We start from the raw sequence: 142,149 nt of genomic DNA on the forward strand, positions 1-142,149 counted from the left end.
GTATTCAATACTCAACTATCTCAACATGCACCCCAAGATACCCGGTACCCACCACCTATGCTGGTGTAATCCTGTATTCCATACTCAACTATCTCAACATGCACCCTAAGATACCCAGTATCCACCACCTATGCTGGTGTATTCCTGGATTCCATACTCGACTATCTCAACATGCACCCTAAGATACCCGGTACCCATCACCTATGCTGGTGTATTCCTGTATTCCATACTCAACTATCTCAACATGCACCCCCAGATACCCGGTATCCACCACCTATGCTGGTGTATTCCTGTATTCCATACTCAACTATCTCAACATGCACCCCCAAATACCCGGTACCCATCACCTATGCTGGTGTATTCCTGTATTCCATACTCAACTATCTCAACATGCACCCCCAGATACCCGGTATCCACCACCTATGCTGGTGTAATCCTCAACATCTACAAAACTAAACCTTAATTAAGTCGAAGTTATAAATGTACTCTGTGTTTTAAGGTATGACACACAATGAATTTCTGTATCAGTAGAAATAGTTGCTAAAGACATTAACCCTTAACGCTTTAAAAAAAAAGCATGTACCAATGCCTTAGCTCTCTCAATTAAAGTGCGTGTTCTGTTTTTGCTGGTACGAAACCATCGTGAAACCGAAGCCTTGCGTTTCTTCATTTAGTAGTTTGGACTCCGTCCTGTCCGCCATGACAGCCATTAATTGGACAAGTTGATAAATGTGTCTTTTTACATGCGTGCAAAACCATTCGATTCATTTTACTGATAATACTTAAAAGTATTTTTAGCTTTACTTAAATTCCAACTTACGTAAGTTGCCATCATGCGATCTGTGATATTCGGAAGCTGTTTTGTCTAGTATCTGTAAAGTAATGAAAAATGATGCCAAAAATGATTGTTCTGTTCGTGTTTGTTCTGGCGGTTTAATGTGAGACTAAGTGGGATGGAAAGGCAGATCGAACCCTGAAACAATCTCTGGGCTGATCGGCTAAATCGGGGCGCGGCTAACTCACAAATGGAATAAGAATTTAAAATGTTAGGTTAGTGCGGAAGCGTAAAACTGGAGAAACATGAGAAAAACTCGTGAGAAAAACTCCCTGAATCAAGGGATAAGAAGGAAACATTTTGTTCATATTTGATTACGATTCCATTTTGAATCGAATCCATGGAAAATATTGGGAGTGGGGATATATGCTATACTTTTACTTTCGATGATAACAATATCTTAGTATGAAATGGGCATCGTATCTACCCTGAATGTTTATTTTGATTAGTTTCCTCAAGACTTTAAGCACCAAAACCAATTACGATTTTTAGACGACAATACCACGAAATATTGGCGGCTAGTTGGGAGTGAATTCAGTGAATCGCGATACAAGATCGTTGTCTGTAACGTTTGCCATAGTTTATGTCGAGATAGCCTGCGTGGCGGCTCCGGGGGAGGGAGAGGGGGAGGGGGAGGGGGGCGGGGAAGAAGGAGAGCCTGCCGGCAACCCTTGGTTTTTTGGTTACTTGCCCCCAAATACGTGCGGGTAATTCTATTGGTCGAAACAGTCAGCGTTGACAATTTTCTAGCCTACGTGGCGGCTTTGGGACGCAGGCTAACAATTTTCAAGATGGCTGCCTCGTTAGAAGATAAAACATAAAACAACTAAACATAGATCTATTGTTATTGACGAAACCCATACAGTCGTAGGCTTGGAAATATTCTCTGAAGAACTTCTTGAAACCTTGACGTTTAACTTACAAACTCTACAGAAATCGTTCGCGCTTTCAGGTTTTGGATTCCGCCCTCTAGATGCAGGTTTTTTTGGCGTTAAAAGCATAAAAACACACACAATAATAGCGAAAAAAATTAATAAAGCTCTCAAAACTATAATCATGATCTTGTACTAGGTAGACAAGACACACGTTAAATTGACAGGTCGTAGCTCGCATTTCACTTCCGGTGATCTGTGATTGGTCGAGGTAATTTGATATCTATGAGTGGGAGTAACCAAAAAACCTAGGGGTTGCCGGCAGGCTTTCCTTCTTCCCCTCCCCCTCCTCCCTAATCCCCCTCCTCACCAATTCCCCTCCCCCAGAGCCGCCACGCAGGCCAATCACCAGGCATCTTTATCTCTGATATATTATCTTCAGATTTCAGATATATATTTCAATTTCAGATATAAAGATCGATATATTATAATCAAAATAATAAGAATAGATATATTAGAAATATGTATATATACAAAGTTTTAAAGATTTGGTGTGTGTGTGTGTGTGTGTGTGTGCGTGTGTGTGTGTGTGTGTGTGTATGTATATACAATAATAATAATAATAATAATAATAATAATAATAATAATGGTTTATTATCAGAGTATCCACAAGATGGCTCTTCACACACACACATATATATATATACCGCCTAACCAACCTATTATGATTATTATTACCATTTTTATTAATATTTCTATACTTCATTGACCATCATTGGGCTTAATTTTCAATCAGCTGCCGGACTTTTAGTCTACTCTGGCGATTTACAATACACTGCTTTCAAGATGCCTCTCGCTCATCATTTTCCAGTTTACACAAAACTAAAGAGCACTTGAATACAGTTGTTTTCTACTGAATGTATTTTATCCCCCGGGGCGCTAAGTTTAATAACCTGGCCGACGTAATTTGATTGGCAAAGCGCAGATAAAAGCTATGAACTAAATATATTTAATTTCTTCGTGATATTGAACTGTTAGGCTTCAAGACACGAAAAATGCCCTTCTTTTATGATGTATGGTGTTTTACATGCAAACACCGCCTTCTTACTAATACTTGAAATGTTTGTCTCTGATTTTTAAAATATGTTGAAACATTTTTATAGACGTTTTGATCCTTGATCTTTTTTCTAAAAGTAACAATTGAAATGATTTTGCTTATAACTCAAATCTGAGAAATAAATAAGCCTAAATAAATTCAACACAATGAGAAGTTCAATTCATGCCAAGGACAGACCTTCTTCAAATAGTCTATCTTATAGAGGAACTAAATTATGGAAATCTATTCCTTCACAAGTTCAAACATTTCAAGGAATGTTCCGGAAAAGAACCTCTTTTAATGGCACCAAGATGACTAATTTTAAGTGATTCCTTTCTAACTTCTACCTACTACTTAAGACTGTTTTAAAATTCTGTTAACCTTTTATCGTATTTTTTGTAAAAACGATTTATATATGCATAAGACTTTCATATACAGAAGTGTTCTATAAACTTATGGAACCAGTATATCGTACTTTTAAAGTGCTACTCTGACAAAAATCGCTGGATTCAGCTGAAACTTCCTAAGAATACTCTTTAAAGGTCCAATAAATCACTGTATGAAGTGTTTTCTCGATATTCAGGACGAAACTATGATAATTTTACGATTATTTTTTTGGAGTCTGTGACGTCATACACTCAACATGAAACATTGCTACATATATTTCTTTGTATATAAATCCTTAATTTACTTTATTCCTATGAAGCCCAAAGGGTGGCTAATGTGCTTATTTCACATTACCTGTGACTATAATTTATATTTTGGGATGTTTGGGTATTTCTTTCTCCCTTTACTACTGATATTTTGATCATGAACTACAAAGAAATGTATGGAGCGAATGTTATTTTCGTCAGAGTAGCACTTTAAAAAGTAAATTAAAGATCCTATCTATTTATTTATCCATCCGCCACTAGAAGCTCGCGAAAGTGTAAATCTTAGGGCTACTTATATGCTAAATCAGTTCTCAGTTCACATCAAGAATTTCTCGCGCTAACATCTTACAAAAATAATAAGCTATCAAGCAACAGTTAGATTAATGTTCATGACATAAAATGTACAACAACTGAGAATGATTGATCAAACTGTTGGTGAAATAGGCTTCGGGCTGCAAATTTAAGATCAAGCCATTGGCTTATTACTTTTGCCAAGTAATAAAACTAATTTAAGAATACATTGCGATTTGTACGATAAAGCTAGAACACAAGAGATCATTCGAGTTATAATCTAATCTTCACTTCAACGTTGGAAAAGCAAATGAATAATATAGTCACGATCCAAAAAACTTAAATTCCGTACTTTTCAATTTACAGTAACAGACATGACGGCACTGACAATACAAGGGCGGATCCAGGGGGGGGGGGGCAAAGGGGGAGCTGAAGCCCCCCCCCCCCCCCCCCCACTTCAGCAGGGAAAAAAAACGATGCCCTTTTATATTGTTTTCCGTTGTGTTGACGGAAGAAACTCAATTAGCCCCGCCCCCCTTCTAAACTCAATAAGCCCCCCCCCCCCCCCCCCAAAAAAAACTCAATTAACCCCCCCCCCCTAAAATTTGGGCTGGATCCGCCCTTGCAATACACTTTCACTGAAGTTTTATCTTCAGAATTAAACTTCAGCGAAAAAGAGAAAAAGACAAGACCTTATAATTATATCAAAAAATCAATTGTTTCATTTGGAGTCCATGTATTTTAGCCAAATGGTTCATCTCAAGTTATTACTTCTAGAATTCTATTTTTGTCGACAAACGTTCATAAATAAGATATTTCTATTTCCATTTAATGAATGTTTGATTATGACTTCCTTAAGTATACAGGATTGCAAACCAGTTAAACCTGTTTCTTCACGAATAGAAAGCAAGTTCTTATCACCTGGTCTATGTTTTCCAATCTCGATGACAATCAATATATTTTCTCGATTAGTAGATAGCATTCAGAGCCAGTTTTTCTTCCCTAAAATTCCGGAAACAAATTTTGAATGACTCTGTATTTGTCATATGCTAACACAACCGATACTTAAGGAACAAACCCCAATACCTCGGGAATTGTAACCTTACTGGGTCTCGTCTGGAAGGAACTGATTACGGAACTTCTTAAGGTAAGGGGGGTTTAATGACTGGAAATTTGAATTTACTTTACTTCAAGATGAACTAGATTACTGTATTACATATTTACTGTCGTGTATGTTGTCCTCCAATACTTAGTTATGAATGACTTTTCAAAGTACGACTGAAAAATGTCTTGAGCTTTTAAGAAAGTGTTATTTAGCCTTTTATAAATGTAAGAAGCCTTAAACCTTAAATACAAACTTGACTGTTGTTAAATCTGACCATCAAACTATCGTAAGCCTTTTAAAAAGACCCAAAAAAGGCTTCTTCACTCGGCGGCATATATAGTTAGCATATGCTTTGCTATATTAGCCGTCCAAATGTTATTAAACTCATGTTTTCCTATAAACATATCGTATTTGTCTTAGGATAAAGAAAAGATTCCATAAATTCAACAGGATGTTTTGAAAAGTCTGTCTTTGACTTGAATTAATAATTTTCTTTCTTAACTCTTCAAGAAATCCGATTACTGCCAGTGACAACAAAAACAAATTTCAGCAGCAATTTTCATTTTACAGCCAAGAGGCTTCGTATACAATGGTCAATTTTTATTGCTGTTCTTATCAATCCAGGATAATAATGGTTTGAGAAAATATTTACTGAGTCTGATGCAAGCTATTTTCATCGTCTACGATATTTGTAATAAACTCATCTAATAAACTTCATATAAAACGATTGGTTAGTTTGTTCAAAACTCGGGTTTTACCTTCCAAGCCCTAAAATGGGAAAAATTACCTCAGCAAGAGATTTTTTTCATGCTGACATTAAATTTATATAAGAATGTACAATATTGGGTGTGTATTTAGCAGGATCTTTCTACTTTCCGCAAAGATGCACATGAAAGAGTTTTTGAGCTCAATTACTGGAACTATTTTATCTATTCAAACTTGTGTTGTCATGGTGAAACAGGAACTCAAACTTCATTTTTTTACGTCGCGTCGCTTCACAAAATAAAATGAATGGTTAAAAATTTCATGTTCTTATTGCGTGCTGTCTTGAAGACGGTAACAGAAGGGGTTTTGGACCCCTATACACGCTACCTCAAATCGTGCACTTAAAGATATAAAGCCATATATTTAGGCTGAATGGCTAAATTCACGAACGTTTTTTTCAGTTAACCTGTACCTCTTTGTTTTTGAGTTTTTATTCTAAAAAACTAATAGGGTTTTTTTTGTACCGAATATGTATGTACATATCAGTGATATACGCATATACATACTAATTATACAATACAATACAATACAATTTTATTTGCTCATACAAGAAAATTTACATGAAATGTGAAAAACAACTATAGAAAACAACTAAGAAAATAAAGAATAGATAATTGTCAAAAGAACATAATTCAGAGCCTGGGGTCTAAATTAACCATAAGGTTTTCGAGTTAGACCCCAGCAATTTAAAATTTAACATTGGAGTAAACTGAAGAAGAACCAAGTACATAAAAAATAATTACAATTTAACTGAACAATAAAACTGTTAATCCACAATTAGAGTAATGACATGTATGGTATATATTAACATATATGAAGAAAGAAATAGAATATTTAGAAAAAGGAAAATCTAAGGAAGAACTAAATTTTTATCTGTAATTGGTCGGCAAGTAAATAACTTTTTAATTTTTTCGCAAACGAAAATACATTAACATTTTTTAAGTGGCTAGGAATTTGTTCCCAGAGTTCAATCGCCATATTAGCCGTCATTTGCTTGCCTATATTGGTACGCACTTGTGATTTATGCAAGTTTTGCTTTGCTGCGTACCTGGTATTGTAAGGATGGATATCTTTTGCATATTTGAAAAAAGAGGAAAGTGTCTCTGGGAGCTTACCTTTGTGCCATAAATGAGTAAATTTTAAAGCATGAAGACGATAAATATTATTTACTGTGAGAAGCTCCAAGAGATTTAGCAAGGGAAGAGCGCTTTCGGTGTTTTCGCCAAAAGATACAGCAAAGAACATTATTCTTACAACTATATTCTGTTTGACTTGCACTTTCTTAATGTGCGTTTTATAAGCGCTTCCCCAGGCCAATATTGCATATGATATGTAGGGATAAACAAGGTTGTAATAAATTTGTTTCAGTTGATGAATGGAGAGATAATGCCGTAATTTTGATATCACTCCAATATTTCGTGAAATTTTTGAGCAAACATAAGAAATATGGTATCTCCATGATATGCAGTCATCAATTATGACTCCTAAATATTTTATGTGGTCTTTTCTTTGTAAAGAATTGCTTGAACCATCTCTGTTTTGAAATTTCAGATCAATTACCGCGTCTTTCTTTTTACTTGATTTCACGATCATGAAATTTGTTTTTGTATAATTAATTGATAGTTTATTTGCGTCACACCATGTCTTAACTTTTTGGAGCTCAGAGTTCATTAGTTTTTCAAGTTCCCTTAAGTCATAGTGCGAGGCAAAGACATTCGTGTCATCAGCAAATATTCTAAATTTCAGAGTATCAGAGCAGTTTGGCAAATCATTAATATATAATAAAAACAAGAGAGGTCCAAGAGAGCTACCCTGAGGAATTCCACAATTCATCGTTTGTTTTGAGGATACGTTGTTACCAAAAGCAACATATTGTTGCCTATTTGTTAAATAACTGGTAAACCAATTTAGCGCAATACCTCTGACTCCATATAGTTCTAACTTTTCTACTAGAATTTTGTGATTAACAGTATCAAAGGCCTTTGAAAAATCTAAAAATGCACCACAAGTATACATTTTATTGTCTATTGCTTTCCTTAGGTTGTCCGCTATTTCAGTAATGGCTAGTGAAGTTGAGTGGCCTTTTCGAAATCCAAACTGAAACTCGAATAAAAAATTGTGTTTTTCAATGTAATTGATCAACTGTTTGTAGACGAGCTTTTCGAAAATTTGAGTAAAAGCTGATAAAGTTGAAATTGGGCGATAATTAGCTGGATCCATGGCATCTCCTCCTTTGGCGACAGGTGTTACCTTAGAAATTTTAAGAACATCGGGAACAATACCTTGAAGCAGGGATTGATTAAATATTATTGTTAATGCTTCACTAAGGTGGTTGCTCGATATTCTTATGCACTTTTGCGGAACACCAATGCATGATTTGTTCAATTTCAGGTTTAGAATTTCATCGTGTACCTCATTTGAAAGTATCCCACGAAACATGAAGCTACTTGGATTCGATGTTTTTATGTATTGGCTTGGATTGACATCAACCTCCGGTATTTTCCCAGCAAGATCTTGGCCAACATTTATAAAAAATGAATTTAACTGATGACAAATGCTAGCTTTATCAGTATGACATTTATTGTTATGAATGATCTTTTCGATACTTGTTACTGACGATGCTTTTTTCCTTTCGATAATCATACCAATGAGCTTCCATGTAGTTTTTAAGTTTTCTTTGTTTAAATCAAACTGTGCTCTAAAGTAATTTGTTTTAGCAGCTTCCTTGATTTTATTTAATCTATTGTTATACGTTTTATAATACTTAATTTTTTCCGGGTCATTACTTAAGAAGTGTGTTTTAAAGAGCTTTTGTTTTTTCTTAATTGAGTTAAGTACAGCAGCGGTAATCCATGGTCTTTTCAATTGTCTTCTTTTTTGCTTAGTTACCTTCCGTATTGGAGCGTGACAATCAGATATCTTCTGAAGCGTTTCAACAAGTCTATTCATACTTTCGTTAACATCATTTGTAATAAGGCTTTTAAAGTCAACATTTTTTATGTCTTTCAAGAAAGCATCATTATCAAAGTTCGAATAATCTCTATAATACTTATTTTCGCCTGTCACAGGGAGCCTGTTTGATACTGTACAAAATACCGGAAGGTGATCGGTAATATCAGCTAAACAAATTCCTGCTTTCAATATTTTATGAGGTACATTCGTATAAATGTGATCTATTAAAGTTGAGGTATGATCCGTGATTCTTGTTGCTTTAGTAATAAGAGGAAAAAATCCAAGGTTCAACAACATATCAAGAAACTCGGATGTTTGATTATCGACATTATATTTCAAGAAGTTGATATTTATATCTCCTAAAATAAATACCTCATACCCCTTATTGTTAAATTTTTCCAATTGGTCCTTCATAGTTTCACTAAAAAGCTCACGGTCACCAGAGGGATGCCTATAGATACAACCAATCATAATGTTTTTTTCTTTCTTACGCATAATTTCAATCCAGCATGACTCGACGTCAATTGTTGATAATTCAAGGTCTTTTCTTCGGACAAATTCCAATTGATTAGACAAATAAAGGCCAACACCTCCAGCCGAAGTTTTGGAATTTGTATTCAAGAATTCGTATCCTGGTATGCTAATATTTAGCCGACTATTTTCGTTAAGTTTCGTTTCAGAAATAGCTATAACATCTGGAACCTCTTTTGTTATAGAAAGAATATCATGCAGCATAGATATATTTTTAGATAGACTGCGTATATTGCAATGTATCATGGAGAATCCATTCTTCCTGCTGGTCTCAGTGAAAAAATTTCCCATTTGTTTAATGGTATAATATTTAGATTCGATATTACTCCCATAATCCTGAAATCCTGGATCTTTATCTGGGCTTTCAATTACATCTTGGAAGAGATCTTTTGAGTCTAGCAAAGTGGCAGAGGAATGATAAATCCATGCCCCAGTTGCTTTAAGAAACTCTTCTAAGCCTAAACCGTAGAAAGGCAATTCAGAAAGAAAGTTATCCGCCGTTGGCATTAAGTGATCTTAAATTAAATTAAACCTGTTATATAAACCTTTAAGCACATAATAAAGAAAGAATATTAACAGTTATAGTACCTTATACTCTTACTTGACTCGATATTGGAATTTTAATAAAAGTTCACAGCATATGTACGGTGCCCATCGGCGTTCAAGCTTGAAGGATAGATAATAAGTATTAATGAATTTACTATTTATATATACATATTTATTATAAATGATTATTCATATTTACTGATAAAAATCTGTATTTTCTAAAAGCTATAAAAATTCATGAAATCAAAGACTGAAAAAAATGCAATAGTGCTGCATCAAAAAAATCTCCCAGATTTTTCAGAAACTGAATTTCACTCCATATTCTGCCACGTCGACAAAAAACACATTAGCAGAAGGCTCTGGAGAAAGAAATAAAAAAAAACCTCCAAAACGGTGTTTCAGATTTTCGATATAGATATTGCATATGCTAAATTTGGATAAAAGAGTTTAGGATGAAAACGGTTTCAAAATCCAATATTGCAGACTCTCTTTTGTTTATCGAAAACAATGGGTTTGTATAAGCTTCCAAAGCTTTGGTTCAATGTGAAACAATATGTATGAATTACTGAGATTGTCTTGCCTCTAAAAATAACAAGAAAAACACGTTTATTCGGATATTTGGACTAGCTAATACCACTATTTCGAATAAACATTCGAAAACTACGTGTATCTAGGTATCAGAAAAGATATATACTTTTATGGCAAAAATGCTGAAACTCTGTGACATTTGGGGTAGCGCGTATTGGAGTTAATCCCCAACCCTCTTCACCCCTTTAACTAAAGTGACACTAAAGTTTATCCCGATATAAAGTAAGAGAATTGATTTAAAGGTTGATTTTTCAAAAATCTTATCAGTATCTTAAGAAATATATGATTAACGTTTCCGGTATTAAATCTCTGGCGCCGACATTGTCTAGAAAATGCAATCGTGATATATCATCAGTGTGGGGACTTGTTTGGGCTTGTGCCATGTCGTCCGGGAAGTCGAACCCGTTTTCAATTTCTGATTGGGCAACGGTGTTACTGTAGTCAGACATAAATGACTTCTGTTTTTCAGCCACCGGTTGACTTTTAACCGCGAATAAATAGTACTGACGTACAAGCAGGAATTTCCTGAAATTAGTTTATTAATTGAATTTATTTTTCCGGTTTTGAGATTCTAGTTAGAAATGGCCTCTGCTTAGCCAACTGGCGGAAATCTTTGAACAATATCTAGAAGATAAAGAAGCCGTTAACGACTTATATCAATAAATGAGCAATTTATGGGAAGTTGCTGGAAAAGAAAACCAAAAAGACCCAAAGATATACAAAAGATTTGCCAAATTACGAGTTCCATTTAACTCCTACTCGCATGATTCATTTGTAATGCTTTACCACTTTTTGTCGACGTATCCTGGAATATATCGTAATATATTCAGTCAATCACTAGACTAAGAATAGGCCGCTAGAAATAGGATAGTGATTCATTCTACCAATTGGCCCTCACAGAAGATTGGCTTCCCTTTCTGACACTCTTAATGTTTCAGCACTACGTTATCACATCACCATCAACTAAGCGCGCTCGATGGGGGCAGAATGCCAGATTTTTCTAAAGCACCTTGCTGAGAAGTTAACCAAGAAGGCAGGGGACACGTATGCAAGTACTATAACATGGATTAGAACTCGATTAGCTTTTGAAGTCAGTACACATGTGTGTCAGGGGGACAAGAACCCCTTTTTATGAGGACAATGAATTCTTGAATGACTTTGACCTTAACGCCAATGTAGCCGAAATTTAGAATTATTTAGAATTTAATAATAAACATATAGTTTTAATATAATATTATAGTCAGTGTGAAGAGCTGGACTCGTGTTTTGAGCTATTAATTTATTTTACAAATATGTTTTCATCGATAAATAAGTAATTCGTACATATATTTAATTGTTATTTTATATTCATAATCTCTTTCTTATTTTTTTTCTTATGGTCAATAAAGATCATTATTTTATCCCCAAGCGAGCTATGACTCTTATGCATCTATTGATTCCTTCCCTAAATAGAACGAAATTTTTTTCAAAACTATCAAAAGTTTTAAAATACCAAACTAGCTTGAACTGACAAGGAGAGCAAAGCCATATTCATGCCACGAACACATGCACTTTCGCTACGATAGCTTAACCAATCTTCAAATGATTATGAAGGAAATGTGTACGAGGACAGGAAACTCAAAATTCTGACTGTTCCAGATGGGAATCAAACCCACGAATCTTGAAATAGGCGCCATCTTGAAATGCACTGTAATGACAAACCCGCCCAGTTTTTTTCCTCAAGATCGGAAGGGCTAATACTAGTCCTGTACTGTCTGGGGAAATTGACCTCGCAATTGCTTTTTGCTTGTTCAGTGTGTAAAATCTATAAATGACAGTTTTACAGGTTTACAACAAGGTTTACAACAAAATTGCATTGATTTTCCAACGGTTTACAACGGTCAACACTCAATTCACGATAAGAAAAATTTGAACCTCGAGCTCATCCTTTTTATTATAGTGTAAATCGCTGTTAACTGTTGTTAACCGTGCTTTTTTCTGTGGTATTTCATCCCAACCGACAAAAATATATTTAGTAACTGTGCTTAACCGTTGTAGAAAAAATATATCTAAAAATTACAGTAACATTTACGTTCTTGCCTTGATAGAAACATCTGCAAGTTAGGTTGGCTGCATCGTTATTTGATCATTATGGACCTCATTGGGTCCTCGGTAAATTCATTGCTTTCTTCAGAGAGTGATTATTCTTTGGACTCGTACTCCTTAAAAATCTTCACATTCAATTAAACAGTCTAAAGTCTGTGGTTAATGATTAGCCGCTTTATTTAAGAGAAAAATGATATGCTTTGTGACTTCAACTGAATCTGTAAAATATACAGCAGTCGGATAATATAGCATTAACACTTTGTATTGCATTGCAAAGGTTTTTTATTGCAATTTTGTCTTATTATCATACGAAAAAGATGTGTAAAACCAGATTAATGATCATGAGTTCAATCAATCTTTATCAAACAATCTTCACTTAGTACCAAAATTGCAAAATTACAAAAATGCTAAAGAACAAAAATACAGAAAATTGGTACAAGCCAGCTGTAATAGCCATAGGCTAAACGAGACAGTTGGCAAAAATTAGTTATTTTTAGGAAGGCTTTTCAAGAATAGCAATCGAGCGGCTACAAAAGGTGGAAGCCAACTAATTCAGAGCGAATTATGTATGCTTAGCTTTATATTCGCTCGATTCGAAAAACTAGAGCGGAAATTTAACTAGAGTTTTCATGCGTGTACTTTAATTTACTAGCTATTTACAAGTGGTTGGCTTATAAAGGCGGAAATTCAACAATAATATTTCTAGTGTTTTTGTTTTTTTCTTCCCATCCTTACTTTCGATTTTTCTGAAATTTTCAGAAATCTTATTTATGTACAGCTTTTATTAAAATGAAATAAAACCCTCATTAGGAATAAAATGCAAATTTTTCGATTGTAAAAAACGCTGTACATTTACACAGATGTACAAATATATTTGAGTACCTAAAGCAATGGGCAAGAAGGCAATTATGGACTGCCACTATGATAATTGAAAGTTTTGCATTTAAGGTAATTTACAATAAAACTTGACGTTTTAGTCCTCTGCGACATCTGCTGGACAACTTCCACTTCACCCTCCAGTCGCAGAGCCGATGTCATACACAATCTATGAGCTGTAATTAAAATATAGTGCGTGCAGCTTTTTTGATCAGGCCCCGCGTCCCGTAGTAAGACACGCAGGCCTCGGGAAGTGACGAATGTACGAATGAACATGCTTGAAGAAAATAAGGTGTTTTTTTTTTTTTTTTTTTTTTTTTTTTTGCAACGTTGGCTAATACGAGTGCGGGCGGATTTCTTCAGCACCGTTCTCTGCTTGCGAATACTGCATAGCTATTGATCTATCGGTGTTGACTTTAATCTTACAAGAATAAACATAATTGATTATCATGACTTGCTAACTATATAACAAGAAACTAATGAAAGGCACTAGCAACAAGCCACAAGCCAAGTATTCTACTTTGGAAAAGATAAAGTTTTCTGCGGAGATTTTTGATGAGATGAGATGAGAAGAGAAGAGAAGAGAAGAGAAGAGAAGAGAAGAGAAGAGAAGAGAAGAGAAGAGAAGAGAAGAGAAGAGAAGAGAAGAGAAGAGAAGAGAAGAGAAGAGAAGAGAAGAGAAGAGAAGAGAAGAGAAGAGAAGAGAAGAGAAGAGAAGAGAAGAGAAGAGAAGAGAAGAGAAGAGAAGAGATGAGATGAGATGAGATGAGATGAGATGAGAAGAGATGAGATGAGATGAGATGAGATGAGATGAGATGAGATGAGATGAGATGAGATGAGATGAGATGAGATGAGATGAGATGAGATGAGATGAGATGAGATGAGATGAGATGAGATGAGATGAGATGAGATGAGATGCAATGAAAGTTTGAACTATAAACTACGCTTATATATTGTGCATGTATATATATGTTTATTCCTTTAAGAACAATTACTACAGCAATATAAATAACAGGATAATTTTTTAAAATCTTAGTGTGAATTCAGCTTGCTTCTTTTATCCTCAAAGAGCATTAAGAGAAATATCATACATCAAATATCCGGCATACTGGCCAATAGTGTGAGTTCAGCTTGGCGCGCGGTTGGCAGTTTTGATGGTCATTTCGAAATCAGTGTCGGCTGACGTCAGACCCATTTAGCCTTTATAAAAGATGACCCCACAGGCTGCCTAGATGTGGGAAGTGAGGATCAAGTTTATACGTTGTGCGCAATCTTAGCGTGAGTTCACGAACTGCGTGTGAAGCGTGAAGATATTTTTCCGTTTATATGAAGTTAAAGGTTATTCCGCACCATGTGCTGATCATTACCGTCCAGCTCTTGAATCGCTAGCTTATCGAGACAGAATCGGATAGACGAAACACGAGTTTTTGGTATGTAGCTTACGTATTACTTATCCATATCGGCATCACTCTTTTGCTGCTTGCCTTGGGTAGCAGTTCTTACTCTGCTAAACAATCTTGCGCATAAGCGACTGTAAGCACTCGCATTTCATTTCTAGACATAATAATGACTGCTGAAAAGCTTGGAGCTAGTTCAAAACCGCGGTGTATAAGTGAGTTATATACTGTTTTTATTTACTCTTTTTTGCTCTCGTTAAAAATTTAAACATTTCCTTTAGGTAAATAATATATTAAACACGACGAATAGCATCAATGACAAAAAACCTCAAAAACAACAATTGTAGAATATTATAATTAAAACTTATGCTTAAGCAAACGTAGACAAATAGTTACTATCGGTATATTAGTCCGATTAATAACTGGATAAAGGGATTCGCACCGTGGTTCAATCACACTGCAATCAGAATGTATTTGCTAATATCTAGGGCATGAAGCTGAGTGACAGGTTAGTATTTGAACATATACTCGTCCAAGTCGATTTTTCTTCCCTGGCTTTACACATTAATTTTGCTAGTACATTAAATTTGCTAGTTGAGAGCGGAGGCAGCGAGGTAACTTAGGTCAAGAAGCGACCGAGCGACGACCAAGTAGAAAGAGATCGTCCTTTGGGGCTTTGAGAAAGTCTAGACGTTGAACAGTTCAAAAAGTAACGTTCCTTAGCTGTTAGTATGACTGACACTACACTATTGAATGACACACAACTGACAGTTTAGAGCTTTTAATACAAAACTGAGCAATACATCAAGTTGCATGAGTAAGAGAAGTAACTAGAAGCAGCTATATATGGAGCCGATTAGGAACTTGAATGTTACAGACACAACAAGCGAAAAAGAATCGTCCGGAAGTACACATATCACGTTTACAGATCATGATATTAAAATAGATAAATAAGTAGAATAAGGAAAGATAAAATGTCATTCTTCGTCAGTGATGGTGACATGAAACAGCCAGTAAGGTAGGTCTAAGTAAAGGTAAATCCATTTAAAGTATAAATGCTCATGCGTCTTTGATTTCGTTCCGAGTGATAGACAAATCATTTTATTTTATTTTTTTCTCTAATGAACGACTGTCGTACGGTCAAAACTACCATTCACGGCTATTGACCAAGGATATCCTTAAATTGTTTGATTTTCCTTCGTAGTTTTTGTTATTAGCATGAATATTCATGGAAGCGGATTGAGTAACTTTACCCCGCAGACTAGCCATGAGTCGAAGTTCACCTTCGTCGCTCTAGAGTTACCTTCACTTCTGTTATTGCTGCAAAATATACTAGGATCAATAGGGTTTTTTTCCACTCATTATTCTCTTATCTAGCATATGATCTACTCGATTAGCACTTAAGTTATGTTAAGTTGAATCGTACCTCTACATTTTGTTTACCCAATTCTATAGAATTCAGTCCGGCTCTCAATACCGGTGTAAACTGTTTTTTTGTCATAAGTTCCTTAATTGTAATCGGCTATTGCATGTTTTTATTCCCATTTCAACACTTCATTTCTTAGCTGTTTCAAAAGTGGCCGCCCTTTTACCTGACCTAACCCAAATAAATAAATAATAATTTATAAATGACTAAACAGTTAGATGGACAGACAGACAAAACTATAGGCACAAGTTCTACAGAGGACTATAGAAAGGCAGGAACAGACAGACAAATCTTTCAAACCGATAGACATCTTCTGCAGTCCCTGACAGTCCGACCGATCGACCAAAAGGTCGACCAGCGTGTGACAAATAGACAGACAGACAGAAGAGATATTTACAATCTTCTAGGTCGTTCTTTCTTATAATTCTACAGACTAACCACAAAAGCTGTTTTTACTGTTTGTTTGGAAATGGGTAATGTATGAGTGTTTCCGCCCGCGCCTGAAACACCAGGAATGCTTTTTTTTCCCCTTAATGTGATTGCCTTGTCTAAAACGTCTAGATTAAATGATGCAGGCATAGATTCGCGAAATCGGATCTGGTCTTCACGTATATGTAATTGTATATTAAGAAAATTGTTTTCCAAGAGTTTAAATCTTGAAGTAGGTCATCCTAAATCAATTCCTTGAGGGAAGAACTTGAAAGTCATTGACAGCATTAAAAAAAAAAAACTCACTTTCAGACTTTTAGGCTGGTCAACCGAAACCTTCTGTTTCAAGCTGTGAAGTTTCGATTCGAACTCTTTTTCAGAAGAATTACCCCGGCCTGGGGAAATGGGAGGCGGGGTCGATGTCTCCGGGGTAAAAGAATATCGGGTATGTTCGGGTATGTGTCTCTTAGGGCAAAACTCAACCATTTAAACTTGTATCATTTAGGTTGTCAAAATTGAAAGTTGGAATTTCGGCATTTCTTGGTATCTCTTAGCGTACCGAAAGAGAAAGTGCTGCCTATATCTCTTTGTAATTTATATTTATCAGTATGCAAAGCTTAGGCGCATCTTCGAACTCAGTCATTATAAATACTTAAATAGTTTATGACATTGTATGATATCTCTTAGATTAAAGATTGTACAGTCACGTTCATTTTAAGACTTCCGGTAGATTTTGGGAGTATATTTTTGAAACTTTTTCGACAAGCCGATAATCGATAATAGTACCCCGCACTCCACCTCCCCCTCCTTTTTTCCCTCCTGGGCCCGGTTGTACAAAGCCTTGATAGCGCTATTCAATGGATAAATCTTGTCCAGTGGACAAATTTATTGGAAAACAGCATCGAGTTATCCACTGGATAAGGATTTATCCGCCAGTTAGCGCTATCCAGGCTTCGTACAACCGGGCCCTGGAGATTTACTCTCTTACTCTATGTATGGAAATTAAATCTCATCAAGTTCAGTGTGGCTAAATGCCTCTTGAAATATTAAAAGAAATGTTTTTAACGAGTCACTAGCTGGAGGCTGGTTTATGTTCTTTTGCCGCCAATAATATCCATAGCAATATAATTGAGTTCTGTATTCTTATATTCCCTTAACTTGTGCCGGTCGTATTCATGTTCAAAACATCTTTTTTCTCTTTCTCTGAGCACTTTTCGTCACGTCAAAACATATCAAGTGTCTATACAAGTTATTTCAATATTTTGCTGAGTTTCAATGATATATTCTTATAATTTCTTCTGTATTCCTCTTTTCTTTATTTAGTTTCATCCTATTATTATCTTCTCCTTTTACGTTTTTAACGAACAATTATTCATTTAAGAAAAGGGTCAGGGAAATCTAATCTAGTAAAAACTACAACAATCAAAATATGTTAATTGTACTAGAAGTATAAAATGTCGAATTCCTAGCAACCTCAAATAGCACAGTTTATTGCTGATTGTGATAAAAATTTATTTTATGGTACCCGACGAAAATGCAGTACTTATAGCGGAAAGGATTAGATTTAGTGAACTCTCTCTCATTTTCTCTCTCTGTCTCTCGGCCGTCCTTTCACAATTTTCATAAAACTTACTTTTTTAATAGCAGACACATTTTGTACTTAATATTCCACTTCGAACCCTCCAACATCTACAAGATTATCTCTGACTTTCTGACAACCCAAAGCCACCTGCTACCACATATTGTATATACATATCTAGAAGTGGGTAAAATTGAAAATAACGAATGGCTTTTTTTTCATTATCCTGTAAAATACCATGTGAACATACATAAAGGAACTTCTCAGCATGAAAAATTTATCAAAGTCTTCTAGTGATACAGAGCGACTATCCGTTCTATCAAAATTCGGTTTTACATTCATTCCAAAGAAAAAGCAACAGCCGAAGGCTAAAAAACACAGTTGATGTCAAACAGGTAGGAGTAAATAATCGAGAGCAAAGAAAATTGGCTGTTACCGCATTTTAAAAATTGAAAATATAACTAAAACAAGGAAAGATAATCGATGATGCGATATCAATTCGGCTTACCTCCGGCTAAACATTTTTCTATTGAAAAAAGAGGCTGATTTTAATATCATTTCATCTAGGTTTATTCAACATACTAGTTCAAAAAGATGAGCTGCATCTGCAAATGTTTTTCAACATTAATAGTGATAATGTCAGAATCTGAGACGTCTACCCCGCCCCAATTTTCGGGATATATTTAAAGGCAATAAAGCAGGAAGGTCACAATATGTTATCGATATCATCAACCAATGAAATCGGATGTTTGCGCTATATTTACTGAGCAAGTTATTAAGAATTGGTTATTTTCCTGGCACAATGGGTGAGAAGAGTAACAATATATAAACGAACACCCACCTTTAAATAGAAAACCAGACTTTTTACGCTATGAGAATGATGACGATGTTATAGTTCGGTGTTCCTGCAAGTGTGCCGCAATAGAAAGGATATTATTCTTGAGAGTCCTTTGGTTGAATACATTCACCGACCTACAAAAAAAATAGTTTTTTTAACAAAGGCGACAATACCAGGATCCCAATACCGTATGCCAGGTATAGTCTTTTACTGGTTGATTTTTACACAAATTTGGTGTCAGATGTAAGTACAGTTGTTCCGTTTTTCCAATTTTATCAGTGAGTTACTCGCACATTGACTTTGATAGGCCCAGACAATGTTTCAGACTTCGATTAATGGATGTTCGGTTGTTTAACTTTGCAAAATATCAATTTGGTTTTAACATTGTGCTTGTACATATTTCATAATTACTTTTAGGGAGTAATATATACAATATGAGAGGCCGTTTTTAAATCGTATACAGCAGGGACACGCATATTGTAATTGTATAATACTTAAACGTCTAGGCTAGTTCTTTTGTATAGTTTAGGAGTAATATATACCATATGAGTGGCCGTTTTTATATTGTATTTATTATGTCTTTATGCGTTTATGTGTTTATGTCTTTATGTATATCTTTATGTATTTATGTATTATTATCATTATTATTTCATTATTATTATTATTATTATTATTATTAGATTATAATTATTATCATCATCAACATCATTATTATTATTATTACCATCTTTATTTATTTGAAATATTTCAATAATTTTATTCTCTGTTTTATCATTATTATCATTATTATTATCTTGAATGGTCCCCTGGAACCTAATCCTCTTGGTATCTTTGACTTAATCGATGAACAAATGATCTACAATGCAGCAATGAGGACAAGAGGATCTGCCTGACCTTCAGGAATGGATGCCGAACTTTACCGAAGAGTACTCTGTTCAAAGAATTTTAAAGCCGAAGGAAAACTACTGAGAGAAGAAATAGTAATTATGACCAGAAATCTATTAAAATCTTCATACCATCCAATCCTGCTAGAGAGCTACACCGCATGCAGGCTCATACCTTTGGATAAGAATCCCGGAATTCGACCCATAGGAGTAGGAGAAGTTCTACGGCGAATTATCGGTAAAACAGTGTCTGCATTCTTTAAAGAAGAACTAAAACAAGCAGCAGGTCCCCTACAAGTTTGTGCTGGACACAGTGGAGGGGCCGAAGCCGCTATTCATGCAATGAGCCAGATCTTTAGTGAAGAGGATACAGATGCAGTACTACTGATCGATGCAGGTAACGCCTTCAATCAGATGAACCGGTCAGTAGCCATGCATAATATCCGGATTACCTGTAAAGAAATATCCTTGTACGTAATTAATACTTACAGAAGCCCTTCCAGGTTGTTTATATGTGGTGGTGAAGAGATCCTATCTCAGGAGGGCACCACACAAGGCGACCCATTAGCCATGCCATGGTATTCGGTAAATACATCCACAATAATTCAAACTTTAAGAACTTTTATTCCTGATGTAAAGCAGGCGTGGTTAGCTGATGATTCTGCGGGAGCAGGAAGAATTGTCTCTTTATTTAATTGGTATAAAAGCCTGGAACAAGAGGGCAAAAAGTATGGATATATTGTTAATGGGTCCAAAAGCTGGTTGATCGTGAAGTCGGAAGCTTTGGCTTTGGAAGCGAAACAGGTATTTGGAGAAGAGGTTAACGTCACAAGCGAAGGCAAACGTCACCTTGGAGCTGTTATTGGATCAAAGATTTATAAAGACCAATTTTGCAACGAGAAAATCTACAAGTGGAAAGAAGAATTACAAACCCTCTCAGAGATTGCAAGGTGCCAGCCACAATCGATACCAATTAAAGAACAGGGACTTACTTTGAATAAACAAGAATTCAGAGATTCTCTTTGTCTGCGTTATAATATACCGTTATCGGGTTTACCAAGTACCTGCGCTTGTGGTACAACCTTTTCGGTAAGCCATGCACTATCTTGTAAAAAGGGAGGATTTGTTGCACAAAGGCATGACAATGTCCGTGATCTACTTGCCATACTTTTAAACAAGGTTTGCAACAACGTTCAAAAGGAGCCACAGCTTATCCCATTGGATGGCGAACAATTTAATCTAAAATCTACTAGCACAAGTCAGGATGCAAGGCTCGACATCAAAGCTGGATCGTTTTGGGCACAGGGAGTAACTGCATTTCTTGATGTAAGAGTATCGCATGTTAATTCCAAGAGCAACCAAAACAAATCCACTTCTACAATCTTCAAGGATCAAGAAAGCGAAAAAAAGAGAAAGTACCAGCAAAGAGTAATCGATGTCGATATGGGAACTTTTACGCCCTTAGTTTTTGGTACAAATGGAGGAATGGGGGCAGAGTGCCAGATTTTTCTAAAGCACCTTACTGAGAAATTAACCAAGAAGTCAGGGGAAACATATGCAAGTACTATAACATGGATTAGAACTCGATTATCTTTTGAAATAATTAAGTCAGTACACATGTGTGTCAGGGAGACAAGAACCCCTTTTTTTATGGACAATGAATTCTTGAATGACTTTAATCTTAACGCCAATGTAGCGGAAATTTAGAATTATTTAGATTTTAATAATAATTGTATAGTTTTAATATAGTATTATATCAGTGTGAAGAGCTGGACTCGTGTTTTGAGCTATTAATTTATTTTACAAATATGTTTTTATAGATAAATAAGTATATATTATATAGATTTGTTATTTTATATTCATAATCTTTTCTTTTTTGTTTTATAATTATAGCAATATTCTTATCACGTCTCATATTATAATGAATTATTAGTTAATTATTATTGTCAATAAAGTTATTTATCTAAATTATTATTATCATTATTATTATTTTCATCATCATCATTATTATTATTACTAGTCAACATCTTGTATAATTACTATCTTTATGTGTATTCTTTATTTAATATCATTAAGTATCATTATCATCATGTGTCGTTTAAAGATCGGTCAATGCTGAGCGTGCGTATATGCAGTTCTGGATGCACACGGCAGGTTTCTAAGCACGAATGAAGCGTAAGACTCGTACGAGAGGTAGCCGAGTGCAACTCTAGCTTCTTGAGTGATTAAAGGACAACTGACCCCAAAAATTGCCGTTTTTCATATAAAACTACAACGTACATAGATCACATAAATTCAACTTTGAACTCTGATACAGCTTCTATGTCGCCGAAAAGAAATAATCAATTCGCGAAAAATAGCAATAGAAGAGCGCCATATTTGAGCCCGCAATAAATTACCGCATTAATGCCGTGACGTCACAACGTGAAGCTTGCATTCCAAACTTGTTGAGTTTGTATATTTCGAGTGCTAGTCGATCTTTTAATAGTCTAAGTTAGAGTAAGTTTCTTAATCCAGATGGTCCATTGTTGTGTGCCAGAATGCACCAACCATTCTTCCAAAACTGAGTCTGTTAGCTACCACAAAATTCCTAACAAAATAGCTCTTCAGAAGGCATGGATAGCGCGGATAAAGAGAGAGAACCTGCCGCCTTTGAAGAACTGCTACGTTTGCAGCGATCACTTCGAGGATTCATGCTTTGAAGTGGATCTGATGGAGCAGTTAACCGGGATGAAAAGGAAGAGGAGATTAAAGAGCGATGCTGTTCCGTCAGTATTCAATTTTTGCAAGCCAGCTAAAAGAAGAGCTACATCAGAGAACCGGCTCAAACGCAAACAAAACGAAGAGGTGAGATAACATGTCATTTATACATAACATAGTTTACATTGTTTTTCGAAATAATCACTCATGAAAAAGACTTATTAATGCATACCGAAGCGAGTCATCAATCATTAGCTATTTATGCTTTCATAGATGAAATGTTGCTTAAAATCATAAGTATAGCTAGTAATATTTGATCGATACTTGAAATTTTCAAAATGGTTATTTGCACGTGTTTAGTTTACATTTGATATTTATTCGTAAACCATAACAATGTTGCCGTAATATTCCAAATTTGCTTGGATAAATGACCACGGAAGAATAATTTATAGCATTGTTGGTTAATATGTTTATTTTGTATTATTTAAGGTAAAGTAGGCCTCGAAGAATGGTTTATAGTATTGTTGAAAACATTGTTTATTTTTGTATTTTCAAAGAATGTGGAGCAGCTATGTGCCACAATAAATCCCTCGTGTGAAGATCCACCAAGTATGGAAACACCAGAGTTCTCTCCTGAACCACTTTGTAAGGAGATTGGTGTTCAGTGTTGCCTTGGTTGTAGATATGTTGTAACATCCACTGCATCAACTCAGACAGAGCCTGGATACTATAAAGATGCCGACACAACAACAGTTTACAATCCCTCCCCTTCACCAAACATCAGTAGAGATGAAATACTCAGTGTGAGCTTCCACGACCACAGCTACAGTACTAGCTATCACCCCTCACCAGTAAAGTCAATGCCAACAGTGTCTCCACAAAAGTCAGAAAAGTCTTTGTTTTCAGAGGAAGAGGGACTCCCACTAAGTGACGATGATGATGGTTTCATTGTTTCATCGCAAGAGACAGTTTCAACAACGGACAGTGAATTAGAGCCAGAAATCAAAAAGACTGCAATAAAACTCTTGAAAACCATATCAAAGAACCTAAATATTTGGTATTTAACTCTTGTTTGCAGCAGTTATTCAAGTTTTGTAGAAGCTGTGGAGCACCTATCGCTGATGTCAACTTTGTATGTCAAGGCAGCCTACTTATTGTGACAACTATATGTATGAAACATCATGCTTTGACATGGTACTCACAGCCAATGTTAAATCGCTTAGCTATTGGGAACTTGTTGATTTCCTCATCAATATTATTTACTGGTAATACTTTTACCAGACTTCAAAACTTTGCATCCTGTCTTGACCTAAAATTTCTGAGTGAGAGGGTCTTTTACAGACATCAGGAACGTTACCTATTTCCTGTTGTTAATGATGCTTGGAAGAGAGAGGAGGCTGCTGTAATTGAAGAGCTGTCAAATAAGGACATAGTAAATCTCAATGGTGATGGCCGAAGTGACAGTCCTGGCCATAGTGCTAAATATGGCACATATACTATGATGGAGACAAGCACAGGGAAAATTGCCACCTTCAGCATTGTTCAAGTCTCTGAAGTAACCAGCTCCAATGCTATGGAGAAAGAGGGGTTTCTAAGGTGTTTGAACACTTTAGAAGACACGGTCAGTATAAAATGTATCACAACTGACAGACACACATCCATCACCAGCACTATGGCAAAAGATTTTAGCCACATCAAACACCAGTATGATGTGTGGCATCTTTCCAAGTCAATTGTAAAAAAGCTGAACAAGAAAGCAAAATTGAAGAAAAACCAAGAGCTGGCACCCTGGATACAATCCATTTCAAACCATCTTTGGTGGTGTGCTGCTACATGTAATGGGGATGTACAACTTTTGAGAGAGAAGTGGAAATCTGTTGTTCACCATTGCGTGAACAAGCATTCCTGGAAGGATGCAGAGGTATTCAAAAAGTGTGCCCATCCTCCCCTAACCCGCAGACAAGTGCGCACCACGCACTGGATCAAGCCGGGGTCACCAGCTCATGTGGCCCTAGAAGAGGTTGTCCTTCAACCAAAGTTACTTAATGACTTGGCAAGATTGACCGACTTTTGTCACACAGGAGGGCTTGAAGTTTATCATTCGATGATGCTGAAGTATTGCTCAAAAAGAGAGCACTTCTCTTACAAGGGAATGGTTGCTCGTACTCAACTTGCTGCCATTGACAACAATTTCAATACAGCTAGAATTCAAGCAATTGTTCAAAAAGGCCCAAGGAGTGGAGAAGCTCGTTATCATGAGTGCTTCCCTAAGATGCACAAGCGCTGGGTTGTTAAGGCAGTCTTACAAAGAAAAAGCTATGCTTTCCTCCCTGAGCTACAACTGAAAGTACTTGAAATTTGTGAGGGTGGCATGGAGGCTGCAGGGGTTGACCCAATTGAAGAGGTTGAATTACCAAGAAACATTGCTAGTGTTCCTGCCCCAGACAAACAGGAATTGATTGAACGACACCGGTCAAGATTTTCTAGGTAATTAATTTAAATGGAATGTAGTAGAGACTAAAAACACTGAAATGTGTAGTGTTAAGTGATGCTAATTCTAACCATTTCCTATTTTTAATTAACACTATTTAGTAGAAAATAATGCAAAGCATCATTGGCACTCTTTTAGTGATTGGACTCTAGTGAATAGCTGTTTTGAAAGAACTGTCAAGTAAGCCTGTCGTCCCAATCCCCCTCATCTTTGAACAGTTGTGTTCATTACTGGTAATAATTACAATGCTTCTACAAATGGGAAGGTACATGACAGACCCAAGTAAAACTGCTATAAACAAAATATGTAATTAATGTGAAGGGGACCTGATTAAAGTGGTAGATAAGTTTGCAGTTTTTAGATGTTCAGATGAAAATTGTATTAAAATATCATTACCACTTAGGAAACGATTGACTTTTAAATGAAATCTTAAAAGAGGTCTTTTCTTTAACTATCTACGCTCCATTATATATGGGGTCTCTCCCAGTATGAATGTAGTATAGAAAAAATTCCAGCTGAATAGTGACTTTTGCTTTCACTCATGGGAATCAAGATGTTCATTCATTTGCTCTCAGTGAATTAATCAGCACATGATTACTGAGCTGCAAAGGGCCTATTTGCCTGGAAAAAAAATATATGAGCCATAAATGGCTGACAAGCCTGGATGCCAAGATTTCCTAGTGCCAATTTGTCTGATAATGAGACTAGTCAGTACCGAGATTCTAAGATGGGGTGGGATTCTATCACCAAGAGAATATTTTTTTCATTTAGCACAATTTTTGAATCCATTATAGCATGCTACTTCAAGGCAAATTCTTTATAAACAATACTGACTAGCCTTGTTTTCAGACAAATTGGTGCCCAGGAAATATTGGTTATCCATGTCTAGTATAACTGCAAAATTTGCTTGGTTAGCTCATGATTTTGTCCACTAGTGCTTTGTACACTAGGTTCTCTATTCAGCTGGATATTTTGTCTAGGTGTAGTTGTTTTTAAATAATAAAATATGCAAAACCTAGAAAACATTTATATAAACAACTTTCTATATGTACTTCATCTAAAAATAAATTCATGACTACTCCTATACATTTTGGTCTCAGCCTTTCCATGTTTTCCTTTTCAACTTATCAATTCAGAAATCCTGATAGAAAAAAATCCACTCTGTGTATATGAAATGAAGTAAGGAATAAATAAAATGTATATACTAACTCCATGTAACTTTAGGCCAAGCTAATCATCTGCATAGTGAAAACCTTCAAATTCAAAGTCCTCCTCTAGTCCAGGGGGAGGGAAGTGTGCTCTGATGCACATGACAGCACAAGAGGGCAGAACAACCCGAACTTCCTTTCCAAGAACTCCCCAGCACCATCTTGCTAGTTGCCTATATGCAATGTGTCTGTACTGCTTGTGCTCTGGGCCTTCATACGCATTACTGTACTGCTGTTTGTACTGAGCCCATGCGGTTCGAAGAACATACTTATTGGCACAAACAGGTAAGAATCCAGGATGTTGAGTAATGCATGGTGGTGGTTCATCAGCATCTCCATCTTCAACAACAGACTGGCATGTTGCAACCACTTTTTCGATTTCTTGGCAACAAATGCATTCAGATATTGAATCCATAATTTGGCAGCTACCACAGGTACACCTATTTAACAGAAATAAAACAATTCTTGGTATCTTTGAACATTATCAACGATTGTCCCAAGTGAGAATATACATACACAACTTGTGACACAACTATATCCCTGTATCTATATCCTGCAGTATATAACTTATTGACTATCAAGCGATGTTTTTAAACATGTTTTTAATTAAAATTGTGAAAGTTGGTATTGCTTTTGGTCGCAAACTGGATTCATGCATACCAATATCTAAAGAACAGATTGCAAGAACACGAGTGGCAAGATACGATTTTATATAAAATGGATATGTAGTTCAGTTTTGTGATAAGACAGAGGTACGACTTACCAATCTGAATTTGTAAGTCGATTGTTCTCTTGTTCATCGTCTTCAATAATGTCACTGTCAGATCCTTCTCTGAACTCTTCATCTGAGGAGATTTCTATTTCTGGTTCAAACTGATATGGCCGTAAACCAAATTCGTCGTCCATTCCGAAAAATTCTTGAGCGAAATCGTCTCCCGAGCTGTCCGAGCCTTCGGAAGAAGAATTAGATTCTGACATGCCTTTAATTTGATGACCAAGTTGTATTTTTTCGCAAAATATTGAGTAAAAAGTATAAGAAACTGAGGAAGAAGTCAGGCAAACAACTGGAAGCTTGAACTCTTGTGACGTTGTGACGTCATTACGCTATTTTTCTGAGCCCGCGATAAAAGCGCAAGATGGCGGCCACCAGAGCGATATATGCGATGTTTTCAAAAAATTGTTTTAGAAAAATGGATGCTCTATCCCCTTTAAAAACTGGATTTTTGGACTTCTCAAATGATGTAGTTCCTCTTAAAAATGGGTCATTTTGGAGGGTCAGTTGTCCTTTAAGCAACCTCCCAAGTGCATCCAGAACTGGATATACCCACAACTAAGCATTGACCATTGCTTTTGTAAGATAGCAAAACCGTAAAAATATTTGTTGATCAAAAAATAGAATTTTGTTCTAACATAATCTTCAAAGCATAGCGCGGTCTACTGCACGTCGGCGTGCACCATCCATTTCTGGATACACGCTCGCGCACGCTAGTTAACCAATCACAGCACGCATTATATCGTGGCTATATAATTATCATCCTGTATCATTATCATCAATTGTATCATTATCACCATCTTCCTCGTGTAGTATTGAAACATTTCTCAATCATTGTACGGTCAGCGCGTGTTTGTATTGGTGAACAAAACACCTAGATTAATATTAATTCCATTGTGTTTTTTGTTGTCTATTTTAGATAACCAGTTAGTCATGGACAACCAGACAAATCAATCAATGAGTACATCAGAAGATGCTCCATTATCAAGTCATCTAAGGATCTCCTTGAGCGTAATCGTCATGTTATGTTCTGCCATTGCCAATATTCTTGTCATCGCCATAGTCTACTCCAATGCACATATGAGAACCAGTTTTAATTACTTAATTGTGAATATGTCTGTGTCAGACTTGTTTGTACCCTTCATAACAATACCTAATACTCTCACCGGTGACTTGACTGGAAATAGATGGTTCGTGGACGGTCCCCTTGGTGAAGCGCTGTGCAAACTGTGTTATTATCTAAGCGAGTTGACGCCTGCCGTGTCAGTTTTTAGCCTAGTCATCATCGCTGTCAACAGGTTCGTGGCCATTGTATTTCCAATGCATGTGAACGTGTTCAACAAGAAGATAACTGCAAGACTCTTGATTATTGTTCCTTGGCTTGTGAGCATGGCTTTCTGTTCTCATGTGTTCTATACATTTCGTCTTAGTCATGATAACGGCTACCCACAATGTATCTTTTCTTCGGAACCAGCCTTCGATAGCACCACCTATGCTCGTGTTTACGTCGTGCTTGTTTTAGTGCTATTCTTCGTGATTCCTTTCCTTTCTATTGCTGTATTGTACTCGATAATAACTTACAAAATTTATCAAAGTTCAGAAAATGTATCCTCCATGCTTCAGGATAGCCGTTCCAGGAAGTACAGAGACAGGCAAATCTTTTATTTGTCCATACTTATTATTGTGGCTTTTGGGGTATTATGGGGTCCTGTCTTTATTTACCATGCAAATCGAATACTAACTCCTTCTGAAAGCCTTCCGAAGGTAGACTTTGCTTTATATATCATGTCCTATTCTAACTCGGTGGTAAACCCACTCATTTGCATCTTTTTCAATGGGAACTTTAGAAAAGGATTTAGAAGACTTTGCCGTAGGTTCTACCGGAAAAAAAGGAGAGCAACAATCCCAAGCAGGTCTACGCGCTTAACAAAGCAAACTAAAGATAATGAAAGTAGTTCTAGAAGTATGAGCGTAGATCGTTATCAGGTTATAACAGCAGTATGATTACTGTAATCTGCAGTGCTGTTGTATCCTTATTAGTCTTTCTGAGGTTAAGGAAAAACATAGTCGAGCTGACATTGCAGTGCAGTATAGGACTGTATTAGGAGACGAAATAGACGCCATCTTAAAATATGTAGCCTAAAGCAGGCCCACAATGCACTGCAATGTCAACTCGACCAAGTTTTTTCCCAGCCTCGGAATGGCTAATAGAAATAAAGTTGATAAGAAACAATGCAGATTAAAGTTAATGACTGTAGTTAGTTCAGGTTATTTCAAAAATAAGTTAGCCACCGAGAACTAGAAAGCTGAGATTTTTAATATTTCATATCAAACAAGTAAAGTTAGTGAGGCAAATTACAACTTGAGCATGATCAAAAGAAATGATCAATGAAACTCAAATTTTTTTATTTACCTTCGTCCATAAAAAAAAACAACAAAAATACAAAAAAATTAATATCCATTCATGTAAATGTATCTACCAATAATCCTTTTTTCTCAGCTTCGTAGCTTTTCAGCTGATACACCTTATTTAGTGAAATAAGTATAACCACGTAGCCTCCTTGCCTATTGCTTCTTAATCAGTAGAGAGTCATTTTGAAGAGAAATCTATAAGGCGTTTACACCAAAAAACACTGTTTCGTGTCCTGGTTATTTAAGTTTGTTTTCCGTTTAAAAAAATGCGTCCTGCTTCATCCAAATTTTGTAAGTTTGAACTAGAAATGAGGCCTCTGATTCTGTCATAAACACAGAAAACAGAAGATATTTAAATAAGGAAAAAAACAGAGTCGAAAAACAAACAGAAAATTAAAAAAAGGAAAAAAGAAAAAGAAAAGCATGAAATAAATAAGTAAACAACGTTAGGAAAAAAACGTTAGAAAAGAAAAAAAATAAGGGAATAACTAAAAAGTAACAAACAGATCATCGAATGAATAAGAGAACAAACGAATGAATGGAAGACAGGAAGAAAGGAATGACGTAGTGATGGAAAAGGAAAGGAAGGAAAAAGAGCAACAGCAAACTTTGTGACAAAGCAAACCATATCATGAAAAAAAAAAAAAAAAAAGACTTGAAGACACTAACTTTTTTCAATCAGTATTTCTTGGACTATATTATTGACTCACAACACTGTGAAAGTCCAGTGCTTTTCAAAAGCTTGCAATGATAAATACTAAACATAAGATTACAGCTCTAGTCTTCGAGATGCACCTGTTGTACCCAATATATGTAAATATGTATTTATATGGGGCTTTTAATCTATACAATTTAGTCTTAAAAACAGTAAGCAACTACTAGTCATAATTTGACTGAAACTAATTTATAGGTGGCAGGTGTTAAATTTTATCGGCCTCATTCATATGGCTAAAACGAAAACGAAATTTGATTTCATGCGTCACTGTAGGCTCATTTGTAGTTACAAATATTGAACGTTGAAGAAATGGCATCGTGGATGTTTTTTATGAGGACATGTTTATGGGAAAATGTGTTAAATGGCAAGCTCGAGCTCTTGCCTTCAGGCACGAATAAATCCCGAAAGGAAACAACAATATTCGAATCTAAATTTAATGTCATTCTCCCAAATCGAAACATGGCCTTCTATATAGTGATGCTCGTCCAATTTCTAAATGTTTCATTTTGAAACAACTGCTTTTTAAGGGGGCTGGGTCACTTGGCCTTTTTGTCCGAATAGAAAATTTGTATCTATTTTGACTAGAAAAAAGTCGTTTTGTTTAAGGTGATATAGAAGTTAGAAGTTACAAAAATTCAGATATTTCAAACTACCAAGATAGATCATCGTATGCGGTCATCAAGAATTGTTAAGAGACAAAATCATAACAAGAAGAACTGAGACGGCTACAACACATGTTCTATCTTGAGTTAGTTTATATATAATATAAATAATACGTATATGAAATCCACAGTTCTAAAAAGGAATAACCCCTCATGTAAAAGATACCGTAAATAATTTGATAGTTAGGAGTACTACTAGGATGGAAGGGATATCCATTTGTTAAGGTTGAATGTACTTCTAAGGGTAGTTTTTGGCAAATCTTTCACTTCTTACTTAAAAAGCAACTCTTATTTGCGGGAAATGGTGAAAGATTATTACAGTGAGTCCCTGGCGATTATGATCCTTTCACGATAACTCAAATAGCTTTCACATTCACTAAAGCCCTAAGCATATTGTTTGCCCGGATGGAGTGAATGAAGCTAATAAATGGCTTCCTCATTTAAGCCCTAGGCCTATGATTGGATAGCGTGAGTGAAGCCACTAAATGGCTTCCAAATTCAAGCCCCGTGATTGGATAGCGTGAGCAAAGCCATCAAATGGTTTCCACATTCAAGCATCGTGATTGGATGGCGTGAGTAAAGCCATCGAATGTTTTTTAACATTCAAGACGATTTTTAGCTTTTAGCTTTGATAATGATTGAATGTACTGTAAGGTCATAATTGATGTCAAATAAAGCACAGAATAATTGTCCTCGGTTTAACACGTTATTATTTGATAAAAGTATGAGGAAGATATCCGACTTAAATTGCCATGGTACTAATTGATACGAAATAACTCTTTCGCGTATGGCAGTACATACCCCTAATCCCTATCACAATTCATCAATTATTCAATATGCAACTCACTGAAACTCACATAATGAGGAGGAAAAACAGCTAGGACAAAAAACCTGTAAAATCCCTAAAATCGTCTTTTACGAACCTGACCCTCGTGTAAATACTCTCACACCAACCCATCGAACAAACGTTTTTAGAGACATAGATATTATAGTAATATAAATACGTATTCATTATTACCGCACTAGGAGAAACACCTAACACCACTTATACCTGAGCCATTCAGTTTAGTGTGTTATCAGTTTTTTTAAATCTAATTCAGTGGATTTACCACTCTGGAGATGGAAAGTAACGACTTTTTGCAACCACTTGATAATTACTGATAGATCGAATTAGACTGATTTCGAATTTATGGAGGAAGGAAAAACCAGAAAATTAGGAGAAAACCCCTCGAAGCACAGGAGAGAATCAACAAACGACAGTACTCGCATACGACACCGAGCAATGAGGGACTCAGACCCCGGTCGCATCGTTTTCAAATTGTTTTCTTCGTAACATAATAAACAAAAAAATAAAAATGAAAAAAGATAAATAAATAAATAAATAAATAAATAAATAAATAAATAAATAAATAAATAAATAAATAAATAAATAAATAAATAAATAAATAAATAAATAAATAAATAAATAAATAAATAAATAAATAGATAAATAAATAAATAAATAAATAGATAAATAAATAAATAAATAAATAAATAAATAAATAAATAATAATAACTTTATTAATGTCTCTAATTCTTCTAGCCGGGCACAAGTGCTCTACTAATCGGGGATACAAAAATAGGTCACCCTGTTTGTTTTCACGCTTTCTCTAGTTCCTAAAATATATTACAATGAAAAAAAGCCCGAGTCGATTTGATGATGTAATAAACATCCTGTAAAAACAACACGTAGGAACTGGGATTTGGAGAAAGTGGTTAAAAATGTAAGATTTGTTGATTTGAATGCAAGGCGATATTTTTAACTCGCTCGTAAACAAAAGAAAACAAAAACAAAAAACAAAAAACAAAACAAAAAACTCGGATATTTCTGAATTTAGCGCATTTAGTAGCACAACTGAGCACAGAAAATCTATTGATTGCTATATTTTTATGCTCGGTTTTTGGCCTATTTTGAGCGCAACTTCTTGCAATCGATAGATTTTCTCCAACTCGGCAGACAAACTTATGACAATCTATTTTCCAAAAATCTTTAGTTTTATGGATATTGATCGATTTTAACGCGAACACGAGAACAATATCGTGAGAAATCGGCCCGTAACGCCAAAACGCGAGTAAAAAATCAAATTTCGAATAGACCGTTAAAAGCCTTAATGTCTGAGCTACTACCGACATGTACTAAATTCAGAAATATCCGTGTTTTTGACGCGAATTTTACAATTCAATTTTCGTCAGTCCGATATTTTAAAAATTATTATTCTGATTGGCTGCGCGAGCGATATCCTGACGTGAGACGATGGTAGTCTGCGCGCGAGATAACGTATTGATAGAGAACAAAACAAATTGCAAAACAAGAGTAAATGTTACGTATATTCAAAACCTTGGGCACCGTTTTTCTATCCCGACCTCCTGGCTGGTAAATAACCGCTATGTATATCTTTTATTCCGACGAAGGACTAGCGTCCCAAACGTCAGTAAGTTTTTTCATCTTTTCACGGTTTATAACTTACCTTTTTATCATTACTGTTTCATTAGAAACACCGACGCAGCTCACACTAGTTTTTAGCTAGTTATCTCTTCTGTATATTAAAGAGGTGCGTCGGTACTGTCTCCTGAAGGAATTGCCTACATGTGATCTACTATAATGCTCTCCCTTTACTTTCACCCAAATAAATAGCCTTAATCAGCTCCACAAGAATACTCAAAGATAATGCTTCTTAGTATAAACCTACTAGCATACTATCACGAATCCTGCAATCTGATTGGCTCACGTACTTAATATCTATCCTGTGATAGCGAGTAGCGAAAAATAAACAGGTGCATGCTCAAGTTTCGTCGAAATCTCTGCTTGTTCTCTGAAAAAATTTTAAAAATCGATTGGAGAAAAGACAAGATTCTATCAAGGAAAGGAATTGAGGTTTTGAACGGTAAAGAAAAGTAAAAACTGAAGAATTATGGCAATTTTAACACGAAAAAGCGACACATGAAAATCTCAGTGAAATCTGACGGCGCCGTCAGATTTCACTGATATTTTCATGTGCAAACTTAACGACGGACAAACAACTGACTACTGAGATAATGATGGCTTTTTAAAAGGATTCCCTCAAAGAACAGAAAAGAATCTTATATTAAGCAAATTGTAAACATGACACGGCTTTGACAACAAAGTATTTGTTAATAAATTATTTCAGTAAATCACTCATTAATTAGAAAAATGATCCCAAGAACTGATGAGATAAAGAACATTAGAACAATAGTCTTGACAGTAATAATAGAGACAAAAAGCTATAAGAATAGAGCTTTACGTTATACTTCGAGTCGAGTTCGCAAATATGAATGAAAACAGTGCTGCCGAAACAGTGATAGATTGTGGCAATTCTACTTTCTTGTAAAATCCTTAATTTAGAATCTAAAAATCACAATAAATTCAGCTTTTACAATTTTTTTTCTTTTTTACAACGTCAATAATCCTACACTTTTCATAGATTTTAAGAATAAATTCAAATGATTAGAAAAGGTACCTTTTTAGTTGACAAAAAGGTAGAAAATTTAGTGTTTTATCTATTTAATGGATGTGATGAAGTTTCGCCCTTTAAAGGAAATTCGAAAAGCAGATAAAAAGGTACCTTTTTTGCCGTTTTGCGAGCTGAAAAATGCAAGTACCAAAAGGTACCTTTTCCTAACGCACTGGTCACTTAATACTGATTCCAATAATTGAAAAAACCAAGCCAAATGACGCCATCATGTGTTTATTTCTAACCAATATTACTAATGGCAAAACAATTCAGAATTATGATTTCCCCTCCTTTGATAGAAAAAGGTACCTTTTCGTACTTGCATTTTTCAGCTCGCAAAACGGCAAAAAAGGTACCTTTTTATCTGGAGCGCTGGAGTAATGTTGTCCCATTTCAGGCCACGTGTCATTCCCTTGAGAATAATATTCTTTGTTTGAGTTGTATCCATATTCATGTGTCTTCTCATGTGCAAAGAAATGATACTCTAGGGAATGACAAATGGTTTGAAATGGGAAAACATTACATCAGAGCCGAGCAGGTCTATTGTTAAATAGTATAATATCCTTGGGCCTAGTGTGATTCATATCATAATGAGTGATTACTATAGCCATGTGTCATCTTTCACTCATTCCTGATCGTTTGCCAGCTAGCAAGCAGACCAAGCTGAGCGGGTTTTGGGGCTAATGTGAAAGCTAAGATTACTACAGAAGTGTTCCATCTTTCATTCCTGATCACGCTAGCTAGCAAGCGGAATTATCTGCAGTCTTGGTACTAATGTGGTTCACATCATAAAAGATTAATACAGTCGTGTGTCATCTTTCATTCCTGATCACGCTAGCTAACAAGCAGAATTAGCTGAAGTCTTGGTGCTAATGTGCTTTTCATTCCTGACACGCTAGGTATGCAGGCGTGCCACTAAAGTCTTGGGGCTAATATAATTTATTTATGTCATAATAAGGACTACACCCGTGTGTAATCTTTCATTCCTGATCACGCTAGCTGTGCAAGCGGACCAAGATAAAGTCTAGGGGCTAATAGAATTCATTTATATCATAATAAGGACTACACCCTTGTGTCATCTTTCATTTCTGATCACGCTAGCTATGCAAGCAGACCAAGCTAAAGTCTTGGGGCTGATATAATTTATTCATATCATAATAAGGACTACACCCTTGTGTAATCTTTCATTCCTGATCACGCTAGCTAACAAGCGGAATCAGCTGAAGTCTTGGTGCTAATGTGGTTTACAACATAATAAAGATTAGTACAGTCGTGTGTCATCTTTCATTCCTGACACGCTAGCTAACAAGCGCAACAAGCCGAGATCAAAAGGTGAGACATCTTGTTATCATGTTTGCTTCACCTTTAAGCTGCGTACCGTATTTATGTTTTCTTTGCTCAATTAATCTATATAGCTAATTATTCTTTCTTTCCTCATTCTTTGTGTGTGTCTTTCTTCCATCCATCCACCTTTTTTCTTTTTCGTGTCATTCTTTTTTTTTACCATTTCTTGCTTTTAAGTAACAGCCATTTCCCTCGTTCATGACTAACCCGTGCATGGGACTTCTCTATATATCTAATCTTCCTTCTATCTATAGAGCAGGGCTTTGTCTTCAATGTTCATTTGAATTTTTGCTTTTGCTTCAATATCATTTAAATCCACAACACTCAAAAGTCATTATAATACTTAGAGTACGTAATTAAATAAATGTAATACAATGATTATCTGTGTACATAAGGATTGAAGGATTTGTTAGTGATACCATTATATCTAAGCACCAAAAAATACCGAATTCCCACTAATTTTTCAGTTATATTTGATAACATGTCTCCTGGTAGTCGTGGGAAAGCTTACGAACGTTTTCAGCTGTTCGCCTAATTTCATTGTCACAACACGTAAAGACCCTTCCTTTAAGACTTTTGCTATATTCTTATCGCTCTGGGGCCTGAATACTATAGACCTTTAGCAAACACATTATCTTTCATGAACGATTTTATCGCCCATTTGGACTCTATTGATTTTTAAAATTTGTTCCTAAATTTCGATAAAAACTAAGACATCGACTTCATTTTGAAATTTTTCAGAAGCCAATATATCCCCGCATAAGAGATATGCCTACGTGAATTTTGTGTTCTAGGTACATATCTGGCGCGACATTAGGTTCATGTACGTGCTCATATGACGATAACAACAATTCAACAATTGCGTCCACAGACAAATGATTCAAAGTTTCGTGACTGGATTTAGAAAGAAAATAAAAGCGGTTTTTTTTAAGAATAAGAAATGATGATAAAACTATAATATTTAATACAACATATAAATCAAAACCAATAAGGACATAAGAAGAAACTCATTTGAAATGCAGCCAAAGCCGGACAAATATTATGCCATCTCTTAAGAATTTTTTTTATTTTTTAATTTTTTTTAAATTTCTTTTACCTCAAACATTTAAAACATGATTGTTTCCCTTTTACAAACTGTCCATCAGTTTTAACTACTTCGGAGGCTATAGAAAACTTCCAAAAATATACATAACAAAAATGGATGAAAATATAAGTTCCGTTATATACTTCATGAATCGCTTTGCTCGATTACTTGGGGGTCGTGAATACGTCCCTTGTTAATATATGTCAGAACAACATACTAAAGACCTTTTATTTTGAATAACCTCTTGATAATAATATTTCAATAATGTTGACTTTTGACTCCCCGGTTAGAGACTAAATTTTTCACTAACGACAGCCCCCACATGACGTCACGATCGAAGAGACTCGGATCGGTCTTCCCGCGCTTTAAAGTGCAAATGAACCCTTCGACAATACTTTCAGTACTGATTCTACAAGAATAAGTAAAATATGGTAAAATAAATGGTAAAATATTTCTGGAATTGATTGATTTGTCTTTAAGTTATAAAGGTTGATACAATCAATATGTCAATGACTTTGATGTCACCCCAGGCTTCATTAAATATACGAAATTGAACTGGTTCCCAAAACAGTTTTTAAAGAGCATCATTATTTTACTAATGGTTTACCTAAAGCTAATTTGTTTTCCTCATAATGGCCAGCATTGAGCATTACTAGTAAAACGAAGAAATACTCACAAATGCCTTACTTGACGTTACACTCATTAACATATTGCATGTATATTGCGACCTTCATATTCAAGATCTTCAAGATCTTCTTTCGTTTCTGTTAATGATAATATGATAGTTCAACTTGACCTTAATATATATTAAACTTAGCCGCGAGCCCAAAGACGAGCCTGGAATTAAGTACAAAAAAGCAAAAACATGGAAAAGATCCACAACGATCTGCACGAAGAAGGCCCTGCTTTGACCTTAGGGGCACCCCGTACACTGTTATTAGGGACCTTAAAGGACTACTTCGACGATACGGCGGACATCTTGGATTGCAATGCATTATGGGGCGTCGAGGGGGCAAATAAAGCTTTGCTTCAGCAATGACGTCGATTGATATTAATGGTTCACCACAAGAGAGTACAACCATAGATGAATTAAGACGGCACATCAATCTCCTTCACCCATAAGAAAAAGACAAACCAAACTCTATATTTTCATCTTTGTTTTGTTTTGCCCCCCCTTGGGAAGATGGCTGCCGTATCGTCCAAGCAGTCCCTTAAGGTGCAGCAGGACGGCAACGACAATGACGATGGTAAGCAAATAATATCACTATTTGCACTATTCAAATAGACTCTTTTGCAATTTAAAAAAAAAAAAACTGTACATCATTGACGTCTTATGATGAAAGTAATACGTGAAATGTCCCTGTTTTACGTAGAACGGCTACGCCAAACAACTATGCTGATTTTCGGTTAAAGTAAAGCGCTCCCAAAAGACGCCATTTCACTCTAAAACGTGGGTGCTTATTGAGTAAAGTACTAGACAAACATGAAATAATAATACAATAGAAGGCTGAATACCGTCCTTTAACTTACGGTCCTTACTACGAGAGAGACTGCCGGCTAGCTAACAATGCCTTGATCTTGACGTTGCCGCTATTTGCAATTAACTCTATTAGCTATCTAACTAGGCTGAGAGTTTCTATTTAATAATTAGACTACGAGGTCGAGTTTTCTATGAGTCAATAGATAGTCCATGAGGCGCGTAGCGCCGAATCGGCTATTTGACTCAAAGAAAGTCTATTGTTTTAGCATAAACCTACTAGCTAATCTTTATATAACATTGAAAATAAAACATGATACTGAAAACTTTAACTGCACAAAGCGACGGTCAACCGGCAGCACTGTTTTCATTATATTTGCGAACTCGACTCAAAGTATCAACGTATGTAAAGCTTAAACTTGCTCTATTTTTATAGCTTTTCGTCTCTATTATTACTGTCAAAACTCTCTTTCTCTCTGTTCTTTATCTTATCAGTTCTTGGGATCATTTTTCTAATTAATGAGTGATAAACTGAAATGATTTATTTACAAATACTTTGTTGTCAGATCATTCAAAGCCGTGCCATTTTTACAATTTATAACGGATTCTTGTCAGTTATCTTGGACTTTCTTTATTGTTTCGTCTGTTCTTACCGTTTGAAATTCTTCTTGAATACATGTGAATAAGTTGTCTTTTAGATTTTTTCTGTTTTTTGAGGGAATCCTCTTAAAATGCCATCATTATCTCAGTAGTCAGTTGTTTGTCCGTCGTAAAGTTTGCACATGAAAATATCAGTGAAATCTGACGGCCGCTTTTTCGTGTTAAAATTGCCATGGCTTCAGTTTTTACTAATCTGTACCGTTCAAAACTTCAATTCCTTTCCTTGATACAGTCTTGTCTTTTCTCCAATCGATTTTTAAAGATTTTTTTAGAGAGCAATAAGCAGAGATTTCGACGAAACTTGAGCATGCACTTGTTTGTTAATCGCTACTTGCTATCTATCACAGGATAGATAGTGAGTACGTTAGCCAATCAGATTGCAGGATTCGTGATAGTATGTTAGTAGGTTAATGCTAATAGCTATTAGATAGCTAGTATTGTATTTACTTTATTTTTAGTTAGTAATAATAATGAATTAATTAAATAAATATGAATTATTATTTGAATTATTGATTGTCACAAATAGACGGAGATACACCTATTTCAATAACCGTAACGGGTTTTGAGAATATCCACCACGGTTTGAACCAAACAGTAATTTATGGAAATTGTGGTGTATTTGTGTTTTATTATGTACGATCGTCATATATAATTACATGTCAATCAATGCAAATCTAACATTTCCTCCCTTCTTAGTTATGAATCACTGTGATAGAAAAAATAACTCAATAATAATGTCTCTGAATGTTCATATCTATTATGACTGTCCTAATATTGTTCATACATATAACGTTTTGGTGGGCTTCTGTGCCTTGTTGGGTATCGATGTCCTTTGCCTTGTCCTTCTTGCGTCATGTTGCTCTTAGCGGGGGTAACTTTCTTGCTTGTCTGGGTTGTGCTGACTGATGGCTGTTCTACTGCTGATGGGCAGACATCTTCTGCTGGTCTTGGTTGAGGGTCGCTTTGATTTTCATCATGCTTCCTTTCTTGGATTTGGTCTGTGTGCCTTCTCCAATAACTTCCAGCTTCTGTTTTGACTTCATACATCAATGGTCCTAGTTGTGTGTTGATGGTTCCATTAACCCACTTGTCTTGTCCTCTGTAGTCTCGAACTGTCACTGGCTGTCCATCATCAAACAAGCGTATAGGTGTTTTCTTCTCAAGTGCTTTCTTCATTTGTTTCTTCTGCACTGTGCTTTTTATATCTGGCTTCATCAAATCCAGACGTGAACGTATGTTTCGACCAAGGAACATTTTGGCTGGTGTTTCGTTAGTGGTAGCATGAGGTGTGTTGCGGTACATCAGTAGGAAATTTGCTATCTTCTTGTTTAAAGAGGCTGATTCTGATTTCATTGCCTTCATACTCTGTTTGAAGGTTTGCACGAATCTTTCTGCTTGTCCATTCGTTGCAGGATGGAACGGTGCTGATCTAAAATGGTGAATCCCATTGCTCTTCATGAATGTTTGAAATTCCTCTGACGTGAATTGCGGTCCGTTGTCAGAAACGAGCTGCTGTGGTACGCCGTTTCTTGCGAATACTGAGCGTAGTACCTCAATAGTGCTTGTTGCTGTGATCTTGTTCATTGGAAACACCTCTGGCCATTTAGAGTGTGCGTCGACTATAATCAAAAACTGTTTGTTCATAAATGGTCCAGCAAAATCGATATGGATGCGTTCCCAAGGTGAACTTGGCCATTCCCATGGGTGGATGGGTACCTTTGTTGGGTTGTTTCGTACTTTGTTACAACCAGAGCAGGTTTTGGTTATCTGTTCAATTTCGGAGTCGATTCCTGGCCACCAGATGTGACTTCTAGCGAGGGCTTTCATTTTCACTACGCCTAGGTGAGTTGAATGGATGACCTCCAATACTTGTTTCCTTAGGGTGTCTGGAATGATTACTCGTATTCCCCACATGAGACATCCCTGATACGTTGTGATTTCATCTCGACGATTGTAGTACGCCAGTAGTAACTTGTCGTCTGGCTTAGTTGACCATCCAGACATGGTCTGTTCATAGACTCTACTTAAGATCTTGTCCCTTGTTGTCTCTCGCCTGATTGTTGCGCTTGTCACTGGTAACTGTTCAAACTGACTTAAGTGAAAAATGTCAACAGCTTCTTCCTTTTGATCCTCTGGGGTTTCTTCGAACGGTAGTCTTGAAAGGGCGTCAGCGTTAGTGTGTCGCTTAGTGTTCCTATACTCTATGTCGTAAGCATAGCCTGATAGAAACATAGCGTATCGCTGTAGTCTTGTAGCTGTGGTCACTGGTATGCCTTTGGTTGGGCTGAAGATGGTTACTAGTGGTTGATGATCCGTAACCAACGTAAACTGTCTTCCGTAAAGGTAGGTGTGGAATCGTTTGATTCCAAAGATGATTGCTAATGCTTCTTTGTCAATTTGAGAGTAGTTTTTCTCTGCTTTCGTTAAGGTGCGAGAAGCGAATGCTATTGGTCTTTCTTGTCCATCGATGATATGGGACAGAACTGCGCCGACTCCATATGGTGACGCGTCGCATGCTAAGCGGATAGGCTTCTTGGAATCATGATGACACAATACCAAATCTGACGTGACCATCTCTTTTACCTTCTCGAAGACTTTGTCACATGCTTTCGTCCACTGCCATGCTTTACCTTGTTCCAGTAGCTGGTGGAGTGGTCTCATTACCGAGGCTAGGTCTGGTAGAAATCTGTGGTAATAATTTACGAGGCCAATGAATGCGCGAAGCTGAGTGACATTCTTTGGTGCTGGAGTATCACGCACTGCTTTAATCTTTTCCTCTGTCTTGTGTATGCCGTGCTTGTCTATCTTGTGTCCACAGTATTCGATCTCATCTTGGAAGAACTGGCATTTTTCTAGGTTGACCTTGAGTTGGTACTGTTGCAGACGGCTCAACACACTATCCAGATTGTTAAAATGTTCGGTATTGTCCTTACCAGTTATTATCATGTCATCTAGGATGCATTGGACTGATGGTATTCCTTGCAGAATCTGTTCCATAGTCCTCTGCCATATTGCTGGTGCAGAAGCGATTCCAAACAACATCCGGTTGAACTGGTATAGACCCTTGTGCGTATTTACAGTTAAATACTTCTTTGAGTTTTCTTCCATCTCCATGTGTAGGTAGGCTTGCCTCAAATCGATCTTTGTGAACTTTTCTCCATCTGCTAACGATGCGAACACATCTTCTATCCTGGGTAACGGGTACTGGTCCACTGCAAGCTGGGGATTAACTGTGAGCTTAAAGTCTCCGCAGATTCTTACTCTTCCGTTTTTCTTGAGTACGGGAACTATGGGTGTGGCCCATTCGCTTGTTTCCACTTTGGATATTATTCCCATTTTCTCTAGCTCGTCTAATTCTCGCTCCACCTTTGGTCTCAAGGCATATGGTAGTTGTCTGGCTTTCAGAAATACTGGTTGCGGTTCCTCTTTGAACTTTAAGGTCGCCTTGATGTCCTTCACTTTTCCAATTCCTTCTTCAAAGACTGTTGGACATTTGTTTAAGATATTGTCTAGTGCGTTGTTGGTACTTGCAGGTTCCTTATTCAGTGTTAACACGTTGTTTATCCCTTTCCATTCTAACTGTATCGCTGCTAACCAATCTCGGCCAAACAGTGCTGCTGTGCCTCTCTCGACTAGATATAATTCGAGGTTTTTCTCTTGATTGTTGTACTTTACCTTGACGCGTGTGATTCCTAACGGATGAATTTTCTCTCCTGAGTAGGTTTTTAAAACAACTTTTGTGGGCTCAATTTTAGCCTTGCCGACTTGCTTCTCAAATTCATCTTTAGACATAACTGAAACTGCTGATCCTGTGTCAAGCTCCATTGATACTTTCTTTCCATTAATATTTAATGGTAGTTGAATAGGCTTAGTTTTCTTCTCTTTTATCGAATTAATGTCTAAGCTTCCTACGGGAAGTTCATTGTCGCTGTCCGACTCGTCTTCGCTATCGGCATTGTTATCGAGGGCGTGTACATTCCGGCGTGTATGGCGGCGTGTTTGTTGTCTGCGTTTAGCTAAACATGCTTTCTCGATATGTCCTTTCTTCTTGCAAAAATAACATGTAGCTTCTTTATGTTTACATGAATTAGATGAATGACCTGGTTTATCACATCTAAAACACGTATTATCTCTTGGTTTAAGCTGATTTTCGGTTGGTTTTCTAGGCTTTGCTTTAGCTATCTTGTTTACACCAACTTCTTTGTGCTTACCTTGTAATTCAATGGCGTCTTTCGCGGCCATTTCCATTGCTACGGATATTGCGATAGCTTTTTCCAGTGGTAACGTAGATTCTGAAAGCAATCTTTTCTGTATTCCGGTATTACGGATTCCACATACTAATCTATCTCTGAGTGTGTCGTTCAGGTTATCGAAGTTGCAGTGAATCGCCAACTTCCTTAGTTGTGCTACATAGTCGTTTATAGTTTCTCCTTCGTCTTGCATTCTTGTATGAAATCGGAAACGTTGAGTGATTACAGACGGTTTAGGCGATAGTTGTCTCTCCAAAAGGTGTACGATGGTATTATACTCAAGCTCAGAAGGCTTTTCTGGAGCTGCTAAATTCCGTAAGAGATTATAAGTTTTACTTCCAAGTAGCGTAAGAAGCGCGGGAACTTTCTTCTCTGTTTTGATCTCGTTGACTGTAAAATATTGTTCCAAACGCTCGATGTAGGCACTCCATGTTTCTGTAGCTTCGTCGAATGGTTCTATTCTTCCAATAAAGGCCATTTTGTTTGTGAAAACCAAGGAAATCTCACATTATTTCAAGAAGAAGTCCTCCGAATTTTTACAATGTATCCCATCCTCGTCGCCAGTAATTGTGGTGTATTTGTGTTTTATTATGTACGATCGTCATATATAATTACATGTCAATCAATGCAAATCTAACAGAAATACATACGACAGCTGAGTAGAAAGAGATCTGGGTCGAGCTGAAAATGACGTCATTAATTTTGACACTTGACTCTATATCTATACAGATATAAGCTAGTCAGATGCTTTTCGATTTTTGTAGTCAAAAAATAAAGGAATCGGGAGCACTTTATCGATATATAATAATAATAATAATACATTACATTTATAAAGCGCAGATTAGCACAAGATGTTCATCTGCGCTGAATACAGAAACAATACACAATAACTAGAAACATAAAAGCTAAGTTAATCAATGAGAATTGCAAAAACAACTAAATAAAGGCTTTCCTATAAAAATATGTCTTTAAGTGTTCTTTAAAAGAAGGTAATGATGTAATATGCCTAATACTAGATGGTAAAGTGTTCCATTCTACTGGCGCAGCGTATGAAAAAGTCCTACCACCAAGAGTAGGTCGAAGTTTAGTCGGTGGAGGTGCTAATAAAAGCTCATTATTGGACCTAAGATTATAACCAGAATGCTTTTTGATAGAAATTAAATCAGATAAGTAACTAGGAGCGAGACCATGAATAGCCTTAAAAGCGAAAATAAGTATCTTAAAACGTATTCTAAATCTCACTGGTAGCCAGTGGAGATCAGCCAAGACAGGAGTAATATGCGAAAAGCGTGGAGTTAAAGACACTAAACGAGCGGCAGCATTCTGTATGCGTTGCAGTTTAGCTACTTGTTAAGCAGGTAGCCCATAGTATAAGCTATTACAGTAATCTATGCGGCAAGTTATAAAAGCATTGACTAGAGTGGCGCAAGAATCAGGAGATAGGAATTTCCTGATCTTCCTAATGTTATATAGATAATAAAAAGAAGATTTGCATATGCTTGCTATCTGCTTGTCTAAAGATAAGTTAGTGTCAAAGATAGTTTCAAGATTCCTGACAGAAGATGAGGGCTTGATTGAAGAATTGCCAACAGTGAGCTGCTCAATTGATTGCTTGGACAGTTGCTGTCGCTTGCCAATGATCATGAACTCTGTCTTCCCATCATTCATTTTCAATTTGCTGCATGTCATCCATCCTTGAATATCTCTGATGCAGTTCGTTATAGTATCCGTAGCTTCATTTTGGCTGTGCATGTGTCCTGGCTTGAACGAGAGGTAAAGTTGGCTATCATCCGCATAAGCATGAGCTTTTACCGAGTGTTTGTTTAGAATCTTGAACAGGTCACTGGCGTAGATGATAAAGAGAAGAGGCCCTAAACAGCTTCCTTGAGGCACACCGCTTGTGATGCTGAACTTTTTAGATACACATCCGTTGATAGAGACACGTTGGCTTCGGTCAGAGAGGTACTCCTTGAACCACAATAGAGCAGGTTCTGAAATGCCCAGGTTAGATTTGAGGCGAGCTATAAGAATATCGTGGTCGATAGTATCGAACGCAGCACTCAGGTCAAGGAATACTAGCAATGTTACATTCTGGTTGTTCATATCAAGCAGGATGTCATTAAACACTTTCAGCAATGAGGTCTCCGTGTTGTGATCTTTGCGATATGCTGACTGCAATGTTGGATAAAGATTATTACTGGTCATGTGTTTATGAAGTTGTTGAAATACTGCCTTTTCAGTAAGTTTCGATACATAGACAAGGTTGCTGACAGGACGAAGGTTAGCAAAAGAAGTATCAAGCTCTACTTTCTTCAGTCTTGGCTGTACAATTGCAATATCAAAAAATTCACGGACGTTTGACTACCTGAATTGTTAAAGTGCCTATCACCCTTCTGACAATACTCTCAGTGTACTCTTACATGGGGTAAGATGTGGAATAACACGAAAATATTTCATAGTTTGAGTGCGGCATCTTGAAGTTATAAAGGTTTTTCCATGCCATATGCTAATGCTGTGACGTATGAGGAGGCATTTATGGTTATTTGTTGTTCCTTGTAACTCGAAACACCGGCTTCTATGTGAAAACTAACTTGCAATAATTTCTATAAGAGCAATGGGAAAAAACAATGACTTATTCCAAATTTTATTTATGTGTGCCAGTAATGTTTTGTATATTAAATGATTACTTCTCATACGTCACAGCATTAGCATATGGCATGGAAAAACATTTATAATTTCAAGAAGCCGCACTCAAACTATGAAATATTTTCGGGTTATTCCACATCTTACCCTATGTAGAATCAATACTGTGAATATTGTCAAAAGCCAGGGTGATAGGCACTTTAAATGTGGCAGGGTTTGTAAGGTGTTTACTGGCAGAATAACTACAGAGGTTTTCTGTCGGACAACTTGAAATTTCTGTATATATTTTAGAAATTAAACTACTTCTTATAGTTACAGATCAGCAGTTTGAATGTGTGTTCTAGTTACTGCCTAGTTTAATCGGCGTTTTTCCGAGATGTTTTTATAGCCTCACCAAAATAGATAGTGAGAATCAAACACGTTGTCAAACTGATGACAGTTCTGCCTAATTTCTCCCATAAAAAACAAGAACGTCTCGTGCACTGATTTTGACCCGTCTACGAAAACCACTCTTTCAAATTTATTCCAACTCGTAACCATATGATTTCCTATACTAAAAAACCGTGGATTTCGATGCCTAGATTGTATTCACTGCTTTAATAGGTAAAAATGTATAAAGCCCTGTAAAAATGCAGTGGTCTAAAAGCCGGATTCGTAGTGTTAGAACTACGGGAAGTACATTGCTTGGGCTTCCTGTGCTTTACCATGTCTTAAATTTCAGGAGTATGCAGAAGACATTTTCTCGGTACCAGTCTTTTCTCGAGCTAATGACATGATGAAACTACGTATAAATACGATCATTTTCTTTAAGAAAAGGTGATTTGAGTCCACACAGCTGAGCCCGTTAACAAAAAAAATCAGCTTTTCTCCTGCACACAGTATCAAACAACATATGTTAGTATCAAAACATTTTTAATGTGTTTATAAAAAACAAAGACATTTTTGGAAAGAATTTCTTCACTTAATGTGTGATAACATCGAGGCATTTATATTTTGCCGTTTCTTTAACATCAACAACACGTTTATTTCCAAGACAAACAGGCCTTTTTCTCAATTAGTATCACCCTGTGATTGGTACGACTGAAAACTATAGCCGATATAAACCACAAAATCGATAATAATGTACACAGTGAGACGCATAATTTAGGTTTTGCATCTTGGAGGTTAATGTTTCAGTTTGTACGAGAACGTAAGAGTCTGAAGTGGACCCTGGATCAGTATCCTACAGGTATAGATGCTTTTTAACACTTTGATATCATTATTTAAATATATATATATTATGTCTCTATGTAAAAAACGTTGCCTCACTGTGAAATACCGAATGACACATCGTAAACAATGTTTAAGAACGATATCCAATTCAAGACAAAAGAGAGAACCGTGGTTTTCGTATTTATGCGAAAGAAAAGAGATATTATAGTTACTCCAGTCTTCCTATTTTGTTTCTTTATGAGCTCTCGTTAAAATTTATTAAAGCTCTATCATAGAGTATAGATGGCTTTTATTTTTTAGCCGTTTATCACAGTACAGGAACTATATTTAAAAAGTAATAGACTTCTTATTAGACTTCAATAAAACTGTAGTCAAATAACATCATGGCTATGCAGGGGTAAGATTCTGAACATCTCCGATCCCTTACTATTCTACGATCTATTTCTTACTAAAATACCTTAACTGAATATTTCATTCCACGGGCAAGCGTAAAACTGTCTGCTTATAAAGTATGAGAGCTTATTTCTTGATTGCATCGTTCTAGTAACTTTATTATTAACTCTGATGAAGAGCACAGAGGTAATTTAAAATTCAAAGAACATTAAGAACATTCTTAGATCAATTTCAAAAAAAATTATATTGTTATTAATATGTCTTTACTGATCGCTCCAATGGCATACTCGTTCTAGTGATTTCGTATTGTATTTTACTTCATAGTGCCACTCCCCTGGCTTCTGTATTCGTACGTTTTACATGCCCTGACTTATATTTAATCATTATACTCAGTCTTGAAAAACAAAATCCCAATTTAGTTCATTTGTCTATTCGGAACCTTCATTTGAATTATTTTTCCAAATGGTTAGCTGTGGTAAAATGTAGAGGACAGTGGCCAACTCCATTAGGAACTGCACATTTTTAAAATTTCCTTAAATTGATCTCCAAGATAAGAGAAGGCTGTAAAGTTAATTACTATTTGCTTCAGTAAAAAGAATATTTTTGTGATAAAAACATGTTATTGGCGATACTGACTTATCAGCACAAGAGGTTTAAGAGATATTGATGCTAATCTCTCTGTGATTTTTGATTAGATGTAAGAGGCCTAAAAAGCACTTGTCCTTCAGGGCTATTTCAGGGCAGGCTTAGATCAAAACAAAGTGGTCAACCGAAGATCCCAAACTTGAAGATAAGAAAATCAGTGGAGTTTTAAAGGCGTTCAACTCGTATAAAATCGATACAGTCTCATGCCTAAGTTATACGGATGCGGTAAATCGCAAACAACCACCAAACTAATCACTTTATTTCATACCAAATCTAAAAAGAAAAGTTAATAAATGCTAAAAGCTTTTTGAAATTAAAATTAAAATTAAGATAACTTAATCATTAAAATCACCCTTTAAAAAATCATCAACGTAGATTTAATTTATTAATTCTATTTCAATACTGTTCAGTGTTCTGTATAATATGAGAAATTATATATATATATATATATGATATATATAATATATATACACTCGATTGCAGAAACGTTGTAGTATACATTTATACATTTATACGAATATCTAATGAAATGCTGCATAATGCAATATAACCATGTTCAACGCTTAAAACTGACTGATTTATAATCTGTACTATCTAATAGACAAGAAAAAAATATTTTGACGTTCATTGAATGAAACAAACAATAAATAAAGCGATTTTTCCGTTTTGCATATCATTAAAAATACTGAATAAATTAGATATATGTATAATTGTATACTACAACGTTTCTCGATCGAGTGTATATATATATATATATATTTGTTTGAGAAGAAAAAGTCAAGACAACATTTTTCCCGACAAGCCTGTTTCGTGAATTGCTTCACTCTTCAGGGGATTTAATGATAAGAATATTCGTTACTATCATTTATATAGAAAAAGTATACATAATTAATTAGTGGATGTAGTTTAGCTGTTGCGTAATAATGCTTTGTTTCTGTGGCGGCATGAAGATACAAGTTCGTTGCGCTTATTTAATGATGAGAGTTCCGGTCGATAAATTATTAGAAACTTTTCTTTAAGACAAAGGTTACATCTTTTGCTAGAGCTGTTGTAGGCGAAGCTTGAAGATAGGACGCGCCATAAAATGGAGTAGCTGATATTATCGTTCTTGAGAGGCCAGATGTATTTGCTGAGTTCAGTCGAGTTTTTATGTTGTTCGTGGCGGAATGAGGCGGTGTGGTTTCTGTATCGTGTTTTGAAGTCGTTTTCTGTGAGTCCTATGTATGTTGCGGTAGTGTTGTTGTCCTTTCTTGTGACGGTGGCTTGGTATACAACTGATGATTGGAGGCAGTTGCCATTAAGCGGGCAATTGTTCTTTTGTCGGCAGTTGCATGTTTTCTTGTCCTTTGTGTTGTTTGCGGTGTCGTTGTCGTTGTTTGATATCAAAAAGCACTTGACGAAAGCGGATACCAGTACATCCTAAACTACGAACCAACCGCGACCACAAAACGCAAAATCAGACAACGAAACGGCATACTCTGGTACAACCCCCATTTAGCAAAAATGTCAGCACCAATATCGGACAGAGATTCCTTGGCCTAGTTGATAAACACTTTCCTAGAGGCCATAATCTTAGGAAAGTCTTTAATCGTAACACCATCAAGATCAGTTACAGCTGCATGAACAATGCCAAACAAATCATTGACAATCATAACAAGCGCATTTTACATCCACCGAGAGACGACAACGACACCGCAAACAACACAAAGGACAAGAAAACATGCAACTGCCGACAAAAGAACAATTGCCCGCTTAATGGCAACTGCCTCCAATCATCAGTTGTATACCAAGCCACCGTCACAAGAAAGGACAACAACACTACCGCAACATACATAGGACTCACAGAAAACGACTTCAAAACACGATACAGAAACCACACCGCCTCATTCCGCCACGAACAACATAAAAACTCGACTGAACTCAGCAAATACATCTGGCCTCTCAAGAACGATAATATCAGCTACTCCATTTTATGGCGCGTCCTATCTTCAAGCTTCGCCTACAACAGCTCTAGCAAAAGATGTAACCTTTGTCTTAAAGAAAAGTTTCTAATAATTTATCGACCGGAACTCTCATCATTAAATAAGCGCAACGAACTTGTATCTTCATGCCGCCACAGAAACAAAGCATTATTACGCAACAGCTAAACTACATCCACTAATTAATTATGTATACTTTTTCTATATAAATGATAGTAACGAATATTCTTATCATTAAATCCCCTGAAGAGTGAAGCAATTCACGAAACAGGCTTGTCGGGAAAAATGTTGTCTTGACTTTTTCTTCTCGAACAAATATTCTGCTCTACTTCTATCGATGTATTGAGCACTGTTTTACGGAAAATTGATTCACAGATTTCTTATATATATATATATATATATCAGGGAAAATATCAGGGATGACATCCCATAATATCAGGGATGACATCCCATAATTTCTGACATACTTTTGATATACTTGTATATATATATAATTCAAACAAAATTCATTTTTCCCATTCTTATATTTTCTACTTCTTAATCAAATTCTTATTCGGCTCATTCAAGTTCTGGACTAACTTCCAGTGTCCAAATTCATTCTATAATGATATGCATTCTCACTTCTCTAATTCTTATAAATATCCTATTTTCATTAGTATTCTAACCCTGATAGAAAATGAAATTTGAAAAAGACGCGCCAGCAGCCCATAGTCATGCAGTTCAGTTTAATTTGAATGGTAATGATATTAACCTTCTGGCTCGGATCATAACTAATCCATCATGTTCGCCATGTAACTGATGGACAACAACTTATCTAGCTACTAGCTTCTCCCTGTCTTTTTACGATTTATGGTTGAAAAAAAAGCCTTGCAGCTTGAGAGACGCCAGGTATGAATCAACATTAGGCTTGGTATAGCTTCCATAGTATCACATTATCGCTATCTTAATTTTTCATTCCTATTCCTCCCTTAATCTCTTCCGTAGCTGTAAATTCATTACTTGACTATGTATACGCTACTGACTTCGTCTCGTTTATATTTCCATTATACTTTACATTCCACTATTACTTCTTATTTCTAGATTCCCTGGATATTTCGGATTTCTTGTTCATTTTAAAGCCTTTTTCAGTAAGTTTGCATGGTTTTTCAAGTGCGTGGGAAGTGGTCTTTATTCAAATACAGATAAGATAAGACATTGAAAGGGATTTCATTTTTCATGAACCAGTATGTGAGTGTAGAATATCAATATTATCTGACGACAAAACGATTCACATCAGATATGATATTGGTATATTTTTGTTAATATAACTATACTTTAAAAATAAATAATATCTCGAGATTACAAGATTAAATATTCATTGGATTCAATTTTTAACAGATGTCATGAGTTTTATTTAATTCATTATGAAATATTCTTGATTAATCCTTGAGAAAGAAGCTATTAATTGGTTTAGTGTGAAGCCTGAAAGTGCATGAAGAAAAAAACAAGCTCTCTTCTTTTGACATTCGAGGTAACGAGATATCGATATTGTTTATCAATTTAACCATGAATTTGTACTTCTTGATTTTTCGCACAATTTCAAGCATTTACGCGGGATAATGAGAAATTGGTAGACTTGCACAACATCGCGAATTGCATAAAATCTTTTATCACAGTATATATTATTAAACTTCTGTCAAAGTTATAGTGGACTGAAGCTGACATGAAAACTCAAAAAGAAATCACATTTTGTCTTGATAGAATTGGCGACGATTTCCTTTTTCCTTTTCTTTTTCTTTTAAAGTGCTACTACGACGAAAATCGCTCAAACTTGGATTCAGCTGAAACTTCCTAAGAATACTCTTTAAAGGTCCAATAATCACTGTATGAAGTGTTTTCTCGATATTCAGGACGAAAGTATGATATTTTTACGATTATTTTTTGGAGTCTGTGACGTCATACACTCAACATCGAACATCGCTCCATACATTTCTTTGTAGTTTATGATCAAAATATCAGTAGTAAAGGGAGAAAGAAATACCCAAACACCCCAAAATATAAATCATAGTCACAAGTAATGTGAAATAAGCACATTAGCCACCCTTTGGACTTCATAGGAATAAAATAAATTAAGGATTTATATACAAAGAAATGTATGGAGCGGTGTTCGATGTTGAGTGTATGACGTCACAGACTCCAAAAAATAATCGTAAAAATATCATACTTTTGTCCTGAATATCGAGAAAACACTTCATATAGTGATTATTGGACCTTTAAAGAGTATTTTTAGGAAGTTTCAGCTGAATCCAAGTTTGAGCGATTTTCGTCGTAGTAGCACTTTAATGTTGTTTAGTGTTAATCTCGGGGTAATTTTGTAAGGGTTTTAATCTCAAGTAAGCCGAACACATTGCAGAATGGTTTTTGTTTATCTTTCGCATAAAAACCCTATACTCGTGACGACTTGCCATGTGGTTAAAACTGTACAGAGACTTAGGAAAACACCTTAAAATAAACTAGTATGGAAATACATGGGTGAAAACTCGGAAGTTCGGCGGGAAATTTGTAGACGAGTCGTGTTTACAAATAAAACCATTGGAGATTTACCGGTGTTTCTTTTATCAGCAAATTTCTTCAACTAAAGTGATGTGTTAGGGAAAAACAAGCACTAACTTTTCACGAACGACTTAAACTTTTTTTTTACCATAAGCGGTAAATATCCAATGGTTTGATTTGTAAACACGTCACGTCTACGGATTTCCAGCCGAACGTACGAGCATGCGCTGTGGGTTTTTCACCCTAGACGTGTGGAAAGCATATCAATGTCAATGAATGGGATTACCTATATCTAAAACTAGTATTTCGAAAATTGAATTTTCTTAGTCTTTTCCATTAGGACGTTTGCATGGTGTGATTTGACACCCACTACCAAGATGCTTTACGAATTTTCTTTCTTATTTAAATTTGTATTTCCTCATGAGAATAGTAAGACAATTGGTGCTAATTAACTGAACAAAAGAAAGTGTGTAGGGAGTCTAGTAGGAGAGGTCAATGACGCCATCAGGCAAACGTCCTATTATAAGAAAATTGAAACTTGACTAATGGTAGTTCATTACTACATTACTACCGCATAGAGTCATACAGCTGCTATTCATAGGCATTAGTTAGCTAACGAACAGATAAAATTAGAGAGAGAGAGGGAAACTTCTTAATAACGCGCGCGCCGTGTAAATTCCCGGTTGGGCTATTTTTAGTAACCGGATACAGTTTAAATTTCACCTTACCCTACTCCCGTGCGTCATCAACTTGCGCGCGCGCTCACTCTTTTCGTTTCATTTTTAGTGATCAAAACAATAAACCTAACCTCTTATTTATGCTCAATTGAATTAAGCATCTTGAAGAACCAATGTAGGCTGATATTTATCGGTAAAGGTTTATGATCAATAGACCTCTTTACTTTGAATTCCCCATTTCATACCACATGAATATGAATACAACTCAAATAAAGAATCTTTATGCCCAAGGTAAAGAGTTTTTCTATATCATAAAAACTTCAAAAGAGATTGACCGACAAGTGAACCAGAAATTCCTAACAATTTCAGACCTTCAAAGGAAAGTTAGGATAAAATGAGGAGATTAGTTGGCTAATGACTCGAGGATTATTCTATTTTTTCTAAACCAAGCAAAAAACTCTCTAGAAAGCCTTTATTTCAAAGTAAAACTCAAAACTGAGTCTCAAACTAGGGTTCGATAATGCAGAAATATAGGCAAACTTATTATGCACCGGAAGCGTAATAACATTAATATGGACTAAAAACACACACTGATAGTGAGACTGTCAAATCTTTCGATACGTGAAATAGAAAAGCTTTTAGAGCTTATATGTCATCCTTGAACCTCGTTAGATCGGTTATCTTACAATGCTCAATCTGACTGTTAGTGGCTAGTGCAAATCGTGTCATCGATAGTTCCAAGTGAATATCTGGAAATCATGTTATACGAAACTATTCGATATTTGAATATACCAATTGGTATAACCTCAATTCTAAGTCCACCAATACGACTTGATATCCGTGTGTAGCACACTAAACCAAACTATTTTATGAACAAAAGCTGCAGCTATTTAATGATAATGAAGATGATAATGATGATGATGATGATCAATGGATCTACAATTTAATCTACTTTAGTCTAACCTTCTAATCTTTTTAGCAGTATGAAAAGTGCAAAATAATCAGTACACGAAGTCAAGAAAAAAATTCATAACTTTTTAGCTATGTTTTAACAGAATACAACAACGCGGCTAACGCGTCGTCTTTCACCGCTGTGAGTCCAACGGGTCGCTGGTTCGTGCCCTGCAGTCGCCACATGTGAATTGAGTTTGTTTGATGTGTTGTTCTCTCCTATGCTACGAGGGTTTTCTCTGGGTTCTCCGGTATCCTTCCTCCGTACTCCGTAAAAATCAACATGTGAGTTGAGAGTTGTGTGTATAGAATATTCTAATGTAGTAAGGAGTGTGTATGGAGAATACACGGCCCCACAAGCTTCTAGCTTTAATGCATACCGTGTATGAATAAAAAAAGATTTATCTTATTATTTTAACAATAACAATAACGACAACTGTTTATTTGTACCACCCATTACGATTACGGATTATATATGATAAGAGAATTAAAGGAAATACCAGCAGTCAGGTGGTAGTAATGATATAAGGAAAAAAATTATAGAACAAAGAGGAATAGTTAATTAATAATTGTCAATAATCTCCTTGATAAATGTCTCTTCCACCTTCAAATCTTATATTAAACAATGAACAGTTTGTCCTTGTTTTTGGCAAAGATTAGGTTAAGGTCTTTGTATTTCAAATGCATAATTCAGTTAAGAATTTTATCCTTTGACGCTAACAAGTTATGAAATTATGTACAAATATAAGGCAGGAAGCAGGACGAGAAGATTAAAGGTGCGTTCATATAAAATATCAGGAAACATTAATATCCTTTGTTCATCTTTGCCTTCAGCTCTGTCTTCTGTAATTTCAAATCCTTTGCAATTTGCAGAAAAATCGTGTAAAAATTCGTATAGTGCAAAATAAAAAATAAAAAAAAGAAACTGAAAAAATGTCTTAATCCCATAATCCTTGTCAAGGTTGTCTGATTTGAAAAGTACTAAGTATATATAAAGAACATTATGTCTTAAGATCAATAATACATTAAGCAGGCTACGTGAGAAAAAGTTCAACAACACATGAAAAGGGCGTGATACCTCCTCGCTCTAAATGCTTAATACCAGCAATCTTTGTATATGTAAAGTTCATTTTTTTCTTTGTTCGTTTTTACTCATTATAAAGTTCTAAAACAGAATATTTATCATTCAAGACGAATATATATATATATATTTTTCCGGTCCTTAAGTCTTTTTTCAAATTAGAAACATTTATAATGCCGGCACAGGTATCCTAGGATAGGCCCATTTCTCCTGACGCTTCTAAATAACCTCTTTCTCTTTTGACATCTTTCTCTTTTACTCCGACGAAGGACTAGCGTCCGAAACGTCAGTAAGTTTTTTCATCTTATCACGGTGTAAAATTTAAACTTTTAATTTTAACTCTTTAATGTTCTTTAGAAACACCGACGCAGCTCACACTAGTTTTTAGCTAGTTATCTCTTCTCCTAAATAACGGAGTGTATATTTTTGTTATCGAATTCAGGTTAATAAATGAGTAAAAACACAATGGACATCCGACACCCAGGAGAAGTCCGGCTGTAAATCCGATCACAGAATGAAAATCATTTGCATCCAACTTTAACATGACTTTATTCAAACTCGCCTTGCTAATGACTAGATGTGGCTGTATAAATATTGCCTTAAATATATATATAAACATGAATTTTCTCCAACAAACTCACTCCAATATCAAAACTCTTAAAATTTGATACTAATACTTTCATACTAGAAATGTGATGAACAATATACAATATTCGCTTCTGATTTGCATGAGCTTTACGTCCGCTCGCCTTTGTCAATGTCCATACAGGTTGGTAGTTATTTCGTATACATTACGAATTCTATCAAATTGCGGAATCATTGTAGTCAAGGCCTCGTCAAGTCTATAGGTAATTCGGCACCCAATCACGCACAAATGAAACATAGTTTTTGAAATATTTAAGCTGTGCAATGAATCACAGAATGATCCACAGAATCCATTTCCATCTTATACAGAGATTATCTCAATAGCTATCGTGATTGCTTTATAGACCTCTGTCTTTTCTTGGGCATAATGTTTTCCCATTCCAGACCACGGGCCATTCCCTAGAGTATCATTTCCTTGTTTAACGGTTGCGCATGAGAAGAAGCATGAATATAGATACAATTCAAACAAGAATCTTAATCTTAAGGGAATGCGACGTGGTCTGTAATACCCTCAAGGTAAAGAGGTCGATTCTAAAGGTACTTGAAATGGAAAAGCTCATAACGGAGAATCGAATATAACCCTGAGCAGAAATTAGATTTATGTTTTCTTTGAACCATCTGTTCAAGATCACACAGTATATCACAACAACATATATTATTTATCATTTGAAAGCAAGAAAGGCATTACATTTAATACGATAATATAAAGATACTTGTTACCCAAAAGTCTAGTAGTGGTGAATCGCCTTGGACTTTGTGTTTATCCCCTTTGAAATCATTATTACATGATCACACATTAGAACACAACAAAAGAAATCAAAAATAGGGATTACATCTAAATCAATCTAAAGATACTTGAAAGGGTAAAGTAAAGTAGCGGTTGCCAATAAAGCGGAGGTTTCACTTGATATGTTTTACCTCTTTACAACCATCTGTACAAAAGCTAGGCCATGATCCTTTAAATACGAGCTCTCTAAAAAGCCAAGCGTACGTAAACCAATTAGAAACAGCCATTTAGAATTGAAAACCAATATTGAGCTGGACGCAAACACCTACAGTTTATAATCGACACTGCACGTACACAACATAACCAATATCAACCAGGGTCTTTACCATCGATCAGAGACCGGCCAACACATTCTAATTTCAATTTCCCAAGAATTCAGTTGTTTCTTGTTTTGCAGACTGATAAACACTAGCGAAAGCAACATCATGTTTAAAGATCATTAATCAAAGGTAAGACTGCGTATCATTTAAAGGTATAAAAGGCAAGTTTTCATATTGTTTTTACATCTCTTAAAAATACAATCGATCGTCTATAAGACTAAAATCACATATTTTGAGTATGTGGTACGAATTTTACAGAAGTCTGAATAGTAGAGGTGGGAAACTTTGAAAATAGATTTAGAGAGCTTCTTTGTGATATTTTATTGTATTTAATACAAATACCAATGAAATAATATTCCATCAATGATGTTTTTTCCAGTGTTAATTAAGCATCTTTGAAGGAAGAGAATTTTTTTTAAATGATTTAAAGAAAACTCATAAATATTCTAATATATTGATATTGGGATTAAGGCGGCAGTTTTTTCGATAACTTAAATTCTAGACTTGAATGTGAGGCTTTAGTCGTATGGTACTTTATGTATGGTACAAACACGTGGTTTACCAAATACGCTTATTGTTTTCAATAAAGCAGTAATGGTAAAAAGGTAAATTATACACCGTGAAAAGATGAAAAAACTTACTGACGTTTCGAACGCTATTTGGGCGCTAGTCCTTCGTCGGAGTAAAAGAGGAATAGATGGTAGAAAGGAAAACACTCCTTTCTACTACCTCTTTCTCTTTTACTCCGACGAAGGACTAGCGTCCGAAACGTCAGAAAGTTTTTTCATCTTTTCACGGTGTATGATTTACCTTTTTACCATTACACTAGTTTTTAGCTAGTTATCTCTCCGTTTTCCACAAAGGTATGCCATAAATGACATAAATTTGATAGATATGGTAATCAGTTCACTATTCACTAGAATGTTATGATCAAATCTATACCTCTATATCTACTTATCCCTTCGAGGTTTAATGCTATTTTGACGTTTCTTCCCGACAGCCTCGATATCTAGTCTCCCTCACAGCCGCTTTCAGAGTCGTCACGCAACGCTTTCTCCTCTGAGAAAGCGTTGCGTGACGACACTGTAAGCGGCTGTGGGGGAAACTACCTCAATATCGTGCTAGAATTTGAATATTATCTCCGCAAACGTGGCTTATAGCTGTATAATTGGCTTACTTTTGAAGCGGTATCTAGTGTTATAATGTACTTTGGATGTTAATCTGATTTACTTGACCACTTTAGTAAAGAACTTTATTTTTTCATTTCGAAAGATACTGTAAATATTAACGGCAAGAATATTAGGATCAGGAATACCGACTTAAGCCTCCAACACACGCATGCGGATATTTTGGAAAGCCATTGAGTTATTTCCTTGCGGATTACACAGGAAAAAGCAACTTTTCGAAAACCTTAATACGTGTGAATGAGATTTTTTTCCGCCGAAGGGAATCAAAAACATTCGGTTTTTAAAATCTCCGGATACATATGAGAATCAAAAAATGGTAATTCGAATAGATAACATACAGGAAAACATACAAGGTGTATATTGAGCACTTTACTCGTTCCAAAAAGTTCCGATTCCGTTCCAAATGAATACAAATATAATCCCTGACCTTCGGGTGTAAATAATAAGTGATTTACCAGTGGACAGTGGAAATACTTTTAAAAAAATATTATTCTGAAAGGCTTATCCTTTTTATTTATTATATTATAAGAATACAATTGTTACCATTTTTATGTGTTTTTTGCTTGGTATTATTGCAGTACCATGTATGATACTAATAACTATTAATATCATTGATAACAGTATTTAATTTTTATTTTTAATTGCATTATTTAACAATTATTCGCCGAAGGCGAAGTGAATATCGGGGAATATTTACCGAGACGCGAGTCTTCGAGCGGCGAGGTAAATACTCTCCGATATTCACTGAGGCAAATAATTGTTCTAGTGTAAATACACAGGTGATTCTTTCAACAACAACAAAAAAAAAAAAAAAGAAGAAGAAAAAAGAAAATAAAAGACATTTTTTTCCGGTAACAGCAACAAAGCGGCTGGCCGCCATTTTGGATTATCGCTGGAGGTGATTATCGTGTGATAGTGTGAGTTTCTCGACCAATCAGCGCGCGAGATTTTCAATAATCACCTGTGTATTTTTACTAATATTATTTACTATTTTTACTTTTTACTGAAGTTGTTTTTGCTTGGTATTACTGTAGTACTATGTATGATGCTCATAACTATTTATATTATTAATAACAGTACTATTTTTTAAAATAGTATTATTAATATTTACTATAAAGTAAGAAAAGCTTATGAACTAACATGCGGTGAATGGAGACAGTTATAACAGTAGGGGGTGCACTATAAAGGTTTTCTCTTCCATCCTTATTAACTTAGATGACAGACAAGTGTATCATCAATATGTGTTATCACTGTAAGTGCGAAACAGTGACACATGATAGTATTTTGTCATAAGGCCAATAAAAGTGGAACTCGCTCTCTTTCTTGTTATTTCTATACTCCGTGTATTTCTAATTTTTAATACACTTAAGAATTCAGTACTAACGAGAGAGAAAGCGGAATCTTTGGGCAAAATTTTCACTAAACTCTTACCAAGGGCGCCAGGACAGACGGATTGGGTTTTAAATGTGCATAAATGTTTCAGTTATTCGTAGATTTCTAATTAAATTGATATAAAGTTTGTTTCTAAATGGATACCAAATAGTGGTCACTTATCTTTCACGGTCTTTCTGGTTTGAATCAGCCGTACGATATGAATATTTACCGCAGAACTATCCGTGCCAAGCAGCGCAGGCGTCGCTTCGTTAGCGATTACTCGCTTTAATAAGTTAATCAAATTTACCTTCAGTACAGTAAAATAGACCGGGGTAGGAAAGTAAGAGCGGTTCTTTTGTGCTATCGCCTGCTCTGATAATCCAATTATTACCCGCGTGACACAGGCCCGTCTGTGCCTCAGTGTAACGTACTTTTTGCTGGTAAAGTACAGATCATAGGAACAAATCAAATGTAAAATATTGAAATGTGAAATATTTTTCAATTGAGTGTCACTAACTCTAAATAATTGAGTGTCACTAATTCTCAATAATTGAGTAAAACTAACTCTCAATAATTGAGTAAAACTAACTCTCAATAATTGAGTAAAACTAACTCTCAATAATTGAGTGTTACTATCTCTCTGCGCATGCGCTCTATTCTCGGCGCATGAGCATTAGCATGGGATCTGTACCCAAGATGGCAGACGATGAATCATGAATACCGTATAGTAAGTGAAAAGTTAAAACAAATGCTTCAAACGTTGAAACTACTTGAAACTACAGAATAGCGTCGAGTAGCATAATATGATGAGAAATAGACTATCTGTTGAATTTTTTTTTTTTTATATATATAATTTCTCCATGCCTCTGTAGTTTAGAAACGTGTATTTTATAAGCTACATAACGTCATATAAACATTATCTTAATTTGTTAAAAGCAAATTGAATGACAAAAACTATAACTTACCGTGTCTATGCTATCGTCCGCCATTTTGAATCTCAATGCGCATGCTTGAAGACCTGCCCGACCGAAGTGCTCTGGGTTCGAAAATGGTTCATAAGTAACACTCAATTATTGAGAATTAGTTTTACCCAATTATTGAGAGTTAGTTTTACTCAATTATTGAGAGTTAGTGACACTCAATTATTGAGGTTAGTTTTACTCAATTATTTAGAGTTAGTTTTACTCAATTATTGAGAGTTAGTTTTACTCAATTATTGAGAGTTAGTTTTACTCAATTATTGAGAGTTAGTTTTACTCAATTATTGAGAATTAGTTTTACTCAATTATTGAGAATTAGTTTTACTCAATTATTCAGAGTTAGTGACACTCAATTATTGAGAGTCAACTTTACTCAATTATTTAGAGTTAGTTTTACTCAATTATTGAGAGTTAGTTTTACTCAAATGAAAAAATATTTCACCCAATCCCATGTCCCTTCTAGGCCACCGTAAAAATGGGAAATCGAACGCAAACCCTGCTAGTGAAAAAGTTTATATTTAGACAGTGAACCCACTTAATAATAATCGACTTTACATAGTGTAGAGAAAGTTATATGACGATCATATCTCGATTGGTTGGCTACAAGTGGGCACAAGTGGGGCATTCAGTTTCTTGAGAATCTAAAAACATATCGGGCATTTATTTTGTTATTGATTTTGAAGATATTTCTGGAACCCACGAACCACCATAACACGCTTTGTAAATCGATCACAACGATGGTTGGCTAGCTTGACCAGGTGGTCGTATTACGAAGAACCTTGTTTTGGCAAAGTGCCCTATGTGCTACCAAAAATAATTGGATTATCAGAGCAGACGAGAGCACAAAAGAACCGCTCTTGCTTTCCTACCCCGGTCTATTTTACTGTACTGAAGGTAAATTTGATTAACTTATTAAAGAGATTAATAGAGTAATCAATAACGAAGCGACGCCGGCGCTGCTTGGCACGGATAGTGCAGCGGTAAATACTCAGAGCGTACAGCTGATTCAAACCAGAAAGACCGTTGATTGGAAAGGACGTTTACTTTTAAGATATAAGTGAGCCATTTTTCTATTTAGAAACAAACACCAGTGAACACTATTTGGTATCTACGAATAAGTGTAACAAACACACCGATATATAATCCAGTCCATCTGTCCTAAAGATTAAAAGAACTTGAATTGAGTTATTACTACGACTAAAATTGGGTGTTACCATTTCAAGGCGGACCGGACAAAGGCGAGACAAAGTTAAAGGTATGGCGCTTATTATTGTATTGGCAAGTATCCATTAGTGGATGGTCGGTGAATACAATAAGATTGTCTAAGTACATCGAGCTTACACATTTTTGTATTGGTTATCGATAGAAAACACGCCGAGATCGATTATACCATATCATATACTAGTAACCATAAAGTTAACAGCCCATGGCTTGTATGGAAAAGTGCTAAAGCCAAAGAGGGGAAAATTGACTCACTTTCAAATGAAGGTAAATTTCGCCGTTTCGCCTTAAAAAATACCGATTTTAAACCATATTTTTCAGAGTGGCTTTGGTATTGGAGCACGCAATCTTAAACCACGTTTTCAATAGCACGCACATGAATCCTGTACGAGAGTTCTATATTATATTCAAGGGAAGCTTCTTCAATTTCCGACCCGAAGCTTCCAGAAATATGAACGACCAGAAGTCGAAGAAAGAGTTTCAAGGATCGATTCCAGGAATATAAAGAACTCAGTACCAAACATGACTGTAGCGCTAGCTAAATAGCGATGAAAATATTAAAATAATTTACTCTAGATGAAAGATTTTCCCTTAAACACGTTTAAAATATATATTCAAAGAATATTTAAGTGAAACATAGTCAAACACATTAAAAATTCCATCATCTTAAGCCTTTGAAGTTTCGTCCGCCATGATGGTGTACCAACTTGGAGCTCCATACATTTTAACCAAAAATTGCGTCATGTCTACTCGCCTCTAGTTCCGCAACGAAATGCTTTACAGCCTTAAAATTTGGCCAGAATATGTAGTTTTGACCGCTTTACAAGATTATGAAACTTTTATTTCATTATAATGCGAATTTACGCTCTTGAAATTCATGATGACGTATGTGAAAACCAAGAATTGAACAAGTTTTAAAAATCATTTTCGTGATCCAACAACAACAACTGTACACTAAAGACTGTAGATTCGTGGTCACGAGTCGAATCGTTTTAAGTTTCAAGACAGAGACTAGAAATTTGAAATATAACATATTTTTCCTGGCTCTTGATCATATCCTTATGCGATGGCGTGGTTCAGTTATTACTATTAAATGATAATTCTTTTTGTATTCAAGCAGTGAGCGCCAAAAACTATTTTCTTGAAGAAAGGCTGTTGTACAAGGCTAAAATCTTGTTATTCAGAAAGTTTAACTTGTTTGGAAGTGGAGATGACCGATGAAAGTGGAATCAAAGTGTTAACCCAAAGCAAAAATGTTATTCGAAAATGAGGTTTGACCCTTCATTTGCTTTACATTTTCTATAAAAAAGCAAGACAAAGCTACATCCTAACAAAAATGCAGCAAAACATCTTTGTACAATTGAAAATACCGCTTCAAACAGGCATTTTATTATAATACATCAGTTTCTAACTGTTTAAAAAGGTCATTTTTGAGTGTTAACCCAAAGCGAAAATTGGGATCAAAATTGATACGACAGTCTAGTTTTTGGCGCTTTTTGCCATTATTGCTCGATATTGAAAAAAAATTCCTCTTAATCTACTAATATTGAGGATATTAAGAATATTAGTTCTGCTATGAATTTTTTAGGAAGAATGAGATGCCTTTGCGCATCAAAACCTACGTGATATTCAGTCAAATCCGGCTTCAAGAAACCATTATTTTAAAGTTCAAATAACGAAAAAATAACTATATCAATAACACGTGCGGAATCGTACGCCTTGCTGTCGAGGGTTTTGATAGACGTCATTCAATGAGCCTGATTCGATGACATGGTCGGAAAACACTTCATAAGACCACGGTGCTTATGCAGTGTCACACCTTCATTGAAGTCCAACAAAACTTACTTGGTCGCGACGACGATTCCAGTCGTACCAAAATGACTGATTTGATTTCGTAGTATAAGAAACTGGCCAATTAAAAAAAAAATTTCAAACGGCTTAAATTCCAAATTTGATCGAACACAGCCCGACTCTTACTCACAAATCGAATTGGTATTTAGGTTTTGCAGAGGGAGTGAAATACTGGAGAAAAAACCCTCGAATCAAGGAAGAGACCTAACAAGCTCTCTAACGCCAAGGAATCAAGACCCACCTTTGATGCACACTGAGTTTTTTACAACCCTTAAAGTTTTCGTTCTCGTTCCATCATTATAATAAAGAAAGAAACCCTCAAAAGTGGAGAATATAAAACCAATAAATTAGGATAGTATGATGTCTTCATAACAATCATTATCATTTAGATTGCCATCATTATTGTCGACTTCAACCTGCAGCCTAAACTTCTATAGTCTTTAAAATTAACAATCTCGAACCCAGAGCCCACATTCCTTTTGGTCAGCACCGAGAAACAAGAGGCTCTTGCTGCAACCGATTTTAAGTTAACTTTCGGTTCGGCCATCTTGGACCAGAAGTTTCGACTGCGCATGTCTATAGCAAGGCTAGCCGTTGTTTGGGTTCCCTGTGATCTTAATAGCGATTCCAATTCACCTTCAAACCCATGAATGGTCATCATTTATTTTTTTTATTTGTCTTTTTATTTTCGGGAGGGCTATTTCTTTTGTTTTTTCTTTTACAAACCAATCAGAATGTTCAAAAAATCAGTTACAGCCAGAACTTTTCGTTCCTGAGTCAGTGCTGACCACAAGAGGAACGTAGGCTCGGGTTTCGAGATCGTAGTGTTAGTCGTCACACATACAAGCGAGGCTGGCAACAATAGCTGCCTTTTTCATTTGATACAGTTCAATATGTTAATGATCGAACATTACGACTGAATATGTTCTGTTGTTTTTGAACATATGCATCATTAATATATAGGCAAATTATTGACAATCAGCCATTAAAACTTCAGCTATAAAAACTGTTTAACGTTTCCTGCAAGACCTCCAACTGAGAAACCAATGACCAAAAGCAACCGATACGTTTTCTCTTCAATATGCAATAGCTTTGAAATTCAAAAAACGGTGTTATTAATAAATAAATCAATGCAAACACTTTTATCTAAAAACGTATTGAACGAGTTGTATCATTTAGATACAATGTTTTTCAATTTGGATGATAAGGTTTTGTCCAATCTATTTTAGTTGACTCCCAATAAAAGGTATCTTAAAAACAGATGTTTTCTTTGGCGGTCTAAAACATTAACAGATTGTGAAAATGAGCATTTTGGTGCCAATCTTGATATGGCTCAGATTGGAGCGGCTACAGGAAATGGTCAGTACGCTAAGACCTACTGGTACCGAATGATCTTAATTCACAAAGGTACCTCTAATTTAATTCACTCAATCGATCCCGAATCTTCTTTACTTTTCGTATCTCTCACTCCTTGTATTGTGCAGGGATAAAGATCCATTAGTGTCGCTATTTACTTTCCAATTGTCATACCTGACACAGCCATGCACACTTCTGTCAGCTCTATTTATTATTAGTAGAGTTTTTATTCGATTGTAGTTTGGCTTGAGAAGTCACTTTCGGTAAACATATATAGATATCATTCATTCAACTATGAGTAATGCCGATTTTAGTGCTAGACTAAACTAGCCACTGATTACGAGATATCAAATGATGTTTTGGTTCTACCTGGCCGGATATCTATGAGTATTTTTTTTAATATAACCTCAGACAGTTTTTCAATAAACCCGCTAGATTACTAGACAGCTGAGACCAAGGCAAGGAGGAGTTAAGAGATTAATCTATAGACTCTATCTAGAGAAGCGTTAACGGACAAGCTGAATGATCCTGAAGGATTGACTCAAGTGAGAAAGCCTTCATGGTGGGTAAAAATGGACGGGGAAAAACTACAAACTACTTAAACGTCATAAAGCAGTTGGTGAACATTTCAGCCGCAGACGATTTTTGGTTTCTATTTTTTCTTTTATTAATTTCCGTTTACCCATGTTGTCTTCTTTACGTTAATCTAATTTTGATTCTGGCTTCATGGTTTGAACACATTTTCTATATGCAAGGGAAAGGCTTAAAACTTCTAACAAAGGCCGATGAATCAGACACAATCAATAGATGTCGCGTCATAGTCAAATGACCAATACTCGTTTTCAATTCACCAATAATCAGTTATGTTTATTAACTACTTTTTTAAGGAAAATTAAATCAGTCTGCTTTTTTCCTACTTCGTTAATAAATCAAAAATATCAGATTTTTTCGCCCCTTTTAGCTGGAAATTGTCAGTGAAATGTCTACTATACAGAGGAAGTAAGACCGATAACGACTCTAGCATGCAGGATTTGCCACAGGCAGCCCAAAAAGGTTCCTGTTTATGCTTTTAAACCAATGTATAAGATTTAAGATAGATTTATCAAAATACGAGCCGTTATCTGGCCCACAGGCGGCCCAAACAAGGTTCCTGTATTTCTTGAGGCAATATTTGAGGTTAAAATAGAGATAACAATTAATAGCGGAGTTTAGGCCTCTCATGATGCAAGGGGTTTTCAGTCACCGAGTTTTCCGATTCTCCTCGCTCTCAAACCGAACACGCTAAATTCAAATTCGATATGAGTTTGTCGCCTACATCAGTCCAGTGGTTATCTTAGACAATCGATTAAAAAAATTTTGATTCGTTTATCTGAAAAAAATGTATGTGTTCATATCCTGGTAACAATTTAGCGGGATCTGACGAATATGTGTGCCTTATTTGTTTAAAAGCTACTTTCTTTCTTCCTACTGCAGCACTTCCTGTGAGAATTTTAGGACTTTGAAAAGAACATCTACCTCCTCGACTCCAAAATGTATTTCCACTTACAGTCAGGAACTACATATACGGTTAGGCGAGTGTTTAAGTAACACTTTTGTTGGCAATGAACTCTTTGTTTATGTAAGAGGTGGCACAACAATATAAATATGAAAACATTACGCCCATAATAAAATGATCCATAAATTATGTCTAGATTTTGAATGATTCCCGAGGTAGTATATTTAAAAAAATACTATATAAAAAATTAAATATTATTAAAAATTTTATAAAAATTATATATAAAATTATATAAAAAAATAATATCTGAAGGAAAGCACCAGAAAGAACAAATTTCGATTTGAGTCTGGAGTAAATAGCTAATGTGAGCAGATCAACAAGCTGGGAGTTACTAGTGTATCTAACAAAGGCATCGAACCATGAAAATAGTAGGAAAGGTGGAGAGTGATTTAGTTTTGAGACAAGCAACCTATTTTGATTACTATTCTGGAGTATCCTATTCTATTCTTATTCAATCTAGGCTATTATTATATTATTCCTTTCCGTTCCATTCAATTAGATTTGATTCCGTTCTATCCTATGGAATTCCATTCCATTCCATTTACTTCCATTTACTTCCATGTACTTCCATTTACTTCCATTTACTTCCATTCCATCCCATCCTATTTTATCCCATTTATTTCCATTCCATTCCATTCTGTATATATATTTTTAGTCTCACTAACTTTCTATCTGTTGATAGTTCATTTGTGTTGATTCTAGTTAGTTAACGAGTTCTCTTGGTGATGGAAGCAGTGTGAAAAGTGCCATATTGTCTAAATTGTTTTTGAGGAAGTTTCCCAAAACAGATAGAGATTAGATGCTGAAGGTTTTCCTGCTGTTTTTCAATACATCGGCTTCAACTGCAATTTATGAGAGCCAAATCAGTATATCAAACATGTCATAAACTGTACCTAAAGCAATGCTATTTTTGAAACTACTATTGCTCTTAACATGATAATATAAATGGCTTCAGTTCGTTATCTTGTTAACACTAGAGGCTATTTAATGAAACTATATGACCAAATTGAGAAAGAAAGGCAAATGTTTTTTTTTTTTTTTTTTTTTTTTTTTTTTCTTTTTTTGTTGTTGCTGTTGTTTTGTTGTTGTTTTTAGGTATCGGATTTACTTGTTGTTTTTCATGTTTTAGATCTACTAACCAATATCGGAGGGACGTAAAAGAACCACTGAGGACGTAAGGAAATCCACCCTTAGTGCCTATATACACCTCATACTAGAAACCTCTCGTTCACAACTCATTGTGAAGCGCCTTTGAACATCTCCATATGGAAAGAGCGCTAGCTATTTAAACAGATATCATCATTATCATAAATAAAGAGGAAAAATCCTCGCCAAATAAGTGAGCCACTTGATTGAATCACCCAATATAACAAGAAATCAGTCAGTATAGGCTCTCAATATTGATAATAATAATAATAATAATAATAGTTTATTTATCCACATAACGCCTAGGAGCATTTCACATACTCGTTTAAAATGCGCACGTGCACTAATCTATTAAGAAATAACCTAAATTAAAGTGATATAAAATATAATATATATATGTATATATGCAATAAATATAAAATATGAAATGATAAATATCTATTTACAATGGGAAGTTAATAAAGGAAATAAGAAAAAAAAAAAATCCAATATATGATAAATAAAAATTTATCTAACGATATATAAAAGGTATTATAACTTGTCAGGGTCTTATTTTCTTTCTTTTATAGGATGACAAGTAAGCTTTAGACGAAGAGACGTTATTTTGACAGTCTATGAAGTTGATGAAAAAAACTGAAGAAAGAGAACAAAGGACTAAGCAAGTACGTGAGAGTTTTAGACATTTTTAACAGTAATAAAATATTTTTTTAGTCATTTTAACTGATCTAAATATGATTCTTAAACATGAATTGTATCTAAGATCAGTTTAACACCTCGCCTTTTCCGAGTTGGAGTTGAGGATATTACCGTGAGGAGATACGGATCTTATATGCTTTGAGTAATGAGATTTTATCTTACGAGTGAGCCCTGCAAAACAAATTAGACATTCTGAACCTACGAGGAGATAAAATCCGAATCTCCATGCAAGCGGCCATAATATATCCTGTATATACAAACATATTCAAAAAATTTAAACATATTCAAGCATATTCTTGTCTGAAATAGTTGTTGGTTTATCATAAGGCTCTATATCTTTACTGAATCATCTCTGTCGTTTAAGTCATCGAAAAGAGAAAGCGAAAGGGCCGGAATAATCGACCAGACAAACAATGATGGACTCAGCGCTAAACAACACTTCTTTCGCGGCACAGCTGCAATGTGCAGCAAGTGAGACTGATTCTACCACACTCAAGGTCATCAAGACAGTCTTATACTCTCTAATCATGGTGGCTGCGCTTCTTGGGAACTTATTTATAATTATTATCGTTTACAAGAAGAAAAACATGCGACGAACAACCAACATCTTCATTGCCAACATGGCAGCATCGGATATCTTCATCGCTGCAGTTGTCAGTCCTAGAATTCTTATAGAACTGTACATAGGGCCTCGTCTTTGGCTAATTGATGGGATTTTTGGAAGCTTTTTATGCAAACTCTGTTTTTTCTTTACAGACTTTTCTGTGAGTATTTCAATCATAAGCCATGCTGTCATCGCTGTGGACCGTTTCTGGGCAATAGTTTATTCTCTTCGCCCGTCCCTATTCACCCGCTCTCGTAGAAAATACATCATCGCATTCATTTGGTTGTACAGTTTTCTATTTCATTCTCCAAATTTGTACGCTCACAGACTGCAAGAAAGAAATGGAGCCAACTTCTGTATGCTTGACTGGTCGCCATTAGATAACAAGACATCAAAGAAAACATTCTTCGGCGTTATTTTCATCATGGTAATTTGCATTCCCGTCATCTTGATGACTGTACTATATTCATGGCTAGTCATATCTTTGAACAGTAAAAAGAGTTTTTCATCCCAGACATCTGAGGTGCGCAAACAGCGTCGTAAGGAAGACATCCGCGTGTTGATTAAAGTCGTCGCTATGGTGATCATGTTCCTATGTTGCTTGATCCCTATTACTGTATTGGCACTGCTAATGTACTATGCATGGGATGGAAACTTAGTATGTAGTGCTTGGGGGTACGCTTTTGTAGCGCACATGTTGTTTGTGTCTAATAGCGCTATCAACCCTTGGTTATGTATCTGTATCCATGAGAGCTACAGACGCCACATCCGAAAGATGTTTTCATCTTGGCGATATCTGTCGACGGAGTCACAAAGACACAGGAATCAAACATTTAGTGAATCTTGCGAAAGGACAAAGATTCATAGTATTATCAACACTAACCAAATGAGATTAAAATCCAACGATGCGAATAGAAAATTGTTATTACATTGTGACAATGCTGTAGTGAAAGAATCGTGTTTATAAAAGTTGGAACATTGGACTGTACAGTTGGTGCAAGACTAGCATAAGATAGATATTCAACGGAATTATAAAAAGTAAAGGACATTAAATCTGCAGTAGGGACTATCTTTTTGTACCATGCATTACACGCATTAACCAATGAGACACGTGTAATATATTAGTATACACAATGCCTCCAAACAGAACTATTTGCATTATACCATCAAGTTCACTATATTTGCCGGCAGCAATCACAGCAACTAAGGGATGCAATAGTCCAAGGCAACACTCGAGTTGCTAATCTTGTTATAACCATATACACAGCAAGCCTAGCTAATGGATTAAAAAAATTAAGCGAAACGATCTACGGTGTACAAGTTTAAGTAACTATTGGATTGCAATGTGGCTAACCCAATACAATATCCATATATAAGTGTCAAATGGATAACAAATCAAACTGTATGATCAATAAACTTTTAGTAAAAACTGTTCATATACCCAATCACTGTACTTGAAACATTGATGTGTCTATAACTTGCCTTTTACATCGCACAAAGCTAACCCAGAGATGGCTAAGAGCATAATATTGATTCCACATGAAGTAAATAGCTGAATGGTGAAATATATCTTGATTAGATTATGTAGGTTTATACTTTCAAAATGTTATTGAAAAAATTACCAATTATTAATAGAGATGCTATTAGTTTTTGTTTTTTTTCTAAGAATAAAAAAAATATTACCTAATATATCATAACACTCCAATTAGCAATTCCGATGTCAAACAAAAAACGAGTCGAGTTGGAATAACAGTACATTGTGGGACTTATCAGAGAACGAAATAGTTCATTCAATTAAATAAGGTAGATTATATTATATTACTATATGCTATATACTTTATTGCTAGTTGTAGAAGTTGCTTGGACTTCAAATAAAGACTCTACCAGCAAGTCACCCCGTAATACTACTATATATTACACCATGATTGGTTCAGTACTATTTATCATGCGTATGAAACACAGACCGTACAATGCTGGAAAAAAACTCGTACAGTCGGCAAATCAGTTTTTCTGTCTATTTATTTTGTATGCGATAGGCAGTGGCGAAGCGAGAGTATGCCAGAGGGGCGAGCACACAAGTTTTGGCGCGAAAATTTCCGCCAAATCCGCTGGTAGCCCAACAAAAAAGGAAAAAGGAAAAAGGAAAATTTGGCATTTTAGTCGTCCATTTTTTTAAAAAAAAACTAGTAAGTTCCATCTGGAAGTGAACTTAATTAAAGTGTAAAGCACAAATAAAAACGGTACTAATTACCGTTAAAATACGATATCATAACATCCTGTTGGCAGGAGTCTTCAAAGCAACCATATTGTGTCTATGTTTATCGCAGTAAATTTTAGGGCATATCAGTAAAAAAAATTTTTGAGTGCAAGTATCTTGACTAGGCACAAAAACCATGAATTTCTTGTCGTAAAAAGAATCAATCCCATCAACGACCGCGCGCTAAATTCAATTGAGTTTCGTGGCTGCCATCTTGGAAAAAAGATAAACATGTACGACTTTCTTGCAAATAGACCTTTTCTTGTTGAAAACGAGACACTCTTAATAACAGATATGAAGCTTTAATAAAGTTTTTTTTTCTTTTTTCTTTTCTTTTTTTTTTTTTTTTTTTGCTTTAAAAAGCATATTGGAGATTGCCAGGGACCCAAGAGCAGCAAAAGATGGTGGAGCTTGTAGTTAGATCTTATCAAGAAATCGAGAAAGTGTTTCGCCACCTCTAAAAGATTTCATTTTTTAATAAGATCGATGAACAATAACATGACCGATAAAGGTAAATCTCTAGTCTCATCTGGACAACATATTTAATCATTAAAAATTTTTTTTGAGCCTTAAATCTCGGCTAAAGGACATTTCTCCTTGGCTTTTCTTGTCCGCCATTTTTTTTTTTTTTCTTTTTTTTTTTTTTTTCTTTCTGCACATCAAGGATTGAACGCGCAAAGACGCATGGGAATGATTCGTTTTCCAAAAAATGATTTGCGATTTGATTGGCTAATTGTTTATCCTCATATCAGTTGATGAGAAATTATGTCACCATTTGCGTTTCTTTTAAAGATTTGCGAATTTAGCGGGATAGGGATCACGTGACTTACACTATACATTGCGATAGAATGATTAGTTGGAATCGTTTATAACAAACCACACCTTGATACTAGCACTCAAAGACTTAGTGTGTGGAATCAATGATCATGATACTTTTCTGGGCCCGGTTAGTACGAAGGGTGGATAGCGCTATCCGACGGGTAAATCTTATCCAGTGGATTAATTCATTGGATAACAGCATCAAGTTATCCACTGGATATTTATTTATCTGTCTGATAGCGCTATCCACCAACAACTACTTCATTACTACAATCATTACTCTCGTATCACTTAACATACCATGGCAACCAAAATATCATCATGCCTTTACATTACAATGAAAACTTTTCAAAATTCAATTACCTAGAACTAACATTTTCGTTAATAAATGCCATATAAAAATCCTTCTAGACGTTTCCAGATGTGGAAGGCCGCCAAATGTAGGTGCGCACCCAGCCTTTAGAAAACCGATAAGCAATTATTTCGTAATCGATTAATACAAACATGATTCTTAAATGCTAAGAAAGTAGAATACTACTCTCGATTAGTACATGACCTTTTTAGTGAAACAGGTCTCACTTAAAAAAAATAGCAGTGCTTCTTCGCATGCGTAAGTCAAGCGTGCACTTTTCCGTTATTCGCTAGTTCACGATATTAATGTTACTTTAACAAAAAGCACGAAATATTCAAGTTCAATTAAGAATTGAATTAACCTAAGTTGAAGTAAGAAAATTTTGCTTTTTTCTGAATCTCCTTTTTTTTTTTTTTTTTTTTTGTATTCAAAAACAGAGAATGTTTTAAAATTGAGGTATCCCTGCAGAGTGATTCAAAGTACATATGTACGTTTTGAACAGGTGTATTTGCGAAAAGTGAAAGACCACACATCCCTGGTACCATTAACAAATTATATGTTATCTTATCTCTAAAGAAAACCGACAAAGCCAAGTAGCTAACAAGATCATTCACGAACAGCAATCGGCCAATTATCGTTCAAATAGGACAATGGAAAAAAGAAAGAAAATGAAAAAGGTATTAATTACCAATTACGATAAGCATCCAATATCATTTTGTTGTGTTTTTAGATATTTTATTTTACATTATTATGGTTCAATCAGTTATTAGTGAACCGCAATGTCATTACTTATTGATTTAATCGCAATTCCGTAAATGGGTTTGGTTAGGTACCTCAATCACCTTATCTCCGTAAAGAAGCCATTTAGATAAACATAAGATAGTTCGATTGTGTGAAAACTTCATAACGAACAGCCTTGGTATAAACGTTTTATTACGTGACAGTAAATCGTATCGGAACTTCCTATCGTCATAAACATAGATAGTAACGCCGGATGTTCTCAAAGGGTGTGGTCAGTGAGAAGGACTTTTAAGTTTTAGAACCAGAAGTAGGGGTGCGTCAAAACTGCATGTCATAAGCTCACTTTTGCAAACCACATCTCAACTACGTTGTATATGAAGCGTCGATCGATCTTATGAGAAGGATCCACATCCTAATCGCGTTTTAAGTGATTTTAGAAAACTCATTAATAATTCATGAAGAAAACACAATAGAAATCATGACCATGAAGGTGATTTTATATCTGATAAAGATTCGTCTTCATTTGCATAAACTTTAACTTGGATTTTCTCTATCAAACTTGGTTCATTTCGTAAAAAAATCGGTACACAATGAGAACAAACATCATAAGTTTTCTAAGCCGTTCAATAATCTCGCAGATCGTGGTTTATCGGGTCTAAAACCACTCGGCTGCGCCTCGTGTTTTATACCCGATAAAACACTCCTGCTCGTTTATTAAACATTACATAAACTTTACTCTAATAATAAACTAAGGCCGCAGAACTAAAAACGGTTGAACCTTTATGTCACCCAGTACTAGGGAGGACATCAAAATGTCAGAATATAACGTTGTAATATAATTTGCTATCTGATGAAAGTTAGCAGGCCGAATGGTTCAAACCTCGTTATCATACTACTCAGTAAACTGATAACAGCCGGCGCGCGCTTAAAATGAAGCAAAAGAGCACTTTTCAAACAGCCTTTTTAAAAAGTGTATTCAAACTTGCTTGCTAACAATATTTGTTTTTTAAAGAAAAACAAGTTTTTTAACGTCTTGTGAAACAGGTTAAATCTGACTGAATGAGGATGTGGATAACCAATGTATTTGTTATCTGTAAACCACAAGGTTTTTTCGCCTCAAGTTGAATAATTCAAAGCCAGCATGCGCATACAATATAAACCCGTTCGTTCTCAGTTGGTGATTTCAAGATCAGATTTAGAAAACATTCACTGAATATTCTAAAAAAAGGTTTGCATTGGATAAAATAACAAGGAAAAGGTTAAGAAGGAGAAAGAAAATATTAGACAAGCACTTTTTATATTCATAATCCTTCCTATTCGTCGTTTTATTTTATCCAACGCAAGCCTCGATGTACAGATAGTGGGCGAGACATTCTATCTTAGTTTTATATAGAGGTTACTAGGTAATTTAAATTGACCTCCATCTATTGGCTTTAAAATATCAATTAACCTTATCTGTGAGATAAGAGAGAATAATACCTGCTTGTTACAATATTATTTGACTAATGACAAGAACATAAAACCAATACAAAAAAGTTGAACTGGAACTGATAGATCTGTAGCTTTCTATTTGTCTAAAGTAAAACAAAAATGATTTAACATGAGTGTTATCTAAGTAATTAGTCCAAATTAAAAAAAAACTCTTTCGTTTATTATGAAAGTTGGAGATGTTACTAGATAAGATGAAATCACATGCATTTTTAGCAACTGAATGACAATATATTTCACTGCAGGACAAAAATGCGTATAAGAAGGAATATTCCAACTACTATTCCCCTAAAACATTTCGTTTTGTCGTTGAACAATGATGAGTTTTATATATTCTTGTAAAATTTCAATGAAATTGTAAACCTATTTTACATCGATTGCAGAGAGTGATTGCTTAGTCTCCTGAGAATGATGCTCATGTTGAATCTTCCGGTATCACAGCGTGGGACAATCACAACAGAGCTACAACCATTGCCAAAATATTCGGTACAATGGCACATTTTGGCTAACACAGAAAATGGCTTTCCTCTGTCGCGATCTCCCCCCCCCCCCCCCCCCCCTGTACAATGTTGCCGTTCCCTGAAAGAAAGTTGGTACCCCTGATCAGACTCACTAACCCTCTGCCAACTTGCAGGTAGTGTTTTGCGAAGTACCCTCTAAAATACTGAAATCTGTCAAGCGTGCCAACTAACTATGGCAATGATTGTAGACTCCATACTAGGTGAATGCCCAAAGATCCAATTGGAATTTAGTAGTTGATTTTGACGGAGAGAGAAAAACAAGAGAGAAGCAACGAGAAACTGATGACTCAATGATTCTACTTACATGTATATGACACTGAGACCGAAAATCAAAACCGTGTTACATTGGTGCGAGGTGGCACGCATTTCGCCCCTGCTCCCATTACTATTCGTACCTACTATTACTGGTCTACCGATCCAGGGAGTGATTAATTTGCCCTTCAGGATCATAAGATTGGATTGCCATTTTTATGTAGTAATAAAGTGTAATACAATATCTTGATACTAAAACTAGCAACCAAAACCTAAGGAACCAAATTCGGCTTTTAAATATACTAGTCCTAAATCAACTACTAAACCTGGTTCAGTTTAGCAAGAAACTGAGTAAACGGAGCGAAACGAAACGAAAACGAAAAAAAAAAAAAATGAAAAGATTGGCGGGACACATTTTTTGTCTTGTGGAGGTGTTAAGTGGAAAAGAGATTCAAGGCAATAAAAACAAAATATTCCTATTTGCAGTCGTAAGAAATGTACTCCTCCTTATATTAAGAAATATATTGAACTCCCACCCCGACCCCTTCCCGCCCGCTCGCCCTAAAATCCTCAATTCTTTACGAGTAGGAAACGAAAATTCCTTGACGTGGGTTTTTTAATATTTTCTTTTTTCCTCAATAAAACCCACAGTTCCCTCTTCGGTTTGACAAGTCTAAGAGTAGTTAAGTAAGTATTTAGTAGGTATATCGTTCTAGGAAGTCAGATAACTAGTTGTTTGTTCGAGAAATTTCAAATGCCGAGACCCACAAAACAGTACAGAGAAACGCTTATACCTGATGTATTCTAAACTAGCATGCTTTAGCTTCAATTGTTCTTTATCAGCGTCTGAGAGTGAATCAAATACTACCGCTGTCCAATCAAATATGATTCACAATGATGCATTGTAAACATACTGTCAGTCTTGATAAAAAGACTTAAATGATTTGCAGTATCCAGAAGGATTACCTATCACTACGAGAAAGTGGCTTTCCGGCACACGGAAGGCGATCCTTATCAAGTACGTTGGTTGGAGTCAAGACAGTTATAAGTCTGCTGTCAGCGTACAGCAATAAAGCATTTCGAACTGCTGCTAGAATCTACCAGTTATAAGACTCTTGATGCTGTAACATGGCTTCCAACTTTACCACAGAGCGAACTGCGATGAATGACACGTATATCGTTATGCAGCAAGATTCTACGCCCATTCGGATCCTCAAGGTCTTGGCATGCAGTATTATCCTGGTTATTGCTTTGGTAGGAAACATCTTTATAATACTGGTTGTTCGGCAAAAGAACGCCAACATGAAGAAGACTATAAATTTCTTCATAATGAACATGGCCTTGTCTGATCTGGTAGTTCCCATAGTCATATTACCGAGAGTAATTGTGGCAAATCTCCTGGATTCAAGCATATTCGTCACGTGGCGAGGATCGGATGGTATTCCAGGCAACATCTTGTGTAAGTTTGTTTTCTTCGTATCAGATCTGACGATGGTCGTGTCGATCTTGTCCATCATTTGCATTGCTATCGACAGGTTTTGTGCCGTTGTCTTCCCTATGAAGCTATCGCTCGTCACCTCAAGGATTCGCTGGGGTCTTATCATTTTTACATGGTTATTCTCGATAGCATGTTTCACCCCGTATTTATACGGTTTCAAGCTTGTTGAAATCCATGGCGGGCAACAAGTTTGTACTTTGATCTGGTCGGAAGACGAAACAGTGCACTTCAAGATTCAACACACCATTGCTATTGTAGCTAGCATTCTCTTCACTCTTATCCCAGCAATACTCCTGACCGTCATGTATACAGTGATTCTAGTTGTAGCAAGGATACAGATAGTACCCGACCAACAGCACACTAACACAGCCGTCAACAGAAGACAAGCCAATAATAACAAACTTTTAAAACTGGCTCTTCTAACGGTGGGTTCGTTTGCAATTTGCTATGGTCCATACAACGTGTTTTTGTTCTATTTGAGTATCAACTTAAATTGGAACATGGCCCAGAAAACGGAAATCAGCACTTTCAAGTTCGTGGCGCAGTTTTTGACCTACGCTAATAGTGCTTTGAATCCCTGTCTCTACTTCATCTTTATTGAGAACTACAGAAGGGGTCTCAAGCGGATCTTAAGGTTGACTCAAGAGCCAAAGAATCGAAATATCCCTGAACTCACCTCTAGACTCACATCTAGAGCAACGGGACAATCTCGACTACAGCAAAGGTCAGAGGAGGATCTCCTACGCACTCCCTTAAAATCGGAATCGCGACAAAACGGCTTGACACTGAACACTACTTCGAATCTCGATGCGGAACGCCACTAAAACCAAATGGACAGAGAACATCGAGTCTCTTTAACTCGGATAAGAAAGTCGCGACCGACAATATCGTTTCACAGTTGTCGTGTAAGTTCGTCATGGACATCAAGAACCTTAAGAAAACATTGCAAAAACTTGAAAAAGGGAAACTAAGAAGCGCAGCCGTCAATCTTATGTATCTATTCCCGAAAAGATCAACAAGCGTATACTAAAAAACGGCTGTTGACAATAAAACTAAAAAAATATCAAATAGATTCATCACTGTACTAAAAAGATGAGATTTATTGCTTGATCTATCTTGTTCATATGCATGCTATTCGATCGGAATAAAGGGTTTAGGCTATATTTGTATTCATCGTTAATAAGTCTTAAGGGCGTCGCCAGTAAGCGCTGTAAAGAAAACCAGCTGTGTCCGCCATCACTAATGAACAAAAATGATTAAATTCGAAGCTACTTCCAGTCAATATTAGACTTCATATACAAAATAGCCTCAGTGTCTTCTTTCAAACAAACTTGTTTGTCTGTCAATGCTAAAGCTAGTCAAACCAAGATAAATCAACTTTGTAATCTGTAGATTTACTTGTTGTAAGGATTCCATATGTAAGTCCAATGGAATACCTTACTTTGAAGAACTACTTTGACCATGTAAAGATACTATGTCACTGTCATATGACACCAGCCATAAGGCCTTGGATTCAGTTGTATTACGAATAAGGAAGCTAAATAAGATTACAACACTAAAATATCTATGAATTTATGTGTGATAAAATGTGAAGTTGGGATTATATCAAGGGAAAGGCAGTTTTCAACAACTGAAGATATCAAAAGGTTTCATTTGCTGGCACGAAAAATAACTGTGAATATGAAATAGTATATCTTGTTAAACTATAGTATAGTGACTTCCGAAAAGACAAAGCACTTGAATTATACATAATAATAAACACCTGAAAAGTATTCTGTGATTGCTTCTGTGCTTTTTGTTTGGGATCCTGATCTTATAAATAAAGGCAAAGCATTTCTTGATGGGCATACGAAAATAATACAAAATTAAAAATAAACAAAGTCAATGCTATGGGGTGTTCCACGTATGACTAGGTATGTTATTTGGCCGGTTTAAAGTGACCGATTCACAGTAGAAAGAAGAATCAAACGTTATATACATAAATAATGACTTTATGCCACAGATAAGATACGCAGTTAATTGCAGGAATGTTATCACCAAATAATAAGAAAATATAAATAGAACGAGACAAAATCAAGCTTTTAGGAACCTGAAGCTCATGTTATTTTTAAACTGACTTAATTTCGACAAATTTAATAGGTATTTATATGTAGAATCAATTAAATAAGAGAAGGAAAGGAAGAAATATAGATTACTTGAGCAAAACAAAGTGATTTTCAAAACAAAGACCTTTTGAGAGACACCAGGGAGCATCCTTTTGATGATTCCGACCCAGAAACATTAACAAAAACACGAGGTAAGGAGAAAAAAATCTTTCTATATTCAGACAAGAATAGAATTTTTTTTAATCAAAGTATGTGTTGGCCTCTTCGACGCCCCTCGGCAAGAAATTTGAAACATTTGAAGGGGAAGTACCTGTAGTTCTTATTTGCTAATTGACGGTAATACTAAGCCAATCAGATGGCATTCTATTCAGACGGAGCGCTAGAAAACGGGTAGCAATTGTCTGTGCTTATCAATCAAGAAATTTGTTCCGAGCCTAGTATTCTGTCCTGATTAAAAGTACCTTATAAGAGAAAGTTGCGCGTATGTGATTCGTAGAAAAATGAAATGGGGGAAAAGAACAAGGATATAGCGGAAATGATAATTATTGGGAGATAATACTAAAAGAATAGTCAATGAATTTATTGGATTATCAGTTTTCGAGCAGTTCGTCCATCAAACAGCTTTTATTTCAGTAGTAATCTTTGGATTTCTTCCTTCCTTCACAGCTAATCCTCAAGGAAAGATCAAAAAGTATTCTTGGTAATTCCAAATTTTAACCCTTTCTAAGAGCAACTCTCCTGCTACAATCAAACTAAAGAGCTCTTAGTTAAATTGTTCAATTTGCTAACAGATTATTAAGTGGCAGTTATCTCATGAAGAGGATTTTAAAATTGAATACTTAGATATTGCAACGAAAATAACACCAAATTCAATGTGATTTTAATACAATTTTTTTTTAAATCGTTTTTAAAAAGTTTTAAGAATAAAGTAAGTGGGACTTTCCATTCTAAACCAATCAGAACGAACAAAAATCTCTTTAACGAACCAATCACATTCCTTGAATCTAGTCAGAAGATTAATGTACGTTATCGTATCAAACCAACAAGACTGTTATGGTTTTCAGACATGCAGCATTAGATGAAAACTATTTTAGTTTCCTTAATCTTCTTCTTTTTAAGTGTTTTGTCTTGAACATTCAATCCTCCATAATAGGATCAAAGAAAAACACAATCTTTGTGGATAAAGCCATAAATTGCATTACTCAATTATTCATTAACCCTTTTTTCCTTCGCTCTTTCTTTCTTTTCAAATTCTTTAATTCGATATGAAAACTAACTATACTGAATATGACAATGATCATGAAGTAAAGGACTGCCACCAATCAAATCGTTGTTATTCTATTCATGCTTTCTAATTATTTGCCTTCTGAGAGCTAGAGGTGATAATCAAAATCAACGAAAAAATACTTGGAATAACATTAAATACAATAGAAGGAGAACACGTTTAATGTTATTCCAAAAAATACTATACTGACAAAGAAAACAAATTTTGCTTAATCATTCCTTACTTGAAGATAAACCCTTTTACCAGCACATTACTCTATGCTGTTAAGCCCCGTTTACACTGGCGATTTTTGCTGCGATTTTTGTGGCAATTTTCGGAAATATGAAATCTTGTGTCTCATCCTTCAAAAGAGACATTTGTCTAGGAAAATCTTGGTATCCTGAAAAAAACTTTACAAGTAAATTCTTTACCATTATTTATTATGGACAAAATCGCAAAAAAATCGCAGCAAAAACCGCTAGTGTAAACGAGGCTTTACTTATTCTATTAGCGATTCTCATTTCTGTATCTTTGTCAGTGCACGAGATACACACCCTCGATAGTAATTTTGCTTGTAAACATGAATGTAATTCTAGGTACAATAAATTGTTGTTGTTGTTGTTGTTAAAAAACCATCTTTATATCAAAGTTTGTGTTGATCTTCTAGTATCGTCAGAACACATAGCTAACGGTTGTTTTGGTAAAAGTGGATCTTTGTGTAAAACGATCTTTATATCTAAGTTTGTGTTGATCTTCTAGTATCGTCACAACACATAGCTTACGGTTGTGATGGTAAAAGCGGAAACTGAAGAAATGGCGGGCATCCTATAGACTGGCCAGGCAGGCTACTAGATGACAAAGGGTTTTTGTTGGTTGCCGTAATTATTATCCCCGCTATTACGATATAAACTGATTCTAATTCAATACTACTGATGGTATAGTTAGTCTATATAGTTTACAATTCAACCGCTATTGAATAATATAAATACAAAGGGGGGAAAACTCAACAAAAATGTGGACTGAGTACTGATACAAAGGACCAGCCTTCTGATGATCTATAATAATGATATTTTAATTATTTATTACTAATTATTGAAATGAAACTATACCAAAAAGACCACTCATAATGGTCTATTAATCATCTCTATCGTTAATGATATATTAAATAAGAAAGAACTGACCGAATCCTGTTATAATAATAGATAACTCTCCCGGGTGATTGATCAGAGCGCACTGGTGTGTTTCTTTCCTGTGGTATAATTACAGCCATTCTCAATCACACACGCCCTCTAGCGGTTGTTTCTGTCCCGACGAAGAAGGTTTTGGTGGACATCAATCACAAGGTGTTTCCATAACATTGTCGGAAAACACAAAGCTACGAGGTCACGTGCCTATAGAATGTATGGAAACGCCTTGACGTCCACCAAAGGCTTCTTCGTCGCGACAGAAACAATCCCTAGAGCGGCGATTGAGAATGGTTGTAACCTTCTATGATATTTTAAAAAAGAACACTCAACACCGACTCTCGTTTTATGATATTTTATAGGTTACTTCAACCCCAAGTTTAACATAAAATTTGTCAAGCCTGAGTGTAATGTTGAACACTACGCGACGCGAATCCCGGCAGCCTCGAGTTCTAGAATGGAATTTGGTGCCACTAGGCTGATACAATTCCAAAATATAAGAACCACAAAATATTTGATTGATTAAGTAAACTTTATTATAAGATATATATTATATATCATTGTGTTATTTTGCTGCCATTCCGCGCCAAGAACACGTAGACGAAGTTCCCATGAGTATGATATAATATACGTTTTCGGGCAGATGACTATAGTGAGCATAGTTTAATATATCAAAAGTCGGCGACTGTCAGACTAAGATAACCTTCATAATAAGAGGTGCTTGGCGGAGTGGCAAAAAGAAACGTACTCTCTTGAGGTTTAGTTAAAAATGTCACTTAAGCACTTAACAAGAAATATCAAATGAAATATTAAAAGGATTCAAAGTCGTCGTCAAGGCGTCCTCAGTTCTGAAAACCCTCAAAATGACAAGGACACTTCAAAGACGGTGATGATGAATTATCGTTGCAGAAATAGTCTTAAGTATGCCAATGTCAAGACTTTAGAGGGCTAGGCCAAAGTAAAGGAAGAAATAGTACAACTGCTTGTCAGTCGCAGGACATGCCGGCTAATAATGAAAATTTAAAACCAATTGAGATAACACACTTTTTAGTTTATAAGCAGAAATTCTAAGGGGTTTCTCATCTCGACAAAAGAAGATCACAAGACTTTTAATAGCGAGTTAGATTTAAGCATTTTACTTGTAGTTTTACATTAAAAATATATGGAAAATTACTCTTAATGCTACAGAAGAAAAGAAAAGACGATAAAGATTACAAATGTGAATGAATGAAGTGTGCAGTGGTGGTTAAAGTGGTATAAACGTTCAAGTTGACCACCACAAGAATACTAAACCAAATGACTTTAGGAGGAGAAAAGAAAAGACGATAAAGATTACAAATGTGAATGAATGAAGTGTGCAGTAGTGGTTAAAGTGATATAAACGTTCGAGTTGACTACCACAAGAATACTAAACCAAATGACTTTAATGCGTTTTAACCGGGCCGGCGTACTAGTGAATACACTATGACGTTCTTGACATCTTACCACAGAATAAACAAGCGAGGTCGATGACTGTTACAGGATTGACATACGAATTGAATGAATCTGACTGTACTTAAACCAAACAATGCACGTGACACCGATTACATCCAATGAACAACGCATGACAAACCGGGTCGGCGTTTAAAACTAGGTACCCCTCTCTATTCACTATGATGAAAATTACAGGAGAGAGACAATAGAAATCACACATCATCGGACACCCATCATTAAGTGAATGACATACGACAACAAATGACAAGCCATGGCCATGATGCAAATTAAACAGTGCAACAGTACAAATCCTGTGAATATCGTTATGAAACTTGCTTTCTAAGTAATCTTTAGTGACATATCGGACAGATCACAAAAATCACTTTACACAAGCTTTCAGCTATCAAATAGAAGGAAAATTTTGTGCAAACAAATAAAAATATTCATTTTGCAATACCAAGAAATCTTTTTGTTAAATAATTCGAAGCACTAGACAATAGAACTGACTCATGTATGTATATAACCTGTTTCTCGATATCACTGAGCTCTTCCTCATCTAAATCAGTGTTTTTGGTGCCTTGTGTGCTCGTTTATTACACGACAGACAACTTCCTATACACTTCCTATTTCTTGTTTGACTTCTCCTCAGGAAGCAAATTCATCTCTTTACAGATGATTGACAACATGACCTCATCAGCTCCGCCCCCTATCGATAATAATCTATTATCTCTATAGGCTCTGCTGACTTCAACATCACTAGTAAACCCCATTCCACCCCAGAACTGAAGGCAAGAGTCCGTCACTTCACGCACCAAACGACCTGCTTTCAACTTTAACATAGAAGCGAACAGGTTAGCATCTATTCCCCTCATGTGAAGATCTGAAAGAAAAATCTTGTTTCAAGGATCGCCATGATAAAAAACAGCCGCAAGTTTTGTGCACATAATTGTGTCCAGAACATGGTGGTAGTACCATTGAAATAACCTGAAGATGTGGTGGAATTTGCAGGTGTTGTGTAGTGCTTCTTAGTATTTCCAGTGCAGACAATGTCCATATTTCGGCAATACCAACTTTGAGTTTTATAAAAACTCTCTGAGAAAATTATTGTAAAATGAGGATTTTTTTTAAAAAACTTGAAAAGTCTTTTAGAAGACACTTTCTTGGCCTGAAACTTGGGATAAACCAAGATTACCACAAATGCTTTTTCTCATGGCCTTAGATTCTGGATGAGGTCTCAACCAGAAATGCCAAGCCAGAATCACTGGACAATAAGACAGACAGACAGTCAGACAGTGACCTCTGTTACTAAGTTTGACCGACAGGTCAACTGAGTTTTGAGTATGTATATTAGAGTTTGTCAGATATTTTAGAAGCATTTAAAAATAAATTTGGTGTTAATGATATTGGTCTTTGCCTTTACACAGACATGTCCAATTCAATGACACACACCAAACCATGGAAATGTAATGGATATTAATTTAGTTGTTTAACTCATTAATGTTTAAGATGTTTACAACCTGTTACATATGATTTTATGATTGGATAGTTTTATAATATTACTTTAGCACACTCCAGAAGAAAACAAGGAAGCAATTATTAAAGAAAACAAAGAATAAACATACTTCATATGTACTCACAAGATGTCCTGTATACCAGGGATCTCAGCATTTCCACTTCTGTTTGCAGCTCAGCTAATCTAAAATGCACATATTGGTTGTCCAGAATGGATTTCCCAAATGCTGATCTGTTTCGGCAGTACTCTGCTGTATCTGATATTAGCCTCTCCATTGAAAGTAAAACTGCAAAACAATAATTAAAATATTAGCTTATTGTCTCAAGGGTACAGAATTTTGTACTAGACTTGTAAGTATGTGCTTCTTGTGAATCACGGGTGTTATAGCGGTGAGAGAGCTAAAAGTCGATCTGCTGAGCTCAGTGTCATTTGAGTAGAGTTGATTGTCGGTTGCCTGTGCTATAAGATTTTCTCCGGTTTTCCTCCCTCCACAAAAATCAACTTCTAAATTCCTATTGGAATCCAATGGAAGAAAAGCTACTCTATGGATCCACTGTTAATTCCATTGTTTTCCCCCATTATTATGCCATCAGTAAAATGTCAATCAAACTTCACCTTGTAGTTGTGAATGTCTATTTTTTGCTACCATACAGTACCACACACATCACAAATTTACTCACCTGAAGCTCCAGCAAACACTCTTTCTTCAACAAACTGCAACATCTGATAGATAAATCCCTTCCCTTCCTCACCAATCCTGTATGACTGAGGAACCCTGACTTGATCGAAGTAGAACTCAGCTGTATCAGAGCAATGCATACCAAGTTTATCAATAGCACGGGCTCTTTGTACCCCAGGTAGGTTTAATGGTAAACATATTAAAGATTTATTGTAGTGTGGGTGACCTTCACTTGTATTGGCTAATAAACACATCCAGTCTGCTTGAACACCATTTGTTGTCCACATTTTACCTCCATTGATAACATAATCATCTTAAAAAAATATGCAAAGAAAATAGTCTATTTTCAATAAAAGAGGTGAAAATTATACAATAAAACAACTAAAATGAATCCAGGACCACTGTTGGTTATTATATATTCAATAGCCTGATGCTGGATGCAGACTGCAGACCAGAAAAAAATATCGAAAATAACTGTAGAAAAAATACTCGAACCTATTAAAAAAAAAACAGTGAGACAAAACATAAATATAGTAAAAATACCGACAATAATGATGAAAACACTCACACGCTCCAAGCTTATTTCAAAACAAGACTTCTTAAAGCAAATCAATTCGTAAGGAACTAATTTTAAAAAATGCTTTCCTGCGCAACCTTTGTACACCATAGTCTGAAATTTGAAGATGCTGAGAGGGTTCAAAACCATGCAGGATTCCTCGTTAGCACACATACCAGGTTCAAGTGATAATAGGTAGCTTCTAATTGCTTATATGTATGTGTTCTTATCGAACCAGCTACGGTACTCCCTTGTTGTAAGCACAACATCTGGTCATTGTATCATCGTTATGTTTTGCTCTTATGTTGGATCTTCTTTCCAAGTATGTACCATCATTTCTCGATAAAGCTTCCTTTCTATTGGTACAATCACACTTTTGCTGGCATAGCTTTTTCCCTGTATTTTTCGGTGCAGAACTAGAAGCAGCCGCTGTTAATTAAGTTTGGCCTCATGGAACCAAACCAAGTACTCTTCAAGACTTTCATCCATTCGCTGTTCAGTAATTCACCCCAAAAAATTGTTTATTTTTTTTGGTCTCGATAAAAAGTATCAAATGATTAAACGATTGAACACACTATGACAAAACAGTTTGGACAGTAAATGATTTTAGAGTTACGTACGTTAGTGTAACTTGGAGCGTGTAAGTGTATTCATCATTATTGTCAGTATTTTTACTATATTTATGTTTTGCCTCACTGTTTTGTTGTTTTAATAGGTTGTTCGAGTGTTTTTTCTACAGTTATTTTTTATATTTTTTCTGGTCTGCAATTTGCAGTCTGCGTTTGTCGCACACTGCTTTAACATTATGCCCTACTGAATGGCTTGGCTTGAAGGCCAAAGTAAATGAACCATACATTATAAACGTGAGTGTGTGGCTCATGGGAAATTCGGCATTTGGCCAAAGCCTAACTTCGCAGTACATACATGCAATATCGATTTATCAAGATGTTTAGCTAACCTCCATCTTTGACAGCAGTAGTTTTAATGCTAGCCACATCTGATCCTGCTCCTGTCTCACTCACCCCAAGGCAAGCCACTAAATCACCTTCTATGGTAGGACGAAGAAACTGTTGTCGTAATTCTTCACTTCCAAACTTGATTAAAGCAGGTGTAGTCATATCTGCTTGAACCCCTATGGCCATGGGGACACCACCACATTTTATTCTTCCTGTTAAGAATAAAGCCACAAGAAAAGAACATATTGCATGGAATGATACTAATACAATCGCTGTTCCTTGTTCGTGATTCAACTGTGGATCCTATTTAATACTCCTTTTTACAGTTCCATTCAGTGACCATAAATAAAAGTTCCAAGTGGAGGTTGGAGTTGCAGCGCATAGCAAAACTATAGTTTATCATGCTTTATTATTTATTCATGGTCACTGAAGGGAATTGTAAACAGAACTATTCACATGGAGCGTTATGGTTTAGTGTTATTCTACTGGGGCAATTTAATCTGATCTTACTCTATCTCCTCTACTATATAAACATCTCTCTCACTCTTACTTCCTATTGACTCCGACGAAGGACTAACGTCCGAAACGTCAGTTCCTATTTTCACTACGGTGTATAACTTATCAAGAGTAAGTAAGATCAGTTATCGTAGATTGACCTAGCATTGTGATCATTATAAAGTCAAGAGTGATATTGAGAAAGGAAAATGAGAATAATTTAGGGAGTGGGACACATTTAAAAATGACATCAACAATGGGCTAGTGCATTTATTTTCCGTCCCCCGCCCCCTCCCCCCTCCCCCCTCCCCGCCTCCCCCCCCCTCCCCCCTCCCCGCCTCCCCCCCCTCCCCCCTCCCCGCCTCCCCCCCTCCCCCCTCCCCGCCTCCCCCCCCTCCCCCCTCCAAGAATTCGAAGGTCCTCAACGGTCCTAATTTGCTCATAAGGAAAAAAGAATATATGAAAAACTAGTACATCGTATACTAGTAAGTAAAAGTACTAGTAAGTCATTGCATAACATATTTGTCGTACTAGTTTTGGCGTACCTAGTTCTTCTATAATAGCAACGCTGTAAGAATAGTCCAATCCTTGCCCACCACACTCTACTGGTTTATTAACCCCCAGATAACCAGCAGTACCAAGTTTCTTGAATAGTTTGTGAGCAGGGAACATTTTGGCCTTTTCCCATTCATCTACAAACGGGTTAATTTCTTTATCGATAAACTTTCCGAAGGCTTCTCTTAACTCAGCGTGTTCAGCAGTGTATATTGATTCATGTGCGTAATCATAGGGATCAGGGCGAAGTTTTACAACCGTTTTAGTTGAGGATTTTGTAGAGAGAGGCCGTAAAAGTACACGAAAACTTCTTCGAGCACCCTGACTTGATAACAGTCGACTGGAAGCCATCTTGGATTTGGCCGACCTGTTGTTTCAATGCATTTGGGTACCCTGTGGTTTCAATCATCTATCTGCGTTGAGGGTCGGGTGGGTCGGGTAGGTAATAGCATCTGGGCACGAGCAAAATCAGCTACATTCACGAACGGTTTTTCTGCTGAACAAAGAGAATGATACAAAATCAGGCTTAAGAGACAAATAGAATGGGGGAAACAAAGAAATTGTTATTTTTTGCCAAAATCAAGTTTTTCTATTTCAAACCACAAGTGGCATTTCCCAGTTATTCTTTAGTTTGTTGGAAAAGGCCCTTACTACAATAAGTACTTGGTAGCATGATTTTTGGACAAGGGGTAGGGGGGAGGGGGGGTGACAAAAGGCCATAGCATTCCACCTATCCAATCTTCGTAAAATTTCGAATTTTCCAAAAAAAAAAAAAAAGAAAGAGAGACAACCCAGGTTTGAGTCCCACCAGGCTTGGTGTTGTATATGAGTATATGTAGCTGGATTGTTTGTTGGTTCTATTCTGTAGCTTCAAGAGTTTTTTCTCCATCTAGGTTCTTCAGTTTTTACTCCCTCCACAAAAATCAACTTCTAAATCCTAATCCTATCTATCGATAGCCTTGCAAAACCCATTTGTTTTTCCGTCCACTATATACAAAGTGGTAAATCCAATTAGATGTAGCATTTAATATTGATCATAATTTCTAATTAATTTGTAATTTTATTGAACTTTAAGTAAAAATTTTTATTTTTTTATTTTTCGTAAACTTTGTGAGAAACATGTTCAACTTCCAACATGCATTCTGCCCCTAGCTATCAAAAATTATTTATTTCAATAAATATTACAATTAAAATTGATTAATTAATCTTTCCAGAAAGTATCCTTCTCATTTTCTATTTTTCCACGAACCCACATTTGTGCAATCCACTTTTCACCAGAGAGAACTGGACAGGAACCATGTAATGACAAGGGATCTACTTGAGATGCCTCATCTAAATGACTATAGAATACAACACATGAGCCAAGTACTGGAGGTATCTTTACTCCTCTTTCACTTGCACACACTTCTTGAATAGGTTTCCTTTCCACCTGGTTATGTTCTATAGAATCTGTTTGATTTGTGGCAAATGGAAATACTGTTTCTCCTCCTTTTTTAACATTATTCAAATACAGCAAAACTGTTGCTTTTCTGTTGGTCCTTTTGCCATTCATTAAGAAACCTGAATCGTAGTGAAGACCATAGTTTTGCTTCAATGTATACTTGGTCAATGAAATAGGTTCTGCATTATTCCATGGTAGTCCAGATAAGTTTCCAGCTAATTTTGCAATTTCTTTTAAAATTGGTAATTCTGCATCACCTGTATCTCTTAGATACAATGAGGATGAAAAGCCACTGTCTGTTTCAGATGAAAGTCTTTGAGCTGCAAGGCTTAATAGCTCTTTTCTTTGCTTTTCTGATATGCAGCTTTTATACAGGTGAATTTTAGGAAATTTGGATAATTCAATGTACTTTGGTTTCAAATTCTCCTTGGATAATAGACAGAATTTATCTGAAAATGTAATTTACAAAAAAATAATAAACTATATATTAGTAAAAATCAAGGACATCTATGAAAATCGGTGAATCAAGAAATGGATAATTAAGGTGAACGAATGAATGAATGAATGAACAAATGAACAAATGAACGAGTGAACGAATGAAATCTTAAAAATAGCAAAAATGATTACTTAAAATATTAAAAAGAGTGGCTAAATTTTAAAACTTTGATATCAAAATGTGAATGAATGGACCAAAAATATTCTATTTTCGTAACGTACCTTGGTCTTTAAACGGATTCCATGAGAACGGATTATACAAAACACAAGAATCAAATTTGCTTTGAACTAAAAGTGCAAAAAATATAGAAATATGCAAGAAACAGTAGTTCTTCATCAGTGTTAAAGACTTTGTAAAGAAGATCCTTGTTATTATTATCTAAATAAATGTATTTTACTGGACTAAATCAGTTCGAGTTTGACTTATATTTTCTTCCCTTTCATCCGCCATTTTCTAAATCATGTAATATTATTCACGGCCAATCCTGGTACCAACTACAAAGGTAGCCCAATTCGAGAGTGCGGATCATTGAGGTTGACTGGGAACGGAGAAGTGGGGACCATAGGAAGCTAGGGGTTGGATTAAGAAACCCAAATTGAGCAATGTCTACTCACTATTTTGATTTTGCCATTATTTTGTTCAAATTATTATTTTCTATAAAAATGAATACACAAACGTAACAGACCTTCTTTGGAGATTCGCACCTTCGGACTCACAACATCATCAATATTTTTTTCATATTAATTCAAAATTTTACTTTAGCTTTATTTTTTAAATATTTCAGTTCAATATCAATCTAACCCCGAGTCTTCAGCTTTTTGATCAGCGGGCTGGCGCTGATAAGATTGTCTTACAAGGCTCTGACGACAACAAGCAGGAAGAATCTGGGTCCGAGTCTACACGCACACAGGCTCGCGCGCACTAAATCTCGTGTAATATATCATGGATCTTTGATATTAATAAATACATGTTACATAAATGGTCATTTGTTTCAAATATTTCTGTAAGTTTTGCAGTACTTTTTATTTCGTCTATCGATCATAAACGTCATTCATATCATTTTTGTCGTTTCCCTACATTTCGTGATCATCTATGACATCACGCAATTATCGAATACGTCACAATATAATTGTTTCTAATTACAAAGAAATCAAATACGATAACTTGCATTTGGAAGCGCTAATCGAAAAAAAATGATCTTCCTTATTTTATCGGCTATTTTTGTTTCCGGATTCACGGGCCTGATTGTTGTCAAGTTTTATTTTCCAGATTATGATCTTTTACGGTTCGACCGGATTGCATTCCAGAGAAATGGTACGTTGGGTGAGAAAATATTTGTATTCAGTTGGAAGAGACAGTTGGAAGTCAGCTGCTGCTAAAACCGAATTCCGTTTTCTCTTTACCACAGGATCCAATCTTATTACAGCTTCACAGCAAACAAATAATTCAACAGAAATAGCAGTTATTCTAAAAGGTTAGAATTATTCCTGGCAGCTTTTTAATTTGATTTTTTCGACCTCCGTTAAATTAATCAAGCTTTTTGTTTTTGTTACAGGTCACTCTTTTTCTAAAAAGAAGGTAGATCAAGAACCACAACTAAAGCTCAAAAATGTTTTTTCAAACTTCCAAATACATAGAAAATCAACGATGTTTGATTCAATGTCATCAAGAGAAGGTAGTAATTATAGCTTTCTATGAACATAGGCATGCGATACTATTTTAAAGGCTGTGCATGCGCTTTCCAAGGCTTATAATAGCATATAGTTCTTTGCTTTTTTAAAACCTGTAACTTTTCTTTTTAAAACACAGGTACCAAAGTCTGTAGATTGTATTCTCCTCCCCCTGTGTTAAAAAATATTAACACGGTAAATAACTGTACCGCTTTATCACTGAGGGTGGTTCCTCAACGATCGTTTTCGCCTGTGCTTGCACTTCTACCCTGTATGATTCTATTTGTCATCATTGCAATGTATTGGATTAAACGGTAAGTATTACACCTGACTTACGTTTGCATTAAGTTATGATAATGGAATACTTCCACGATGCGGCGGCCATCTTGAATCGCAAGGCATTATGGATCGTCCATGGGGGCAACTAAAGCTTTGTTACAGTAATGTTGTTCACAAGAGAATACAAAAGAAACGAATTAAGGCGGCACATATCGATCACCTTTACCCATAAACGGAAAGACAAACACGACGATCTATATATTTTCTGTCATCTTTGTTTCGTTTTGCCTCGTGGACGCCGTATCGTCGAAGAAGTAGTCCATTAGCAATAGTCTTTCGACATAAGTATCGATAGTCGGAGTAGAGTATCATGTTATTGGCTTTACATGGTAGTAGGGTATACGTTTAGGAGACTTTAGGTGGACCAGATATTTACTAAGGACTGGATGCTAGCATTAATAAATAGAACAAGCTCCATCTGTCCCCTTAGTATTCCGTACATAAACAACTGAGCCACAATCAATTCATAAAAGCAAAGGAAAATCATTTCAGTGTTAAATAAAGTGTTGGCCAAACATGACAGGTTCTATCAACCCTGTTGATGTTGAACACTGTTCAGTTTCGTTGTATTCTGTGCAATGGCAAAAACAAAAAACTTTTATAATCTGAAAAAAGTAATTAAAGTGAAAATTAAATAAAGTTTCATGTGGTTAACAATTTACTCTACTTTTTACAGCAGAAGTAGCCGTGCGAAAACTGAAAAGAAAAGTCATGCTGGAAAAGACTTATTACTTATCAAGGCTACCACCTCTTTGCCTACAAGCCTGTCTCTCCGCCAAACATCCGTGGGATCGAAACAGTCCAAACAGGTTGATGAGGCAATGGATTGTTCCCAAAAGGACAAAGCCAATAATATATCCTATTCTACATCTAATAAAGCTGTACGAGATCTGTCGGTGAGTACATGATATACAACAGATTGAGTACATCTTACAGTACTTTAATTTTTAAAGTGTTTACAAGGTATAAGGATCGTTACAGGGGCGTAACCAGGAGGGCAAGGGGACCCTGTCCCATCTCCAACCTAACGCTGTAGAAAACTAAAAACCTAATAGTTATGTGATATGTTCACGCGAGTTACCGATGTTCTGAAAATGGGTTTTGCTCCAAACGTATTATTAACCTCATAAACCTAGGATGCTTTATTTTAAAACTAGTTTGCATTTTGACGGTGTGGTTTGATGTTTTCAGACTTTGGTTCAAGGGCATGTACCACTACCTCACCGATTTACCAACAAAGTTGAAATAGGAAAAGGTGGATTTGGCAAAGTATATAAAGCCCTAGACTGGACAACTAACAAAATCGTAGCCATCAAAGAAATTCAATCTAAGAAAGTCAAACGATTTTCCGAAAACCTAGTACCAAGAGAAGCAAACATACACAAACAATTGAGCCATCTGAACATAGTAAAAATGGAGAACTATTATCCTGAGGGCGAAAACTTTAATCTTGTACTGGAATACATTAGCGGTGGTCCCATTTATCGACTAGCTCGCACAAAAGCAGTTACAGAAAACGACATTTCCTGTATCGCCAAACAAATTTTCAGTGGCTTGGAATATATCCACAGTTTACAAATTCTTCATGGTGATATAAAATGTCCCAACATCCTTTACACTTTATCTGGACAAATAAAGATCACGGACTTTGGGTTAAGCATGAAGGAGGAAGATCTACGCAAATACAAACACTTACGGCAAGGCACACCTCATTACATGGCGCCTGAACTCGTTTCCCGCAAGCCTTATGGAGTAAAAGTAACTTTAAACTGGGATCTCGTGAACCAACAAATCAAGCGTCGTATTTTACGCAATAATATAAGAAAAAAAACTAATGTATTTTCACAATGTTAATGATATTGATCAAAATGCTCACTTTCAAGATTTTTGTTGACAAGATAGCACTCGGCTTTATCCTTATATTCACAATATCCCAGTGAATAATAAAACCTTTAGTTATGTTCACTTAATTATGACCTGCAGCTTACTCTTGCGGAAGACTATTTAATTTCTTGGAGTACTAACAGAAAGTTCTCAACACTAAATACATATAATTGTACTTTTTATCTGTGATAGGTTGACGTATGGGCGACGGGTATAAGCCTAATTGAACTACTACAAGGCACTGTACCGCATTGCAGTCTAAGCTACGATCGGGCAATGAAAAGAAATGCGTCTCAGGGGATCAGGCTATTAACCAATCAAAACTCTTATTCACAAGAAGCAGTTGAATTCATAAGCAATACTCTTAAGCTTCGCCAGAAACATCGATGGCACTCGTATATGCTTCTAACGCATCCGTTTCTGATCAAAGCCCCACCACCAGCTGCCCTGATCCCCTTGATAGTGAAGGCGCGCAACAACAACGTGAACTGATTATACGCTGATCCGACTCGGTTCGAACAGTCCAAGAGAAATATCCAATGCGGTGAGGTATGTAAAGGGGGACATGAGCGTGTGGGAACAGCAAATTATTTCGTAGCTCCTGCGTTTATCATTGCTTCAACTTGACAAAACGCGCGATGATGATATACCAAGCCCGCAACAGTATCATATTTATATGTAAGGAATTTAAGCAGACATAACATGTATATCAGAAAAACGCGCATGCAGACAAAGTTTGGGAAAGTCCCACATCGTTGTGACCTTTCGCTGATTACATTCACAACGCCCATAGTGCATTTCAGTTTTGGTATGCAACATACGCGGAACCAAAGCAGCCATCCTTTGCGCCATTTTGATATTCAGCTAATCATTATATATATGTCGCGGAGCTGACCTCTTCTCGTCCAGACTAAAATTTTTGTTTGTCTTTTTAGGTCACCTTGATTTGGCGGTAAAAATGATCGGCTCGTTAGAAGGCTTGTTAGAAGCACCACTGTATCACGATGACAAGACCATCTCATTCTATTTTTACATCGACTATTGTCTCACAGTTCTTCCAGACCACTTGATAAAATAACCTTTGGCCTCACTACATTTAATACCAGGATATTGTTAGCCGATTTATTACCTTGTGTAACTCGTAAAAGAGCTCGAAAAGATAGCTCCAAAGTAATGTTTTATAATGAGGTTTTTCTGCTTTTCACATATATAGTATTTCGCGGGGGATGCCTTTGAGAACTGGTAGTCTAGCAGAGAAAAAGTTAACTTTTTAAGAGTAAAATAACTAGTAGTTACATGTCATGCAAAATTCTTTAGGATTCTATAACAAATGGAATCGCAACACGGGTCAAAGTACCGTAAAATCCTGCCAAAGCCCTGCAAACTGTCTTGCCCTGCAATCAGTCGTTAACGTTTTTTTCATGGGTTTATAACCGGGTGGGCTAATACTCAGGGGGATCTTGAGAACATGGTCTCTTGGGAGAGTTATGAACGGAAAGAACAAGAACGTGGGATAAAGACAAAACGGGTTATTTCATGTATTGTTTTTCAAGTGTCATCGACGCCATAAACGTGAGAAAAAATAGATTTGTTCAATAGGCTTATAACCAGGATTTTACGGTAGCATGCCGTCTCTCTCTCCAGGGATACGTACTGAAAAATGTCATTTTAAAGCTATTAATTGACAAGCTTAAGAATAGTCTATGTATTTATAAGACTAATCTCAATATTAAAAGTATTGTTAGTAGCGTGGCATAGTATTTTGCTTCACTGACTACACTATTTACTACAGCTACAATCGAGTTTAGTAGATTTAGGATTCACCGCTTGTTCGAGTAGAAACTAAAATGAATAAAATCAAACAAATCAAACTAAAATAAATCTTATTTTCACTTCTTCTCATATCACATAAACAGAGCAAGCATAAATTACGACAGAGATAGCATGCAATCAAAGCTCAATTAAACATTGAATGTGGAATTTAGAAGTTAATTTTTAATGAATGGGAAAAACCGACCAGAGATACCACGGGTTAAAGATATTCGTTAAATTTTGAAAAGACTTCAGTAGATTCACAACTTACTTGTCATCCATAGGTATGGTCGGTCATGGAAACTGAGGTGAAAACTTTTCCTCTAGTTTTTGACTTCAAAGATCCCCAGCTCTGACGCTGACGAGTAACACTCGAGTGCTCAATTTTGCGCTTGCGAGCGTCTGCGTAAAGATTATGCGCAGATCAGTTTAAGAGCGACTGTCCACTAATATCGAGCCAAATAAAGAATCGGCGGCAACAGTAAAAAATCGATTTTCTTTATTTTTGGTCCAGAGTTAGGTATTAGTGAGTAAGTAAACGTGGTGGGTTTTATTTCTTCAAAAAAAAAATTATCGCTGAGAAAAATCGAAAAACCGGTCCGTCGGATCTCGGGCTCAAGACGGCTAGAAATGAAAGCCATTTTAGGGGTGTCTTTAACGTTATCCTGTAAAGTCGCAACACATTTTTCAACCTTTTAAAATTGAGATATTCGTTCTTCAACTATTCTTGAACATTTTCAAGCAATTTTAGGCTCATGGGTTAATTATTTATTTTTTTAGAGGTCCGTCAAACTCGCTATAATTTCCGTCTTCAACAACTTCGCTCCGGCACACAATTTCAAAAAATACATTCTACATGTGGTATAATTCAGAATCTTTCAAAACTTCGGATTCTAAGCAAATTAATATGGATCTTAAAAGTTCCATCAAAATTAGTTTGGGGAAATTTCCACAGCGGTCCAAACAAGCGATTGAATAATGCTGGTTTTTAGAAGAATCCGCCCCGTGACTTGAAAACATCGTGTTTGGAGCCTTTGAAATTAGGGCAAAAATCAGTCTATAATTTTGCTAAAACGGACAGGTTTTAATTTCCAACGACTTTCTAAGTGTTTCTTTGAGTGAACTTCAAAATATCAAAGCTTAAGAATCGAGATTTCCTTTTATTTACTTTGAGTGAGAACTACCCAGTTTCTAATTAGCATAGTGCTTTCAACGAGTAGATTTCAAAATATGTTTTTTGATCTGAAAACACTCCTACAATTCGACTAATTTCAAAGCAATATTACAGAAAGACGCTTCCTACTTGCTTTACATGTTTTCTTGCTGGTTCTAAACAGTTTTACTTCCATTTTTAGAAACTGAGTTGTAATACGTTATCGGAACTTGGGATCAGTACTATTGATTGCGTGACCTATCGTCCCGTGGGGGGAAGGAGTAGGTGTGAAAAGCTAAATATAGCGGGCTTACAGGTTTTGATTCGATTTGGGAAGCAATAACAAACTGACTACGAAGTTGTTGGCCTGACAAATATATTGAACGAAAATGTACCATAGCATTTTAGTTACTTAATAATAATAATAATGATAATAATAATAATAATAATAATAATAATAATAATAATGACAATAACAACTTTATTAGACAGGGCAACACCGTTACCATAAATGATAATTTTCAGGTGGCCCTCGTTAAAATATATACAAGATAGAATAATATTATGAATAATAGTAAAATATATATACATATCAAATCCCCTCCCCGCCAAACCATCAATACCCCCTCCAACCCCCCACCCACCCCCTACCCTCTCCCACACGACGACCCTCCCGCAACCAGGTGTATATGAGACTATATAATAAGAAAAGAAGGGGGAAAAAAAAGCACTTGGCTATCTTGCTGATACCTGAGGCTAATTTCTAATTTGAAGATCTTGCATCTTGAATTACATGGCAAATAATAAACCCAAGAATGGGGAATATTAAGAAAAAATTACTGAAATTGTCAATTCCTACTTGTCATGATGTGCTCAAAAATACCTGGCTAAACGAGGCAAAGATGGTCAATTAGATGGTCACATCTTTGAGTCATGCAGTCGGGAATACGTTGTCATTCTAGCTATCATGTCAGATGTCATTGAAAGGCTTATGGTCATCATGCCCAAACTATGCTAAGTTTCTTACCAGCCGTCAGGACTACGCCCTGGATGCAATCGCAACGGTCCGAGCATTTTTTATGCAAAATCATTATTAGGCCGTTGCCATGGTGTTGCAATCAAGCGCATGGACTTCTCAGATCGACAGGGAGGATAGGGAGCCTGTAATAGAAAGGCTGCTACCATCAAGTCCCATATAAGAATCCATCTCAATGAAGGCAATGATAACATTTCTCCTGAGCATATAAAAAACATCTTATCGTCAGACGGAATTCCTGCTGTGGGCGTCACCCTCTCTGGACCCCCCGTCGTCCCAGATATGCCAATATTGAAACTGGATGGTGTCAGTCAAATATGTGGGTTCGATTCCCAGCGAGGTCGGAAATTAATTTTTCCGAATTTAATTCCAAGGGCTTTCGCCCGGAATAACCTCGTTCGCAAGCACTATAACTTATCTTTATTTCTATATCTTCATGTATTTCATAAGCGCTACGTGGTCCACATATTCTCATCTATGTAAAGTAGAGTATAGTGAAGATGGGATTCGTATCTGGAAGGCATACTGAATTGGACCAGGTAAACTTCTATCATCCAAAGATCTACAACTACCTACCGAGTCACAGATACCATCCCTGACGTTGATTGAAACCAGTGATAGTCAATTTACACAGATCAAATCTAAAACTCCCAAATCCGTTGAATCAGTAATAACGACAGAAGCTAGAGAGCCAAGTGCACTGTTTACCTGTCCTGAAGAAGGGTGTACGATGATGTTCTGGAGACATTCTTATCTTGAACAGTATCTAGATTGTGGAAAACACCATTTTGCTTTGAGCGGGAGACCATTTTTGCGACACTGTTACGCAGAAAAATTGGAAGGACAGTTCATTGGGATCCCCCATTTAGATGCCAGTATACAGAAGAACGACAGCACAAAACAAGAAAGAAACCTTGCCAATGGGATGGCCCCTAAGATCTTCACTAGAAGGTAAAAAAAGATTCTTCCAAAAGCAGAAAGACTTGTCAGTTGCTAGAGCCATGATGACAGCAAAGCACATCAACGGCAATGGACTGTTCAACAGCGACGAATTCTTGACAAGCAAGCATCACCACGCGTAGCTAAAAAGAAGAAGCTTCCAAGTCCAGATCCAAAGGACGATGTCGATGATTATACCCCTGACGAACTGGAAAACGCCATTCATCAGTACTTGAGATTGAAGAATTCGTAAAGCCGTCCGTAAAGCACCCACTGGTCTTCCAACATATTACAATTGTGATTTGGCATCAAAGTCAACACTGGAGACTTTAGCCATCGCAATGTTGAAGCAAATATGCCACCATTTTGGTATTGACACCACAGATGTTCAGTTCAAGCGCAATGAGAAGCCATATACAAACAAGATTATAGCCCTTTATGCAAACAGCGAATGTCAGGTTTAATGGCAGAATATTCGGCAGTTACTATTTATTACTCTCTTTGGATGGAATGAATTAGAAACGAGGAAAACCGCACCGATTTGGTTTAATTTTATATGTAGAACTCAAAATGGAGTTGCTGGTTTTCTTGGTCGGCCAACAAGAAAGTTAAGACCGCCCAACCAAGAAAACACCGGCGAACCAAGAAAACACCGGCCAACTATGAAAACACCGGCCAACCATGAAAACCAGCAAAAAATATGTAGGCCTATATTTAGCTTTTCACACCTACTCCTTCCCCCCACGGGACGATAGGTCACGCAATCAATAGTACTGATCCCAAGTTCCGATAACGTATTACAACTCAGTTTCTAAAAATGGAAGTAAAACTGTTTAGAACCAGCAAGAAAACATGTAAAGCAAGTAGGAAGCGTCTTTCTGTAATATTGCTTTGAAATTAGTCGAATTGTAGGAGTGTTTTCAGATCAAAAAACATATTTTGAAATCTACTCGTTGAAAGCACTATGCTAATTAGAAACTGGGTAGTTCTCACTCAAAGTAAATAAAAGGAAATCTCGATTCTTAAGCTTTGATATTTTGAAGTTCACTCAAAGAAACACTTAGAAAGTCGTTGGAAATTAAAACCTGTCCGTTTTAGCAAAATTATAGACTGATTTTTGCCCTAATTTCAAAGGCTCCAAACACGATGTTTTCAAGTCACGGGGCGGATTCTTCTAAAAACCAGCATTATTCAATCGCTTGTTTGGACCGCTGTGGAAATTTCCCCAAACTAATTTTGATGGAACTTTTAAGATCCATATTAATTTGCTTAGAATCCGAAGTTTTGAAAGATTCTGAATTATACCACATGTAGAATGTATTTTTTGAAATTGTGTGCCGGAGCGAAGTTGTTGAAGACGGAAATTATAGCGAGTTTGACGGACCTCTAAAAAAATAAATAATTAACCCATGAGCCTAAAATTGCTTGAAAATGTTCAAGAATAGTTGAAGAACGAATATCTCAATTTTAAAAGGTTGAAAAATGTGTTGCGACTTTACAGGATAACGTTAAAGACACCCCTAAAATGGCTTTCATTTCTAGCCGTCTTGAGCCCGAGATCCGACGGACCGGTTTTTCGATTTTTCTCAGCGATAATTTTTTTTTTGAAGAAATAAAACCCACCACGTTTACTTACTCACTAATACCTAACTCTGGACCAAAAATAAAGAAAATCGATTTTTCACTGTTGCCGCACCTTGCTCGATATTAGTGGACAGTCGCTCTTAAACCGCTGGTTGAGCGATTTTACTGTAGAATTTTAGGGTTTGAGACTGTTAAGACGGATCAAATAAAATATAATTGAATGTTGCAAATATTTTAGAGGATGCTGTTATTTTTTATTGATGATACGTTGCAGTTGCTTTGTTTGAATATTGCCATCTTAAAAAAGTAATTGCCGAAAAAAAATGGTGGATCCAAAGTTCGCACAAAATAATTTAAAATTCAAAAATCAAAAACGCAATAGAACGCTATCTATTTTCTCACATCATCTTAACATATCAATTACTCGATACATGTCGATAGAAAAGGAGTTAATCATCTTCATCTGGTTGGGCTGCCTGTGGTTGGTATTATTTCCCATGATGCCCTGGTTATGTTCGTCGTCAATGGTGAGTTGCATGCTGGGAAGGTGTCAGTTTTTACCGAGTCATTCCAAGATGGCGGCCGGCATGGCTGTAATGCAGTTCCCTACTCAAACAAATACTATGAAAAAAGAAGGAAGAACCCCGAGAAACAAAGAACTCAAACAAGAAGTGGTAAGACTATCTTTCTGAGTATTTTAATTTGTATTATGTTTTTTAGCTTTTTTGTTATAGGCGTCATTTCTTCTCGTGACGACATGGAGTTATTTCGCTTGAATGGAAATTTTTTTCTTAGAAACGCCTGTGTTTTCTAGACATCATTCAATGTTCGTCCTTTGAAAAATAATTAAGAGACAGTTTGTTATCATAATTTAATGCTCCAATGAAGTCTTTGAGAATTTGTTGGACATATTTTACAGAGTTTTGACAGTGGCCTGTTTCTTGCTTAAGATTTTCGTATTTAGTACAAAGAAATGTGCTTTGAATTCAACAATTTTATCTTCCATTTAACTTATTGACTTTGATCTTATTTATTAATTAACCATTGCGTTAATGTTTATTTGATGTTTTTAAAGTGGAAGTACTAGTTTTACTAGCCCCATAGTCGTGCATTGTTTGGTTCATATAGCTTTCGATTCTTCTACCTATTTTCTCCTTACAGACCAACTTGTTGCTAAAATCTCCCATAATTTAGCTTAACAATGAATATGAATAGCTTATTGTCTTAGATGTAAATTGAGGATTAAGTTATTAGTACAACATGAATTCTAAAATTTAGTAGGAAGCAAAGTAAGCTTTAAGCACAAACCAGTTTTCAAATTAGTGGGAAAGATATAGTACTGAATGGTACAAAATGTTTAAGTTTAGAGCTAGTTCACATAACCCTATCTCTTTAAAACAAAGCATTTGTGTCAAAATGAACCCTGAAATGAGAAGGCCACCCATTGCTTTTACTTGTCTGTAACAATTTTGTAGTAAGATATTGTACCATTAGCTATTAACTTGGTGTAAGGTTCCAGAATTGTACAAAAGCTTAACTTTATTCTGGTTGTTATATCATGGCTATGTCATAATGACACTATTTTCATTTGATCAAAAATTGGCGCAGGTCATTGAGAGTATAAGGAGTATAACATTGAATGAATGCAACATGACATATGGATTATATTATATTGTTTTAGATGGAAGTACCTGAAGAGAAACAACATGAAGGAATTCAGCAATATTATGTAACAAAGATTGAGGAACTCCAGGTAACTGAATAATTGAATTTAGTTGATTAATAAATGTAAAAGATGGAACACTAGATATGTAACCTGTTGGAAAACCTTATGGACACCTATAGTATATAAAGATAGTGGTTAGAGGTGACGCATTTACAGTACACAACCAATGTTGTCTAATGTTGGTATGGCATCTGAGCTGAGCTATGGTTATTATGTTACCGTTACTACGAAATCTACTATACATGTTTATGTTTTAAAGAGTATATTATATATACACAATAATTTAAATATTTGGGATGTTCTTAGCTTGTTGTTTCAGAAAGGGTTAAGAATTTAAGGCGACTGGAAGCTCAAAGAAATGAATTAAATGCTAAAGGTAAGATTTTTTTACATGGGAGAACACTGTTTATTCTGACTTTAGCTGACATATGGCCTTTATTCATGTGTTGTTCATCAGTGAGGATGTTGAGAGAGGAGCTTCAGTTACTTCAAGAACAGGGTTCCTATGTTGGTGAGGTTGTCAAACCTATGGATAAGAAAAAAGTTCTTGTCAAGGTATGTTGTACAACAACAAAATACATGTATCAGCTAATATTTACAATGATATATCTAATTATGATGCTCGTCAAATTGCATCCCATAGGTTCATCCAGAAGGCAAGTTTGTGGTGGACATTGATAAAGGAATTGAGATGTCAGATGTAAGTTAACGCAACTTTATACATATTCTCTAACTACAGTAAAGTGCCTCCCTTTAGCAGCCATGTTTGATGACAGGCAGTTTTCTGCATACATATATGCATGTATAGTAGTTAAATTGTTTTAATTTCTTGTATTCAAAGGTGACACCAAACTGCAGAGTTGCCCTCAGAAATGACAGTTACACACTTCACAAGATCCTTCCTAACAAAGTAAGTTGATTGATATCATGTAACTGAATTTTATAACTACTTGAAAAGTTTAGTGTAAAAGTTTTAATTGAATGTTTTGCATCAGGTTGATCCATTGGTGAGTCTCATGATGGTTGAAAAAGTGCCTGATTCTACATATGAAATGGTTGGAGGTCTAGACAAACAAATTAAAGAAATCAAAGAGGTAATGTGCATTGTCAAGACAATATTGCTTCAGTGATGATCCTGAAATAAAAAAGAGTATACCTAATGCATTACCGATATTTGTACTTGTGTTCCAGGTGATTGAGTTACCTGTGAAACATCCTGAATTGTTTGAAGCTCTTGGAATTGACCAGCCTAAAGTGAGTTGAAATTCATGTAACTTGCTTGTAGTTTGTCTTGCAATGCAAGATGGCAGCTTCTTACAGTATGCCGCCAATGGGCCTTTATCATGTGGCAGCCATGTTGACTAGAAAAACAGATTTCCCCTGTGTGGCCTTAGATTAAAGGATGAGATAATGCATGGGTAAACAAAGGTTTTTATTCGCATGGGAATGAACATGCATGATCAAGGTCCATAGTGCCACTGAAAGTCAAATTATGTTTATGTAATAATCATGCATATTCAGATTACAAGTATATTGCATTGTGTCCCATGTCCTTGACTAGTGGAATTATTTCTATATGCAATATCTGAACCATGTGCTACCTTACTATCTAGGGTGTGCTACTGTATGGTCCCCCTGGTACAGGAAAGACCCTTCTGGCACGTGCTGTGGCTCATCATACAGAATGTACCTTTATCAGAGTTTCTGGCTCAGAACTTGTGCAGAAATTTATTGGAGAGGGTGCAAGAATGGTCCGTGAACTGTTTGTAATGGCAAGGTAACGTAACTATGTTTTATAGCATATCATATTATTATGGAACTGTTGTTTTACCCTCAACTGGAATCACAACTACATTATTGGTATATATATGTATGTATTCATAAGTATTGGTTATTGACTTTATTGCAAATTATTTCTAGGGAGCATGCACCATCCATAATCTTTATGGATGAAATTGACTCCATTGGTTCATCTAGATTAGAAGGTGGTTCAGGAGGTTAGTTGATTCTCATTTTCTTCTGATGAATTCATTTATTTCAAAGGCTCTATGCTGTAAAGTCTAAGAGTCTATCCAAACACCAGTTCCCCTTTCAAAACTTTAACTTACCAGCATATGCTACAGGGCACTGGCTTTCTTGGCCTTGATAACACACGTTTCATTCCCAGGCTCAAACCATTTCTTGTACTTTGCTTGAATTATTATCAATTGAGGTGTTTGTAAATAATGTTATTTTTAGGTGACAGTGAAGTACAAAGAACTATGTTGGAGTTATTGAACCAGCTGGATGGTTTTGAAGCCACAAAGGACATCAAGGTTATCATGGCTACCAACAGAATAGATATCCTGGACTCTGCCTTACTCCGACCTGGTCGTATTGACAGAAAAATAGAGTTCCCACCACCAAATGAGGAGGTGTGTACATAACTTGTGCATTTCAGCTGATAGAACACATTCTTTTTGCTTTTGTGTAAAATGCATGAAGACCATGCATTCCTCTGAATAATCCTTGTGAATAATCCTTGACAAATTGTTTGTCTTTGTTGATTAAAACAAGCTGTGTGTTTTTATTAGGCCAGACAAGACATCTTGAAGATCCATTCCAGGAAAATGAACTTGACAAGAGGGATCAATCTGAAGAAAATAGCTGAGCTGATGCCTGGAGCATCTGGTGCCGAAATCAAGGTACCTGCTTGCTACCATTATTTAGCTAACCTAGATATTATTCTTTACGATTATTAACATATGTTGACCCTCATTATTTGATTAATGATAGGGAGTATGTACGGAAGCTGGTATGTATGCACTAAGAGAAAGGCGTGTCCATGTCACCCAGGAAGACTTTGAGATGGCAGTTACTAAGGTACATTCTTTGGGTTGACTATTTTCCATGCATCATTTTAATGCTAACTTTGGTAGCTCCATCCAGCAAAGCTGGTGTAAAGGATATGTTGGGTCTATCCCTGATTCTAGGGGTTTTCCCTGGGTTTCCTCTCAAGAAAAACCTAAGAAGCTACAGTTGTAAATTTTGAGCTGTGAACTAGCCATGTGTTGACTTTGATCAGCCCAGAGGTTGTTTCAGGGTATTGTCTAAACCAAGCCATCAGAACTGAGGTATTACAATAATGGCTGATCAGAATTTGACCTTGTCTGATCAAATCTTTCAGTCAGACACAAGGTAGCATGGCATGTCTGAAAATCAGTTTACTGAGTCATTTACTGTGGATAAATAAAGTTAACTGATTGGTTGGTATTATGGAGCTAAATCTAATTTGGCTGGTGATTATGACCAGTGACTGACCAGCCAGTTATTTAGCCCTGACTGAACTCAAAACTGTGATAACCATTTCAACAGCTACTTTAAATTGAAGATATTTCATTTATTTTTTTGCAGGTTATGCAGAAAGATTCAGAGAAGAACATGTCAATCAAGAAATTATGGAAATAAGTGTGCTTAATAATAATAGTATTGAACATCATTGGCAAACAGCTCACACATAAGCTGTTCTTTTGCAAGCTACATGTATTTTCACAACTAAAGTGCTGGATCACAACCATCTTATATCTTTCTCTGTTAATGTTCAATGTTGAATAACTCTGTACATTGACAGACAAAATATCAGGTTCAGATTCATCTCATAAAACAAGAAAGTCTTATATCTACTGGGTAACATCAACTCTGTTACAAGAAGAATGTGCATACTGTACCTCTCTGAAAGAGTTTATTGCTGGGATGTTGTCTGTACGAGGCAATGTATGTCAAGTATTTATTGTTCAAAGGCTTGACTGACTTTCATATCAACCTTTGAAGATGTGGAACAAGTTATACTGGCAAAGGTACCCTGGCAAACATGAGAACATTGAAAGTAGTGACGAGCAAAGTCTAGATACTTGTGGTAATACAATAGTTTTGTGATTTACTGTGGAATTTTTGTTTGAATTAATTTAACAAGATTTGATCCTACTTTACATACTAACAGCAACGTAAAGTAGGGTTGATCACCATTAACCATGTTATTATATAAAGAAGAATTTATATAACAGAAGACTGTAATGCAAGTGCAAAAAAAAAAAAAGGATTCTGTCTTATACTCAACTAGGTGTGCAGTAACTACATTCCCAAAATTAGCAACAGTTTTTAACTAAATACCTGTTTAAGTTGCCATATTACTGAGTTAAATCCTGATAATATACAGTCATAAACCTAGCTGACAAACACTTTATATTAATATATCAGTCATTGACTGTATGGTTTATTGCTTGTGTTAATTTACTGTTATTATTGCCTAAGGGTAAAGCTAGTTCACATCAACCCCATTCTAGAACCATTACTTATATCGGACCCTATGCCTTCGACTCTATATACTAGATCATGTAGAACTGTGACAAATTTGGGAAAAAGGTAAATGTTATTGATCAAGCTAGTTAGTATACATTAAGTGTGTGTGTCATAATATTTCTTATTTACTGTGATGAATAAAATGTTTATTATTGACAAACAATTCTGATTTATTTGTTTCTTTACCGGTATTTTATTAAACAATAAAAAATTTCAAATGTTATGGATGTGTATAATTTTATAATTAATTCAATTCAATTAAGTCCTAAACTTGCCATTGCCAATATTAATTAAACTATTTTTTCATTAATGTTAATCATAATCTTTGCATAATTACTTTTCATAATTTTCTCAATTTTTAAAAATCTATTTAAAGCAAAAGATGTCTAGCATTTGCTGTAGTCCAAACAGATTTACACTTTTTGCATATTAATATATTTTTCAAACAAAAATGGTTTCGTTTAAAAACCTTAATCACAAAAAAAAAAAAAAAAAACCAGATCAAAAGCTGAATTATTTTATAGTTTTAGCTTAAACCTGCTAACGTGCCTTCAAACTGCCATGATTATTTGCCAGATGAAAGAGAAGGTTTCTCCCAGACGTTATTAGGGTTGTTTCTCTCCTTGCGTGATGATCTGGCCTAAGAACGTCTGTGTACAGTACGAGGCTAATGGTACTCTATCTCTGTAAATAAGGGAAGGAGAAACTCCCAAGACTGCACAGCAAGCAATTATTTCTATATCTTTAGCCTCATATAATATATATCATAAGTTACAATTAACTTTAATCTACAAAAACTAAAATATCATTTGATATAAAAATAACTAAACTATAATATTATAAAGCGTGATCATAAATTAATTGTATTATTTGGCAAGTATAAGACACCAAGCTCCAAATTAACCATTTACAAATTCCGTACTCCTTTAAATAATCATATTTCCCCCATATTTTATACCTGCCCGGAATTTCCACGGTACTTATGTGATGAGCAACTTATTCAGTGCATGTGTGATATTTTTGAACATATAAAAAGAAATTAAAATTACTTTGATATACTTAAGTATATAAGTATAGGTAATGATACGGTTTCAAGTGCAATAAATGTGCATGAGTAGGTCTTTAAAGAACTTCAAAATAGCACATCAAGCTCTTTGAAAAAACCAAGTGAAAATTAATTTCAAATTGAATGAGAAACCATATGATTACTCATAAAAAATCATTTACACATTTACACTGCAGGGCAATTTACTTTTTTCAGCTGAGTTATTGGTTAACAGCACTGCTCTTAACCAATCACATTATTAGAATGTTTATGTCTAGTTTAAAGCCCTGCATTTTGCATTAATTGGTTTCTTACTATTGGTCTATCAGTAACGGCACCTATCTGGTTCACCCCCCCCCCCCCCCAAATGTTACAATCCCACGATTCAAAACAAATCATTTAAAGCTCACATGTTGACAGTCATAATGACCATCTGTCAGTCATTCAGTTGCTGTCTAATTGTCATATAATAATAGCCATTGAGGTAGGCCAAGTCTTGGAAAAAAGGGTTTCATATTAATTGTTATCTTATGGTTGAAGAGAGGGGAGATTTGTGCACAACAAAAGGCCAGGAGAAACAAACAGCTGTTGCAATAAATGACTGTCCAATGATCATTGAATTTAACTGTCAAGTTATTAACATGCCATAACGTAGAATCAGATGTCAGATGTCAGTCTTTTAAGTACTTCACTTGCAGCTCTGTGACCTGAATTCACTGCTCCACTCATGTATCCTCTGTGAACAGATGAACTTTCTGTTCCTGCCCAGTGAAGCCTTAAATGAAAGTAAACAGCTTAAGTAAAATGGTTCAACCTAAACACTAAAGGATCAGGTGGATCCAAGGTTTTTAAAAGACAGGTGCCTGACCTTATGCCAGTACCACAGGAAACCCATAAAAGGTAGAAAAATGCAATGCATCTCAAATTGAGAGCTTTCAAGAAGTAAGTGGAGTGAAATTTTATTTTTGTGGAAAATGGGACGGACAAGTCACCACCCCTGGACCCCCCACATAAGTGTTATTTATGTTTAAAAATGTCTTGTTACTACATTCTGGACCTAAGTTTTTAGTTCTAATTCATGTCTCAAAAAAAATGTTCATCCAAAAAATTTAAAAATTCTTTCTCACTACAGGTTTTCCAAGAACAAACATTTAAATTTGAATGCCTTGAAAACATTTTCTAATAGAACCTTTCCATTCAGAAATGTTCAAATTGGTATGGCTCAAAACCTGTTCTCAATTCATCTAGAAAGGACCAGTGTATTTGATCCAATCATTCAATCACAACTTACACAGTAGTACTGCTATAGCTACCATATCATTTCCCACTAAATGCAAAAACTGCTCTATTGCTCATATGTAAGTTTGCTAACCTTTGGAATGGTTCATGAAGACAGTCACCATAGTTAGTAATAGCACCAGGAACCATGATATCTACAGGGCATCCTCCATTCCACTCCTCATGTGACCAGTCCTGAAGGAAACCAGGTTAAAAATGTTATAATGGATGCCTGAGTAGATATATATAGATAGGAGGGTTGATGAAGTTGTTGAACAAACAGCTAAATGTCTGAAGGGATAATGCAAAGCTAGAGGGATGGTTCATGTATAGACAGACAGATGGATGGATGGATAGTTGGATGAAGGGATGGATGAAGAGATAGAAGGATGGACAACAAAATTAATGGATGGAAAAACAAGTGCAAGGATGGATGGATAAACAAACAAATAGATAGATGCACCTTTATAGCACAGTCCAAAGGAGTTTCTGCTTCAGGGCCAAAGTATTTGGTGAGAGTTTTGATTATGGCAGCTTTCTTTTCATCTTCCTAAAAATAAAATAAATATCTACCAGTTTTGTCTGTAATAATAGAGCGGACAATCACAAACAGAACCATTAGATTCATGCTAGGTGAAAGCCCAAAGATCGAATTGGAATTTAGTAGTTGATTTTAGAGGAGGGAGGAAAACCAGAGAACCCGGAGAACCCCCAAACATAGGAGAGAACCAACTAACAACTCTACTCACATACGAAACCACACACGGCAAAGCTCAAACTCAGGTGGCATTGGTGAGAGGTGGTGCATTAGCAGCGCAAAATATAAGATATAACTAGAGAGTTCAAACATCCACTTGTTTCATGCATGCATGCACAGCTTGTGGCATGAACCCAGTCATAACACAGTAAGGCATATCCCAGACCAATCACATTACAAGGCCAGTAACAGCACTGAGCTTTTCACAGTCATATGCATACAAAAACGTTCCTAATGCTTAGAAGAATGGATAACAAAATAACACTTTTTGAGGTACGTTTTTCCTCAACTGGCTAAAAAAGACAGCTGCTCAATAACCTGACATGATGACCAGTGCATCATCAGAAAGATCAACATGTGACCAATCAGTGTGACAAGTCAAGAGGACAGGACTGTTCTGACGTATGGGATGGGAAGGATGGGAAGCACAGGTGGCCTAGTGGGTAAGAGAGCTGGTCGCTCATCAATGCAGCTCAGGTTCAAGTCCTAGTGGCAGGCTCACAGTCATATGTCAGTAAAGTTTCTAGTTGGTTCTTTCCCAAGCTTTAGGGTTTTTTCTCGGGTTCTCTGGGTTTCCCCTCTCCGCAAAGATCAACTGCTAAATTCCAATTCAATTATGGAATAAGGGCCACAGGTTTGTTAGCCACTAGCTATTATGTGCTACCCTTGTAAAACAAGAGTTGTATGTTTGCACAAGTGTCTCTTTTGGCCAGTTATTGCCTGTTGATCATGACTGTGGAAATTATTTTGAGACCTGATCAGCACCAGTAGCAGCCAACATCAGAACATGCAATAAAAGCATCATTAATCTTTTCGATCAACACTGATCTTACTAGTAACTGGTGCTTATAATTGACTTACAGGTTTTTCACTCCATATTGCAGCGGCATAAGATGGGATGAACCCAAGAATAGCTGGGCTTCCGGTGCTGGTTGAAGCATCAAAAGTCAAAGCCACAGGATTTTCCTCACAATAATGCTTTCCCATAAAATGAGCTGCTTCACCCGAAAGTCCATTCTTACGCCAAAATGCAGTGCGATAGGTAACAATAAACTTTGTTAGGTGAGAAGGAATCAGGTTTTCTATGGCTCTCTGCTTGTTGTATGGCAGTCTTGGAGTAAACTCTATTCTGTCTATTAGAAACAAATTGCTAGTTTTTGGAAAAGACAAAGTATTGATATTGTAAATCAAGAAATAAGCAATAAAAGAAAATAAATGTTAAAGTTGATAAATGAGGCAATAAAAATTGTAAGAAAAGGGGAAAAATTAAATTGAAAGGAAAAACAAAAAAGATTTAGGAAAGACTGTCTTACTTGCCAAACGTGGTGGTATAGCTAGGATGACATACTTGGCCACATAACTCTCACCCTTGCATGTTCTTACGACTGTGTTATCTGTGGTCTATAATAATACATAGTTTTTCTAACAAAATTATTATATAGTATAGTTATTATATCCCTTGGCAGTAGTGGTAATGATGATGACAATTATACTGGTAGTAATGATGATGACCCCCATCATTTGAAGTGAATAATAAGTCCATTATTATAGTGACATTTTCTGAGTCCAATAAGCAAGGTGCATTTTGGTCTAACTTGGGTACAAACATAGTATTTTCCATCATGCATTAAAACATTGACACTTGGGTACAAACATATATTGCCCATCATGCATTACACAAGCTAGGTGCATTCTGGTCTACGTTGGGTACTAATATCTATTGGTCATTACAAATGCAATACCCAAGCACAGTGCATTCTGGTCTAACTTGGGTACAAACATCTATTGTCCATCATGCCTTACACAAACAAGGTGCATTCTGGTCTACATTGGGTATACTTGTTTGTGACCATCATGCAGTATACTGTCAATGTTGTTTACACTAAGGTTTGACAAATATACACCTTGCTTATTGAACTATCAAAAGGTCTATTGTGAGAAGAACATGTAGCTGTGATGACTCACAGTAAGCAGTCAATAACTAGTTCAAGTTACCTGATTGACTGATGCAACTGGTTGACAAAGTCTTATTCTTTTCCATCCAATTCTTTCTGCCAAAACCAAAGTTATGTTATGTGCACCATCCTTAAATCAACCAATACAAAGCATTAGAGATGGAAAGCTATTTTTTCTTAAAAAACATCTGAGCTTCAAAAACAAATCATGTCAGTGTTTATATGATATGCTTTATGTGTAGGTTTTGGCTTTGTTTGTCATAACAAAAAGAAATTATTATCATTATTATTATTATCATTATTATTATTATCAGTATTATTTATTATTATTAGCTAATACTCCATGAAACATACCTTAATCTTGAACTCTTGTGCACCACCCTTCATTCCAGATTCTACTAACACACTCCATCCTCCACAACTATTGATGTAATGTAAGAAGTAGAGCAGTGACATTTGAGCCATAGTCACACCAAAAACACAACCAACTGCTATTTCAATCATTTCAATACTTGCTGCAATAGAATTAAATTAAATATTGGAAACAAATTTAAACTTTTCTCATAAGAACAGAATTTGGGTTGATTATACTGTAAATCCTATTATCAAACTCATGAATAATAAATGAGGAAAACACAACAGAAATCATGACCGTGAAGAGTGTTGTAAATATGATACAAAACTGTGTTCATTTGCATAAACTTTAAGTTGGATTTTCTTGGCCAAATTCATTTTGATTTTGCATTGTGGGATTTATTAAAAAGGCCTATAATAGGCCTTGTTAGCTGTGGGTAATGTTTTGAGGGTAATGTTTGACCAATTTCAGACCAAGTGTCATTCCCTAGAGCATTATTTCTTTGTTTAACAATGGCACATGAGAAAAGACACCTGAGCATGAATACAATTGCATCTAAAGTAGAGAATCTGATTCTCAAGAGAATAACTAGCCTGGGATTGGAAATGGGAAAACATTACACCCAAGATAAAGAGACCTATTATTATCATTATTATATAAACCTTGGCTCCATGCACTTTGTTTTGCCCAAGACTCCACGGTCATGCCATCCCATTCATCTGCATGTGGACATTTTCCGGGATCATCTAGAGGTACCTGAGAGCACATCTTCTCTATCTGACAAACAAACATTGAAATATCTAAGCATTATAATAATCATTACACTTGGCAAAGGGTTATTTGTTATTATCATAACATCCTATACTCTATAAACATTAGGCTTTAGGGATCCCACCTGATACCCTAGAGCACTATAGTACTACTATAAATAATATGCTACCCTTGGCCAACAATGCAGCTACTTAATAACCAATTTGGTTAACAAAACTTACTTTATTGTTCAAAAGGTAGATGTCAAGTAAGGATAGGTATGACACAGATGGAATGACACCAGCATACTTCTTCAAGTTCCCATCACTCAACTGGATCAGTTTCTCACCATCGTACCACTGCTTGTATGTTTCCATTCCTAGTTCTTCTATTAAAGCCATGATGTCTTTTTGACCACTAGAACAGAACACAATTGTAAATTACGGACCATTCATTTTTTATCGGGGAGTGGGGTGGTTGTGGGTTTGAAGGGGCTGTGGGCCCATCTCTGTTGTTGCTCAAAGCTGTTTTTTGATGCCATCTTATATAATTACCTTCCTACCCATTGACCACCAAGATCCCATGTGTCAACTCCATTGGCAGATTGCAGCTTTCTTGAGTCTAATCTCCCTCCTACTCGATCTAGAGAAAAACAAAATACCAAATGAAAACCTTTTACAAATAAAGGTACATCATAATGCTCCATTTTACAGTTAATTCCGTTCAGTGAACACAAATATAATAATAGTTCCAAGTCAAAGTTGGAGTTCCAACGTATGAAAGACTATATAGTTTTGAGCAGAAACTCCAGCCTCAACTTGGAACTATTATTCGTGGTCATTGAATGGAAAATGTAAAAAGAAGTATTGGCAAATTTAAACATAGCCCAGATTAAAGCTGACATAAACATCACAGCTTGTAATTTTTTTCACAAGTTCAGTTTATGAGTAATTGCTACATTTACAACTAAAAATATATAGCTCACCTTAAGGAAATTAATGTGATATAGGGAAAATAAAATAGGAATATGATTATGACTTTGATGAAGATGCATTACTTATGTAACTATTACGATTCATAAATCTTTAATGACAAACTGTATAGCAAAATTCTATGAATTTCATGATAAAAGTCAACTCTAGATGGAACTCCCTCATCTTCTTCTGACGTAAGTTATGTATTATTCTAAAAAAACTAAACCTTCAGCTTGTCAAACATGTACGTAATTATATAGGATCAAAACATGGAAATCTCAGCTATAAATTTTAAATGGCCTTTTAAAAAAATTTTTAAAAACAACATCAATACAAAAAAATTACATTACCTTTAGCTTCCAAAATGACAACTTTGGCATTTTTTTTCGCTTTTAAAATATCGTAAGCTGCACAAAGACCAGAAATTCCCGCCCCAATAACAACCACATCTACGACCACATCGCCATTGTTATTGTCACTTGCGGTAGCCATTCACCACAACACGAGATTTAGATAATATTGTCTCGAAAAAAACAAGCCAGCGATTTCAAGAACACTCTATGTACTCCAAGCCTTGCATATAAAGCTCCTCGGGAGAAATTTCAAAGCTTATTTTAGCAAAAAAATGAGATAAGAACTGAAGATATCACGAACTGCTCTTTTCTGTTCATCCAAGCATCAAAAACAGCAGGCGTTCCTCCAGGTTACATAAAAGTTAGCATACATTAACATAAATTATATCACTAATTATATTAAATAAGATGCGTATCTTACGTGTAGCCATTGGCGTGGTGTGTTTTAGTGTTGTTTCTGCGGTTAAGTGGTGTTCTAAGATAGATAATTGTCGATATGCTACAGATGAAGGTGTTATCAACCTATGGAGTCTTCAGAGTTGGAGGTTTGGAGTGTTTCAACTACTTATCTATATATATATATATACTACCTAACAATGCGTTAATGTACGCTCATTTTAATAACATTACTTCAATTCGAACTTTCGTTCTATAAACTCTACCCTTATAGCATTAGAATAAAATATATTTAGCATTTAGTCCTCAAGCCCTAATGGGCTATAAGACATTATAGCCCATGAGGCCGAAGATTATCCAAATCCAACTAGTGGTACGTCTATCATCAAAATTATGCTGCGTTCCTATTGGATGAGCTACTAATAGGCTATAAATAGCCTTCTAGTAGTGAAAAGTGCCGGCTTTGAAAACCAAAACATTGAATTTAACTTTAATTGTTGCAAATTGTTTGCATCTATATGTTCGATCGACTACTTGGATTAGACTAAACTAAGTCTTCTCAACCTCAGGCTCGTCTGCAAAGCCCAAAATATTATTCAAAATAATCAAGGGACTGGGGCCGAGTTTCTCAAAACATACAGTATATCAAGATATATCAGTATATCAAGTATCCAATCAAGGGATTGATGTGCATAACAATTCTATATATGATACTCATTTCTAACCTTCAGATTCAATGTCAGTGGTAAGTCAGAAGCAACCAATAGTAGCTTGAGATATATATGGAGTCCCTGTGTCCCATGGACTTTCAAACCTGCAAACTTACATCAATTGGAAGCACCTATCAGAAACTGTACCAATGTTGCAGTAAGTTCACTGCTGCAGTGATGTATATGTCAGTACTGTACCACCAATGCATACTTGCAGACTTGGTTGATATATATAGGGACAGATCCAGGAATCGTAGAAGGGGGTGACTATCACAAAGGTTTTACTGTAGCAGGAATTTGAGGAAAAGGCGGTTACTTTTACTAACAATATACTGAGAAATTTGAACAAAAGGGGGGTGACTATAGTCACCCCTTTTACCACCCCTGGCTCCACCCCTGTAGTGACTAGCAGGAACTCATTTGGGAATTAATGACTGTACATGGGTGGAGGATTTTTTGTATCGTTTGTTGATGAACCACCTATATATACAAAATAGTATTCCCATTTGCACCACTTCCCAGGAAAGAGGGACAGGTACAAGGGCAGACCCAGCCAAAATTTTAGGGGGGGCTAATTGAGTTTGGGGGAGGGGAGGGCTAAGTGAGTTTCTTCCGTCAACACAACGGAAAACAATTTTGAAAAATATAATTCTTCAGTATTGTTTTGTTTTGTTTTTCTGCTGAAAGGGGGCTTCAGCCCCCCTTTGCCCCCCCCCCCCCCCCCCCCCCCAGGATCCATCCCCCCTGGATCCGCCCTTGAGATATATAGCTAAAAGGTAACTCACAAATAGAAAAACACACCATATAGCTAGGAAAAGATAGGGATGGAGGAAAAAAAGTCGTATTTTAAAACTAGCATCTCGGAAAATTTGAACATGTTTCAATGGAAAAGAATCAGAATTACAAGCTTTCAAAAGTGTTGCTCAAATGTTTATAGCAAAAGTCCTCAAATGACAAAAAAAATGTTGCCAATTTAATTGAACTTTTAAATCTGCTGCAGTCCCTTGCTTGTCTTTGAAATAGCATATTGTTATTACTTATAGGTATGTCAAATTGAAGATTTTCCTGTTGAAGGATCAGTAAGCACAGATATTGGAGAACATGACAGAATGAATTGTACATTAACAATGAATATGTCGCAACCATCCTGTATCTTAGAATACACCGTTCCTCATCAATCTGAGCATAGGTTTGTATGAAAACTACAAATTGACACTAAACTATAATAGTATAGCCCATAGATAAATGTTATTCATTGTATTATGCAATGTAATTTACTTCATTTTTCATTCTATTTTTATTTTTTATTTCATTTTTCCTTTGCGATTGTTTTTCATTTTTTTGTTATTTTCATTGTAGAACTCAGACCAATATTTTATTACAATGTGATGTCAAACAGAAGGCTACTTTAGATCTTTTTTCTGTTAATTTTGATCATAGTATTTTCGTAAGTATTATATATAGTACTATTATTAATAAGTTACCACCTCAAATGGTTGATAATGAAGTTAAATAGTGCTGTGTGGCAGGCATAGAGGAGAGCCTTAGTGTCTTCTTTGATTGCTTGCTCACAGGATTTCCTTCAATCCTTTGTTCGTTCCTTCGTTCGTTCCTTCCTTCCTTCCTTCCTTCCTTCCTTCCTTCCCTCCTTCAATTTCTTCCTTCCTTCCTTCCTTCCTTCCTTCCATCTTTCCTTCCTTCCTTCCTTCCTTCCATCTTTCCTTCCTTCCTTCCTTCCTTCGTTCCTTCGTTCGTTCGTTCCTTCCTTCCTTCCTTCTTTCCTTCCATTATTCGTTATTCGTTCCTTTTACTCTTCCATTCTTCCTTCAATGGCATTCATGTACTAACCCCATGTCATACTCTACAATTTTTCTAGACTACGACTTTACATTCAGTATGTGCTTGCCCTGGGCAATGCAATTCACATGGAGCTATACCGCAACAAATTAGCACTGGCTCGCTTGTCATTATTGTGTAAGTCGTCCGTAAAATAATGATGATGATGATAATAATTCATCATAATCATACAAAAACAAAATTATTCAATAAAACACATCATTAGATAAAATCTTTAAGGAAAGAGGAAAGCTTGAAAAACTATAAAAATCCATTTCTCCCATTATTTTGTAATGTCGCATTATGTCATGAGTACGCTTTTTCTTTGCAGATTTGTTTGTTGTGCCTTTATTTATTTGATTGGAGGAATGACATTCAATAGGATTGCGAAAGGGGCAAGAGGAAGACAAATGATTCCCAACTTATCATTTTGGGTAGATCTCCCTTATCTAATCAAAGTAAGAAGCAACAATAAGCTAGACAACTTGTACGAAATAGGGTTTGAATTAAGGCCCTGGCTAAACGAGGAAACATGTTTCCAGAAACATGTTTCCCTAAATGTTTCCTAAGGTAGCAAAACTGTCAGGAAACATTGGGAAACGATGTTTCCATGCGTCTTGGAAACATGAAATGTTTCTGCCGCACAGCAAAAACATTTTTTGCGTCTTGGAAGCAAAATTTGTTGCACACAGTAATGTTTCGCATGCGGCTAAACTGGGTAACTGGGTAACATCGAGGAAACATGCGCGCGGTAAACATGTTTCCTTGTTTAGCCAGGCCAACGGTAATGAAAAACACATCCAATCAAAATGCAACACGGCACGGATGGCTCTTCCGCAATTTCGTTTGTCCGTCCGACTGTTCCTTCCTTCCCTCTTTATTTTCATTCTCTCTCTTTCTTTCTTTCGTTTGTTCTTTTTCTCTTTCTTTCACAGACGATCTCTATACCATATCATTGATTTTCATAGGGTGATCTTTCTTTATTTCTTCTGTTTTCTAGGATGGAGTAGTATATTCCGCAGTCTTTTGCTATTCCTGTTTCAAGCCCAAGAATAAAGGCTACACTGTCTTATGAAGACAACACCCACAACAGATCATCTTAGAATTGATATTTAGATTCATAAAATCCCTGGATCTAAGACAGAACCTGGACGTACTAGTGCTCGATAAGTGAAGAATTTCATGTTAAACAAGCGCTTACGAATATTATGAGATATTAGACAGAAACATCATTGTCAAATTGCAGTTTTCTGTACAAATCCACCTAAACACACAACTTCCAATCATCTTTTTCATTTCCTTTTTTTTATTTTTGCTCCTTTTTAAAAAAATATAATAAATTTCTTTGATCGTAACGTATACAGAATTGCGAAGCATTGAAGAGTTAAAGTTAAATTCGAACTATATATGAAAGCCATAAAAAGCGTCCGACAAAAATACCTATTTTGAGATATAGCTTAATTGCTGGTTAAGAGAGTCAATGAACAAATATCAGTTTTCGATAAAAGGTACAAAATAAAGCAAATAGTTGAAATCATGTTATTTGTTCTTATTTGGATTTTTTTAAATATTTTGGCTACGTTCTGACACCTGTTCCGTGCTCATCATTTATGCTCCTTTTTCTTTGCAAATTCAAAATTGTTGTTGTTTCGTCTGTCGTTTTAGTGGATTTTTTTATTAGTTTGAACCTTGATTCGTTAATATTCCGTGTCCATAACTGATTTTTCGGATAATGTCACTCTGATATCGTAGAAAACTAATCTTTAAAGTCAATATTTTCCCCAAGAAAAAGAAATTGATCTCACGCATCCATATCTAAATAGTTTTCCTAAAATAATTAAACATAATTGCAACAATATTTTACTGAATTGAACACAAGCTTTTTTTCTAAAATTCATTTCTAAATTTTTATCATTATTTTTTTTTAAATTAAAGTAAATTGCACATTTCATTATATTTATTTGTTGTTGGCGTTGTTTAAATATTGTATGAATATTTTTTCAAAAAGGCGGTTTACATATTGTACCATCGCCACGAATAATTAGAAGATCGCGCAACCTCGATCACTCAAAGATTTTGTCACATTTAGCTCTAATTTATCCTTCATTTTTGCGCGCAGTTTTGGTATTGATCAGATGAAGTCTGTAAACTTCAAATGAAAAAAAAGACTGTATCGGTCATGAATGGAATGACATGTTGACATTGCCATTGCCTAGCAACCCTTTTGCGGTTTAATAACTGCAACTAATTACAGGTTAGTTAATTGGTATGCTAAGTAAGCAAATATCCAGTCAAAAATTTACAGAATGACTTTTACTAAAGATAAAAAGAAGTGAGAAGCGGAACCGTTGCCTTACTCAATCCTCTTGAACTAAGGTGATAAATCACCTTATACTGGCTTGAGTTCTTATCCTATTCTTGGATAAAAATCAGTAAACTCGATCAGGACTGACAAGCTCGACGCCCATCGTACACAGGTATTATAGAGAGTTTCATTAGCAGGTGCAGATAATCGAGAAGAAAATTATTTTGTCGCGTGCGGAAAAATATCAAAACTCTGATTAGATTTTTTTAACATCGAAAACCCGAAAGAAAGAAAAATGAAGTTTGCGAAATAAATTAAGTTTATTACAACTGTACGGAACAAGGAAGGCCATGCAATAATAACTAACCTGACAACTGAAATACATGTGACTACAAGTGCTAAATTAGCTTCTTATTTTGAGCTACTACTGCGGATGTAGTGATTTTTATATCTTCAGTTCACTGTTGCCTGCTGTTGCTCAGTTTTTCTGTTATATTTATCGTTACAAAGTATTTTTCCTATGAGTGCTTGCAAGCATTGCATTGATGATAATTGTTTTACAGCTGGCACATTATTGTAATCATCAGTTTTGGGAATAATATTAAGCTTGCTGATCTATCGGTGGGTTTGTGTTTAATTATCAGCGGTGCCTTAAATGTTGACCTATTAAGAAAAACTGTGTTTCGAACCGTTCCGATTTATTAAATACTGGCTTTGCATTAAAAAATAAGTGCGATTCCGCAACATCATGAAGAGAAGAGCTAGCTACATATACTGTATTTTCTGTATTTTCGGTCTTGTGTCGCGTAAAACATATTTGTAAGTTAGGGAAAGAGTGGAATGACAAAAGAGAAGAGAAGGAAAGAGTATAGAAAAGAAAATAATAGAAGATAAGGGAAGAGAAGAAAAGGTGAGAAAAGGGAAGCGAAGTAAAGAGAAAATGAAAAACGAATAGTCAAGCAAGGAAGAGATAGGAGTGAAGGAGAAGAGAAGAATAACGGTCAGTAAAACGATCATAGAAGGAAAGCAAGTGAAGAGAAGAGAAGAATATCGGGCAGTAAAACGATCATAGAAGGAAAGCAAGTGAAGAGAAGAGAAGAATAACGGGCAGTAAAAAGATCATAGAAGGAAAGCAAGTGAAGAGAAGAGAAGAATATCGGGCAGTAAAACGATCATAGAAGGAAAGCAAGTGAAGAGAAGAGAAGAATAACGGGCAGTAAAAAGATCATAGAAGGAAAGCAAGTGAAGAGAAGAGAAGAATAACGGGCAGTAAAAAGATCATAGAAGGAAAGCAAGTGAAGAGAAGAGAAGAATAACGGGCAGCAAAAAGATCATAGAAGGAAAGCAAGTGAAGAGAAGAGAAGAATAACGGGCAGTAAAAAGATCATAGAAGGAAAGCAAGTGAAGAGAAGAGAAGAATAACGGGCAGTAAAAAGATCATAGAAGGAAAGCAAGTGAAGAGAAGAGAAGAATAACGGGCAGTAAAAAGATCATAGAAGGAAAGCAAGTGAAGAGAAGAGAAGAATAACGGGCAGTAAAACGACAGAAGGAAAGCAAGTGAAGAGAAGAGAAGAATAACGGGCAGTAAAAAGATCATAGAAGGAAAGCAAGTGAAGAGAAGAGAAGAATAACGGGCAGCAAAAAGATCATAGAAGGAAAGCAAGTGAAGAGAAGAGAAGAATAACGGGCAGTAAAAAGATCATAGAAGGAAAGCAAGTGAAGAGAAGAGAAGAATAACGGGCAGTAAAAAGATCATAGAAGGAAAGCAAGTGAAGAGAAGAGAAGAATAACGGGCAGTAAAAAGATCATAGAAGGAAAGCAAGTGAAGAGAAGAGAAGAATAACGGGCAGTAAAACGACAGAAGGAAAGCAAGTGAAGAGAAGAGAAAAACTTTATGACTATGACATCACAGTGATTATGACCGAATCGAATAATAAAAATGTTGACTGTCTCGTCAGCTATTGGTTGCAACGCACCTGCAGGCAGAACAGCATAGATACTTTTGAAAGTTGTCATCTTATAAAAACACTAATGGGCATACAAACATCCAATTATACATGAAATTAAATTATTCGTAGCAACCATATGGCATAAGAGCTCATCAAAAGCTTCATTTCATATATTTGTCCACTTTACATCCTACAAACATCCGATCAATCTCAAACGTACACAATGTCCTAATTAATTCCAAGATATTAACGCAAAGCTGTCATATGAAGGTATTAGATGTTCAGTCATATTGACAATTTATTGACACTAGCTGTACTTATGTACCAGGGTATTTGCATTCAGGATGCTTGATTTTAAGTGCGACAGCTAATTTTTACTTAAGTCGTGTATATATATATTAGTAGAGCACGAAGAAGGTTACTTCAAAGTGCGACAAGTGCTAGGTTGTAGCGCTAAATCGTAACATTTTTTCATGGGCATATTGCTGAGTATTTACGCTCTACTCTTTATATCATGTAAGCTTTTAAAACAGATTAATCTTACTGAACCTCAGCAAAAAACTCTTCCAATAAATCGTGTGTAATAAGCTTTTCGTATTCATGAGAGAGACGTCATTCACACATCTTTTCGTCACAGTAAGTCCATAAAGCCGGATCTCTCGCACGACGCTTGTGGACGGCATATGCGGATCGAGTTTTTTGCTGAGTGGCTCTATACTTTGCAACAAGAAGCTTGCTCGAAAGGTGTTCGTTTTCTAGGTATACTGACATGTTGTATTTTTCCACTTTTAGATCACGTCATGGTCTTGTACAAATACTTGATATACAAGTTATCACTACTCCTTGCTTTGTTACAAGCCTCGATAGTAGGGCAATATGCATATGCTGGAGGTAACTGCTAGTCAACCTTAAAATGAATGACAATTCTCATTCCTCAATCGTTCTTTTATATTTTTTTTCTATCATTCGTTCGCCTTTCTCATTTCAGACTACGTGTTACTTCTTTATTTAACGGTTGCGCATGAGAAGACACTTGAATATGGATACCACTCGAACAAAGAATCTTATTCTCAAGACCATGTGTCCTTCCCTAGAGTATCATTTCTTTGTTTAACGGTTGCGCATGAGAAGACACTTGAATATGGATACCACTCAAACAAAGAATCTTATTCTCAAGACCACGTGTCCTTCCCTAGAGTATCATTTCTTTGTTTAACGGTTGCGCATAAGAAGACACATGAATATGGATACCACTCAAACAAAGAAACTTATTCTTAAGACCACGTGTCATTCCCTAGAGTATCATTTCTTTGTTTAACGGTTGCGCATGAGAAGACACATGAATATGGATACCACTCAAACAAAGAATCTTATTCTCAAGACCATGCGTCATTCCCTAGAGTATCATTTCTTTGTTTAACGGTTGCTCATGAGAAGACACTTGAATATGGATACCACTCAAACAAAGAATCTTATTCTTAAGACCACATGCCATTCCCTAGAGAATCATTTCTTTGTTTAACGGTTGCGCATAAGAAGACACATGAATATGGATACCACTCAAACAAAGAATCTTATTCTCAAGACCACGTGTCCTTCCCTAGAGTATCAGTTCTTTGTTTAACGGTTGCGCATGAGAAGACACTTGAATATGGATACCACTCAAACAAAGAATCTTATTCTCAAGACCATGTGTCCTTCCCTAGAGTATCATTTCTTTGTTTAACGGTTGCGCATAAGAAGACACATGAATATTGGCACCACTCAAACAAAGAATCTTATTCTCAAGAGAATCAACACGTGGTATGAGATGGGAAAACATTACGCCCAAGTTAATAAGGTCTGTTATTCATCTTGTTTTACAGAGGTTTTTCTAGCAGGAGGTGCCACACCTAACCAAGGTGTTTTATGGGTACGGGATTCCATTCATGGTGTTCTGCGTGTCTACGTGGGTTACGAACAAAGCGAGAAGTTAATAGATAAACAAACAATAGTAGCCTGTAGGATGTTAGATCTTCCTGGTGAACCTCGGACTGTGCCATTTTCGACTATCAGACACAGGGAGAAAGTCTTTGTCGTCGAGCATTGCCATGGCAACGAGACGTCATTGTTCAACTGTTCGACGATTGTAGACAGGTAATAAAGACTGAAAAAAAACTTCAACTGTATTTAACGACAATGCTCGATATAATAACATGCATGATTTTGAAGATTTCTAAAATATGCTTATTAGGTTTGAAGTTCGTACGGCGTCTCAACTTCTATGGATGTCTCAGGGTTGTGACATTGCTTTTAATAACGTACCCGTCTACTAAACTTGTTCGTTTGACTTTTGTTAACAGCGAAACAAACCACAAAAGACAACTCAGAATCAACTGCGGACGACCTTCAGGTGATGATGTTTCCAACCCACTTGAATTTTCGTTCTTTTTTTTTTTTTTTTTTTATTCTTTTTCTTTTTCTTTTTCTTTTTCTTTTTCTTTTTCTTTCTCTTTCTTTCTTTCTTTCTTTTTTTTTTTCTGTGGCTAAAATAGACCGTTCGTCAACAGTTAACGTGGAGTTCTTAAAATCTACCAACCAATCAAGCGTCGGAAATGGCTCTTCGTCCCATTTGGCTCTCGATCATGACATAAACACTTGCTTTATTACTAAAGAGGTAAGTCATGATTACTACATAGGTTTCTTCTGTGATACGTTATGTCTCCATCTATGGCCTTTCATAGCAGATATCGATAGCACTAACTTTTTTTTTTTCGGAACTCTTTTTTTGCAGGAAGAGAATCCATGGATAGAACTAATACTAGAAAGGACAGTCTACATACATGAAATAACAATGATAACAAATAATGCTGTCCCAGCAGCAGTCAAGACGAGCAACAACAAAACAGGGCAATCTAGTTATTGCAGCGTCACCATGGATACAGGATATAAACAAACAGCCAAATGTAGCATTGAATTCAAGACAAATATCATCAGGATTGGTTTATCACAAGTCAATCGATCATTATCGCTGTGTTGGCTACAAGTAGCTGCTTTCGGTAACTGACATTTCTTCACCTGTAACAATGTGTTATTGTAATGAATATCTGCTTTGGATTTTCAGATCATGCTTATGTATATTTGTATACAATATATCATTTTCTCTCCTTTTTGCCGATGAGTTGCTCTTTTTTCCGCTCAATTTACGATTTTCTCGCTGTGTGTTTTCAGTTAAGATCTTATGCCTTTTCTTCTGAATGTCTTCAGTTTGTTCAAAATTTCTACCCCTCATTTATCAATAGCATTTTCTGGTTATACAATATATACTGAATTTTTGCTTAAATGTCCTACACCATCAGATTCTTCCATAAACGCACTTGGAATCACACACAGACATTGGATAATCCCTTCAAAGAACCATTCGGTCTTGAAGCTTAACGTCGAGGACACCCTGTCTAAAACAGACTTCTCAGTCATGACATCCTTTGATTTTCTGCGAGCAGAGGAAAAGGGTATCGTCAAACTACATGCATTAATGGGATACCTATTGGTAAGTTGTCATAGTAACAGTAAGATTGATAAGTTGTCATAGTAACAGTAAGATTAATAAGTTGTCATAGTAACAGTAAGATTAATCGGTTGTCATAGTAACAGTAAGATTAATCAGTTGTCATAGTAACAGTAAGATTCATAAGTTGTCATAGTAACAGTAAGATTAATCAGTTGTCATAGTAGCAGTAAGAATGATAAGTTGTCATAGTAACCGTAAATTGATAAGTTGTCATAGTAACAGTAAGATTGATAAGTTGTCATAGTAACCGTAAAATTGATAAGTTGTCATAGTTACAGTAATATTGATAAGTTGTCATAGTAACCGTAAATTGATAAGTTGTCATAGTAACCGTAAATTGATAAGTTGTCATAGTAACCGTAAATTGATATGTTGTCATAGTAACAGTAAGATTGATAAGTTGTCATAGTAACACTCTGGAGATACTAAGTTAATTAAATGCCAAATTTCGAAGGTAAATAAAGAAGTGTTTAATTACTGTTAATGTTTAAAGGTTTCGAAACAAGGGCGGTACATTGTTAGTGCAATGTTTAACAGTCAACATGAATTGTGGATAAGAATAGCCAAGGAACCAGGCCTTGACAGGAAGGGACTGGAGACGAGTTGGTCAGCAAGCTGGATTCTCGAGTACTAATCTTGGATGACGAATCGTGAGTAAGACTTTTCTATTCTCATTCATTTAGCCCTTTATTTATTAAAACATCCATCTACCCATCCATTCCCTCCATCTACCCATCCATTCCCTCCATCTACCCATCCATTCCCTCCATCTATCCATCCATTCCCTCCATCTACCCATCCATTCCCTCCATCTACCCATCCATTCCCTCTATCTACCCATCCATTCCCTCCATCTACCCATCCATTCCCTCCATCTACCCCGGCATCCATTCCCTCCATCTACCCCGGCATCCATTCCCTCCATCTACCCATCCATTCCCTCCATCTATCCATCCATTCCCTCCATCTACCCATCCATTCCATCCATCTATCCATCCATTCCCTCCATCTACCCATCCATCCATCCATCCATCCATCCATCCATTCCAGCCATCTATTCTTATTTTTTTATTGATTCTTTTTCGCTCCATCCACCCATTTAATTATTTCATGTCATACATCCATCTCGTCTATTCATTCATCATATCTAACTCTATCAAGCTCCAGTCTCACATCCATCCATTTTGCTGCGAACGCTGAAGAAACTATTTTGAGCATGCGCACATCCCACAAGTCGTTTGATCGACCACCGTGGACCTAGAAACCTGGCTAAAAGCAGAGTCTTGTCCTATTCATACATGGCAATTTCTGATTGGCTACCACAATGAAACATGTAATGAACAAATAAATTACCCATAATTCTGTGCTTCATTTCGTAGCAGGAACGCGGGCTTTTAGGATGCATCGATAGAAAAAACAATAGGCCCTTTGCAGTTAACGGTCACGTGTCTGTACTGGACTGCAAAATTTTTGTTTTTATATTAAATTGGTGATTCTTTTTAGCTACTTGTAAAGAACTGAATGAAAACATGTGTATCCAGTGTGTTACGAAATGTAGTTTTATTACGATCTCTCAAAACAGGTTGTAGAAAGTTTGTTTGCAGTCCAGTAAATTTCACCCATGGGAATCAAAATGTTCATTCATTTACTCTCAGTGAATTAATCAGCACGTGATTGAATAGCTGCAAAGGGCCTATTGATGGAAACGAGATGAATTACTAAAAAAATTGACTTTTAGATTAATGGGTTTTCGTTTCAGAATTCAAACCGTATTGAGTTTCAGCAAATGTCATTTGTATCACATCGAAACGTTGACATTAAAGGAAAAAGATTCATCCAACAGTTTTGCTTCTATGCTAATGAAATCCTCTGGTCAAGGCTGGCAAACTTTCTTCAAGGATCAAGTCTACTGGACACGACCTGGTAAATGGCACGACCATCCCATCCAACTTGAAGAAAGAGATGCTTCTCGATGTCTGATAGTATTTTATTCTACAACGATGATAGAGTCCTAAGATACAAATATATAAAATCTAAGCTAAATAATAGCACTTAAAGTAAATCATGTATAGATAAATGTGAAGTAAACGATTACACATATAATAAATGGAAAACTTACATAAATAAAGATATACTGGTGCTGAATAGTCTTGTATTATAGTTCTGTCCTAAAACGTAATCTTAACGTAAACAAGATGGCCGCTCCTACTGAGCCGGTCAGCGGTATCTAACTCGTGTCCAGGCCCTAGTGGCCAGTAGAGAACTCTTCATCCCCCCCAGTCCTGGAATCTCTGACTGGGCAGTCAGAATTACTGGACTCAGTTTCTAACCCAGGTGCCTGTCTCGGGTTCATAGCGCCGTGGTGTCCTTCTGTCACGTGTAGGGCGTATGTATGGAGGTGCCTGGGTCAACGGGTTTTCTGGGGGACTGACGTCTGGTTGTGGTCCCTCGGTGGCTGGTGGTTGGGGGAGTGTGGGGACGATGGGTTGAGGAACGTTTGGGGATGTGGCACATGGTTCATCTTGTGGTAGCTCACAGGTCTCTTCAAGTGGTCCCTTGTCTGTGGGTATCAGTATGTGCTCCTGCTCCTGGCTTCTTCCTAGGGACGGCGGCGGGGATACTGTCTGCTGCGGGACTGTCGGGTGGACTGGTGTGTAAGCTCTCAGGAATCGACGATTGCGCAGTGTCAGCCGTCCCGATCCATCTACTTTCACTCTGTATTGGTCGTTCTTCAGGGATTCAACTACAAGGCCAGATCGGTCCCACTTAGTTGGGTTTGGGCCATGCTGGTTTTGAAGGAAGACTCTGTCGCCAGGGGTTAGTGGGCGAAGTGGTCTCGAGTGGATTCTCAAGGACTCGGTTGTGCGGGACATCCTTGTGCGCAGGGCTTCTTCCTTCGCTATCCAAGCCTGACGCCATAGTGGTCGGACGTTGGGGTTTGAGAACTTTTCTAGTCGACTTACAAAGGTAAGTGAGTCTCGTAGTGGCCGACCAAAGATTATTTGTGCGGGTGATAAGTTGCAGTCGCGGTCGGGCGTGTTTCGCAGCTGTAGGATTGCACGCAAGAAGCGGTCTTGGTCGAGGTTCCCGGTTGGACCAGTGTTGGACATTAAAAGTCTCTTTGCTGCCTTAACAGCAACCTCCGCTCTCCCATTGGACTGGGGGAAGCTTACTGAGGACACGCGGTGTCGCACGTTCCAGGAGCGGAGGAAGTTTTGAGTGTTACCTGCTGTGAACTCTGGGCCACCATCACTCCCAAGTTCCTCTGGGACGCCGAACGTAGCGAAGAATCTGCGTAAATGATGGACCAGGCCTGCTGATCCTCCTAGATCGGTGCCAGCTGTTGAGCGTAGAACCTCTACCCAACCTGAGAGGCGGTCTCCGACGACAAGGTAGTGGCAACCCCCGTGGTCGAAGAAGTCTGCAAAGATCGCTTCGAAGGGGGTGGATGGTGGTGGCGAAGGTAGAGGGGGTGTGGCCGCTTGTGACGGGGCATTGCGGTTGCAGTCGGCACATCTTTCTCTGGTGTCCTGAATGTCCTTTGATAGCCCAGGCCAGTAGACGATGGCACGGGCACGCTGTTCCATCGTGGAGGCCCCTTGGTGGGCAGCGTGGAGGTGCTGGAGGATCCCTTGGCGTAGGGAGGAGGGAACAATGACGCGGTCGTTGTACAGCAGGACACCTTCTTGGATATAGATGGATTCGCTGATTGGGGAGAGATTGGTTAAGGTAGGGTCTTTGCTGTCTATATTGCCGTTTTGCTCGAGGAGACGGAGAGCGTGGCAGAGGGATTCATCTTTAGCTGTTTCCTGTGCTAGGAGGGACCACGATATTGCACTGAGGCCTTGAGCGTCTTCGCGGATTGTAGACATCAGCGCTGATTCTGCTAGGTCAGGTTTGCTTGGTTTACCGAGTGAGTAGTGGTTCTCGGAGCTCGATGGTGAGGGGTGTCTTGAAGTGGCGTCAGCGGCGTGGTTGGTTTTCCCGGGTCTGTGGACAATCTCGAAGCGCCACGGTAGGGTGCGCTGCTTTAGTCGGAACAGGCGGGAGTTCGATATTTCGTCTAGTGTGCGGTCACCGAAGATTTTTACTAGTGGCTTATGGTCGGTTACTATCACAAGGTTGTCACATCCTTGCGTAAAATATCGTGTTTGTTCGAGGCCCCAAGCGACAGCAAGTGCCTCACCTTCGACGGCTGCGTAACGCTGCTCTGCTGATGAAAGGAATCTTGAACCTGCTAGCGTGATTTTCCATCCCCCTGGGCAGCAGTCTGGTATACCGGAGGGGCAGTTGCAATGTTGCTGAAGCAGGAAGTAACCGATCCCGCGGTTGGACCAATCAGGCCGTAGGCAGGTGCGCCGTTGCATGTCAAAGATTTCAACACCTTCCCGGATGGCTTCTACGATGACTTCTTTGGACTGTTGAAATGCTGCCTCCAGGTCTTGGGACCATGTGAACTTACATCGAGGGCTGAGAAAAGGTTTGAATACGGCCATTGTGTCTCGCAACTGTGCGTAGTTCGCCACCTGGTTGACGAGGCCAAACCAGCTCCTGATGTCTGTCGTTGATTCTGGGGAGGGGAAGTCGCGGATGGCATCCAGGTACTTGGGGAGCGGTTCGATTGTTGCGTCCGATATCTGGAATCCCGCAAAGCTGACACTTTTCCCTGCAAATTGAAACTTATCTGGGTTGAGGACGATGCCGGACTGGCCGACTCTGGTCAGGAAGTCAATCGTTCTCCACCAATGTTGTTCCAGATCGGTGTCGTGGTGTATGGTGTCATCTACGCAACGTTCCTTTCGTTCAAACTCCGAGAGGATGGCACTGAAACGGCGATTGTATCCGTCTCCTGAGGACAGGAAGCCTTGCGGCGCCCTGGTGTATCGCCAGCGTCCAAATGGTGTGATAAACGTGGTGAAATGGCGATCTGATTCTCGCAGTGGGACGCTGTGATAACCGTTCCAGGCATCCGTGACCGTCTTCCACGTGTTCTTGGGGATGCGTCGCGCCAGGTGGAAGGGTGACTCAGTGGCGAAGGTTTCGCGTTGGCAGAACTTGTTAAGGGGTGATAGGTCCACAGTCCTGCGGGGTGAACCGTCGTGCTTCCGAGTGACCACCATGCGGTGGCACCAGGTCACCGGTTCCCCATACGGCACTCGCTCGACAACACCGAGTGCCTCGTCGCGGAGGAGGTCCTCGTAGACTTTCTGCTGCCAATGGACAGGTATGCTGGCTGGTTTGTGACATGCCTTTGGTGTGGCCTCTGGATCCACATGTATCTCAACTGGAGGTCCTGCCATGCAGGGCAATGCTCGATGAGGGCAAGTGTTGAAGGTTGAAGATGCGTATTGTTCGAGGAGCCAGGCTTTCATTCTTTCATTGTTTTCCGGGGTGCACGGAAATGGTAGCTCGTTGGGGCGTTGTGGTGGGGCTGTGCGCAGAGGGCATGAACACGTTGTGTCGTTGGCATTAGGTGGCGTAGTACAGCCATCGTTGATAAACCTACTGGCGTTGATGGATGAGGGTTGTTGTGGTTTATGGACGCTGTCGTGGACGTGTATGCCGTTGAGGGGTGTCTTTGTGTTCTCTCTGGTAGGGAAGTGCTCGCCCAGTAGGTCGAGGTTGAGCAGTGACTCGTAGGACAGGTACATGTCTCGCACGGAGCTGCTTACATACACCATCGAGCGGCAGGTTGTTTTGGCACCGTCTCGTGAGGCTGCTGTTAGTGTGGCAAAGAACGCACCCTCAATGGCGATAGGGGAGCGGTTGGCGGCTGAGAGGCCAAGACTGACTGGTCGCAAGTCATCACGGGAAAATCCACAGGCAGTGAACTCCTCTAGGGACCAGAGGTCTGATTGTGCGCCAGTATCTGCGATTGCAGATATTTTTGCCTCCTTGTTAAAGCAGTGGTTGTGAGATCGGTTGTTTGGTCCGTCAACGGTGATGGTGACGGACACTCTGGGGTGTTCTCTGAAACGAGCTCTTCTCCATTCGCCCTTGGAGAATATGTGATGCTCTAGTCTCGTTGATGGGGGCCTATGGATTGTACTATGTGTTATGGTCAGGTCCCGTTTATAGCGTTGAGAGTGCTGTCTTCTTCGGCGCCGATGACTGTTGTGGGTGCTGTGTACGCTGACTGTTGTGATTTGGGCGATAGGCTCAGATTCTAGTGCCTGGATGTTGGCGGGTTTTTGGCGTTGCTTTCGTCTTCGGGCCCTGTAGCAGTTTATGCACACTTGATGGGGCTTGGTGTTCCATCCTCGCGCTCCTTCTGTAAAGGTTTTGAAGGGACTCTTACAGTCGGGGCAAGTTGCCTCTTTGGCTTGATCTGGATGTGATGGGGCCGCAGAGGGTTGTGTTCTTCGTTGTTGCTGGAATGATGACATGCCAGAGAGGGTTGATGGTGGGAGTGCATTTCGGGCCATTTCTTTGTTTTCCACCAAGGCAATAACGTCGTTCACCGCTTTCTGCAGGATGTCTTTGGTCCCGAGTACCTCGCGACGTATGTCGGGGTCGTAAATGCCGTTGAGTAGGACGTCTCGGAGGATGTGGTCTGTATAGTTAACGGTTTTGCCGCACTCGCACCGTGTGCTGTAGGCACAGGTTTCGGCCTTTCCTCGCGCCCGAGCTGTGAAGGCACGGAATGCCTCGTCGCGTTCCTGATGTAATTGCAGCAACTCGGTGCGTATAACGCACGTGGCAACCGGGATGACGGCCAGTGAGCGCATAGCAGAGAGAAGATTTCCGAGGGATTCCGATGTTGCCTTGTGGTTGGCCTTTAGGATGCTATCTCCCAATGCAGGTCCAGCACACTGAAAGAGCTGAGATGGGGCTGAAGCATCGTCTATGCCAGAGCCAGAGCGAAATACTTCCCAACGGCGGACGAATACGTTCCATTCCTCTATTGAAATGCCGATGTCTACTTTCGGCCGATCTAGTTTCGGTCCTCTTGACGCTGGGGCCTGGAGCGTTGTGGCAGTGTCTCTGTGTGCTAGCCCATGGTTATTTAGTAGTGCAACGGCGACGGCGTCTGTGACATCCTGTGTCTTAAAGGTGCAGCTAGGAACAGAACATTCAACTACAACCATGACTCTATCATGAAGAAAGAGATGCTTCTCGATGTCTGATAGTATTTTATTCTACAACGATGATAGAGTCCTAAGATACAAATATATAAAATCTAAGCTAAATAATAGCACTTAAAGTAAATCATGTATAGATAAATGTGAAGTAAACGATTACACATATAATAAATGGAAAACTTACATAAATAAAGATATACTGGTGCTGAATAGTCTTGTATTATAGTTCTGTCCTAAAACGTAATCTTAACGTAAACAAGATGGCCGCTCCTACTGAGCCGGTCAGCGGTATCTAACTCGTGTCCAGGCCCTAGTGGCCAGTAGAGAACTCTTCACAACTAGATTCTATGCGACTTTTAAAGTGTACTTTGTGAAACGTGATTATAATATCTTGTTATTCACTACTACACATGGTAACTATGTTAAAAGTGACCATCCAACACGGAAATACAAAAGAAATGCCACAAATTCCATCGAGAAAAAGTGTGATTTCTTTTGTATTTTCATGTTAACCTCGCATTTAAGATAACTCGAGAAAGGTCCATGTAAAGGCAAAAGATATTTTTGTAGTTCGATAAACAGGATGCATGCTGGTCTAGCTTGGGTACAAACAACACCACATAAGGCATGATAAATAAAAAATGTTTGTACCGAAGCTATAGACCACAATATGACGGTTCTTAAATGACTGTTTATTTTTTTATCAGGTTATAGATATCTTCACTTTGAGGTACTCAATAATATCAGTAATCAGGTGGAGCGTGGTTCTCAAATCATCATTAAAGGTAACATTATTTGATATTATTAAACGTATTAAAGTATAGAATATATCGTTCATAAAGTGTCCTTTCTCTGACAGTTTCTTACAAGTTCTGTTGTTCTGGTTTGATATGCCCTTCTTGTCCTATATCGATTTATTTCCACGCATTTGGAGGTTCAGTGTTGGTCAATCAAAGTCTACACATGAACTGTCAAGAATATTACTCCACACATCCAACAGATGTCTATGTTAAGCCAGAAAACTACAGTGTTCAGGTAGGGGACTATTTCTTTCTTTCACCAATATTCGTTTTCTTAAGTGTTCAAAGAACACTGCTAATAACATTCTAGGGTACGGGACTGTGGAGCTACATTTGTGGACGGGAAGGAAAAAATCCACCATCTTGCTTCGTCAAATCTAGAAACTTATTTCTATTCATCACTAGTACGTGGGAAAGGCAATCTGAATCACCAGAATCGTAAACTTAGTCCTTTTTTTGAAATACAATTGATAGCTCATATCAGTACGATCTCTGTTTCAGATAAACTACTCATTTGTAGACGATTTCATTTCAACTCAACATCGAAGAACGATAATTAAATCTATTCAAGTTACAGGTAAAACAATATGTACTTACTTGAGTGTAAAATTGACACAGGTCATGTCATGGCATCTTAAGGTGTCCGTTAGTTTCTGCCGTAATTTTAGCCTTAATGCACCATGTCAAGGAAAGGAAAACGAATCAAATGGACAGAAAAGATGAACAGCGATGTTTTACAGTGCAAAATAAGAGCAAAAGAAATAATTTCGAATGATCAACCGCTCAACCAAAATGGCAGAAAGAAAGGCTATACTCTGGTAATGAAGGAGCTTTGGGAAGAATTGGGCTATGAAAACCTTGGTTTGACATGCCAGAATTTGAGAGACCAAGCATCAAGAATCGAAAAATCTCAAAACTCCACAAATATTACAACTTCAACACAGGAAAGACAAGAAATTGCGGGAATCATTGAAAATATTGAAGATGATGAGGGTGAATATGCGACTAGTCAACCAAGACCATCTACAAATTTGCATACTACAGCTTCAGAATCTCTTGAGACGCCTCATGACAATGGAAAAAACACCTCAAGCAAAATCCAGCCAAATTTACCTGATTTCAATGTCCTGCCCTCTCAGATTAAAGGAAAACACTGGGGAAACTTAACCTATGAACAATTCTGCAAGGACGTAACTGATATCTATGATGAAATTACGCTTTTCAAGAGAAATATTTTCAATGTTCCATCAGGAAAAGCAGGCAAAAGTTTTATAACTGAGCTGACGTACTGGATTAAGCAATTCAACGGTGTCTCAGATTTAAACTCCATTGCCTTAAAAGCCTTTATGATACTACCATCGCTGATTCTACAAAAGTATGGCAAGCCGAATGTAGCAATATTCAATTCAGCTCGTTTATTCAACGTTCAACCATATTTATTCAACGTTCAACCATATTTATTCAACGTTCAACCATATTTATTCAACGTTCAACCATATTTATTCAACGTTCAACCCCTTATTCAACGTTCAACCCCTTATTCAACGTTCAACCCCTTATTCAACGTTCAACCCCTTATTCAACGTTCAACCCCTTATTCAACGTTCAACCCCTTATTCAACGTTCAACCATATTTATTCAACGTTCAACCCCTTATTCAACGTTCAACCATATTTATTCAACGTTCAACCATATTCATTCAACGTTCAACCCCTTATTCAACGTTCAACCATATTTATTCAACGTTCAACCACCCCTCCCCAATCCCCTCCCCAAGGTTTACTCGTTCCCGGTTTCCTCTCGGCCCGACTACAACAGCCTCGGGCAGAGGGGAGCCTAGGAACAAGGTTGAAGGCGACCTGGCCTAAAACAGAGCCCAGTGGTCTAGAATATGGCGGATACCGATCAAAAAGTAGATCTTGAGAAAGAGGTTCCAAGATGTTTAATCTCTATTCTCGAGAAAACAAAGGAAATTAGTCAGCAGCCATTTGATAGAGAGATTGCCGAAGCACATAGTGTTGTACTTGACATGGCTGTTTGTTTGACCAGGACACTGTGTGATTGCTTCAGCGTGGATCCAAGTGATAGAAATGAACTCGAGTTGTTGTCAAAATATCTAACAGATGTGTTGAATTCTTGGTCACATTACATCAATATGGGATCTGTCACGCCTACAACTGTTGCTGGGCAAATGGCGGCCACCAAGACTTGCTCTCTAAAACCTGGTAGGCCTTCGTATGATATTTCTTGTGAAACCCTTGAAGAACTTCGTGCACTAGGATTCAGTTGGACCAAGATTGCAGAATATTTAGGCGTTTCAAGATGGACAATATACAGAAGAGTAGAAGAATTTCATTTACAAGATATGAAAGGCTTTAGTGACTTGTCTGACGAAATACTGGATGATATAGTTAAAACATATTTGTCAACTCATGGATCAGCCACTGGCCAGGGTTACGTTGCTGGCTACGTAAAGTCACTTGGCTACAGAATTCAAAGGCAAAGAATAAGAGAAAGTATGGCTAGAATGGATCCTAAAAACACTGTCTTGAGATGGGGTGCCTTGGTGTCTCGAAGAACTTATCAAGTGCCATGGCCAAACTCTCTATGGCATCTTGATGGGCACCATTCGTTGATTCGTTGGAAACTAGTAATTCATGGATGCATCGATGGATTTTCCAGAAGAATAATGTATTTAAGTTGCAATTCAAACAACCTTTCAGAAACTGTTCTTGAACTCTTTTTAAATGCAATTAATTCTGATGGTGATCTCTGGCCATCAAGAATCAGAGTGGATCAAGGTGTAGAGAATGTCCTTGTATGCGATGCCATGGTGAAAGCTAGAGGTGAAGGAAGAGGAAGTTTTATAGCAGGTCCCTCAACTCACAATCAGCGCATTGAAAGGTTGTGGCGAGATGTTTTCAGATGTGTTTGCCATCTGTATTACTACACCTTTTATGCCATGGAATCCACTGGAATACTCCAAGTAAATGAAGCTGTCCATCTTTTTGCTCTACACTTGGTATTTATCCCCAGAATAAATAAGGCAATGAATGAATTTATGAAGGCTTTTAATCACCACAGAGTACGTACAGAGAGAAACTGGTCCCCCATCCAGATGTGGACAAATGGAATGATGCATGCCAATAATCCATTAGCGCATGGATTGGTGGATGAAGAGCCAGATGATCTAGCCATGTATGGATACGATGCCCAAGGTCCATCAGGTTCCAGACAGGAAAATAATGTGATAGTTGAGCCAATAGATCTTGATAATGAAGAATTAATAAAGGCATACGTTTTGGATAGGATTGATCCACTGAAGGAATCAAGTGAACTGGGAGTAGACATATATTGTCAGGTTTTAAGTCTCACTCAAGAGATAATTGAAGAAATGAAATGAGTATGCTATGAATAAAGATTAAAGTCACGAACCCCATGATTTCGATATGAATCTAATGGACTTTATGATGTAGGAGACCCTTGTTCTATTGTTTTCTTATATATATTTGACATAGTAGTACACCATAGCAAGCCATATTGCTAGTCTCCATTAAAAATTTAGATTGTGATATTGAGTCTGAGAGCTTTAATTTTTCATACAACACAACCAAATTGATTCACCTGTAGTTTGTGAATTTATGCATAAAAAATAAAAAATTTCATAATTAACATCTCAGTAATCCAGGGTCTGCTGTAAGGAAGTTTTTTTTCTTCTAATTTCTCTTCTGTGTATTAATACTTTCATCCCCCCGAGTTCAGTTCCCCCTCCACCATCAACAAAAATCAATTTCTAAATAATATAATTTGATCATTAATTTTTTGGGTTCTGAACCTGTCATGAAAACTAAATACTCAGGAAGTGCCAAGACTGAATACAGGTTGTAAATTTTGGTCTTAATAAGCTGCAGGTTTAATACTAGAAATAATTGTAATAGTTTTCAACTGCATATTAAGTTGTTTTGAAATGCACATATGAATTGGTTGTAGAAAAGCCATGGCTTTAAATTGATCCTGGAATTGTTACTCTGCCTTGAATAACAAATTTTGATGTGTTTTAGAAATCACCCTTACACCCACCCTAGTTTCACATAATTTTCCTAAAAATGTAAAGCTGAAATCCTTAACAAAAAGGGGGTGCTAATTATTATTAATCCCATATCCCAACCAAAAACTGTTTATTCCAATCCCAGTTCAAATCCAACAATCTCGGCCAGTTTTACTCAATCCTCAATTTCATTTTCCTATTGTTCTTTGGTTCAAATATCCCAGTCCCATTACATGAAATCCCTTTTCCCAGGAGGCTCTAAGAAATGAAATCCCAGCTATTAGCAACCTAAGAATTGACATACCAGTAATTTCTTCAAAAATTAAAAGGAAATAACAAATAGATTTTTCAATAGCAATAATAGTTTCAATATAACAGTGCATCTTTTAGAGCTATGTATATCATAGTTAATTTTCTTTCATAAATATCTTCAACATTTTTAGAAAAATAAACAGTAACAACTTTTTGGTTTTAGCTTATATGTGGAAATTGTTTAAAGCAACACCAATATATCTCTTCGGAAAATTTAGAACACAAAAAATCAAACATTCAAGTTTACATTTCTGTGCTTTGCTTTTGGCAATCATATTAAAATATCAGAAGAAAATAAATTTCATCATTGTATTCTTGTCCTAGTTTTTTTCAATTGTGAATGAATCTCTTTAGGTTGTTCATGATTTATGTAACATTGAGGCAGGAGTTTCTTATACTCATGCCAGACCGAAATAAACATTAACAAAGGCACTGTCATATACATCAAAGAGCTCTTCTTCAGAAGGAAGAGGACAATCATGTGACCCAGTGGGTAAATACAATGTCTGGGTGCAAGTGTTTGAAGTAGGCACAAAAGCCCACTTGTTCTTACTAGTTGCAGTGGCGAAGCAGATGCTAGGTGGAATTGCAAAGCCCAGAACTGGCTCTTCTTCAGCACCAGTTGCGAATTGTAAGATATGTCCAATGGTGATGGCTGCCCTACGACCACTGGTAGCCTCTCGGACATACTTTAAGAATAACTCATAGACAGCCATTTCATACCTCTTTGCATTTGACCCTTCATCTGAGAAGGAAGGTGCAAGTAAGGAAATCAACTTTCTTCTTGTAAGATTATACGATTGAGAGGGTCGCATCAAGTGTACTAACTGTGGGACAGCCTTTGCAATTTGGTACAAGCCAATCTTTGCAAACCCCATACGTAGCTTAAGAATGCATATGCTGGGCTTGGGTTCTTGAAACAACTCTTGTAACATTGATTCATCCATAAATTTTGGTACTGGCCCATTTTGAAGCATGCTAAGAGCCATGATGATGCCAACCTTTATATAGTCATCAGAAAGCAGATTCCTCAATCCATTGTCAAAATATTTTTCTTTAATCTCTCTGAGGCATAAACGGAAGAATTCCTTTCTTGGCCCCCCATTATCATGTGCAACTTCACCATAAAAGGTTACTTGCAAAGTGAGCTGAAGGTTTTCAATCTCTTCAATTTCATCAAATGCAGTTTTTAACAAGTTTTGTCTGTTCACATCAATAAAGTTCACCTCTCCTTCCAAATTTGACTCAGTTTCAGTAGTATCAAGTGGTCGTCCCTTCACAATATATTTTTGTGCACATCTTAATACCTCAACTGGGTTAGTAGCCTTGTCTGCCTCACATGCTTTCAAGCATTCTTTCACTGCTGATTCAACATCATAGTTCCCACCCCATGCAGACTTAAGTAGGTCGCCGTCATCTTCCTCTTGTGGCTTTTGAGAAGGAACAAGGCTTTCATAATCCTCTACATTTTGGCCATGGTTATTTTCCCTGCCATCTTGAGTGACTGGTGCTGGTGTTTCCTGCCTTTCTTCACCTTCTACATTGGGTTCACGATTTCTTCCTTGAATATAATCATCAAGCAAGCATTCAAATCCATCCTTCAGGGTTATATAAATGCTTCCCTGGCCTGCAAGGAGTTTTACTTCTTTGAAGGAGAATTCACCAGCATTTACAGGCTTTGACAATTTTCTTCTAATTGCTTTTAAAAATTCCAAATCCTGTGGAGCCACAGTTGGAAACTTTATAACAACTGCCTCAGCCAAGCATGCTCGAATGTTTTGTTCATTCATGTTAGAGTTCAGAGTAACAATGCCTCTCAGTATGATGGCATCATCTTCTAAGAGCAATGAATCACTCTCATTGAGCTGCCCCCTGGAATTTACAAGAACAAACTCGAAAGTCTTTTCCATTGGTTTGGCCTTTTTTTGTGCAGATGAGGCAGAAGTACCTAATAAGCATAAGCAATAGTTAAAACTTCTGCATCTAATAAGCTAATCAAAATTAAACTGGCTTTGTTACAGCATCCTTTTTACAAAATCAATGATTCGCCTTAACATCAAACTTTTTGGCAAAAAAAATATGATAAGCCCTCAACAACAATATTTTTTTCCAACCATGTAATATAATAATTTAAAAAAAATCTTTTTGCTCATACCACCCCCCCCCCCCCTCCCCCTAAATATAATGGTCTATCCCTAATCAAAAGGATACCGACTGTAGAAAGGAATGCAGACTACAACGTTTATGTTTATTAGCACAGTAGCAAACGTCTCAGTGTGCATACCACACTTCGGTGAAATCCATAGTCATAGTACTATAAAACGACGCTTGAATCATATGGAGGGTCCGAGAGCAGGACATACTGCAGTATATATTATTTTTATTACGTTCGCGCAGCGCTACAAAATGGCAGCTTTTACCACGTGTAAGCCTGAGTCACGAAAACTACGATAGGTTTTGAACAATGGGATCTCCAAAGAAAAGTATAAACAATACCTGAAATGGCTCGCAGACGTTCTCGTCCATTTAAACGGGAATAAAGCCCTCTGTTTGTAGAGTTCTGGACCATAGATTGAGCTCTATTGACTGTTCTCCCGACCGAAGAAATAGCAGATTCCATTCTGCTAGAGAGACCAGTAGAAGTTGATGGATTCGAAGAACCATTCATCTGATTTAAGATCTTTCCTGCCTCGGTTAGGCATTTTGCCAGATCATCCAAGTATTTTTTATTGTTATTGTCCATTACTGCCCCAATCTCTATTATAACTATGCCCAAATCCAAACACGTGCGTAACCGATCAAATCTGACAACGTACGCGGTGTAACTGGGCTCTGTTTTAGGCCAGGTCGCCTTCAACCTTGTTCCTAGGCTCCCCTCTGCCCGAGGCTGTTGTAGTCGGGCCGAGAGGAAACCGGGAACGAGTAAACCTTGGGGAGGGGATTGGGGAGGGGTGGTTGAACGTTGAATGAATATGGTTGAACGTTGAATAAGGGGTTGAACGTTGAATAAGGGGTTGAACGTTGAATAAGGGGTTGAACGTTGAATAAGGGGTTGAACGTTGAATAAGGGGTTGAACGTTGAATAAGGGGTTGAACGTTGAATAAATATGGTTGAACGTTGAATAAATATGGTTGAACGTTGAATAAACGAGCTGAATTGAATATTGCTACATTCGGCTTGCCATACAAAAGCCCTCAGCGTCGTCAAAAAGCAAGGAGCATGTCGCGGCAATTGAAAGGAGACTGTCCTTGTGGAAAAACGGGGATCTATCAATCCTTATGAAAGAAATAAGATTCATTCAGAGCAGATTTAGCAAGTCAAAGAAAGCCAGATCAGTAGAGGATATCTCCAAAGTATTCGCCAAATTAGTCATGCAGGGAAAGTTGACAGCTGCTATAAAGATGCTGGATAAGGAGAGTTCATCTGGTCTCCTTACTCTAACGCCAGATGTCCTAGAGGAGCTAACAAAGAAACATCCACCAGCTGCTGGCGTGGAGAATGAATGCCTTTTGCATGGTCCGATCGACTTCATCCCTCCAAGTATTTTTGATTCAATCGATGAACAATTGATTTACAATTCTGCCATGCGAACAAGAGGCTCTGCTGGTCCTTCTGGGATGGATGCTCAATTGTATTGTAGAATTCTCTGCTCAAAGAGTTTCATCAATGAAGGAAAACATCTACGAGAAGAAATCGCTATCATGACCAGGAACTTGCTACGATTATCATATAGTCCCTCTCTTCTCGAGGGATATACATCGTGCAGGCTAATACCTCTTGATAAGAATCCTGGAATTCGACCAATTGGAGTGGGAGAAGTTCTTAGACGAATTATCGGGAAAGCAATTTCTGCGTTCTTTAAAGACGATATCAGAGAAGCAGCAGGCCCTCTGCAAGTCTGTGCAGGCTACACCGCTGGAGCGGAAGCAGCCATTCATGCCATGAGTGACATCTTTTCCGAAGAAGAAACGGATGGGGTTCTACTGGTAGATGCAAACAACGCTTTCAACATGATGAATAGAAATGTTGCTATGCATAACATTCAGATCACGTGCCAAGAAATATCATTGTACATAATAAACACCTATAGAAGCCCCTCAAGACTCTTCATAACTGGAGGTGGTGAGATCCTATCGCAAGAAGGTACAACACAAGGGGACCCTTTGGCCATGCTTTGGTATGCAATCAACACCTCTCTGATGATAAGCAATTTAAGATCAAGCTTCCCGACAGTCAAACAAGTCTGGTTTGCAGATGATTCTACAGGAGCAGGAAATCTCGATACACTCTCTGCTTGGTACAAACACCTTAGTAAGGAAGGAATAAAATATGGATACCACGTGAATGGATCAAAGAGCTGGCTAATTCTAAAGAACCACGAATTATCCTCAGCAGCTGAACGAGCTTTCGGGGACGGTGTGAACATTTCCACAGAAGGTAAACGTCATCTAGGAGCTGTGATTGGATCTCTAAGTTACAAGGAGCAATTTTGCACTGAAAAGGTTGCAAAATGGAAGGAAGAACTTGAGGCTCTCTCTGAAATCGCCAAAAGTCAACCACAGGCAGCCTTTGTTGCCTTTACGAAAGGCTTCAAATCAAAGTTCACTTTCTGCATGCGTACAATTGAATCCTTTGAAGACTTTGTGAATCCTATTCAAGAGGTACTTCATGAGGTTTTCCTACCTACCCTTTTTGGTCAAGAGGAGCCCCTAACTGATTCACTGCACGAAGTTGTCACGTTAACTCCAAATCAGGGTGGTTTGGGCATTCCTTGCTTAAAAGAAGATTCGCCTCAACAATTCGCAGCATCGAAGTTAATAACATCTAGACACACCGAGTCTATAAAAGATCAAAATTTAACACCTTTGGAGGACTCAGAGGATCTCAAGAGTCAATATCGCAGTTTGAAAGCAATTATGACAAAGTCGAAAATCGAGCGCATCGACGGTATGATGAATCCAGAAATGGCAACTTACATCGATCAAGCAAGAGATAAAGGTGCAAGTTCCTGGTTAAACACTATTCCTTATGACAACCAAGGCCTAACCCTCAACAAGCAAGAATTTAGAGATGCCTTGCGCTTACGATATAACATGCCCCTAAGTGATCTACCTTTGAATTGTCCATGTGGCTCGTCTTTCGACGTCAATCACGCGTTATCCTGCAAGAAAGGAGGCTTCATTGCCCAAAGACATGACAATGTTCGCGACTTTTTAACCACTCTCTTGAGCAAAGTCTGCCATAACGTCCAAGCCGAGCCTCGGCTGATTCCACTGAATGGAGAACGGTTTAACCTAAAATCCACGACTACAAGCGAAGATGCACGCCTGGATATCAAAGCGGGGGCATTCTGGCAATGAGGAGTGACAGCATTTTTTGACGTACGAGTGTCGCATGTCAACTCCAAGTGCAACCAGAAGAAAACCACCTCATCAATATTCAACGAACAAGAGCAAGAAAAGAAAAGAAAATATCAACAGAGAGTTCTGGAAGTGGAAATGGGTTCATTTACACCGCTTATCTTTGGGACCAATGGTGGTATGGGCAAGGAAAGCCAAATTTTCCTAAAAACTCTAGCGGATAAACTGGCGAACAAAACTGGACAAAGCTATTCTGACACAATAACATATATTAGAACAAAGTTGTCGTTTGAGATTTTGAAAGCTGTAATTACATGCATTAGAGGCTCCCGCACTC

The 142,149-nt window shown here is 36.8% G+C and overlaps 18 protein-coding genes across 29 annotated transcripts in view; 12 read left to right on the forward strand and 6 right to left on the reverse strand.

The window, feature by feature from the left end:
- Window positions 1-4,732: 4,732 nt before the first annotated feature.
- Window positions 4,733-31,400, forward strand: LOC116301841 (QRFP-like peptide receptor). 4 transcript variants are annotated; one of them, XM_031710984.2, is made up of 2 exons: window positions 4,733-4,894; window positions 27,839-31,400. In XM_031710984.2, the coding sequence occupies exon 2, from the start codon at window positions 27,853-27,855 to the stop codon at window positions 28,921-28,923; it is 1,071 nt and encodes a 356-aa protein (XP_031566844.2). In that variant the 5' UTR covers window positions 4,733-4,894; window positions 27,839-27,852; the 3' UTR covers window positions 28,924-31,400. The 4 variants fall into 4 exon arrangements, with proteins under 4 accessions (XP_031566844.2, XP_031566843.2, XP_031566842.2 ...); XM_031710983.2 differs by lacking the exon at window positions 4,733-4,894 and adding an exon at window positions 14,352-14,625; XM_031710982.2 differs by lacking the exon at window positions 4,733-4,894 and adding an exon at window positions 14,669-14,807.
- Window positions 19,586-21,633, forward strand: LOC148905782 (uncharacterized). Its single transcript, XM_089038549.1, has one exon. It carries the CDS (start codon window positions 19,767-19,769, stop codon window positions 21,453-21,455), a length of 1,689 nt encoding a protein of 562 aa, XP_088894675.1. The 5' UTR covers window positions 19,586-19,766; the 3' UTR covers window positions 21,456-21,633.
- LOC148905783 (uncharacterized) lies at window positions 21,845-23,749 on the forward strand. Its single transcript, XM_089038781.1, has 2 exons — window positions 21,845-22,595; window positions 23,006-23,749. The coding sequence occupies exons 1-2, from the start codon at window positions 22,266-22,268 to the stop codon at window positions 23,606-23,608; spliced, it is 933 nt and encodes a 310-aa protein (XP_088894907.1). The 5' UTR covers window positions 21,845-22,265; the 3' UTR covers window positions 23,609-23,749.
- On the reverse strand, window positions 24,983-27,413 carry LOC148905784 (uncharacterized). Its single transcript, XM_089038782.1, has 2 exons — window positions 26,911-27,413; window positions 24,983-26,587 (listed from the first exon to the last, which is right to left on the reverse strand). The coding sequence occupies exons 1-2, from the start codon at window positions 27,123-27,125 to the stop codon at window positions 26,170-26,172; spliced, it is 633 nt and encodes a 210-aa protein (XP_088894908.1). The 5' UTR covers window positions 27,126-27,413; the 3' UTR covers window positions 24,983-26,169.
- A 3,819-nt stretch (window positions 31,401-35,219) lies between the features above and the next one.
- On the forward strand, window positions 35,220-81,786 carry LOC116301834 (QRFP-like peptide receptor). Of its 7 annotated transcripts, none has more exons than XR_004197783.2 (5): window positions 35,220-35,552; window positions 56,978-57,029; window positions 67,554-67,598; window positions 68,140-68,232; window positions 81,714-81,786. XR_004197783.2 is itself a non-coding variant. In XM_031710966.2 (5 exons), exon 5 carries the CDS (start codon window positions 68,680-68,682, stop codon window positions 69,835-69,837), a length of 1,158 nt encoding a protein of 385 aa, XP_031566826.1. In that variant the 5' UTR covers window positions 35,220-35,552; window positions 56,978-57,029; window positions 67,554-67,598; window positions 68,140-68,232; window positions 68,631-68,679; the 3' UTR covers window positions 69,838-70,315. The 7 variants fall into 7 exon arrangements, 5 of the variants coding, with proteins under 5 accessions (XP_031566826.1, XP_031566833.1, XP_031566827.1 ...); XR_004197782.2 differs by lacking the exon at window positions 81,714-81,786 and adding an exon at window positions 69,023-69,163; XM_031710966.2 differs by lacking the exon at window positions 81,714-81,786 and adding an exon at window positions 68,631-70,315.
- LOC116301833 (QRFP-like peptide receptor) lies at window positions 75,849-78,570 on the forward strand. The gene has a single exon (XM_031710965.1). It carries the CDS (start codon window positions 76,429-76,431, stop codon window positions 77,620-77,622), a length of 1,194 nt encoding a protein of 397 aa, XP_031566825.1. The 5' UTR covers window positions 75,849-76,428; the 3' UTR covers window positions 77,623-78,570.
- A 974-nt stretch (window positions 81,787-82,760) lies between the features above and the next one.
- Window positions 82,761-88,057, reverse strand: LOC116301830 (putative acyl-CoA dehydrogenase 6). The gene is made up of 5 exons (XM_031710964.2): window positions 87,569-88,057; window positions 86,531-86,740; window positions 85,018-85,329; window positions 84,462-84,623; window positions 82,761-83,704 (listed from the first exon to the last, which is right to left on the reverse strand). The coding sequence occupies exons 1-5, from the start codon at window positions 87,927-87,929 to the stop codon at window positions 83,448-83,450; spliced, it is 1,302 nt and encodes a 433-aa protein (XP_031566824.1). The 5' UTR covers window positions 87,930-88,057; the 3' UTR covers window positions 82,761-83,447.
- Window positions 88,058-88,652: 595 nt separating this feature from the next.
- LOC116301835 (uncharacterized) lies at window positions 88,653-89,963 on the reverse strand. Its single transcript, XM_031710974.1, has 2 exons — window positions 89,737-89,963; window positions 88,653-89,468 (listed from the first exon to the last, which is right to left on the reverse strand). Exons 1-2 carry the CDS (start codon window positions 89,849-89,851, stop codon window positions 88,780-88,782), a joined length of 804 nt encoding a protein of 267 aa, XP_031566834.1. The 5' UTR covers window positions 89,852-89,963; the 3' UTR covers window positions 88,653-88,779.
- Window positions 89,964-100,491: 10,528 nt separating this feature from the next.
- Window positions 100,492-106,159, forward strand: LOC116301837 (26S proteasome regulatory subunit 8). Its single transcript, XM_031710976.1, has 14 exons — window positions 100,492-100,606; window positions 101,614-101,685; window positions 101,965-102,034; window positions 102,116-102,213; window positions 102,302-102,358; window positions 102,500-102,568; window positions 102,654-102,752; window positions 102,850-102,912; window positions 103,272-103,435; window positions 103,579-103,655; window positions 103,897-104,072; window positions 104,232-104,342; window positions 104,434-104,520; window positions 105,052-106,159. The coding sequence occupies exons 1-14, from the start codon at window positions 100,508-100,510 to the stop codon at window positions 105,103-105,105; spliced, it is 1,296 nt and encodes a 431-aa protein (XP_031566836.1). The 5' UTR covers window positions 100,492-100,507; the 3' UTR covers window positions 105,106-106,159.
- A 1,250-nt stretch (window positions 106,160-107,409) lies between these two features.
- On the reverse strand, window positions 107,410-113,781 carry LOC116301836 (putative flavin-containing monoamine oxidase A). The gene is made up of 11 exons (XM_031710975.2): window positions 113,461-113,781; window positions 112,691-112,778; window positions 112,379-112,553; window positions 112,049-112,163; window positions 111,386-111,546; window positions 111,072-111,161; window positions 110,390-110,477; window positions 109,938-110,209; window positions 108,783-108,869; window positions 108,414-108,514; window positions 107,410-107,816 (listed from the first exon to the last, which is right to left on the reverse strand). Exons 1-11 carry the CDS (start codon window positions 113,600-113,602, stop codon window positions 107,699-107,701), a joined length of 1,437 nt encoding a protein of 478 aa, XP_031566835.1. The 5' UTR covers window positions 113,603-113,781; the 3' UTR covers window positions 107,410-107,698.
- Window positions 113,782-113,870: 89 nt separating this feature from the next.
- On the forward strand, window positions 113,871-117,939 carry LOC116301829 (uncharacterized). Its single transcript, XM_031710963.1, has 7 exons — window positions 113,871-114,008; window positions 114,591-114,726; window positions 115,613-115,758; window positions 115,929-116,016; window positions 116,446-116,543; window positions 116,737-116,863; window positions 117,406-117,939. Exons 1-7 carry the CDS (start codon window positions 113,872-113,874, stop codon window positions 117,478-117,480), a joined length of 807 nt encoding a protein of 268 aa, XP_031566823.1. The 5' UTR covers window position 113,871; the 3' UTR covers window positions 117,481-117,939.
- Window positions 117,940-118,692: 753 nt separating this feature from the next.
- LOC116301838 (uncharacterized) lies at window positions 118,693-126,354 on the forward strand. 2 transcript variants are annotated; one of them, XM_089038995.1, is made up of 9 exons: window positions 118,693-118,882; window positions 121,452-121,550; window positions 122,525-122,795; window positions 123,002-123,051; window positions 123,209-123,315; window positions 123,433-123,697; window positions 123,998-124,188; window positions 124,703-124,859; window positions 125,969-126,354. In XM_089038995.1, exons 2-8 carry the CDS (start codon window positions 121,460-121,462, stop codon window positions 124,841-124,843), a joined length of 1,116 nt encoding a protein of 371 aa, XP_088895121.1. In that variant the 5' UTR covers window positions 118,693-118,882; window positions 121,452-121,459; the 3' UTR covers window positions 124,844-124,859; window positions 125,969-126,354. The 2 variants fall into 2 exon arrangements, with proteins under 2 accessions (XP_088895121.1, XP_088895120.1); XM_089038994.1 differs by lacking the exons at window positions 118,693-118,882; window positions 121,452-121,550 and having other exon boundaries at window positions 122,235-122,795.
- Window positions 126,176-131,633, reverse strand: LOC148905785 (uncharacterized). Of its 2 annotated transcripts, none has more exons than XR_016121531.1 (2): window positions 126,329-131,633; window positions 126,176-126,220 (listed from the first exon to the last, which is right to left on the reverse strand). XR_016121531.1 is itself a non-coding variant. In XM_089038989.1 (2 exons), the coding sequence occupies exon 2, from the start codon at window positions 131,295-131,297 to the stop codon at window positions 126,528-126,530; it is 4,770 nt and encodes a 1,589-aa protein (XP_088895115.1). In that variant the 5' UTR covers window positions 131,298-131,367; window positions 131,476-131,633; the 3' UTR covers window positions 126,176-126,527. The 2 variants fall into 2 exon arrangements, 1 of the variants encoding a protein (XP_088895115.1); XM_089038989.1 differs by having other exon boundaries at window positions 126,176-131,367; window positions 131,476-131,633.
- A 2-nt stretch (window positions 131,634-131,635) lies between these two features.
- The window catches only part of LOC116292361 (uncharacterized), a 42,429-nt gene continuing 31,915 nt past the window's right edge, over window positions 131,636-142,149 (forward strand). The window contains exons 1-4 of the mRNA XM_089038990.1: window positions 131,636-131,704; window positions 131,999-132,076; window positions 132,151-132,326; window positions 132,593-132,668. Coding sequence (XP_088895116.1) covers window positions 132,255-132,326; window positions 132,593-132,668 — 148 coding nt within the window. The 5' untranslated portion in view covers window positions 131,636-131,704; window positions 131,999-132,076; window positions 132,151-132,254. The remainder of the gene's footprint in view (window positions 131,705-131,998; window positions 132,077-132,150; window positions 132,327-132,592; window positions 132,669-142,149) is intronic.
- LOC148905786 (uncharacterized) lies at window positions 132,675-133,979 on the forward strand. The gene is made up of 2 exons (XM_089038837.1): window positions 132,675-133,557; window positions 133,965-133,979. The coding sequence occupies exons 1-2, from the start codon at window positions 132,772-132,774 to the stop codon at window positions 133,977-133,979; spliced, it is 801 nt and encodes a 266-aa protein (XP_088894963.1). The 5' UTR covers window positions 132,675-132,771.
- On the forward strand, window positions 133,862-135,663 carry LOC148905787 (uncharacterized). Its single transcript, XM_089038993.1, has one exon. The coding sequence runs from the start codon at window positions 133,983-133,985 to the stop codon at window positions 135,492-135,494; it is 1,512 nt and encodes a 503-aa protein (XP_088895119.1). The 5' UTR covers window positions 133,862-133,982; the 3' UTR covers window positions 135,495-135,663.
- LOC148905788 (uncharacterized) lies at window positions 135,981-139,399 on the reverse strand. Its single transcript, XM_089038992.1, has 2 exons — window positions 138,948-139,399; window positions 135,981-138,399 (listed from the first exon to the last, which is right to left on the reverse strand). Exons 1-2 carry the CDS (start codon window positions 139,192-139,194, stop codon window positions 136,850-136,852), a joined length of 1,797 nt encoding a protein of 598 aa, XP_088895118.1. The 5' UTR covers window positions 139,195-139,399; the 3' UTR covers window positions 135,981-136,849.
- Window positions 139,646-142,149, forward strand: part of LOC148905789 (uncharacterized) — a 2,525-nt gene continuing 21 nt past the window's right edge. Inside the window, exon 1 of the mRNA XM_089038991.1 lies at window positions 139,646-142,149. This exon is cut by the window's right edge and continues 21 nt beyond it. Coding sequence (XP_088895117.1) covers window positions 139,731-141,812 — 2,082 coding nt within the window. The 5' untranslated portion in view covers window positions 139,646-139,730 and the 3' untranslated portion in view covers window positions 141,813-142,149.

The sequence above is a fragment of the Actinia tenebrosa genome, unplaced genomic scaffold (assembly GCF_029948245.1).
Source record: "Actinia tenebrosa isolate PJP-AT-01 unplaced genomic scaffold, QUT_ActTen_1.0 PGA_scaffold6__47_contigs__length_16458017, whole genome shotgun sequence".
NCBI lineage: Eukaryota > Metazoa > Cnidaria > Anthozoa > Actiniaria > Actiniidae > Actinia > Actinia tenebrosa.

Coding starts and splice junctions, on each gene's coding strand:
- LOC116301841 (XM_031710982.2), top strand. CDS start 14,762: ATGACTGCTGAAAAGCTTGGAGCTAGTTCAAAACCGCGGTGTATAA. Junction 14,808..27,838: donor TTCAAAACCGCGGTGTATAA/GTGAGTTATATA, acceptor TGTCTATTTTAG/ATAACCAGTTAGTCATGGAC.
- LOC148905782 (XM_089038549.1), top strand. CDS start 19,767: ATGGATGCCGAACTTTACCGAAGAGTACTCTGTTCAAAGAATTTTAAA.
- LOC148905783 (XM_089038781.1), top strand. CDS start 22,266: ATGGTCCATTGTTGTGTGCCAGAATGCACCAACCATTCTTCCAAAACT. Junction 22,596..23,005: donor AACGCAAACAAAACGAAGAG/GTGAGATAACAT, acceptor GTATTTTCAAAG/AATGTGGAGCAGCTATGTGC.
- LOC148905784 (XM_089038782.1), bottom strand. CDS start 27,125: ATGTCAGAATCTAATTCTTCTTCCGAAGGCTCGGACAGCTCGGGAGAC. Junction 26,588..26,910: donor CGACTTACAAATTCAGATTG/GTAAGTCGTACC, acceptor TCTGTTAAATAG/GTGTACCTGTGGTAGCTGCC.
- LOC116301834 (XM_031710966.2), top strand. CDS start 68,680: ATGATGGACTCAGCGCTAAACAACACTTCTTTCGCGGCACAGCTGCAA.
- LOC116301833 (XM_031710965.1), top strand. CDS start 76,429: ATGGCTTCCAACTTTACCACAGAGCGAACTGCGATGAATGACACGTAT.
- LOC116301830 (XM_031710964.2), bottom strand. CDS start 87,929: ATGGCTTCCAGTCGACTGTTATCAAGTCAGGGTGCTCGAAGAAGTTTT. Junction 84,624..85,017: donor AGTGTTTGCTGGAGCTTCAG/GTGAGTAAATTT, acceptor ATTGTTTTGCAG/TTTTACTTTCAATGGAGAGG. Junction 83,705..84,461: donor CCTGGTATACAGGACATCTT/GTGAGTACATAT, acceptor TTTTTCTTTCAG/ATCTTCACATGAGGGGAATA.
- LOC116301835 (XM_031710974.1), bottom strand. CDS start 89,851: ATGAAGAACTACTGTTTCTTGCATATTTCTATATTTTTTGCACTTTTA. Junction 89,469..89,736: donor GAATCCGTTTAAAGACCAAG/GTACGTTACGAA, acceptor TTACATTTTCAG/ATAAATTCTGTCTATTATCC.
- LOC116301837 (XM_031710976.1), top strand. CDS start 100,508: ATGGCGGCCGGCATGGCTGTAATGCAGTTCCCTACTCAAACAAATACT. Junction 101,686..101,964: donor CAAAGATTGAGGAACTCCAG/GTAACTGAATAA, acceptor GGATGTTCTTAG/CTTGTTGTTTCAGAAAGGGT. Junction 103,436..103,578: donor GAACTGTTTGTAATGGCAAG/GTAACGTAACTA, acceptor AATTATTTCTAG/GGAGCATGCACCATCCATAA.
- LOC116301836 (XM_031710975.2), bottom strand. CDS start 113,602: ATGGCTACCGCAAGTGACAATAACAATGGCGATGTGGTCGTAGATGTG. Junction 112,554..112,690: donor GGTGGTCAATGGGTAGGAAG/GTAATTATATAA, acceptor GTTCTGTTCTAG/TGGTCAAAAAGACATCATGG. Junction 111,547..112,048: donor ACAAAGTGCATGGAGCCAAG/GTTTATATAATA, acceptor ATTCTATTGCAG/CAAGTATTGAAATGATTGAA.
- LOC116301829 (XM_031710963.1), top strand. CDS start 113,872: ATGCGTATCTTACGTGTAGCCATTGGCGTGGTGTGTTTTAGTGTTGTT. Junction 114,009..114,590: donor TGGAGTCTTCAGAGTTGGAG/GTTTGGAGTGTT, acceptor TCTAACCTTCAG/ATTCAATGTCAGTGGTAAGT. Junction 115,759..115,928: donor CCTCATCAATCTGAGCATAG/GTTTGTATGAAA, acceptor TTTTCATTGTAG/AACTCAGACCAATATTTTAT.
- LOC116301838 (XM_089038994.1), top strand. CDS start 122,407: ATGAATATTGGCACCACTCAAACAAAGAATCTTATTCTCAAGAGAATC. Junction 123,316..123,432: donor CTTGCTTTATTACTAAAGAG/GTAAGTCATGAT, acceptor CTTTTTTTGCAG/GAAGAGAATCCATGGATAGA. Junction 123,698..123,997: donor GCTACAAGTAGCTGCTTTCG/GTAACTGACATT, acceptor CTACACCATCAG/ATTCTTCCATAAACGCACTT.
- LOC148905785 (XM_089038989.1), bottom strand. CDS start 131,297: ATGGTTGTAGTTGAATGTTCTGTTCCTAGCTGCACCTTTAAGACACAG.
- LOC148905786 (XM_089038837.1), top strand. CDS start 132,772: ATGTCAAGGAAAGGAAAACGAATCAAATGGACAGAAAAGATGAACAGC.
- LOC148905787 (XM_089038993.1), top strand. CDS start 133,983: ATGGCGGATACCGATCAAAAAGTAGATCTTGAGAAAGAGGTTCCAAGA.
- LOC148905788 (XM_089038992.1), bottom strand. CDS start 139,194: ATGGACAATAACAATAAAAAATACTTGGATGATCTGGCAAAATGCCTA. Junction 138,400..138,947: donor ACGTCTGCGAGCCATTTCAG/GTATTGTTTATA, acceptor TATGCTTATTAG/GTACTTCTGCCTCATCTGCA.